Raw genomic sequence first — 127,146 nt, forward strand, 5'->3', positions numbered from 1 at the left:
TGGTTCCCTGAAAAGAGAATGACAACCATTACCCTTTGAGGTAGTGTTCCCAGTGGACCTCTGTTTTTGAAAGAAAATGAGGATGTGCTACTGTCAGGTCGTCCCTCTTCAACAGGAGGTGGGAGGGACTTCCCCCTCACAGCAGGTCTCTTCCCATTCAGTAATGGTTGTCATTCTCTTTTCTATGGTAACTCGCTTTGCGTGAAAGTCCACCATTGGGCCATGTTACACGAACTGCATTGGTAAAATCATAGTTTTCTTTGAGAAAAACATTGGATGAGGCTTGTCATCATAAAAACCAAAATGTGCATAGTTCACATTCTGTGCTTAGAAAAAATATTGCAAAACACGTTACTAAACAGGGGCTACATAGACAGTTTAAAATACAATACAAAAGCAATTTTATGTACAATGCAGAAATAAGCTAGTTTTTGCAACATTCTCTGTTCCCACAGGCTGGCGCATCAAACAAGGCGAGACAATCCACACACAGACAGAGGGTGGGAGCAAACCTGGGACCTTTTGCATTGACACATAGCGCTGATACCCCTGTACAAGAGAGCCAACTCCTTTGCAGGGAGCGTATATCAGGCATATGTCTCTTTATGTGATTACCTACCAGCCCTGCCGCTGCCTTCCCCCATGCACGCTACAATATTATACAAGTTTATCCTGCTGTAGGGAGAAGCACAGGGTATTTCCTAGCCGATGCTCTTAAGATTACACATTGGGTTACTGTGTTAAATGCTATAAAAATTGATAAATAAATAAACTGGTTAATATAAACTTAAGAATTACAAATCTGAATTGATTGCATGCCCTAGTACCTATTACTAAAATGCTGTTTAATGTTGTTTAAGAGGTGTTAATTTCCTAACCACATAAGATACAAATTGAATAAATCTCATTATAAGCTAGACTACATACAATGTATAAAAGTCGTAGTTGTATTACTTCATGACATGAATACGCATTTGTAAACTACTATAGGTAGTTTAAAGAAAACCATGTGTAACCAATAACATTTTCAACGATACACTAAAACATCGAGAAAAAACCGACATGAGGTTTTATTGGCATTTAATTATTTAAAACATGTTTTGACAAACATTCACAGAACACAAAGAAAGTTACAAATATAAACATTTATTTGATATATCCATGAAACATTTGGGTACAGTATATTATTTTACAATGTTATGTCATTGTGACTACAGGCTCGAACGCTTCTACCCACGAGTCTTTCTGCATGAGTGGCTTTTTCAAAGGTACAAGACTGTGACAAGCAGAAATTTCGTACTTCACTCAGGAGAAAGCTGCGGCAATATTCGCATCTTTACATGCTCTGTCTATATATTATATCATGCAAACAGAACCAACTTGTTCCAGTACACATTTATTTAAACATAGAGATGCCTGAATATTAACAAAGCCAATCCATCATTCTTAATATTTTACCATGGTATACTAAACTGTACCATCAATGCACCATTAATTATTATACCATCAATGTACTATTGTAATAATTATTGTACCATGGTACTAATTATTGGGAATCCCATGGTACTTTTTTTATAAGGGGTGCTTGGCTCCATTTTTGATGGCAAAATTAAATCTTAATTAGCACGGAACAACCACCTTGAAGCAGAAACACACAAGTGACACAAATGACACAGGAATGTCTTCACTCCAGAAGTGGTCGATATGACATAATCAGGCACGCACTACAGATCAGAAACTATGCGGTTACATCCTGGACTGGAGCCGGCTCAGATCTGTGGTGAAGTGTAAATGGGTGGCTCAAATAACAAGAATTTTTAATCTGGTCAACTGAGCCAGTTCAGGTCCGTTGTCAGTGTAAACACAATAAGAAAAACCCAATTGAGTTTCCAAATCATTAATCAGTATGGGAAAGAGAGGGGATAGTTAATCTCACCAGATCTGTGTCTAAATACATTCCACATGCTGTTTCCTCATCAGTCACTGCTAGTCTCTCTCCTGAACTCTGACCCTGCTTACGCAGTCACTCTGTAAACTAAGACCAGCTGCCAAAACCAAAGAGCATCACAGCATCAATCAGCCCTTGATGAGTTGACAGGATTTTTTTGGAACTGTTCATTTACTTTTTTTTTTATCATTTTTTACAACCATTCTGAGTGATTCTTATTGCAATTCCTCAGATATTTAATTTTTTGTTCACTCTGTGTCGCTTTGACTAAGATTCCAGGGTATTCATTTCTAGTGTATAACTGCAAATCTAATGTAGACTAAGCGTCTTTATATTAGTAAGTACTTGGACCTGAGACTAGTGCATAGAAGCATAGAAAAGGACACGTGATCTAAAGTTGTTCTGATATGATACTTTAATCTAGCCTATGTTGTTAATATTTTCGGCAGGCAACTGGAACTAGAGAAGCTCCTGCATTCAGGAACCCTGAAGACAGACTGAATATTACAGTATTTGATAATTATGAGCCCTACAGAATGATTGCACACCTCGTAAAAAGGTAAGGGGGCTGTACAAATAAAACAAAGACATTTCACATATGAAGCTACTTACCCTTTAAAGTAATTGAATCTTACAAGATAATTCCATTGATCTCATTTTGCACTTCCATTAGCTACGTAGGTCTTAAATGAGCAGTTTTATAAAAAAACATGGGTAACGCTTTATATTGTGTGGCATTAAATAGATATGCAATTGCATATTAAACTAATGTTAAATTGATATTAATAGATATGCAATTATTATTAAATTTACATTCAATTATTCCTTGTTACTTTCCATTAACATTTAAGTCAGATTAACTGTATTTTCAATTAAAAACATATAAACAATGAGAAATTAATACACATTTTCAAGGGTAACAAAATGTAATATAAATGCACGTGATATGCAATTACATTTTCAATCAACATTTGGTTAACATTTAGCAAGAAACCAGCTATTCCATATTTTTTTTGAAATATTAATTTAACATTAATTTAATATGCAATTGCAGATCTATTTAATATTAATTTATGCCACGCAATATAAAGCATGTTATAACAAATGTGTTTTCATTTTAAACAGACATCTGGTACTACACAAAGTTCTAAGTTTGCTTGCCTTGCCTTTCAGGAATTCTGCCACTGCAGTGTTGTCTTGGTCAAAACTGTCAGTCAATAGGTTAAGCAGCTGATTGGTTAATGACAATAGAAACAAACAGTGGAGAACAATTTCACCCTCCACAGGAAATGACATAGGATGTGCAAGACAGTCTGAAGACCAATACCAGATATAATGTTTTAAAATGAAAATACATTTTTTTTTTTTTTTTTTTTTTTTTAAACTTCACATCTGAGACCTTGTGGTGGAGTGTCCCACCTCTAGGTATATAAATATATATGTGCTCTGTTTATATAATTATTTGTATTATTATTGTTTGCAGACTATGGCCGCAGGATAATAAGATAATTAACAGCTAGTTAACCCCTCGGCCAGAATATAAAAGCCTGCAGCTTTCCTTTTTCGGAGAAGGGGGTTCAGAGTGGAGAATGAATGTGGAACAAGTGTGGAGAGGATGTAATAACGTCAACACAGAGAGATAACAATTGTAAATGTGCTGGTTAATAAACCAGCATGATACTTCTTGTTGTTTATTGTTTTGTTTAGCCAATGTGCCCTTTTGTTTTGTGCTTGTTTAAATCTTTGTTTTATTATTAAATAAAAGCCGAGCGCTGTAGCGTCTCAGTTTCACCCACCAGTACTGTCTGTGTGTGTTCCTTTCTGGTCTGACGTCACCACTGCTGGCATCCTGTTAACAGACCTATATAATGAATTGACGTGCATGGCAGAGAACATTTGTGGAACTATTTTGTTAACTACAATTACTTTAATATTAAGGATTGGAATTTTGTAAATACTTCATAATAAGCTACATTCCACACTCTGGTGTGCTAAGATATCCCAGCTCTCAAATAGTCCAACAATAATTCAGAGAACAGTATGGTACTGATTGCTTTCTTATGTGTCCTATTGTAGCTAACACAATCATTCCATAAATCTTACCTGTTTTGCATGTCGAGTTTTGAAAGAAACATGTTATAGGAAACATGCAGTGTGTGATATTACACTTGATTTATAAAATCTCTGTTTGCAATCCATGCTTTCCATTATTGATACACTTTCTTGGTCATGTCACCCCTTTCAATGGCTTGTTTCCTATCATTAACCAAGAGGACACTGTTGAGATGAAATGACCTTGGAAGTGCTAGTGTAACAGATATTCTGAGAGTAAGCACAGAAACTGAGAACTTTCATTAACTAAATTAGTACCTGAAATCATTTTAAAAATGAAAATACACACTTGCTATAACATGTTTTTTACCCACACCTATACTTTTTAAAAAAAATTTAAAAATCTGCACCGGTATCCAGTTTCTAACCTTAATAAAATGTAGGTTTACAAACCTAACCTTGGTTTAATATATTCATTACATTAGGGCCAAAGCTGGATCTAAAAGCAGGCAACCTACAAGAAACCGTTCCAGCACAAGACTTCCTGGTAAAGAAGAACTGTGGTGGTAAGACCCTGAGGAAGCGTGTGGTGAGGCACAGACCACTGCATGCCAGACATGACCCAGGAAGCATCTCTTGCTCACATGTGTTTCCTGATTTGCCAGGAGAGATTTACCAGCAAGGCTACAACATGTCAGCAGCATACTGTAATGCTGTACGTTCAGAATTAGACCTCTCACAGACAAAAATGCTGATGACCATAGCATATATCAACAGAGTACACAGAACAGTGTAATGAAAATTCGATGAAAGGTATTTAAGACCATTGTGTTATTAGTATTATGTTACAGTATGTTCAAATGACTGATTTACAGTATGTGGAATATAAGAACTGTGGAGGGATCAGATGAGAAGCAAGCCTAGCCTATTGCATTTGTAACAGGCATGATTGCCAGGAACGGTATAAAGTAATTGACTGAAATGCCTTGAGACTTAAATGCCTCAAAATTTTGTCTCACGTTTGGTAAATTGGGAACAGAGAAAACCTACACTGAGAAGTCAAAAGGAAGGGGAAGCAGTTTTACCACAATTCTTTCTTTGTGTATTTGCGTATCTGTCTACCTGTATGTATACATTAAAAGTAGTCTTTTTTATTGTGCTGAGACTATCCTGGTTCTTTACTTCCTATATATATATATATATATAGATATATTATATAGATAATATATATTATATATATATATATATTATAAATTTTTACCATATTTAAAACACACCTGTAAAGATAAATAGTTTTGGCGCCCTGGTGCCTTTGCCTTTTCACATTGAATTTGGATATATCTTTTTGTGGGTTGTTGTAGTATATAGAAGGAGTCTGAGAGATTAAATGACACCAACGTTTGGTTCTTCTGTCATTTGTTTGGAGTGCAAAGTAATCAAATGCAATTTTCAGGTGTGAAAAAGCTATTGACCCCTGTGGGAGGGTAGTGGGTGGAGCTTTTGGGAAGGACCAGAAATGACAGCACACAGGAGCCGGAAATGGAGATTAGTCCTTAGAGCCCTGTATCATCAATGGTATCAGGGCAGGGTTTTATTTTACAAAAACAATAAAAATAGAACAGTCCAGTATTGCAAAAAATAAACAAGAAAACCACCTGGAATACCAGCAATGGTAAACTCAGGTTTGAAATAAAAAGAGTAAACAAAAAAAATGTCACGGTTACAAAATAACAACAAAGGAAGCACTGGGTTTCGTTGTGGTACTGCGGTGGGTTTCCTCTCACCGCTTCTTAGCTCCCTTTCACAGATTAATGGCCAGTCCTCGGTTCCTCACTCCAGTAATCCAACAGTGTCCAAGATTTTCAAGCTTCTGTGAATAACAGCAGTGAATGAAAGCAACAAAGCAAGCACAGCATGTGTTTTCAGTTCAGCCCAGAGAGCGCGAATGGCAAAACCATACTGCTTAAATACTGCCAAGTCCCACCCCTGCAATCAGCACGCTGCCCCACGTCAGCCAATCAACGAGAACAGCACAGCTGATTGCAATGATGGGACCCGACGGCCGCATGGTTCTACCTTGGGCCAAGATGGCTGCCTGACCCGGAACTTCCTGCATGGTCAGAGTTCAGCCTCCTGATCCAATCACGGTCAACCCTACACAGCGCTGCCGGTGGTCGGGAGGGCAAATTACGACAGGGACTCCTTCCAGTCCTGTCACACATCCCCCCCCTCAGAGTGGAGCCATAGGCACACTCGGCCAACCCTAACTCCCCTAAATCACCACCCTCCCTTGAAAAAAAATCAGCATTTTGATGCTCCTTACCCGAACGATGTTTAACAGTGAAATTAAAGGGTTGCAGCGCCAGACTCCACCGAGTAATCCGGGCGTTCGTGTCCCTCATCGTGTTTAGCCACTTAAGAGGAGCGTGATCTGTGACAAGAGTGAAGGACCGCCCCAGGAGATAATATCGAAGAGAGTTCATGGCCCATTTAATGGCCAGGCACTCCTTCTCAATAACTGAGTAGTTGCGCTCCCTCTGAGCCATTTTCCTGCTAATGTATAGCACGGGGTGCTCTACCCCATCGATCTCCTGGGACAAGACTGCCCCCAGACCGACATCCGAGGCATCTGTCTGGAGGATGAATTCCCTGTCGAAATCTGGTGACACTAGTGCAGGGGCTTGGCAAAGTATCCGCTTTATCATGTCAAATGCTTCCTGACACTCATCTGACCATTTTACAGTGTTTGGGGCGCTCTTCTTAGTTAGGTCAATCAAGGGGCTAACAATGGTGGAAAACTCGGGGATAAAACGGCGATAATAGCCTGCCAGCCCCAAAAGTGACCTCATTTGAGCCTTGGTTCGTGGAACCGGAGTGTCCACCAAGGCCTGGACCTTGGAAGCCACTGGTTTTACCCGACCATTACCCATGCTAAATCCAAGATATTGGGTCTCTTGTTTGCCAAACGCGCATTTACCTAGGTTGACTGTTAGCCCCGCCTCCCTCAGAGACTGCAGGACAGCCGCCAATCTATCAAGGTGCTCCTTCCAGGTAGAGCTAAAAATAACCACGTCATCAATATACGCTGCAGCATACTGATGATGGGGACATAACACCTTGTCCATCAGTCTCTGGAAGGTAGCCAGGGCCCCATGCAACCCAAAGGGCATGGTCTTGAAATGAAACAAGCCATCCGGGGTAGCAAATGTGGTTTTCTCCTTGGAGCTGGGTGTTAATGGGATCTGCCAATATCCCTTCGTCAAGTCCAGAGTGGACAAGAACCTCGCCTTACCCAGTCTGTCAAGGAGCTCATCCACTCGGGGCATGGGGTACGCATCGAACTTGGAGATAGCGTTCACCTTTCTAAAGTCCACACAGAAACGAGTGGAGCCTTCCTTCTTAGGTACCATTACCACAGGACTACACCACTCGCTCTGGGAAGGTTGCACTACTCCCAGCTCGAGCATACTGGCCACTTCCCGGCGCATTACACCCTGCCGACTTTCCGGGATCCGGTAAGGCCTCTGACGCACTCGAACACCTGGCGGAGTAATAATGGCATGTTCAATAATGTCAGTTCTACCGGGCAACTCAGAAAAAACAACACTGAATTCCTCAATTAGTTGGCCCAGCTCCTGTTTCTGATAGGGAAGTAACTGTTTCCCCATTGAAATCTTAGTTGTTTGACCAAGTGGCCCCACCTCAGGACCAAAATCCTCCTCGGGGATATCATTAGCAATAAACAGGGCCTCTCTGTCTCTCCAAGGTTTTAACAAATTTACATGATAAATTTGAAGTGGTTTTCGATGGTCCGGCTGCCTGATTTCATAATTGACTCTCCCTATAGCTCGAACCACCTCATAAGGCCCTTGCCACTTGGCAAACAACTTAGACTCAGCTGTGGGAAGAAGCAGCAGTACCTTATCCCCAGTTCGAAAAGTCCGAATTCGTGCTTTTTGATTGTACTGCTGCTGCTGCTGATGCTGAGCATTGCGCAGGTTCTCTTGAGCCAAACGACCGACTAATTCCAAGCGATCTCGTAGCAGTAGTACATATTTGACTACATTTTTAGACGTAGAGGTTTGGTCCTCCCACCCTTCTCGCACGAGATCGAGAATGCCTCGGGGTTGTCTCCCATACAGCAGCTCAAACGGGGAGAACCCAGTTGAGCTCTGTGGCACCTCTCTCACTGCGAACATCAGGAAGGGAAGGAGTTTTGCCCAATGTTTTTGTTCCTGGTTCACAAATCGCCTCAGCATCTGCTTCAGGGTCTGATTAAACCTTTCCACCAGGCCATCTGTCTGCGGATGGTATACAGAAGTCCTGATGGGATGGATTTTCAAAATTTTGTAAACTTCTTTGAGGGTATTGGACATGAAGTTAGTTCCTTGATCTGTCAGAATCTCTTTGGGCACCCCTACTCTAGCAATAATCTTAACTAGTTCTTTAGCAATGGCGACAGCACTAGTGGAGCGCAGTGGCACCGCCTCTGGATATCGAGTAGCATAATCCACCATTACTAAAATGTGCGTATATCCAGAGTCGGCGGGCTGCACTGGGCCCACTATGTCCATTGCTATGCGATCGAAGGGAGTACAAACCAGGGGCAGTGGGACCAGCGGGGCCGGGCGAACCCGTCCCGGCGCTACTCTCTGACAATCGGGACACTCCGCTACATATTTCCTCACATCCATGTGGAGTCCCATCCAATAAAACCGGGCCAGTATTCGTTCCAAGGTCTTTTCCCGCCCCAGGTGGCCAGAAAAGGGAATATCATGTGCCAACCTCATGACCTCCCGGCGGAAAGACCCCGGAACCAATAACTGGGTTACAAGGCTGTCCTGTGCCTGGGGCTTGGGATACCCTATACAGCAAATGCCCCATCACAATGAAGTGAGGAAATGTGAGCGGCCCGCAGCCTTCAACTTCCTTCCCCTCGACAGACCGAACCTGCCCCCGGATGTGCACCAGAGTGGGGTCGTTACTTTGCTCCCACTCCAGGTCCACACCCCGGTCCCAGAATTGCGGTATGCCGAGCGGGGCCTCAGTAGCTTCTGCTCTAGGGATCTCAGTAACCCGCTCCCGCTGGTCACACTGGACACCCACACCCTTCTGTGTTCGTTTGACAGGCAAAGCAGATTCCCCCACCAATCCCCAGCCTTGTCTCATTAATGCCCCCTCAAGTTTCTCACCCCTCCGCTCTCTTTTAGTTTTACGGGGCCGGAACCTGGAAGTAAATATGTCGGCCTGCAAGGGAAAGATCCGGCCAATTGGATCCCCCGTTGCGACCACCCCTTCTACAATGGGTGGCCGAGCCGCATTGACCTTAACTTCTGAATAGTAAGGCCAATCTCGACCCAAAATCACTGGGTATGGCACCTTTTTAGCGACGGCCACGACTACATGGCACGTCCGACTTTCCACAGTCATTCTAACTTTAGTGGTAGGATATGCCTTGGTTTCTCCATGAATACACGAGATGGTCACAAACCCCTGTGGCCGCCAAGGCGTACCCTCCAAGAGAGCAGACCGAATTATAGTGTGACTACACCCTGAGTCCACTAATGCGTGGGTACTCATATTACCAACATCTACATTAATAATGCAAGGCCCCTCCCGACCCCTTCCCCTGTACTCACCACCCTCTGCAGCCGGACATCGCAAGGCCACGTCACACTCCATCGCGATGGGACAGAATCTCGCGATGTGCCCCACCTCGTGGCACCGGAAGCAGGTAGGGGAAGACGGCGCTGTGGGAGACGACTGTTTGTCCCTTGGTCCACTAGGGGAGGTCCAAGGATTCTCTCTAGCCCAGCTGGGAGCTAACCTCTGTCTCCACTTTGGAGGAGAGGCGCTCAAAGGGACGGGGAAAACTGAAGGCCTCGTTGCAGTCTTTGGGTGCACTGGCGAAGGCCGATGCCTCACTGGAGCTGGACTGGGGTCCACCCGAAGCAGTGCGTCCTCAAAGGCCTCCGCCAGCTCGACGGCCGTGTCCATCGTCTCGGGACTGTGGCGAGGGACCCAGGCTCGAGTCTCTGGTTCCAACACCTCCAGGAACTGGTCGACCGCCACAGACTCCATGATTTGTTGGGTGGTCCGTTCAGTAGGACGCAGCCAGCGGGTCAGATGGTCCCAGAGTTGCTGGGCCATGATGCGAGGCCGGGTTCCCTCCAGCCGCTTGTAACTCCGGAAACGCCGGCAATGCGTCTCCGGGGTGATATTAAGGCGCCGGAGGATAGCTGTCTTCACCTGGGAGTAATCTTCCGCCACAACGTTGCTCAGAGCCTGGTATGCTGCCTGCGCTTCATCAGTTAGACAGGGGGCTAGTTGGGCTGCCCAACATCCGGCTGGCCACCCTGACACTGTAGCCATCCGCTCAAATGTGGTCAGGAAGGCCTCCGGGTCATCTTCTGGGGTCATCTTTTGCAGACGGATTTTGGGCACTGGCAGCACTGGTCCAGCTGCTGCGACCGGGACCTGAGCTTGGGCTTGGGCCACTACCAGGTTCTGAATGGCCAGACACATGGCCGCCATCTTGTCAGCCATCGCAGTCATGTGGGCTGTACGCTCAGCATCCCTCTGAGCATCCCGTTCTTCCCGACGCCGCTCTATACCATCACGGTGTCTCTCCTGATCCTCCAGAACGGCTTGCAGGGTGTGCCGGTCCATGCTCATCCCACTTCTGACACCACCTGTGGGAGGGTAGTGGGTGGAGCTTTTGGGAAGGACCAGAAATGACAGCACACAGGAGCCGGAAATGGAGATTAGTCCTTAGAGCCCTGTATCATCAATGGTATCAGGGCAGGGTTTTATTTTACAAAAACAATAAAAATAGAACAGTCCAGTATTGCAAAAAATAAACAAGAAAACCACCTGGAATACCAGCAATGGTAAACTCAGGTTTGAAATAAAAAGAGTAAACAAAAACGTCACGGTTACAAAATAACAACAAAGGAAGCACTGGGTTTCGTTGTGGTACTGCGGTGGGTTTCCTCTCACCGCTTCTTAGCTCCCTTTCACAAATTAATGGCCAGTCCTCGGTTCCTCACTCCAGTAATCCAACAGTGTCCAAGATTTTCAAGCTTCTGTGAATAACAGCAGTGAATGAAAGCAACAAAGCAAGCACAGCATGTGTTTTCAGTTCAGCCCAGACAGCGCGAATGGCAAAACCATACTGCTTAAATACTGCCAAGTCCCACCCCTGCAATCAGCACGCTGCCCCACGTCAGCCAATCAACGAGAACAGCACAGCTGATTGCAATGATGGGACCCGACGGCCGCATGGTTCTACCTTGGGCCAAGATGGCTGCCTGACCCGGAACTTCCAGCATGGTCAGAGTTCAGCCTCCTGATCCAATCACGGTCAACCCTACACAGCGCTGCCGGTGGTCGGGAGGGCAAATTACGACAGGGACTCCTTCCAGTCCTGTCACAACCCCCAAGTTAACTCAACCCAAATAAAGGGATAATCAGGGTCAGCTGTTTGAATACTTTGGTTAACAGTCAGGCTTGATTTGGGCCAGCCCTGCCCAATATAAATCTGACTAACTTTGGCACTTACCATCAGAGTGAAGTTGTCAGCACACAGGTTTTAGAGGCACATAATGTCATGATCAAAAGAAATTCCTGAAGAAACCTCTGGAAAAAAGTTGTTGATGCCTATCAGTCTGGAAAGGGTTACATAGCCATTCCTAAGGCACTGGCGCTTCAACACACCACAGTCAAAGCCAAATTGTCTAAATGGAGAAAGTTTAGGATAGTAGTGAATCTTCCCAGGAGTGGCCATCCTGCCAAAATCTCTCCAAGAGCAAGGCATAAAATCGTCCAGGAAGTCACAAAGATCCCTAGAACAACATCCAGGGATCTGCAGGCCTCTCTTGCCTTGGCTAAGGTCAGTGTTCAGAAAGACACTGGGATTCATGGCAGAGTAGCAAGATGGAAACCACTGCTCACTAAGAAGAACATGAATGTTCGTCTCAAGTTTGCCAAAAAACACCTGGATGATCCTCAAGAGTTCTGGAACAATGTTCTATGGACAGATAAGTCAAAAGTGGAACTTTTTGGCCAACATGGGCCCCGTTATGTATGGTGTGTACAGTAAGAACCATACCAACGGTCAAGAATGGTGGTGATAGTGTCATGATTTGGAGATGCTTTGCAGAGAATTCAATAGGAGAATGTCAGGCCATCCATCCATGAGCTGAAGCTGAAGCGCAGCTGGGTCATGCAGCAAGACAATGATCTGAAACACACAAGCAAGTCTACATCAGAATGGTTGAACAACAAGAACGTTTTCGAATAGCCTATTCAAAGTTCAGACCTAAACCCCATTGAGATGCTGTGGCAGGACTTGAAACTAGCAGTTTATGCTCAAAAACCCACAAATGTGACTGTTGAAGTAGTTCTGCATGAAGGAGTGGGCCAAAATTCCTCCACGGCGCTGTCTGAGACTGATCAATAGCTAAAGGAAGCGTTTGGTTGCAGTTATTGCTACTAAAGGTGGCATAAACAGTTATTGAGTCTAAGGGGGTGATTACTTTTCACACGGGGGCATTGGGTGTTACATAACTTTCTTTAATAAACAAATAATAATCAAAAGTTTGTGTTATTTGTTCACTCAGGGTTCCTTTTATTTAATATTAGATTTTGGTTGAAGATCTGATAACATTCAATGTAAAAAATCTGCAAAAATGCAGAAAATCAGACAAGGGGCAAATACTTTTTCACGGCACCGTACTTACGACTGCCTCCACTATATTCCCTTCACAAGGGATTTCATCCTTAGTGGGGGATAGATTTTTAAAACATTGCTTACCACTTTACAACACATCAGATTATCTAACAACCCAGATGAAAAATGGTATACTGCAGTATTGGACACAGCAGTGTAGCTCAACTGAAAGAAATACATGACATGAACCACAAGTCACCACAGAAAAATTATTCTGTGGTGTGGGGATGTTTGAGGCCAGTATTTTGGACTCTCCACAAGACCTGACCTGATGTGAATTGGTAGTTATTTGTATTGAAGAATGCATATGTGTATTTGAAACAGTGAATTATTTTACCAATTCAGCACTTACGGTTGCTTAGCCTGTATTTACACACTTGGAACCTCTCTTTGGCTCTTCTTTAATACCTGGTCGTCACTGGTGTGTTTGTAAAAAATCTGGGGTTGGATCAGTTCAGGGATCGATTCCATGATTCAGACCCACGATTGTTTGCTTTTCACACTGCTGATCTAATTATGATCTAATTATGTGAGCCACAATCACTTATTAGCTTCTTTCCATTTTTTCCGATTGTTTTTCACATTACAATTTTTAAATGAACTCATCCTACATTAAACATATAAACAGACTAGCAATAAACCGAAGCATCCTAAGCCCTACGGCAGTTGTTTATTTTAGCATTAGTCATCCCCTCAGCATGGAAACCCAGGTTCATTTGCTTTCCCACTAAACCAATTAATAGTCTTTCCCACTATTCTTCAAACAATCAGATCCACTCCTGGGATATAATTGCTGAAAGTGCTCCAGTAGGAAAGGGGGGGTAAGACAGCACCTACAACGGGGCTCTGGTTGAAGAATGCTGTTTCTTGAGGTCTCCCATCCAAGTACTGACCAGGCTGGGCCTTGCTCAACTCCTTAGGTTCTATGAAGACCAGAACTAAAGACAGGAAAACTGAGGCCCGTCAACCTCTTTTTTCACAGGTGTGGCATGATGAGAAATAATACATTGTATCCTGAAATATCCCAAGTTGCAACCTAACAGTCAGAGAGCAAACACTTGCTCTGGAAAGGATATGTGTTGAACAAGCTGGGCGATTTCCTTACATGCGGATGTGAGTTCAGCTCACTGCAGACAGCCTGTCCGCCCAGCTTGATTCAAGCATCCTCCAGCCAGGACCTCTGCCCTCCCTCGGAACTGGGACTCATTCCTCCCACCCCCGGTCATAGCCACAATCTGGGCAGGAAAAGACAGAGAGTGAGAGCACAGGAAGTGGGCAAGACCAATTTGGCTTGAGGAGGGAGATCAGAGGCTTTGGCACAAACCCTGTTTATTTTTTTCAAACTTTATTATTTTATACTGCAGCTGATGATTCACAATCAAAGTGCCTAATAGCAATTTGACATGATCCTCTGCAAAGTTATGCATCTGGAAGAGGACTTTGTCAAAAGACAAAATTCTGCCAGGGGCAAATAATAATAATAATAATATTTTTGTTTTTACTATATTAGTTCATACATGCAACGTCAACTACGTTTAGCAGTATAAATAATGTGTTATATGCTGCATGTAATATGTGACCAGACAGTACAAAAATATTTTTATTATACCAGATGCAATATTATAGACTGCTGAGGATCGTTCAGCCAATCAGAGCGCTGGGATCACCTATTGTTTTCCACAACAACATATCCCAGAAAAAGCCAATTCATCATATCAGCCATACCATTGTGAGTTTTGATCATGCTTTATTCTCAATATCGGTACGGTTGGCTTCACCTGCTTTAATAAATCATACCTGAGTCACATCTCAGAATTCACTTCAACAGCAAGTCAATTCAAAACGGTGGCATCACTGTTATTCTCTTCATTAACCTTTTCCCTCTTTTAAAATGAAAATCAGAATGGACTAAATAAAGGTTGGTTATGAATATCCCGGTCACTGGCGATAACCAAATAATTATTTCCCCGCATGTGTCCTGTCCTGTTCTTTTTTATTTATTTATTTATTTATTTATAATATGTAGATTTACATTCAGTATACTGCAATTTGAATAACTTAATACACGAAAAGTTTTTGAAGTTAGCCGAGTAGATGCTGAGGGCTTCGACACTTGGCCACATTTCCTTTGGGCTCCAGTGCATGTGCATGCAATTATGCATAGGGAAGCATTAACTCTGCCAGGCTAGCTCTCTTACCACAGCTGCTGTGGGCCTAACAAAGTGCCACACAGAGGATCAGTTCTGAGACCCCTACTCATCCTCATTCATAAATCACAGAAGCCAGCTTTGATTTGAAAGGTGCAGCTGACGTGTACGCAGCAGCTCAGAAAATTCAAAAGGGATTTAAAACGTATACAGACTGGATAGGAATAACAGCAAATTAAATGTTATTAAATGTATTTAGCATGACGCAAATTCTGCTCATAAATAAAACGTTAAAAGACCTTAGTAAGTATATGTTACTAAACTACTGAAAATTGAAAAGAGGTGAGCCAATGTCTTATAGAAGATGATGCATCCGTTACTATAGCAATGGTGAACAAGTTCACAAACAACAGACCTATTCCTGTAGGAAGCAGGAAGTCCCAGCTTGGGAAACTGGAAGTGGGAAGATGTTCTAAGAGAAAAGTAATCATCAGCTGTGTTGGAATGATTATTTTTCTGGTAATGTAGACTGTAAGGAGGTTATGTCAGAAAGGAAATCATACAGGGATAATATTTAATTTTGGTGTAGTGGCTGAAGAAACCCCCACAGGAAATCCACTGAGAAATTGAAAGTCCTCAGTTGTGGTATCAGCTTTTGACATCGTTTCACATATCCCTGTTAAACATTGTGACATTGTGGTATTAGCGACATTGGGCTAACATGTTTTTTTTGGTATATATATATATATATATATATATATATATATATATATATATATATATATATATATATATATATACAGTGCCTATAGAAAGTCTACACCCCCTTTCAAAATTGTTCACCTTTTGTTGCCTTATAGCCTGGAATTAAAATGCATAAAATATATATATATATATTTTTTATTTATTTACATATCCTACCCCACGACTTCCAAGTAAAAAAAAAAAAATTCTAGAAATTTGTCGAAAATTAATTCAAAATAAAAACTGAATTAGCTTGGTTGGATAAGCGTCCACCCCCCTTGTAATAGCAACCCTACATTAGCTCAGGTGTAACCAATTGCCTTCAAAATAGCACACCAAGTTAAGTGGCCTCCACCTGTGTTAAATTGTAGTGATTCACATGATTTCAAGATAAATTCAGCAGTTCCTGTAGGTTCCCTCTGCTGGGTAGTGCATTTCAAAGCAAAGACTCAACCATGAGCACCAAAGCGCTTTCAAAAGAACTCTGGGACAAAGTTGTTGAAACGTACAGATCAGGGGTTGGTATAAAAAAATATCAAAGGCCTTGAATATCCCTTGGAGCACGGACAAGATGATTATTAAGAAGTGAAATGTGTATGGCACCAACAATACCCTGCCTAGATCAGGCCGTCCCTCCAAACTGGATGACCGAGCTAGAAGGAAACTGATCAGAGAAGCTGCCAAGAGGCCAGTGGCAACTTTGCAAGAGCTGCAGGCTTTTGTGACCAATACAAGTCAAAGTGTGCATGTGACAACAATATCGCAAGCATTCCACAAATCTGACCTGTATGGTAGGGTGGCAAGAAGGAAGCCATTACTCAAGAAAGCCCACCTTGAATCCCATTTGAAGTATGCAAAAAACACTCAGGAGATTATGTAGCCATGTGGCAAAAAGTCAGTCAGTTAGTCAGAGTCCTGACCTAAATCCAATCGGAAATTTGTGGCATGACTTGAAGATTGCTGTCCATCAACGCTCCCCAAGGAACTTGACAGAGCTTGAACAGTTTTGTAAAGAAGAATGATCAAATATTGTCAAATCTAGGTGTGCAAAGTTGGTAGAGACCTATCCCAACAGACTCACAGCTGTAATTGCTGCCAAAGGTGCTTCCCCCAAGTATTAACTCAGGGGGCTGGAGACTTATCCACTTATGATCTTTCAGTTTTGTATTTTTAATATATAACTTTTTTCCCCTTAACAGTGTGGAGTATGGTGTGTAGATAAGTGGAAAATGTGAAAAAAATGAAAGGGGGTGTAAACTTTCTATAGGCACTGTATATAGTGGTTTGCAGAAATATTCACCCCCTACCAAATGTCATATTTTGTTGAATTACAAATAATTTATGCAGTTTTTCAAACAAACTTTTTTTTATTCAAAGCTGTAGTGGTTAAACTGAACACTGTTATATGAGGAGGAGGTTAAATGTCAGCAAAACATGTAAAGAAAATGTACAAAATTGAATTTACTGGTTGCATAAGTATTCAGCCCCTTAAGTCATTACTTGGTAAAAGCAACTTTTGCATCAATTACTGCTATGAGTCTTTTTGGATAGGTCTCTACTAGCTTTGCACAGTAGGTTGGTGACATATTTGCCCATCTTGCCCATTCTTCATGCAAAAATTGCTCCAGTTTGTTGGGGATCGTCGATGGACTGCAATCTTCAAGTCCTGCTATACATTTTCAATTGGATTCAAGTCAGGACTTTGACCGGGCCACTCAAGAACATTAATTCTGTTCTTGTTCAATCACTCTAGTGTGACTTTGGATTTTGCTTTGGGTCATTGTGCTGCTGAAATGTGAATTTCCTCCCCAGTTTCAGTCTTGGCTGTTTTCCTCAAGGATTCATCTGTACTTTGCACCATCCATTCTCTCTTCTATCCTGACAAGCTCCCCAGTCCCCAGTTATCCCCATAACATGATTCTGCCACCACCATGCTTGACAGTTGGGATGGTGTTGACTGGGTGATGTGCAGTGTTGGGCTTGTGCCAGACGTAACGCTTGGAATTTAAACTGAAGTTAAATTTTTGTCTTATCTGATCACAAAACCTTTTTCCACATGTCTGCAGTATCATCTATATGCTTTTTCGCAAACTGCATAAGTGCTTTAAGATTAGACTTTTTGAGTAATGCCTTCTTTCTTGTCACCTGTCCATACAGGCCAGCTTTGTGTAGGGACCAGCTTATTGTTGATGTGTGAACACTGACTCCCATCTGAGACACAGACATTGTTGGCTTCAGAGTGACATCCCAAACCAGTTTCCTGCTTGCCTGGCTGCTGTTTGTGAGAGCGACCTGATCTGGTTAGTGTCTGGGTGGTATGCTGCATCTTCCACTTCTTAATGATGGTCTGCACTGAGCACATTCGAAATTTTCTTGTACCATTCTCCTGCTCTGTGCCTCTCTACCATTTTATCCCTGACATGTTACGAAAGCTCCTTGGTCTTCATGGTTGATTTGTTGGATCACTATGTGAGTTGCAGCTTTAAAGTCTTTATATACCTGAGGGAAATTATCTACAAGTTAAACAACTTTGAGTACATACAGGCTGAAACCGTTTCACTAATTTTGTGACCTTTCAATGAAATCATTTGCACCCAAGCTGATTTAGCGCTGCAGTAGCAAAGGGGTTGACTACTTATGCAACTGGGATTAATCAGTTTTTGTCTGTAAATCTTACTTATTTATATTCTATATGCATTTTTTAACTTCATCAATGTGGAGTAGTTTGTGTAGATTCTACATGTAAAGTGAAAGTGTCGCGGAGTACGCTCAGGTGCCAACAAAATGTGAAAACTTTGCAGGGGGGTGAATACTTCTACAAACCACTGTAAAACTACATAATAAAGAAATGTGTTATTCCATTTGTGTGCTAAGATCCATTGGTTTAATTGAGTACCAATATAATTCCAATGCAGTGACGTGTGTTAGGATATGTTTTTGTGTGTGTGTGTGTGTTTGTTCAGAAATTCTTTGTTTGTAAAATCATTCACTGCGCAATCTCATAAGATATATACACATAGGCTTGGGACTCCACCATCAGTAAGTAAAGTCAAACAAATGCATTCCACAATAACACAGCAAGAAGTGATGAAACACTCTTCATTAACACAGACCAAGGCAGAATTGTATTTAGACAGCTGGGGCTTTATGTGTTGCCAAAAAACTGGAAGCTCAATAGAAGAACAGAGGAATTGCATCTGGAAACATTCGATTTTTGCTTTGTGTGGAAAAACTTCTGGTTAAAAAAAAAAAAAAAAAAAGCTTAGTCTAAATCCATGGATACCCTTACTTTTCTAAGCAATAATACCTTGCTGAAAGATATGCTTTTCATGTAATGTAAACTTATAACTGCTTTGCAGTTTTTGCGACCTAAATGTCCACTTAGTGACTACAAAACAAAATAAGTGATCCAACAAACATACATGGCTGAGATAAGAACCAAGCAAAAAAGAAAGTACATTTATGAACACTTAAACGGCTTTAATAGGGTTACAAAAAAACCCCATCAGGTTATAAAAACAAACATATTTATTAATAACAGGCCCAGCAGACTTAAAGTTTTAGACTTCCATTGGATTTGTTCATGTTCCCTATATCTGTGTCTACAATCTATTTTAAACACTATGCACTAAAAGTCTGAGCAGTGTCCCATTTTACGATACCTTTCCATTTCAAATGGTGCATATCAACAGTCATAAGCAAGGATGGAGTAACATTGTCCCTGTAATATAAATAATAAGATGACCTGCTCTATTTGTTTTCAAGATAAATGATTCTGTTCCTTTTATTAGAACATTGTGTTTTGTTTTGTTTTTTAATAATAAGTGTATTACTTTATTGTGCTGGATAAACTTGGTCTACAGCAAACCCTTGGTGATGTCAGTACCTGTGGTGTTTTTTTTTACAAGACACCAATGTAAAACATATCAATCAAGAACGTCTTTAACTTAGAACGAAAGTACAACACGAACTGCACAACAACTTAAAATAATAATAATAAAATAAGCCAGTCGACTTGGTAAAGCTGACAGAATTACCAACATTGCAACAAAAAATAAGTATACATTTAAAAACTCTGAACAGCTACAGTATTTACACCAAATGTAGTACATTTGAAATAACAGGAGATAGTAAGTTGACTTTATAGTTGTATTTATTGATCCTAAGCAAGGGTTGGACAATCTCAGACAGGGTTTCCTGGATTATCCATGGAATGAAATGTATTTGTAAATAGAAGTGACCAAGGTAGTATTTGTATCAATGTTTTTAAAATTAGTACACCAAAAAGATATCATTCAAAACAAATGTATACTTTTATATGTAATGTAATAAACAAAAACACAAAAAGACATTTGTGTTTCACTTCTTTTTCTGTAAGGGAAACGCATGGTATACAAGGGTTTAACTTTAATTCTTAAATTAACTGATACGGCAGTATTAATAAGAAAGTTTATGTGAATATGAAAAATCCAAGTTTGTTTGGGTATAATTGTATTTATTTACCCCCTAATGCAAGGTTCCTTTTAATTATTTGTATTTATATATTAAAGTACCTTTATACAAGGTGACACTCAACTTAACAATAGCAATAACTGATACTTTACAGCGAGGTCCTGTCAAAATTGGGCGCTAAAAGTTATTCCGATTCTGTTATGGGAGCTTGAGGTTGGTAATACCCCTGAACAACCATTTCTGAAATGTTTAAGACTATCAAGCAGGAGGCAGGACAATGTACATAAAATAAGTATAAAATAATAAACACAACTAAAAAAATCAGAGTTATATAGAATAAAATAGTTTACATTTTTTTTTTTTTTAAAACCACCGGGTTATTTGTCCTCTGCAAAGCCAATGCTCACAAGAGCAACTTCAACATAAAGCATATTAAACAGTTTAAATTAAAACAGACTTGGAGCTGATGCTTCAAACACATGTGCGGTGAAACTGAAATCCGGAAGGGAGCACCCCATCACACTCAAGTGCGAGTTTGAAGATTTGAGAGCTCGTTTTTTAGTCTGTTATTTCTGGCACTTTTCTGCCCGTTATGCAGTAACCTGAAGAAGCTTTGACAACGACAATTCATCTTCACCTGGAATAAAAAACAAACAAAGAAATGGATGAAAATCTAAAGCTGAAGTAACCTGATAATGTGTCTTAGGGTGTAATAAGAGTATCACTGTCCCTTTACATTAAGAACATAAGATCATTTATGAATGACAGGAAGCCATTCAGCCCATCTATCCTTGTCCGGTTCCTCGTAGCTGATTTGTCAAGGTGGTCTTAAAAGGATCCAAGTGATTCTACCTCAACAAGTTGACCAGGCAGCCTATTCCATACCCTCACCACTCTCTGTGTGAAGAAGTATCTCCTTCAGCAGTATGTCCAGGCAGCCTATTCCATACCCTCACCACTCTCTGTGTCCCCTTCTCCCTGTCCTAAGTCTTTCTCTACTTCATTTTCAAACATTTCTTCTGGTCCTGGTTTCTGTACTGTGCTTAAAAGTATTGGTTTGGTTTAACTATATCATCTCCTTTTAACACTTTGCAGACTGTGAAGAGAATACCTATTTCAGGTCTGCCATAACTTGACTGCAGAGCTTCTATCAGGGCAAATATCCACTGAAAGTATACAGTATTATATCTTTGTAAACAGATGAGGGTCTGAAGATTATTAAGAAAATAACGTTTTCACTGAGATCTGTCAACATATCAATATTTTTTCTTTCTGGTTGGTAAGCATTCTTGGTTATGGAAAGCAATTTATTATGCTCTCCGGTAATGCCTGCACTTTGAAGTCCTAGTATATGGTAATCAGAACCATAGACACTGAAATGATGTATCGCTTTATATATATATATATATATATATATATATATATATATATATATATATATATATATATATATATATATATATATATATATATATATATATTGTGATGATGTGTATGTACCAAACGTCAATTTAGAGGCTTTAGGACCCTGGGGATAGCCACACACATTGTATGATAACAAATGTAACAATTGCTTAATTGTATAGTTAATGGGCAAATGCTGATAAGATATGAGTGATCAAGTTGGGGTTAAAAAGGTTTCAGTTGGTGTGTTCAGGGGAGAGGGTTGAAGTGGAGAGAGAGGAAAGAAACTGAACAGTGGAAAAGTGTGTCAGACAAAGAAAGAGTTTTCTGATAATGAAACAAAGGTACGGGTTCTAACAAAGAAGTGCTTGAATGTGATTTGGATTAGGTAATTTATGGAATTAATTTAAACAGGGGAACAGGCTTACCCTGCCCTGCATTAGATAGCACTACTGTTAACCAGTTTAGTTAGCGCCTAAAGAAGGGCTAGGTTTTGTTTTGTGTTTTTGTTTGTTGGAAATATCAGTTTGCTAATAAATGTACGCCACAGCGTTTAAAGAGCACTTCCATTGTATCGTGTGTAATTAAAGAGACACCTGTTTGAAAGAACAACACAGACTCTGGCTGAAAAGGTCAGACTACATATATATATATATATATATATATATATATATATATATATATATATATATATATATATTATAGGCTTGGGGTTTTAATGAAATGTGTTTCGGATTGGTGTGTCACTCCTGAAGTTTCTCGATGTATATTTCACAACAGTTAATTTCTTTTTGGGTTTATGAATGATTTCTCAAAACTGTGCAGACTACTTTAGTTCTGACCCCCTAGTAATCAGCCTATTTGTTACACTCAAATAAATTCTGGCTTTTTAGTTTTGAAAACTCTTGTGCACCCACCTTTCGAGGCGGCTGATGACGTCCCGCACAGTGTTGATGAGGTTCTCGTGTTCCTGTGGGTTAGCTAGGATGATGTTGTGCAGCTTATTCATGTATGAGTCAATGGTGGCCAGGGTGGGAGTCTCCCCACTGCCTGCAGTACAGAACACAGATTGAGCACACAGCCCAGCGACTGATGCACAATTTCATTTTAGCCACAATTCATTTTAAACCTGTACTTTTAAAAAGTACATACAACCCTTCAGACCGATACCGACATGCACATAGTTAAAGTTCTGAATAAAAATGAGAACAGAGTTACATTTATAATTGGCAGGGCAACTCCAGTAACGGAGTAGTTAACAGCTTTATAACCTAGATGGAGGTTTAATTGGTTCAAATAAACCATTAAGAACATGGTTTGTACAAAGACCTTGACTGGAAGGACCAGAGTTGCCCACCCCTGTTATAAGGCAAGGAAACAGTTAAAGCAAAGGACTGAGTACATGGGATCTACTACAAGAGGTCAGAGGCTGGACGTTAACCAGCGACCATGCATACTGCATGTGACCATCTCAACCACAATGCAAATGAGGCTCATCCACATTCCTGGCTATAGAGCTTTTAACCTCATCTCATCTCATCTCACCAGGCAGCGGCAGGCTGGAGAAGCTTGCTGTGAGTGCTTGACGCAGGGTTTCCAGGTGTTGCTGCAGCAAGGTATTGCGACTACGCTCCTGCATCACATCCCCCTCCAGTCGCTCCACAGCACCACGCATGCTCTCCACATGTTTCTGCAGAGCTGCATTGCGTTCCTCAAACTCCATGTTAGTCTTCCGCAGCTGCCGCAGCTCCCCCTCCCGTGCTGGGGAACCAAAAAAATGACAGGCTGTTAAAAATGTTAGAGGTAGACATTACTCCCAAGAAGCATAACACATGTCCACTCATTACAGTGGGTTTGTGAATAGGTATATCAGCAATAAATCTATAAGGAACCTTTATCTGTAAAGCAAAAAGTGCAAAATGTTTTTTTCAGTTTCATCTCACTTGTAAGTAAGTCTCTCTCTTTCTCTCTCTCATGTGGTTTTAATTGTAAAAAAGCTAGTTGGTAGAAATAGAACAAATAAAAGATTCTAACACAAAGGAGCTTTACAAGAAAAGGTCCTTCCTTCTGTATTCTTTTTATTTACCCTAGAAACAGCCAGCAGCCTTGCATCATGTTAGGAGTATACAGGGGCAATAATTCCTGTAAGTAACTGGGTTAATCCATTCAGGGTTAGTTAAAAGCAAAATCTTAAAATTAATTCTAAACTGCAGAGGCAGCCAGTGCAAAGAGGCCAAAACAGGAGTAATATGTTCACTTTTTTTCTGGTTCTAGTCAGAATTCTAGCAGCAGTGTTCTGAATGAGCTGTAAGTGAGACACCACGCAATTTGGAATACCAGAGAAAGTGAATTACAAGTCAATTCTAGATGATACATGTCTAATAATACTAGGTCTAAGTATGGCTATGTTTTTCAAATGATAAAAGGATACTTTAGTAACTTTCCTAATATGAGTCTCAAATGATAGATCAAGATGACCCACAAATTTCTAGTTTCAGTTCTGATGAGGATCTGCTAATGTCTAACTCAAGTAAACCAACATTTTTTGTTGGTTCTGAGAGCCCAATAGCATAACATCTGTTTTATCAGAATTCAACATTAAAAAGTTCAGAGTCATCCAACACTATATCAGTAAGGCAAGGAGCACTTCTGCAGGGGTGTTATTTCCTGGCTTTAAAAGACAAATATAGCAGAGTATCATCAGCGCAACAATGGAAGTGCACTCCATGTCTGCGCATAATGTCACCTAAGTTAACATATATAACGAAAATAACAAATTACCTAAAATAGAGCCCTGTGGAATACCGCAGTCAACTTCAGACAATGCTGATTTCATCTTTTATTTCACGGAAACTCCAAACTTAAAAAAATCAGTTATCATACCTTTGCTGTGGTTCAGAAACTCCTCAGTGAAGATTGGGATATCAAATACTGATCTCTCCTTGCCCTCTGTATCCTTCTGGGGGGAAACAAAAAGACAAATTTCAGAGTGCTGTGCAAAAAAATATTAAAGGCATCACTTACAAAAATAGGATGATTTCTAGGTGGTTTTCGCAAGCAAAAAATGCTGTTTAGTCCATAAATCTTTAAATCAAATGCAAACTGTTTAAAGTAGCATTTAAAGCACAAGTGTGGAACTGATTTGTTTTTCTTTTTTTTACAGTTTCTAAATTCTTTTAATCAGAGTTAAAAACATTTGACCATTATAATAATATTCTTATATTTATTTAGCATTAATCAAACAAGGTGTGGCAACATCAGTATTGTATTATTTTTTAATGACACCCTCTTTTTAGAGAATGCAGAATGGATAAACTATGCTGAACTATTGTTAATCAAGTCTCATTGCTTACTTAAACTAGGGTGTTCTTGTAGGAGGTTAAGATCCCATTGTCACTGCCTGGGTCAGTGACTCAGAGACATATGCTGGTGTGGCTGGTGAAGGAAATACCAATATTACAATGGATCCATTGGCGGAAAGGAACCCATGAGCCAGCAACAAGCAGAGGCGGTAAATGAGCACCTTGGGATTTTACATTAAACTGGACAGTGGAGATTACCTCATGGAGAGACTCGCTGGCAGCCTGCCGGACATCTGCTGGAGAAAAAAATGGTATGAAATGTTCAATCTCCACATTTCTTCTTGCAGTATTTTAGTTCTTGCTTGGTGGGACTCTTAAAAGGAATTAAAATTTACACCCTGTGTAAACATGTTGATTGAAATTTCAGAGAATCCGTAAGCATAAGAAAACTGCATTTAGGAATTATTTTAGTAAAAACGTTACCATGGTGAATCACCTCCTAGAATGCTATAGGGTGTCGTCAAAAGAAAGGGGTATTGAAGAAAGTAATTTTCATCTTAAACATTATACAGTTATGCTGCATTATGTTTTGGTTGCATGTTGGTTAATAATCCTCTTTCATAGATTTCTTAAAATATTCATCCAGGACCCACGATTAGTCTACAGTGTGGTCCTTTTTTCATTGTACACACTTGTTGTGAGCGAGTCCTTATAGCTTTTATAAATATAAACAAGTACTTGTTGAATGAAGCAGAGCTTGAATCCCCATTGATCAGTGTTGTACAGTCACTGTATAAATGTACTGGTTGAAATGTACTGGCTGTAATACTGCAGCAGAGTTAGAAAAGTTAGAAAAGTATATCATCATTAGTGGTGATATGTCCCGAGGATCACAAAGGAAACCCACTCGATACCTGGTCTGTGCTGCTTGCCCTTCTGTTTCTCTTGCACTTTCCTGTTGAAATGCTTGTAGGCCTCAGTTTTCTGGTACTGCTGCAGCTCCCTCATGTACCTCTCTTTGTCTCGCTCAGCCTCCTCGAGATAGTGCTGCCGACAGATAAGCAAAAAGACTTGTGTGTGACAGGGTATACCAACCTTCAACTATCAACACAGCCCTAAGCGGAAGAGATACGTATACGTATACTAATATCTCTCTAAGGAGAGGAAATTTAGGTGTAGGAAAGTTATTGTGGTTGCTAAATGCTTCATTTCTTATTGGATAATAACCATTATGAAACTTGATCAAGAGAACTGTATAATACAGCTCTTATTTGTTTTTTCTTGGAGGACAAAAGAGGAAAAAAAGAATACACCCTTGGTTCATTCTGAAGTACATATCGCAGTATGCCCCAGAGAGTCTGCTCACCTGCTTCTCCTCTGGGGGCAGCTTGGTCCACTCATTGCCCAGCATCCTGGTGATCTCTGGAAAGGGTGCGTCTGGCCACTCGGCCCGCAGCTGTTCGCGCCTCTCGTTCATGAATCGCACATACCCAGTTAGGGGTGCTTTGGGGGCGTTGCTGTCCTTGATAGGCTTCTTCCGCTTCCGCCCTTTAGGCCAGCTTGGGCGCCGAGGTTTCTGCTGCAAGAACATGACAACACTGCTGTTAGGAGGTCACCAGAAATAAAATATAAAATACAGGCAATGGCACCAAATGTGAAGATCTCAAAGTTCAGGGTGTGTATCAAATATAAGGTCAGGGGCTAATAAAAGTGCCAGTATAATGGTAATTTTTAATGATCAATATATCAAGAAAGATCAGCGATGCCCACCTCAATAATTTGTCAGCCAACTTTATAAAGTGGATGCAACAGAACAATAACAGTACAGCAACTATATTGCTGTCCTCACCTCCTCTCCATTCCTCTGCACCCTGCTCTCTTTGTTGCCACTGGGAGACTCTGTCGGCTGCGGAGGGGCTTGTGAATTCTCCTCCATGGGCTCAGGATGGCCAGCGGCCTGTGAGTTGCTCTCACTGCCAGTGGACCTGTAAGACAGGGTGGATAGTCAGGATGTCAGGGGAACACAGCATGACCAGAAAATATAAGCACCTCAATAAACAAGAAAACACATCCCCTGATGCACAGCATGGTTGATTAACTGGCTACATCTTGTAGTGAGATAATACTGTATATGCTCGAAACAGCGTCCAATCTCCACTGTCTGCCCTTATTTATATTAGTGCCCAGTTTTACTGGCAAAAGATTAATAAACGCTCTCCCCCCCATTCATTTTTCAATATCTTAAATGATGTTACTTACAAGTAATTTTATTTTCTTATACAAAATGAAACTAATTAAGTATTATTGACGTACATTTTGTTTAGTGTTTGTAATAAAACAACATTTTATTATTTCTCCCACAAAAGGGCACGTTTATGTTATACAGTGTACTACATGAATGCACGGCATACAGCGCTTTTAATAACAAAAGAGTGAGTAAATGACACTGCTCTGTTGTGTTGTACAAGTGAATGAGATGGCATGTGTTGTATGCATTACTTATTTAAGTGTAATCCTGTATTTCTACTCAACCTATGCAGGAGTGTATATGACAAAAATATTAATAACAATTTGGTAATACAATGACACTAAGAAATTAATTCTCTTTTAATGCTGTGGTAGGTTTTAAGCACTTTAACTCCAATGCATTTTTTACACCGCAGTGGTCTTCACTTCAATATAAACTACTGTCAGCAACAAACACATGCCAATAAACTTGGAATGATGAAGAGGTAATGAATGTGTACAACAGAGCAGTTTTCTAATTAAAACAAAGAAACATGTCAATTGCGAAACGTGCTTAAGTGCTTTCGCTAGATAAAATGATGATTCAATTTAATTATTTCCATCTTTAGAAAAGTATCTGCTGGTTTACATTCACCTCCACTAAAAGCAACACTACCAGAGGGCTTCAAGTACCCAGTAACCGTGTCCCTCTCACAGCAGGACTGGTAAAATCACTACATTAAACACAACAGCATTCATGTACAGTACAGGAGGTTTTGAGACAGGTGCATGGCAAACATTATATAGATTTTAGAACCATTTAGCTTCACTGTCCAACCCATCATGTTTTTATAAAGAAAAATTTTGTCATTCACACAGAGAATACCTGTGTAAAACTGGTCTATGATTAATGATTGTGATTTGTCTGCTAAATGCTAAGCTATCAGCATTCTACAAGAAAGGAAAGGACAAACACAGTTTGGGATATAATACATGGCTTGTTGCCTGGGGCTGTAAATGAAACAAATCAACAACTGGCATTTGTTTAGCAGGCGAGTTATACTTTTAGATTTTGGTATTTTTTTTAACACATACTGTGATTGAATTTGGATGGTCGTTCATTCAACTGCACAACAATTAACATACCCATTCAATTAGGTCAAGCAAGTGGTTGGTGTGAGTAATAAACACCAATGTACACCGCACACGAAATGAGCAAAAACAAATAACGTAAGCCTACATTCAGAATTAAGATTTGCAGCATTCACTTTGCTTGTGGTGTGCAATAATTCATTTAAATCAATACGTTTATATTCACATGTTTTTGGCTCCAGTCTCCATGGGACCTAAAGTTTTTAAATTTTTTTATTTCACTGAAATGTACTGACAAACAGAGAGGTGACTCCATAAGGTCACTCTGTCAGTATAGCCCTGCTCTGGCAAGTCAGTTACATTATTTTAAATATACATGATATACCTCGATTTTTTGATTGTTTAAAATTAAAACATTCACAGCATTTGATGGTACTGATATCTATCTATCTATCTATCTATCTATCTATCTATCTATCTATCTATCTATCTATCTATCTATCTATATATATAATATATATATATATATATATATATATATATATATATATTTTTTTTTTTTTTTTTTTTTTTTCTAAATCATACCACTACTTTTTGGACCACTATGCAAATAATGCAGTTGACCGATTATACATTGAAATGACCTGACAGCAGGTTTTCTTGTTTTTCTTCGGCCCCCTTGCTTCCCCTTGTTTGCAATCTTTCTGAGTGAATCTTACTGCAATTACTAATATATTGTATGTTTTTTTTTCTTTGTAACGTGCTTTGACCAGGAGCTTAAGAGCTCTGTTCTGTTGAAATTTAGAAGCAATCTAAAAAACTAGAATTGTGAGTTTTTGTGAATGAAAAAAACAAGCATAAATTAAAAGGGCAATGTCATATTGAATCTAATGGCTTGTAAAACCTGAAGTAAAATGGATATGTGAATAAGAGCAGTACTGAAATGGTTAACTGGGATGGTCTATGAAACACATGCAGGGTTTGAAAAATCATACAAAACTCACGCCACACGGACGCTTAATAAAAAACAGCATTAGGAATATCGCACTTTTGAACATTTTATTCACTTTTTTTTTTGCACATGTGAGTGTGAATAACATTAAATATATTTCTGTTTTGAACTTTGTTTGATCTTCGTGTCATTTTGTGATACACAGTGTGCAAGCATTAAACTTTAAAAAGGGCAAAGGTTTTTAAACTATGGGGAGAGCAATGTGATTATTAGGGGGGGTGCCAATACCTGGCTGGAAAATGCTTTTTTCTGACTTTCTAGCGATTGTAAAAGTCTCAGTGAGAGCAAGAGGTAGACTGGAATTTAGCACAGAGAGAGAGGTTTTTATTATTTTGTTTTGGTTTGGCGTGGTCCTTAATTGTTTATTTGTCATGTGCTAATTAATAAACTGCTGAATTTGAGCAGGAAGCAACTGCCTATGTGAGCCTGCTTTCATTTTACAGGCTTAGTGTTCACTGTCCCAAGAATGATTTTAGCAAAGCCAGCTACAATGACACAGTAGAGGCCTGTTCTCTGCACAGCGCTCGCTTCTTAGTTAAAATGTAGTTGTTTGGAATTTTAATTTGTGAAATGGAATTTTTAATATAAATATACCATTCTCAAAGTGATCGTGGGAGTTGTACCATTGGGAGCACTGGCATAGCACTGTACGCCTGTATGGGAAAAACTCTAAAAGTCAGTTTGGTATATACCCTGATCCAGCATTGTTGCTCTGCTTCAAAACCTCTTCCTCTGCAAAGATGGGGGGCAGGCTTGAGTTCAGCATCAAATTCTCCATCCTTCTGTAAAAAAAAAAATAAATAAGTTATAAACCATTTTCCAACCCATAAAAGGCCCACAAGTATACAAAACACCTCATGCTCTACTTGCATTAAGCTGAAACTGAAAGCAACAATGATGGATTGCAAAGTTAAAAGTCCTAAGAGGTTTCATATAAATAAAAAAATTAAAAAAATTAAAAAAAAAATAAAAATCGGAGTTGCCAATTGTTTTTTTTACCACATTTTCTCCCCAATGTGAAATGCCCAATTCTTTAAGCCTGGCTCACCGCTGCAACCCTCGCTCTGACTCAAGAGCCGTCCACTTCTTTTCACTCTGCAGGCCCGCCTTGCAGCTACCTCTGAGCTACAGCGTCAGAGGACCGCTTGCAGGCTCTGCCAATTGTGCTCTGAACCCTGGGAACTTCGGTCCACAGCCGGCAGTGTAATAGCCTGGACCAAACCAGCGACCTCCAGGCTATAGGACACATCCTGAACTCCACACAGAGTGCCTTTACCGGATGCGCCACTTGGGAGCTCCCTATAAGATTTTTAATAAACGTGCGCATTTCTTTCTCATAAAGCCTGCTTTATTTTTACATAACAAATATGTTTTTTACATTGCAATGTGATCTGCTTACTGCGACACAAGGCCAAATAAACCACAGTGGGATCTAATTATCATAACACTACTTTTAAGGAAGTATGTTTGTAGCTCTGATAGAGAGGCCCTGACAGGAAACAAGATCTCCGTAGGAACTAGGCTTTATTTTACAATGTTAAGAATGTGAGGAAAATTGCAGGACAACTTGGGTCCCCAGCTGCATAGTGAAATATTGCTGCTGTTGGAATAATGGAATTGGCTTGCACAGTCTTCCTAATAGTATTGATATCTAAACTGCAAATATTAAGATATGAAGTAATTGAAGATTCACAGAAAATACTTTTCATATATTTGAATGACCTAGTAGAGAAATCAAAAGGCAATTTTAAATGAGGACAAAGACAACACAGTTAAATCCCTCTACCTTCAACTGGTCTATCCTACTGTATATTACTTTTTGCCTCTATATGTATTATGGGTCCCTCTGCCCCATCACTACATCCAACCTTAATTCCATAACAGCTGAAAACATTATTCAGTATTAAAGAGCTAGTCTCACTTAGACAGCATGCATCGATTTCCCATCTCTGATCTAGGACATCTAAGGACTGTAAACTAAAAGAACTAATTGCAAAACTTAACACACACCTCTTTATCAAACGATCTTCCCTGTCATATCTAATTTCCCTGTCTCTCTTTTTCCATGTGTTTCTTTAATATTTACTTCCTAAAAAGTTACATTAGCAAACATTTCTGGAACAAAGAAGTGCAGCTCAATCAAAGCTTGTCAAAAATAATTCCCTCAACACTTTCAAGGGGGAGTTAACTGTGGCTCCATGTGTGCAGACAGTATGGTATTTCATTTTCTGTTTTGATAAGAATTAAATATATGTATATATATATATATATATATATATATATATATATATATATATATATATATATATATATATATATATATATATATATACATACATACACACACACACACACACAGTGGCTTGCAAAAGTATTCAGACCACTGACCAATTCTCTCATATTACCGAATTACAAATGGTACATTGAAATTTCGTTCTGTTTGATATTTTATTTTTAAACACTGAAACTCAGAATCAATTATTGTAAGGTGACATTGGTTTTATGTTGGGAAATATTTTTAAGAAAAATAAAAAACTGAAATATCTTGCTTGCATAAGTATTCAACCCCTGTGCTGTGGAAGCTCCCAGTTTGCACCGATGAAAGAAATTGCCCTAACGAGGACACAATTACCTTACCATTGGCTTCCACCTGTGAACCATTAAAGTTGCTGTCACATTTTCTGGATAAAAACCCCACTGTTGAAGGATCATTGGTAAGGCTGTGAATCTGAAGGAAAATGAAGACCAAAGAGCATTCTACAGAAGTTAGAGATAAAGTAATACAAATGCATAGATTAGGGAAAGGGTACAAAATAATATATATATATATATATATATATATATATATATATATATATATATATATATATATATATATATATATAAGTGTTTGGATATCCCAGTGAGCACAGTTGGATCAATAATCAGGAAGTGGAAGCTGCATCACACCACCCAGGCACTGCCAAGAAAAGGCCATCCCTCAAAACTCAGTGCTCAAACAAGAAGGAGACTTGTGAGAGAAGCCACAGAGAGGCCAACAATCACTTTGAAGGAGCTACAGAGTTCAGTGGCTGGGAGTGGAGTAATGGTGCACCAGTCAACCATATCAAGAGCTCTGCATAACACTGGCCTGTATGGGAGGGTGGCAAGAAAGAAGCCGTTACTCAAAAAGTACCATCTGAAAGCACATCTGGAGTTTGCCAGAAAGCATGAGAGTGACCCAGCTGTGATGTGGGAAAAGGTTTTGTGGTCAGATGAGACCAAGATAGAGCTTTTTGGCCAAAACTCAAGTGCTATGTGTGGCGCAAACCTAACACTGCCCATGCCTCAAGACACACCATCCCTACAGTGACGTATGGTGGTGGCAGCATCATGCTGTCGGGATGCTTCTCATTAGCAGGGACTGGGCATCTTGTTACAATTGAAGGAAGAATGGATGGAGCAAAATACAGGAAAATACTGCAAGAGAATCTGCTTCAATCCACTAAAAAACTGAAGCTTGGGAGGAAATTTACCTTTCAGCAGGACAATGATCCCAAGCACCAGGCCAAAGCAACATTGGAGTGGCTCAAGAACAAAAAGGTGAATGTCCCAGTCAAAGTCCTGCTCTCAATCCCATTGAGAATCTGTGGCACTATTTGAAAATTGCGGTCCACAAGCGTCGTCCAACCAACCTGAACAACCTGGAGCAAATCTGCCAAGAAGAATGGGCCAAAATCACTCCTACACTGTGTGCAAAGCTGGTACATACTTACCCCAAAATACTTAAAGTTGTTATTGCAGCGAAAGGTGGCTCTACCAAATATTAATGTGTGGGGGTTGAATACTTATGCAAGCAAGATATTTCAGTTTTTTATTTTTCTTAAACATATTTCCCAACATAAAACCAATGTCACCTTACAATAATTGATTTTGAGTTTAAGAGTTTTAAAATAAAATATCAAACAGAACGAAATTTCAATGTACCATTTGTAATTCAGTAATATGAGAGAATTGGTCAGGGGTCTGAATACTTTTGCAAGGCACTGTATATATATATATATATATATATATATATATATATATATATATATATATATATATATACACATATAAAATAGCTTATGCAGTTTCAATAAAATTTAGGTGAATTGTTTGCCAGATTTACAGTCATTTAGATTTGCACAACCCACCAGATGTCTGTGTTTAATTTCTTTGACCATGCTGATTCACTTCCCAGTCTCCTAGCCTCAGGGACATATTAGATACATTGCTCACAAACAAACAGGTCAACTGACAAACAGATGTAGAAACAGAAAGCATTAAAACAATGTAACAGAGAAAACACAACAGTGTATCGTCTGTAGAAGACAGACAATAGCAATCTAATGTTTTGTACAAAAATTCTAGAAAATTGAAGATGTATTCTTTCAGTAGGAAAATGTCTGATAAAACTAAAAAGAAACATTGACCTTTTTGTTGGAGAAAGACTATTAAATAAAGGAGTAAAATAACCCAGCTTAGATCCAGCCATATTGTAAGATACTGTACTTTAAAAAAGTGTGAAAATTTTACTGAAAATGTTCTTATTTAACAAGCAATTTGGTGTGACATCGATGATACAATTTCTTTTCTTTTCTTTTTTTTTTTTTTTTTTTTTTGTCTGGCTTTTTATAACTCAGAAGTTAAAGCAACCCTTGTCGTAGAGGCTACAAACTTCCTACACTTTTCTGAAGTTACAGTAGAACCCCAGAGTTATCAACACCAAACTTACGAACTGACCGGTCTACTGAGCCCCCACTTTCAACCAGAAGTATGCAATCACTCCTCCAGATAGGCGCTCCTACATAAGTGCTGTGCTGGTCATGAGAAGGCAAAATTACTGTACCAACAAATGTATTCAGAAAGGTGAGGCAGATTTCAAAGCAAGTATGGGCAATTTTACTGGGACATTTTAGTTTTATACAAAGCAGTTTTTTTTTCAAGCCAAAGGAAGCTGAATGACTGAGAAAGCTGCACAAATGCATTTTGTTTAAAAACAAGCACAGTGTTAACCCAGGCTTTCTTGGACATTTGAATCTGTGTTTTTGCAACAGTTACGATTTCAACAGTAACTTCAATTTAACCTTTTTCCACTTATAGTACTGTTTTAAAGACTTTAGAACCATAACAATATAAGTATTGCATTACTGTGCTGTATCCTTTTATTATTCTTCAGATTGGGGGTGTAGATAGCAGGTGTACACATTTATTAAAACCATAGAAAACTAATTTTCAGAGTTAAAGGCATTTCAGACTCATTCCCAAGGGGTTCGTAACTCTGAGGTTGTACTGTACTGCAATGGTGGATACAAAAAGAGCTCATGACAATACACCTGGGCTTATTGTTTCTTATCTACAGATATGACCAAGGGATAATTAGCAAGCTTTTCAAATTTGCAAATGACACAAAGTTGGGTGCTGGAAGAATTTGCAGAATATTAACGTACAGTAAAAAGGTACAGTCATTACCAGATCCCTCTCAAATCTAATCTGCACTATACAGCGATTCAAAGATAATCCATTCATTTGTTTTGGAGATAGTGACTGTTATCACAAGCAAATACATTTATAGAAGGACACCAAACCAATTCCTAAAGCGTGCATTTAGTTTAAGGTCAGTGAAACGAATAGTTTGAATGCATTTTGTAGTGGCAGGCACATAAACGGGTTATCAGTCCCTCACAGAGGGTGGCTAATTAAATAGACGTAAACACTTATTTAAGACAAACCAACTACTGAATAAAGTACTGAAAACCTAATACTCTATAATATTCAGATTAAAAAAAGATGCATTGAATGCCCCAAAAGGCATTCAATACAGGTAGCAACTACTAGGAGTTTCTGCTTTGTTGGAATACGAAGTAAAGCCTGTGTCTGATAGAGTACCCTTAGTTGTTATGTACAATCCAGCACTACGACCTCTCTGCAAAATCACCCAAGAATTACACCCAATTTTAGCTGAAGATTTCACCCTCTCCAATATTTTCTTAGAAACACCTCTCCTATCCTACAGACAACCACCTAACCTGTCCCAGGTTATCATCGACAGCAAACTACCAACTGACCTAAACAATGCACACAATGGAACTAAACCCTGCAATACCAACAGATGTAAAACCTGTCCCCATATCTCTATGCAGAATATCCTCCTCACAGCACAAGAGAAACTGGAGATAAAAGGATCATAAACCTGCAGATCCAAACATGTAATCTTCATGATTAAATGTTGCACATGCTCAGATGGGACATACATAGGAGAAAAAAAAACATCTGCAGAAGAGGTTGAATCTACAGACACACCATCAGCAACAGAATTACCAGCTCTCTTAGTGGCAGCCATTTCAACATGCCTTACCATTCTGTGCATGATCTGATGTACCCAATGGAATTTGCTGGACTGCTTAGGAATTTATCAATCAATAAACAGAGAACTCCCACACCTTTCAGTATTAAATGAATCACAAAAAAGCAGGAGTCTAAAATGGCAATTCTACAAAATAACATGAATTGTCATTTTATTTAAAGGGGGCAGAGGGTTCTCTTTTTGAGGCTGTAACCAAAGTGTCTTGACAGTTTAACCAGAATAGCGGGTAAAGAGGAACTGTATTGAACATTAAGGGAAGAGGGGAGGTTGGTAGCAATAAAAGCTTGAAGTTCAAGCTGAAACCAGCGCTGCTTTCTCATGCAAATGGTATGCGGCTAGGTCTATTTAAGGCTTCCAAATATTTACAAAGCCACTCAGACTGGTCCATTGAAGCAGGTGCTGGGAGAGGGGGTGCACTTTGGACAGACATTTAAGTTTGACTTTGCTGGGATGACACCCAGAGTGATTGCTCAATGTTTGTGTGTCTGCTTCTCAAGGACCATGTTGAACTCACAAGTAACATGAAACATATCTTAGTTTACTGGTTCGATACGTTGGATGACGATATAAGCGGACGTGTATCATCAAAATATAACATTGATTTTGAAGTGCAAGTGGAGAATCGCTACTCTGCATGTCTCCATCACAGTGTGTTGTCATAATATTCTCTCTATATCTTGACAGTACTACAGGTAGTCCGGATAGATCATAGATGGCTTTGGGTATTAGATATTGGTTTAATTTCTAACTCTTGATAATGATAATTTAAACTACTATAAATTCACTTATTCGAAGAGACTAAACCACAAGAATTCAGTACAATACCTTGTTTGTCTCCTGGCGACTGCTGCTATTGCAGTTTTAGCTCAGCAACACATTAGATCAAAAACGAGGCTAGGTGTGTTTTGTTGATTTGTCAGCACACCATACCTTTTTTTCTGTGGCTCAGATTTTGTTTTTGGCTTATTTTTTATGCTGTCCAAAAAGTGAACTGACCAGTTATTTCTGGTATTGCCCAAAAGCACTCTTCAGAATTACTGATGATAGGTTGAGGCATCCGGATTGCTGAAAACAAACAAACACACAAACGGGAATCATAGTGGAGAGTGTACCTCAATTGCAACAAAACAGAGTCAACTGCACTATGAACAGGTTATTGTATGCAAACACAAAATAAGTAATAGTATCTGGTGTACATTCAGTGTTTACAGGATTTGCGCTTTAATAGTCAGTGTTTATTGGTTAAAACCTACAACCAGAAATCTGATAAAATGAAGGAAAAAAAAGTCACCAATAGTTTACAGTACTTTACATTTTGCACAATAAAACTAAAGTATAAATTACATGACAAGTTCCAAGTCAGACAAGTAAACTGCAAAACCAGCATTATTGTTTTCTAGTTCAGATACATTAACAGTGTTGTTGTCATTTCCTATTTAAAATGGTAAAAATGCTGCATAGGCTCAGAAGAGTAAATCTGTGTGTTTCAAGCTTGCTACATTGTCCTTGATGGTAGACAAAAACAATCTAAATGTGGCTTTTAGAATTTTGTACTGGCAAATCTCTACAAAAAAGCACTACAAAAAAAAGAGAAATAATTGGCAAGCTTAAGGATTGCATTACAGATGACAGTAATAGCTGAGGGAAAAAAAAAAACAAAAAAAAACAATGGTTGCTAGAAAAGACACCGGTCATGTTACTGTGTGAGAGAGAAAGCTACAACAATAACTTCAAAATTTTCACACCTAACAAACCCTTTTCAGATTTTACCACATTTGGAAGCAGATTTCTAGATTATCTTGTAAATATGTAATCTCTATATCTAATATATATATATATATATATACACTGTAAGTGAATTGTTCACAGAATGACAGCTAGACAGACTCCACATACAGTGCAGAGAAAAAGTTTGTGAACCCCAATGATATGGAAATTTCACAGTTTTACCATGATAGCCTTCTTGAATCAAAACAAGTCTTTTCTTAAAAATTAACTAATTCCATGTCTTCTGAAACAAAATGATGTATGAATTGGACAAACAATTAGGAATTAAGATTCAGGGTATGTGAAAAAGTAAGTGAACCCCTGGTTTTATTGGCTCAATTAAGGGGATAATTAGAATCAGGTGTTTAAATAATTAGGTAGATCTTCAGGGGTGAGTTTGGAAGGACCCACCTTATACAAAGATCAGAAACTTTGTGAGTTTATTCTTCACCATACAGGTGTGTGGAAACATGTTATGCCACGATCAAAAGAAATCTCTGAGGGCCTCAGAAAAACAGTTATTGATGCTCATCAGTCTAAAAAGGGTTACAAAACCATTTCTAAGGATCTGGGGCTCCACCAATCTAATATCAGACAAATGGAGAACGTTCAAGACCACAGTCACTCTAACCAGGAGTGGTTGTCCTACCAAAATCTCTCCAAGAACAAAACAGAAAATCATCAAGTAAGTCGCAAAGAAACCCAGAGTAACATCCAAGGATCTGCAGGCCACTCTCACCTTGGCTAATGTGAGTGTTCTTGACTCAACTATCAGAAAAAAGACTGAACAAGAATGGTGTTCATGGAAGGATAGCCAGGAGGAAACCACTGCTCTCTAAAAAGAACATTGCTGCCCATCTGAAGTTCGCCAAAGAGCACATAGATGATCCACAAGACTTCTGGAACAATGTTATCTGGACAGGTGAGTCAAAGGGAGAACTTTTTGGCCTCAATGAGAAATTACATGTTTGGTGAAAACCCAACACTGCGTTCGAACAGAAGAACCTCATCCCAATCGTCAAGCATGGTGGTGGGTGTGCGATGGTTTGGGGTTGCTTTGCTGCCTCAGGACCTGGACAGCTTGCCATCATTGACACAACCATGAATTCTGCATTGTATCAGAAGATCCTAGAGAAGAATGTCAGGCCATCCATATGTGACCTGAATCTGAACTGAAAGTGGGTCATGGAGCAAGATAATGATCCTAAACATACAAGCTGATCTACAAAAGAATGGCTGCAGAAGAAGGAATTCCGCATTTTAGAATAGCCTAGTCAAAGTCAAGGACCTAAAACCCATTGAAATGTTGTGGCAGGTCCTGCAGCACGATGTCCATGCAAGGAAGCCCTCAAATGTCACCGAGTTCAAGCAGTTCTGTAAGGAGGAATGGGCCAAAATTCCTCAAACAGTTACTGAAAACGCTTAGTTGAAGTCATTGCTACTCAAGGGGGTGCCACCAGTTACTGAAGCTAAAGGTTCACATACTTGTTCACACATGGATATTGAATGTTGAATCATTTGTGGATAAATAAATGTTGAAAAAGTATAATTTTTGTCATTTGTTTAATCGGGCTATCTTTATTATTAATTTAGGTTTGAAATATGTGTAATATGTGAAAACCCTAAGGGTTTTACAAACTTTTTCTCAGCACCGTAGCCCAAGAGTATTAGGCTTACTTAAAAAATTCAACTATACAATGGCATTGGAAAGTTTGTCTGAAGTGGAGAAGCAGTGCTATAGATACTGTGGGCCATATTACTACTGTAAATCTACCATTTTCTTTTCTTAAAAAACCAAAAACAAAGTGTTGATGTAACAAAGCTTCAAAAAAAAAAAAAAAAAAAAACTTGCTGTTTTCCTTTTAGCACAAAACAGTACAAACTATGTTAGATGCTTTGTGAAAATGACCCTGTCTTTATAACAATGTAACTGTGATGCAGTTGTATGGAGCAGACAGACATCTGCCATACTGTATATTCCCAGATTAAGACACAGTCAATAAGTGCTGCTATAGGAGGTCCTTTGCAAGTTTCATCCCAAATGACTGGCTACAGAAAAATTCTAAAATGACACAAAGACAGTTGGAGAGACAAACAGCCTACACAGAACCTGAGATTATGACAAAATACAACTTGCTGAAGGTCTTAAGTATGTTTCTGGACAATTCGACAAGCGGTTCTCTAGATGCAGTATATGCAAAACTGTACAGTTGCATAAACCCACCTCCTATATCTCCCTGCATATTCTTGAAACTTGAACCTCCAGTGTTAACGGTAACCTGTCCAGATAAAATCCATTGGGGCCTGGGGGTGTTGGGGGGGGTTCACTCTACCACACACAAAAATGTACCGACCAACTCAAGGTCAACAGACTCTATACAGCACACATGTAAAAAGTCACAAGACCTCAATATAGCAGATGATGTCATACACAGTATAACACTGCCAATAGGACTACTACTTCATAGTGTCTGAGATATGATGCAACAGGCTTTGACAGTGTAAAATTAATGATGCAAAAGAGTTTATTTTTCTTGCACCTATCATTGAAGATGACAAAGTAATTCTGAGAGAACCATTATATATATATATATATATATATATATATATATATATATATATATATATATATATATATATACACACACACACACACACACACACGGTACCTGTCAGATCAAGACAGGATGACTAAACAAATTCAGTGCTAAAACTAAAGTAAAAATACAAAATAATAGCAATAAACAGATATAACTTATAAAATGTACCACAGCATAGTCTATAGGAAATCTACCTGACAGAGTTGCCATAGTAATGTATATAGGTATCTCCTCGTTTATGTTCAGGCTGGTACACCACCGTTGCTTTTCATTCGAGGACAACAGAACTTTTTTTTGAAAAACCACAGAACAAACTACATGCATACGGTCACGAAAACAAATTCGGTTCGAGTACAGATTCAATTAATACATGGTTTTCCGGTGGACACAGAACAGCTGTGTAGTTCCTCTGTATAGAAGATGTTTTGACTGTATCTTCCTGTGACACATCCACACCCCTCTAATACAACCACACTAACCTGCAGTTTCTGGAGTCGCTTTTTGTAGGGGGTTCCACAGATTGAAACAATGGGGTGTACCCGGAGCAATGCGGTCACGACAACTCGCATGAACACTACGTAAACTTGATATATCAATCTGCAGTTCATTCAACACTATTACTATTTTACAATAAATAACTTTATAAAATAAATAAGTCAAAATTGAAAGTAAAAGGCAGTACTTACATTGCATCCTAGTAAAGAATAATGAATATTGTAAACCTTTTTGGAGACCTACATTCACCTGCGGATGGACATCCCTTGACGCACAACTGTGCCTGGCGTTAAAACGAACGACTAGTCGCTAGTGGCGAGTCATAAGCACGCATGGCATGCTGGGAGATGTAGTATTTAAAAATAAACAAATAATCATGGTAGGCGACTAATCATTGTTTTAAAAAAACGTTTTTTACAGTAAAGTGCAAAGTATAAGTGGCGCATCATACTATTTGTACAAGGCTATTGCTGTTATTAGATTTTCTATTAATACTAGCGGACTAACCGTTTAGCGGCTGTATTGTAGGGGTTTATATTTCCAGCTGGGTTTAGACCTTACTGCATGTAGGCAGATAACCAAGTTTCATTCCGTAAACACCCAGGAATGCTGCGTCTCAACAACCAGAATGGAATTTTCTGAAATGTAATCCCGAAAGCAAAACTCATGTAAACACTGTTCTTGCAGCAATCTGACCATGTGACTTACTGAGCTGGATGAAAACATTTTTAACTTTGTAGTTTAGCGCAAATAGCTGTTACATGTAATGCGCTTTCACTGTGCTATGCTATTGTCATGTAATGCCACACTACACTTTTTTAATATATCTGCAACGTTTTTCACAGAACATAACATCACATACAAACCAATATGTCAATATCTGTAAATAGATTTGGGTTGACAAAGAGAGTTGCTATATGTTGCTACTAGTTCCTGTATTAAAAACGAAGAGCCGTTTGTCCCAGTCAGTGGAATCTTATAAAACGTACACATTTTATCATTCCATCTTTACAGCGCATAGCCTGGGGTCTTTTGTAGGTATTACGTATGGCTGCCCCTTTATTCTGTCTTCTGACAATAACAATTAGGTGAATCTTTGCTTCCTTATCAAAAATGATTTCCTTTGTCTTTCTGTAGGATGTGTAGACAGTTCCTGACAGGACCCCTGCCAGCTGTATAGTTTAAAATGAGTGTACAGCTGTAGAGGTTTAATCACTTGCTCAGTCTGGGACAGCCTCTGCTTTGTATATGCAGGTAACTATATTAACAACATTGACTCCTGCTAGCTTAGAATAAAGGGTGGGGAAAAACTAATGCCACTCAGTATTCAGGGCTTAACATTTAGGCAAATCTTGGTATTGCCACTGCACTTTCAAATGTTGGAATACCATTATTTGCATGTTTATAAACATATCTAGAAACTTACATCACATAAAACAATAGGATTTTAACATGATACAATAAGGAAAAATCATGTGTTCCTGCAACATGTATTTAATACTGATGGACAGTCTATCGATGATGTCACTGTCTGTGGAATTTAAAAATGCTATGGAACACACACATCCAGAAAACAGACAGAACACAAGCTGATTTTCAAACTTGCACTTTGGAACCTTTTGGGATGAACATTCTACCATGAAGCCCCACTTGGCTTTATTTGAAATGAATTCATAAAAGCAAACAACTCACTGGACACTAGCATTTTAGCTGATGAAGGACTTTTATGTCCGAAATGCCCTAAATACTTTTGTATTTATGTTGTTATGTTGTTTTTTGTGCAGTTTTACTATTACATACAGGTTTTTTTTTTTTTTTTTTTGTAATGTGTAGCACTGTAGGATTTTCATTTTGAATTGTTTCATTCACAGTGATTTAATACAAGGATGGCCTAGTGGTATGAGTACAGAGTTTAGGACACAGCTGTAAATATCGGTTTTAAACCCTTTTCAGATGATTTTTTATTACCTAAAACACTATTAACATTTAAAAACATGCAACTTTTTTTGTGCATGTAAATTGTTTTGGACATACTGTAAATCAAGTTAAATAATTTAAAGAAATGGTTCCAATTATATTAAGTACCTATTGAGATCTGGAGGTATTATGACCCCCCTAATCTAAGCAAAGGTACAATATTTAGATACATTATATAGCTATCAAGTAATTTGGATAAAAGCCAAGTTTGATATGGTTTTATAACCAGATGAATTCAAAAGAACCCCCCCCTGCAACGAGTAGTCTAAGCATGTAATCTTATTATCCACAGCTGTATAGATGATAAGATAAGCTTGCTGGAACTGGTATAGCAATCAGTGATAACACTGTAACAGCTGCATAGTATAACCTTTAACCTAACACTAAACCCAAAATTATATTTCAGAGGTTTGTGTTGCACTGTGCCCTAAAAGTAAACTATAAGGGCAATATTTAAATCCTAATAGAGAATGTCGAGATACACCTTTATTAGGTTCATTCAAAACCACTGCCCTCATTGTATGGTTTTGCGCTGCATCTATAGCTATTAATATGTTCAATACAAAGTAAGTTATCAGCACTAAATACAAGTACAGCAACGCAATATGTTACAGTACAAAATTTTTAGCAGTTTTTGTCTGACAGGAACATTTAGCATGCTTTCTATGAAAATATAAAAAATATGTACTTTGACACAGTAATTCAATTAAGGCTTGTTTATGTTTTAATGTCACCAACAGTTACTGCGCACGTAATTTATCATCAAGCGCGCACCCTTCGTGGAAAGCGCGTCACCGCCCTTGTCCGGTGAGAGCGAGCACTGCTGAGCTGCGGCGGCTTGTGTTTTGTAGGCAGTAAAAGTGTGACTGTTGTGGGTGGAAGGCATCGTTTTGGGGGGGGTGGTTATTCAAACGTTTGCTTAAGTCATTAATATTGTACAATATTCACTGAACCACGGGATTGCATGCGTCGGAGATACAGATAATCTAGGAAGGTAAGAAAATAAGACTTTCAAATGGGAAAGTTTTTTTTTTCCATTGCACACTGGGAACCGAGTTTACGCTGTCTGGCTGTCGGAGCACTCAGTTTCTGTATTGTATTTAAAATCCAGTTACTCTCTGTGGATAGCCATATATATTGTAAATTGCACGTCGGAGTTAGTAAAATGTTTGGGATCAAATGTGAACTGCCGCTGTCTGAGTGTAGTCAGTCTACTTAGTGACTATATTACACTCGCCTATCAGTTTACAGATTTTTAAAGATAGTTACATGTTTGAAAATAGTGTATTGTGGAATGTTAAGTCTTGCATAATCTGTGTTCGAGTGACACGAGTTGCACATTAAAATAGTATGGTTTGTTATAACATCAGTGGTGTTTCGTTTATATTTAGAAAACGTATGTATGTATGTGTATTGTACGTATTTATTTCGGAATGCTTGTTTTGGAAACGGAAGCTATATAATTAAGATTTGAAGTCAAACATTATCCAGGAATTACTTTTCAGTTTAATTCACAGATCTGCGAATGTATAAAATGACACCGGTACTGCATTTCTTTGGGTCTGGACACGTTACCCGGACTGTCGGTTAAGCCTTTAGTGAAGTAGGGGTGGTTCCCCCTGATTACGCCAAGCTTTTTTTGGACTACCTGATCTAAGTAACATTTTAGTGTTAATCGGGGGTCTGGAAATGTTAACTATGTGTTGTATAGTTGATTAGTTGTATAGTCTCGGTATGTGAAGCCACCTGCTGAAGAACAAATGGGACAGTGAAATAGTTGATTCTTGAAGGCACCAACTACGGTTACCTGTATATTATTTTTTATTTTTTTAAATGCTACAGTACCGGCATTTGTTTTTATGTATTTACTATAACTATAGTTCTAATACAATATAGCCAGGTGACCAGAGCTACCCTTCAACCTGAAGAAAGAGGAATGATCTGGCTGTGCTCCTGTCCTCGGTCTATAACGTACCATGTATGTTCGATATTTGATGCGATCCTGGGTTTATGCGGGTTAGTTCCCAGACAGAATTCAACCCATGTGTGATACATGACTATGAAACAATAATTATCTTCCTCTTGGGATGCATAACCCTGCCAGTGGATATAGAAGTTCCCGAGTTTTAAGTTTATCATTTACTGTTTTGCAAACCCAAAAACCTGGATTTCTGTGGAGGTATCAGATTATAAGGGAACTGAAGTATGTTCTTTAGCCTAAGTCATTGAGAGTATTGTGATTTTGGGTATCTATACCATTTCCTATCCATTCATCTCTACATATGTATGTCAAATATTTTTTACTGCAGAAGAGCTAATCCAATAAATTATGAAACGCAAAGACATTCTTAAGCACAAGGAAAACTGGAGCAGTGCATGTGTTCATCTCTGTGTCTTATGGAGAAGTGTTCATCTGTTGTTGCTGTGTGCATTTACAGGCATACATTTAGGATCAGAATGATCTGGATAATTAAAGCTATGGAGTGACAGTACTGTTTATAACATACCTTGGTGGACTTTGTAAACAAGATGTTTACATCTTGCATCTTTACTGGCCTTCCTTGTTATTAAATGGAATAGTAGTCAGACTGATTTTCAACTAGATGGATTGAGCATGACCATGAAAGCATTACAGGCTGGTAGCTTTTTCACAACACAAGTGCTGATCTTGGCTGGAATTCATACAGACCAGTCCTAGTTTTCTGTCAGCACCTCTCTGTACAGCAAGGTAAATACAGCCTCTGATAATCAGCCCTAGTTCACACTTTTTTCTAATACCAGCGTCACTGAGGAACAATATCGCAACATCTTCACACTGCAGTGGTACCGTATGGTGTTATTTTGTGATACATGTTAAAAAGTGGTACACTGTGTACTGAGCTTGCCCGGGCATGTGTAAATGATTTTAGCACAGAAAACAAAGAAATACCCATCTGAAAGGGGTACGATATGCTGAGTTTGGCCTTAAAGTTCTTTTGTAACTTTTTTTTTTCACAATTCAACTAATTTGTGACTTTAACTGATGAGGACAAATTGGGTTATCTAAAATTGTAATTTTCTGGGTAAACAACAGTTGTCTTGTTTGTAGTGATTTGTGCAGTAGTCAATCACAGGATTGGCAGCGTACCATTTTCTGATGTCAGATGGGTCAAATCTTGGTACACATACCACATTCTGATGAGGTACCACTTTCTGGCCCGACACAGGTATAACTCTATCGAAACAAAATCCAGGCAAGACTAAGTTTCATACTGGTACAACTAAGCTTTGACTCAAAACAGTTTAAGTGTGGACAGGTGGATCGGTGTGACAATGGCATGGGTAAGTTTGAGGCACGTGCATGCTTACAGTACACCAAAGATATTCTATACCAAGATTCTCATCTCTGCCTTTACTTATGTCATGCTTGTTTTATTAATGTATTTTTAATTTTTATTTACAGTAGTTACAGTAGTAAATGATCAAAGTGAAATTTGAATAAATGGTTAGAAATATAAAAAACTGACAACTAATGCCAAGAAATCCAAGTTTTATAATTGCACCCGTCTACTCTGCACTGTGTGAAACACACATCTCTGTTTTCTGCGCACACGCCATCTATGGTACTGCGTTCAGAAAAGTCGATTTTTCATATATATTGTGGTATGACATCATTACCACAGGTTATGTTTTTCGTCAAGACACCCTGGGTAATAGTAAAATAGACTTCACGTGTTTTTTTATATTTTGAAACATTGTTAAAATAAGCTCTAAGCAGTTTCTTCCTACACCGCTTCTTTGACTCTCAATAGAAGATCTTCTCCTAGCGTGATGGAGGTCCCCCATAGAGAATCAGTGGAGTTGAGTGTTGTAGAATAGCTTTCATATCTGTACCAGTGCATATATTATAAACCAGTTTAAACGTGGACAGGTATATCGCAACAGTATTGGTCTTGTACTGGTGTGGAACACTGAGTTAGGACAGAAAGGGGTATTGTATCGGTCGTTTCAGTTTTAGAATATAATTTGACCAGAATCGTACTGATTCAAGTGTTAACAGGACAATGCTAGTGTCATGTGCAAAGCGTCAAAGATTGGGTTGTTGCCTACATTTGTATCTTTTAATCCAGTTTCAGAAATTGAATTTGTCAAGTAAAATGTAGCTGATTGTTTATGGCAGAGGTGGATAATAGAAATGAATCGTAACACACTATGCCAAAGAATCGCAACAGAGAACACAACAAACACAATTGTTTTCAGGACTTCAGATTTTAAACATGTAGTATTTCCTTAGCTACGGATTTGACGCATCTCATTATGGGACAGCAAGGGAGCCTGTACAGTAATTATATACATAGTAATTGTTGCCAACTCATCGACTAGCAAAATCCAGTTGTTGTTATTAGACATTTTACTAGAGAGCTTTTCTTGTGTTTGCGTCCCCTTCTTTGTTTTGTCTTACATTTAATGTGTGAATAATAACACAAGTCGGTACAATTTGAGAGTTTCAGCAATTTTGAAAATCGCCTGTGCATGCACATTTAAAAAAAAAAAAAAAAAAAAAAATGCCGTAAAAGGCTCTCCTAAAAAGCTGATTTTAATTTCTATAATCTGTTCTGATGCTAGGTAGACTGACCTTCTAATGTTCAATTAATTAGCCCATTAATTCTAGCGTCACAGTCGACAGTCTCGTCAATACAATCCAAACAAATGAGTTTCCCTATTGGGTGAACTCGGCACAGCCTCACCAGTGTTTCTCCAAACTAGGTCATTGTGACTTATATTTACATCAGCACTGGCAGATTTGTGACTGGCATGTGGCTCTCCCCACTGATTAGTATTGTGTAGTGGTCTGTATCTCTCGTCTCTTGTGACAGAATCTTAATAACGGCTCCCTGTCTATTTTGTGGGTCAGAGATTGGCAAATGCACTCTACTGTTATTCAACCGTGAAAACAGTCATTACACCAGACTCCCGGAGGGTAAATTTAAACTGCTTTTTGAGTGCAAAGAAAAAAAAAGCTTGGAAAGTTTTACTTTACAGTCATGCTTGTTTATAGATACAGTATGCTGCATTTAAAACAAGTTTACTTGCAGTACAGACACATATTCTATGCCACCGTGACAACAGACCCCCTAAACTGGTGAAAAGAAAGCCTGATATTTACGTTCATACGTCAGAACGTGACTAATATTCTTTTCATATTAGACTCCTTAATACGTTATCTCCTTCTCCAGTGTGCAGTGATGCTTAATGTCAACAGCCGCTGTATTTATCACTAATTACAAGCAGCACTGTAAAGCAGACAGTAGGCTAGTACATTGTGGACAATTTAAAATAAAAAAAAACAAACAAAAAAAACAACAAAACAAAACACTAAGAATTTAAACAAACATTTTTAAAAGAGCGAGAATGAAAATTGAAGAAGAACACTTATAAAAACATACTTTCAGATTAGTGATTTAATTCTGATTGTTATCTTTGACGTACCCACATATTATAGAATGATGGTGTTGAAGCTTGGTTTCCAGCCTGTATTTTATAGTGATACCATGGTCTGCAGTATAGGTCAGTTCATACATGTACTATCAGGGTTTGTCTACAGTAGTTTTATTTTTTAGTTCTACAATATTTTAGTGTATTTAGATACATGATTCCATAAAGCACAGCTTTAAAACTACAGTGGTGTATCCCCCCCTGAATTTGACAGATTTACAGTAAGCTGTAGATAATTCAAACAGTTACTCTAAGGGATTTTTTACAACTGACCATAATTCAGAAAACTGTCATTGATTAGTTGGTCAATTCCTACTGCTGGCTGAATGTACATGTTTCACGATTTAATTTTGGAAATGGTTGTGGATCTGGCTTGACTCTGTTTTTGTGCTATCTTCCTGGACCGTTTTGTACATTAAATGTATTCTTTGTCTGGATCGGTTATTTATTGATAAAATAAATCCAACCCCGTGCAGCTCAGGGCACTGTCTGACCTTGCCAGAATTTCAGAATGTAATCTCCACCGTGGTGGAGCCAGTGCTCCCTTTGAAATCCCCATTGAAGACCAGCAATTTCACACAGCTAGAACACAAACCTGCACTCCCTTGACTGTGTGACACGCCCTGCATACCATGCGGCTGTACTTTTACCAGATGAGCCATTCAGGGACCTAGATGCTGTATCGTGATGAGTTGATGATCACCATTACAATCAGGAGGATCTTTGAAATGATATAGAGACCAGGAACATTTTTACTTGTGGATTTTCCAATGAAATGCAGATGTTGGGGTTGCAGCTTGAGTTTGAATACAAAAATATTTTCTGTAATTGACAAAATATGATTCATAATATTGAAAAAGATAAGTAATAATTGGGAATATGCTTTTTTGGCATTGAGTTATGTCCTCACAAGAAGGGTTCCAAGTCTCAATCTACTGTTCAAGCATTGCATATTTATCATTAGCAGTTTATCTTTCTTTGCTAGGCTGCAGGCTAGGTAGTTGATTTTAACATGCTTAGAATTCCTGGCAGTCCGCTTGTCAATAGAGAAAGACATGACTTGAATGCAAAATAAACAGCTTATCAGATTCAAAATACTGTACATTGGCAGCATTCTAATTTAGTTGTTTTTATAATTTATTTATTTTTTTTTTCAATTTGAAATCACTAATTTGTTTTTTTTACCCCATTGTCTCCGCAATTTGAAATGCCCAGTATTAAGCCAGGCTCATAGCTGCAACGCCCATGCTGACTGGAGAGACGAACACACGCGTCCTCTGAAAACGTGATCAGCCGTCCACTTCTTTTCACTCTGCAGGCCCGCCATTCAGATACCTGAGAGCTACAGCGTCGGAGGACCACGCAGCTTTGGGTTGCTTGCAGGCAGGCTCGCAGGCACCCGGCCAGTCTATAGGAGGCGCTCGTGCGTGGTGAGCAGAGGATACCCTGGCTGACCTAAGCCCTCCCCACCCCGGGCGGCACTCAGGCAATTGTGCGGCACCCCCTGGGAACTCCCGTCCACGACCGGCAGTGGAATAGCCTGGACCTGAACTGGTGACCTCCAGGCTATAGGGCGCATCCTGCACTCCACACAGTGTCTTTACTGGATGCACCACTCGGAAGCCCCCTTATTTTGATAATTTGCAGAAACATTTTTTTTAATGACAGTCGAATGCGATGTGTTTTTAAGTACATATGCATTGTTAACTTGGGGGTGACCTGTGGTTGTGCTGAATGGAAACCCAATTGAAAAGAGCTGACAATGTTGTAAAAAAAACAAAACAACAAAACAAACAAAAAAAAAAAAAACACACACTAACACTGCCTGGCTGCTGGCACACAAATAGTTTACACTCATGGAAACACTTTTAATCTAAACTAGTTAATAGCGTGGTACCTGGAATGAAATACTGTAGCAGCAGTGCCTGCAAGTCTGGATTACTGGATTTTATACAATTACATGGTAGATAGTTGTACAATACTGAGTGTTCTCAAAAGCTGATATACTATTTATATTGTCAAAAGGTCCTTTTTTAGACAATGTTTGGGATGGGAAATAAGATTTAACTATACTGCAGACCTTTCATTCAAAACCAAATGGCCAGTCCTGAGGATAAAATAGGTGTATGTCCTTGATTTTAGTTTTGTTTGTTTCAAAAGAACAAACACATAATATATGATTATCATCTGATTGAATAGATGGGGAGTTTGAAATATTAAGTATATATGTTTTTGGCATTGAACACATTGACTATTCAGTCTATTACACAGAGCATACCACTGTTATTTAAAGATTTACAGCATAACGTTATATTGTAGACATTCAGATCTGTTCCCTTTTTAAACTCCTTCATGGCCAATAGAGCCATGCCCTAATTAAAAATATGTTGCTCAGGGCTTGCAAAATCGCTAGCCCGACGTTCCGGTACAACCAAAAAAATCGAATACGATAGTTATTATCACTGACTCAGATTTAGCATGTAGCATGTTAACATTGCTTTTTTCATTTCTTTAATGTAATTAATAAAATGTACCGGTAATTTTATTTTTAATGTATGGTGCTTGCTTGTAACTTATTGTACCGAATGCAGCAACAGTTTCAGGTCCAGACTGTCAGCCGAGTGTAGATATACTATTTACATCATCGCTATATGGCCTTAATTATATGACTAAATACTGATTTAAAAAAAAAAAAAAAAAAAATACAGCTGCTGATGTTGGCTCGTACCACTCTATGCAACCGGCAGGGCAGAGCATCAAGTTTTATTTTTTTTTTAAATAAGGAACCAAGACTTCAATTAACATTTGCAATCAAAACAAAACTTTGAAACTTCGCGTTTTTTTTTTTTTTGGGGGGGGGGGGGGGGGGGGGGGGGGGGGGGGGGGGGGGGGGGGGGGGGGGGGGGGGTGGGGTGTACTGTGTTCTTCAATGGATAGGATATAGCCAGCATGCTACAAATAAGTACTGTACTTGTAATTCTAAATCTTCTAAAAATTCACAATCTCATTGCTTTTACTATTAGTGCTAGTAGTGACAAATACTGTAATAATAAAGAAAATCAACAAATAAAACAGTACTAATATTATTAATAATTTAGCTAATGCTTTTATCCATGGTGACTATTATAGTGTTCATTTTGGATTGTCCTTTTACTATAGCGAACAAAATGCTTTGGACCCAAACAGGGTTGTTATAGCGAGGGTGTTCTGTATTAAGTATTTGACTTATATGCTTAATAGATGACACTTGCACATTTTAATATATAATGTGTACACATTTGTTATTTCATTTTTGTTATTTTTCACCACCCATAGTGTTCAACATTTAACAGAGCTTATAAAGAAGTGGATCAGAATCCAGTATCATCCCTTACAAAAAAGTAACATACTGCAAGTATACTTGGGCCAAAATTGTCTGGTTTTAGTATACTATTGGTACCATTATTCTGTCCTGTTTTGGCACAAGTATACTTGCAGTATACAACTTTATATATTCTTTTTGTAAACGTAGTTCTCAAATATTGGACATTTCTTAGATTATATCTTACTTCTCTTTTGCATAACTGCATTGTCTCTTGCTAGATATGCACCTCCAGATTCTGACAAATACTTCTAGAAAACCAGGAGCAAAAAGCTGTAATGCTCTGCGGCTGCCCGCCTATGTGAATAACTATCAGAAAACTAGTAGAAACTAACTAAAACACAAGTCTAGGAAAAACAAATGGAAATCTGTAAAACTGTCTGGAATTTTGATGTTGAAAAAGTGTATGAACACTGAGATACTGTACCTATATTGAGCACAGTCCATAGGTCAATTATGGGCAACTTGACTTATTTATTTATTTTTTTTGGACAACCAAATGTTGACAATGGACTGCCTGAAGGGCAAGTACCATTACCAAAATTTTGCGAGCCCTGGTGCTGATCTTCTCAATTTACTGACTCGCAAGAGCCAAGAGTAATTCGCAGAGAATTTATCTAAATTCATAGGACTGAATTTTTCTGCAATTCAGAACTGTGAATATATTTTTTCACAGGGAAGGAAAGTGCCAGTACATTTGAGCCAGTAGCCCCTTAACACGTTCTATGAATCAGTCATGTCATAGTTGTTTGCTACTAATCTATAGTAAGTGTTTTAATTATTGCCAATTACATTGTTTCAGTTCAGTCACTGTAATTACAGATGTAGAGCCAAGGTTTTTTGGATTCACAAAACAGTAATTACCTGGGCCAGTACATTTTATGTTGTTTGTTTATTTTAATAAAGCAACAGTTCACCGAAGTGAAAGATACTAAATACATATGAGTGGAAAAAAAAATGCATACTGAACATCGGCGAATTACGATACTGAACAGCATCTTAAATGCTTGATACTGAAGTTCAACTTCACCTAATAGTTCAAAATTTCTGTGGCTTTGCATTTTCTGTAGACTCTCATGTCTTTTTTCTTTTGGAAGTAAGAAACGTATCAATTTCAAAATGATACACATGATGATAGGAGTGTACCAAACACAGAGAACAAGTTGAACCAGCCTCTTTTGCTGTTACTTAAATGCAGCCACGTGTAATAGATAAAACAGAAACCGTCAAAGTATGAGTATTGTGATTTATCATTTCTTTAATGGGAAAATTTATACTTAACACAGAAAGATTGTGTTTCACTGATTAGTATTAAATTATACGATGACTTGAAAACTGCAAAGTTCATGAGCAGCTCTCCATAGGCAGAATCGCCAGACGCCTGCTTCACCCACTCAAATATGAGAGTGGAAATCCACTCAATCAAAATCACACATTTGTACAGGTGGGTGATAATTCTGAAACTATAGTCAGACTGTAACCTTCGAGCTGCTTAAATAATAATTATTTATTTTTTATTTTTTTATTTAGTGCCTATAGAAAGGCTACATCCCCTTTTGAAGTTTTCACATTTTGTTGTCTTAAAGCCTCATATATCTACACATCCTTGAACAGTTTTGTAATTTTTTTTTTTCTCAATAAAAACTTTTTTCCCCTTAACAGTGTGGAGTATGGTGTTTAGATAAGTGAAAAAAATCCTAATTTAAATTCATGAAGCTCTGAGGCACTGACACAACAAAATGTGAAAAAAAGTTCAAGGAGGTGTAGATTTTCTATAGGCACTGTATAATGCACAGTAGTTTAGCAAAGATATAGAATGCAGTTTTAAAAATAAATAATTCAAAACCGTTATTTTCTTTCAATTTTTATTTTTGCATTTTCTGAGTCTGCCTGCATTCCCCCCGTGAGCCTTAGAAGTACCCCCAGAGGTACGTGCAGCCCAGGTTGAAAATCCCTGATGTAGGTCATGGTGATGTAATTTTTCACGTAACAGATAGCTCTTATTTTGAATTCACAACTGTGGCAAGGAGCTTTATTTATTTGGCAGTGAATTCAAATGTACCATCCTGTTCACAAATACTTCCAGTAGGCAGCAGTTTTGATGTAATATGCAATGTAAAATAAAGGATATGCTATAAAACGGCTAAATGGCTTACACAAAGTAAACTTGCCATGTTGAGTCCAGTGAAATATTCTGACAATGCAATGTGAGAGCTGTGCTAAAGCACATTGGGAAGGCAGTTGACTGACCGGGTAATTGGATCTTTTGTTAGGCTGCTTATTGCTTAGTTGGCAGGTCTGCTGGTTTGCACATTAAAGGGAAAGTGAACTCTTGCCCTTTTGCTTGTGAAAATTCTGATAAGCAGATGTAATCTGCTAATAAAGTACAGTTGAGGCTTTGCCTGTGCCTTGGGGCTTTTGTGTGCTTGACAGTTTTCCTGTAGTTTTTATTATGTTCTCTAACCTGAACGTCTTACTTTTAAAGTTAAGTGTAGTATCGGACCTAAGGCTATCAATTGCAATTTGTGTGCTTTAGCTCAGTTGTTCCAAAGTGCAGTCTCTGAGTAAGTTCCAGGTGGTTCCTGAAAAATTATCAAAATTTGGCTATTATGTCAAACATCAAGGAAAAAAGCTGCAGAAAAATTCAAAATGTCCTAAATAATGAAGTTCCTAAGAAGCCTGTAAACAACACCTCTGTAGGTCAGTTAGGAGAGCCTGTGAAATGTGTGTCAGCCCCCAGCGTGTAGCCTAGTTACTGGAACACAGAGATTTTCAACAAAGTACTGATGTATGTTTGAAACCTTTTGACATGCAGTTCTGAACATACACTATTTCTAAATCTAGCCATCGATTGGACGCTTCATGCAGGCAAGTAGCGATTTCAGGAGTGCCAAGATAAGTTAGGGAAGTAGAGTGGTATTATATGGGCAACAAATGCCCAAGCCCCACAAGCAATTTTGGTGGGCCAGATTAATGTTAAAGTATAATTGAAGCAACTGTAACTAAGCTGTAGGCTATTCTGGAAAGGAAGTACCAACAAAAGATCCCCCTCAGACCTTCCAGTCTGAATACAAGATGTTTATTTTTTCTTTTGATTGTCAATTGCAGTGAGAAATCCTGTTTCCTCTGCTGCCTAAATTGGTATAGTAGATCTGGAAACCTCTGTGTGTTTCCTGCTATGCTGCCTAGAAGGGAAACAAGGGTGACTCATTCGTCCCTGGAGCACCTGGTGTGCTCAGGAACACCGGGTAGGGGTTATCCTTTCCGCTCAGCCACGACCTACTGACGGGGAAGAGAATAATGCATGCTCACTCAGCACAAATATAACCACTTCCTGTAGTAGCATTACCTGTACTGTAGTGTCCTGTGGGTAAACAATTTCCTCCAGCCTGATGTGTTGATAGTATAATTGCAGCCTACTCTGCCTTACTCTATGCTGCTGTATTGTACAGCAGGAAGTTAACCTCACAGTTACGAACCCCTTGGGAATGGAGGTTGTTCCTAAGTCTAAAGTGTCCATAACTGAAAATTAGTTTTCAATGGTTAATAAATGTGTAAACCTGCTGTCTACACCCTCAGTCTGGCAGTAATACAAGCATGCAGCACAGTAATGCTGTACTCATATTATTATGGTCTTTTAAACAGTACTGTAAATGGCGGGGGGGTACATTTAAGTTACCATTGAAATCATAAAAATATAGCAAAAACACAGATTTAAACATCCAAGAAAACCTGGGCTAACATTGTGCTTGGTTTTTAAACAAAGTGGAAAATGGGGGGGGGGGGTGCGTATGTATGACCAGCACACCGCTTATAGGAGCGTCCATCTGGTTGTATTGCACGCATGTTTGAGTGATTGCATACTTCCAGTTGAAAGTGGGGTGGTTAGTTGACAGGTCAGTTTGTAGGTTGGGTGTTGGTAACTCTGGGGTTCTACTATATAGAGCTTTGTTTGTAAGAATGTGCCTTTATAGGGTTATGTTGTCATTCTAATGAGCTCAAGTATTAAAATATTTTTTTGTGAATGTCAAAAATACCCCACAATTATAATTTCAATCTACATTTTAAAGGTGGTTGATAAACTGCTGTATTCAGTGGCACTGACAAAGGTAGCTGTAAGTATAGATTATTGTACTTTTTGTTCTGTTACAGTATGTTCTCTGATTCCCTGCCCTGCAGGTAGTGTTTGCCAAGGGATTTTCTTTCTTGTTGGAAGGACCTGATCACTAATTTTGTCTTAATAAAATCCGAAGCATGTAATGTCCTGCTGGTGGCGCAATGCATGAAGTTAGCAGCCTAACATGTCTGCAGGCCACACAAGTTATTTATGTATTTATTTAACATGTTTGAGCAGGAAAAACTTTAGAGGTTTGCATCACCCTCTTCAAAGGACAACTTTCCTCAAACCAAGTTAAACATTATTCTGGCTCTGGTACCTGAGTTTTAATAAACAGACTTTTAAGAATCACTGGAGGCTTTCCTGCAGTTTCTTCTCCAGGCAAACTTCAAAGTAAGTTTCTCGTACTCTGCCTTGGTGCTCGGTTTATGGTTTACTCAAATCCTTATCACAAATGGGGGGCACCAGGATTTTGATCTGTATGTAGATTTTCTTCAGGACCTAAAGACATTAATGAATAAATGCTCTGAAATATGTATTTGGCTTCATTCCTGCAACATATTGGCAGTGTTTCAAACCTGAAAGTGGTTAACCATGGATGTGTAATAAATCGGCCTTGCCCAATGCCCCCAAAATGATAAATTATTCCAGTAGACGCTCCTGTTTCCAGAGGGATATTTACTCGTGTCTAGCATTAGTAATCACAAGTCAAAAGCCTTTTCCAAGTGTAGTCATTCCTGAGGTTATTTAACACGACTGCTGCACTTGATGGTTGTCGTTGCTGGCGATGACGTCCCCTCTCACTGAAATGGAGACGTATTGTATGTGCGTGTATGTAAGTAGAAATTTAGAGTTTTACATAGGCCTATCTAGGGTACAGTTTATCAGGAACGAACATGGGCTTTTGAATTTTCCTTCACAATGTAAACAAATATTCAAATGTCATTTAATTTAATTAGCTGAAAAACAAAAGTATAATTCATGTCATGATACGCTAAATAAATCTGATTTGACTATTAAAGAAAGGAGAGAAGAATTATTCTGCAGTATAATCTGTGTGCTTTATTTCAGATGCCATGTATATATTGGTTTCCTTTCATAAAATCTACATGAATAAAGTTCATGAGTAAGGCTAAAAAATCGTGATTTATTTTTTCATAAAGAGTTTGCACTTATATGTACTTGCTTTCAGGATGGATTTTTGTTCATTTATTCAAAAACAACAATAAGAAAAAACACAAATAGATAACCAGAATATAAGTTCTTTAGACTCCCTCTTTATCACCGTTTGAAAGAAAACATTTTATGTTTGTTTCATTACAGGTGAAGAGTTGCAGCTAACAATAATGATGCATAACATACAGTACTTGCATAACAGTAAACGTTCACTCACAAAATTGAACAGCCACTATAGTATTTGCAAAACGGCAATAAACCTTCAGTGACAAAATTTAACAGCAAGTACAGTACAGTACTTGCATCATGGCCCAGTCTATGGTTAGCTACGGTGAAAGAAGATCACTGATTGGCTAGAGAGGATGATAAGGCATACCAATCCCTTACTAGCAAAAGACAATTTATGAGTGTTGTTTCCTTTTCTGTTTGTTTATTTTTCAGCATTATTTTGCAACAAAATTACATATAAATAATAGAAACATTGTAGTCCTATTAAAAGTTGCGGAAACTATAAAAAGTTGTGGCCTGTGTTAAAAGTTGCAGTTTCCGTGATCAGTCTTATGAGTGCATTGGGTTCTTTTTAGGTGGGTGGGTAAAGTGCACAGGCTGCACTGACATTTGGGATGTCAGTGCACCTGGGATGTCAGGCACCTTTCCTGTAATTTTTAGGTTTGTGTTTGTATGTTGTTTGAAATAATGAATCGGCCTACACATTTTGTTATGGAACTACAGTAAAGAGGTTTCTTGTATTCAAGGCAGACCTGACTGTGGCTGATGTTCTGCATGTCCTTAAATGAACTTCAACTGTAGCCTTCCCCAGAAACCCTTACAGTGTGATGACAAACACAGCTTTAGTGTGAAGCACAGTCCTATACATTTGCTAAATGAAGTGAATCTAATAGCACATACTGTAGCAAGGGATTGGGAGCAATGTGACCTTGCACTTACAGCTGACAGCTGAGAGACTTTGTAGCTTAGTGGTTAGAGCTGATGACTGGGAGGCATTGTGGCCTAGGGGGTTAGAGCTGTGGACTGGAAGGCTGTCTGGCCTAGTACTAAAAAGGAATGGAATCTTAATTCAGTCATAGCAATCAACTTGCTGTGTGGTCTTGGCTGAGAAATTAGGGTGACATTAGCATTCTGAGACTGCTGGGAACAATTTCGCTGACAAGCAAACAAAGCCTTATAAACCTGGCCTTCTCCAAGTGTCTGCTGTTTTACAGTCTCTACATCGCTTTGTGTGAAAAACCTTAGTTGCTGCCTTATCTCTGTGTGGGCAACATTTTAACCAGGCCACTCATTGTGTACTTGCACCAGGTCAGGTGTGGTCAGTTATGTTCAATTTATAGCCCCTTCTAGTGTGATCTGTTTCATGCTCTTAAAGAGCAACCATATTAAAAGTTTAACATGCAGTTTTACCGTGCCTTTTTCATTGGTTATACTATACACTTACCATAGTTTACCATGGCTTTTAATATGCTTTACCACCTCTCTGGGCTTTACAATGCTTACCTATGCTTTCCATGATTTCACTATACTTTTATTATACTTTGCTATGGTTTTACTATGGGAAATGTCATCTGAATTTTTTTAGTTTTTTACTTACTATCCCCTTTAATGAGGTTTGCAGTCATTCATGGTTCATGTATAGTAATTACTCAAATACTGTGTTAACCCCTTTACTTTTTTTCCATGTAAAACTTAATTGATTTAATCAACACCGACCTCTTATTTAATAGCACAGAAAGTCACTCAGATTGTGAAATGATTCACCAACGTACTCTGGTATTAATCTCGAACATTCAGTTTAACAAATGCCAATAATGAGCCATCTCAGAGATGTCTCAAAAATCCCCATTGACAAAGCACACAACTGCACCGTCTATGCTTTTATAACGCCATTATAACCCTTTCACATAGCCAAAGGGATCATGGGAGACCAACTTTCAAAGCTGTCGGTCAACAGGTTCTCATGACAACGAAAACCTCAGCAACAAAAATAAATGAAAAATGACACCAGCCGAAGAAGTGGATTTGGCTGTGTTTTGTTTCCCTTTAATTTTCAGTTGTATTATACATTATAACAGCCTGTTAAATGCCAAACTGCAGGGGCTTCAGGCACATGTAGTTTCTGAATTTTAATGTGAAGACGCCGATACAGTGTATTGTTAAAAGAAAGAGATTGCAGCTGTTAGGCAACAGCAGAGAGCGAGAATATGATGCATTTTTGCTTTATATAAAGGATGCTTGTGTGAACGCTCGACTTTGGTAAGGGAATGTCAACAGGGGGATGTATAGGTACGTCAGGTATGCAGTCACATTAGATGGTGCCTTTTAGTCCACGCCCACTATAGCACTTCCGTGCCGGCGGCGCTCTTCACATAGGCCATTAACACCTGTCTATGCTCTCTCTAAACTACCTCGCAAGGTGCTTCAGAGCAGTCATAAAATATGCAGGCTTTGTGCCGCTATAGACAACTTGCATAGCCCAACATGCCGGATTTGAGCTGAACTGGTCTGTGTGAAAGGGGCTCAAGTGAACTGTAAGATATCGTGATGTATATGTTTGCTAAAACACGTGTTTCTTTCAAAACTGCACATTTGAGACCTAGATATAATGAAGGGAGGTGGATGGAGTTTGTGGAACTTTTTTTTTTTTAGTTACAAGTCAATTAAATACATGTGTAATTGTAACCTTATAGTTTGATCTATTTACCAAAATAAAATCATTTTCCTGTTAATCTATATAAATTCAGTAACAAACATTTCAACTAGTCTGTCCTTATTGGTTGTATATAAGGCCGCAGTTCAAGTTGGAGAGTTTGGATGATGTGAAAAGTGTTACAGTACGGACGTTCAAGCTGGTGTTGGTTCGTTTTTATTATATCCCATTCTGTTCAGCATGCCTGTGTAGTGCTCTTGATTTGATGTTTTTGTAGGTTCTGTTTTTGGTTCAGTGTTTAGTCCTGATTGTCAGTTTTGTTTTTCACTCAACTATATCATTTGGCAATAGCTGTGTTAGCCATGTTGTTATTCTCTGTGAAGTTAGGCAGAGGAGTGCATTATTTTTTATGCCTCTCTCTTTTAATTCAGCAACACATGGAAACTTTTTTTTTTTTTTTTTTAAAGAGAATGTATTGGTGGTACTGTACGCAGAACATATAACATGGATAATCTAAACTAAGAGTCATTAACACAAGCAAGGTACTACAGTGTAGGAATTGCACTAAATGCATATTGTTTTGAAAGTTATTTCAGGTATTTAGTGAATTTCTGCTGACTGCAGCAGTCCCCATAAATTACAACATGATCCAAGAAAATGTTAGTTAGTAAAATTATCTGTCTACAATGGCACACTATTTTATTTCTGAAAGGTTTAGTTCCATTTATACAAATCCTAACTGTGTTTAACCTTTACAACACTAAAATGACTTTCAGTGTTAAAATCTGAGATGGATACACATCTGAAAAGTACCATTTATCTAAGTATTTCTTCTAAGGCTCATTCTTAAATCATAAAGTGCCCAACTGTTTTGCAATATTGGCCTTTTGGAGTAAATCTCTTTTACAATCTTAATAAACTCTTGAATTATATGAAGGCAATCACACACTCACATTTTAAGAACATTTTTTACTGTATTTAGGTTTGGTCAGTGTCACAAGCAAAGCTTTGATGTGCCAATAGAGATGGCAATAGCTTGTCAGTTTGTTGAATTTTTCACTTTCTGCATGACTGATAGGCAAGCCCCTAGGGGGTAAACAACAGGCAGCTCCAGGATCAAAAGAACCATCAGGGATAAGAGAGTAGCTTAAAAGCCCTTCTGCAGAAGGAAGCTACACTGTATATCAGTATAGCATTTCACTACAGTAGGTCAAGGAGGCAAACAGGGGCCAGTCATTCCCCACACATGGTAATGAAATGTGACTCTCTCTCTCTCTCATTGTATTTAATATGCCAATAGAGAGACTTTGATGGTAGGGAAACCTAAGCAGAGGGCATTTTGATTCCTTCAGTTGCCTCTATAGGCACCCTCCATCAGTAAAGTAGTTTTATTAAAATCCAGATGCATGATTTCAAAACAAACTGCCTAAGTGCCTGGTATGGCCATGATGGCAGATGTAGTACAAGAAGGGGTATTGGGGCCATCGTTTTAAACTGAATATAGACACCAGGACAAACGACACATTTGGAAATGGGGGTAACAGGTTTAAGACCAGTGTGTGGTAGGTATAGCCAAGCCATTTTGTGATTTGCTGATTGCTGATGCTTGGATTGAAATGAGTGGTGTATTGTGGGAACAGAAAACCAGCCTTGTCACAAGAAGCAGTGTGATCTCGATACACTGCAGTCCTTGACATTTTCTTTTTCTCCTAGCGAATGGCCACTGAGTAAATGTTGACAAATGTGTTGCCCAGTTTATTTATGATCATTAATGCGTGATTACAAATTTTAAAAGTCTGCAATATGTTTACAAATAAAACGCTGTGATACGGAGAACATGGGACACAAAGTTACCGCTATTCTATGGCTACCTGTTACTTGTGACAATATTTTTAACGGCATGACGTGTATGCAAAACAAAAGCATCAGAATAATAGCACATTGATTTTCATGTCCTGTGAAACAGAAAGGGACTTGAATTATCATAACGTACAGTGTTATGGGACTAGAATGCATTAATAGGATGTAGAGTACTTCAAAGCAAACTGTTTTGCTTTTATCCCTGCCACGTTGGCATTGTCTGTTTTGCACAGTAAAACCTATTTTTATGTAACAAAGAGAGGCCAGGAGCAATCAGTTTCTTCTACATTAATGAGTTATTACTTGTTGAGTTGTTTCAGCACCCCTTGCTGTATGAATAGTAAGACAGCAGACCTTTTATGCTGTAGATAAGAATCCGTTTGCCAATGCAAAAGGTCTGGGCTGCCTCGCAGCTGGCAGACAAATTTTGTTTCACAGTTTGACACATCACTGCTTTGGAGTCTGAATTCCATTTTTCTGAAGACTACGGGTTATCTGTGGCAATCATGGATGTTTGCTTGCAAGCAAAATATGTGAAACAATGGAAAATGAAGTGGTGCACAGACATGAGTCATAGACATGGGACTGTGCTTCTGCAGGCATTTTCCAGGACCTTTTTTGTGCCTTCCATTATTCATCAAAATCCTCTGGATTAATTTTGCAGTCAGATTCCTCATTTGTGGCCAGCCAGGCCAAGGGTCATCGGATAGTCTGGCTGAGACAATGCAATACAATTGCTTCTGTCTCTCCCACCGAGAGTTGATATTGATTTGAATTGAAGCCCTGCTCTAAAGTTAAATGTCTTTTAGAGGGATCACATTATCAGAATTGAGTGGTCTAAGCATTTGCTTAGATACTAGACAACGAAGAACTCTGGGATACAAGTGATCCTTCAGTTATCTTGTCAAAAAAAAGCTTGGTTTTGGTATCCCGGTAGTGGGAGGGATTCCTTGTGGAAACAAGTGAGTGTGGAGGGTCCGCAGTTAATGTGCTTCACTCCCAAGATACTCTGCACTCGAATGATTAGGAGCGACTGCAATCCAGCATCTCAAAATGCATTTTAACACACCCTGCACTGCAAGGGTGGGTAAAACAGCCTGTGACGCAATACAGGCTATGTTCAGTAAAATGCTAGAAGAAGCAAAGCCGTTTCTCATGGGCTTGCTTGCCTGTGATAGCAGGTCCTGAGTTGCAAAGGAGCACGTCGTTTGCTCAGCAGTGCCCTGATACATATATTTAAAATCATTTCAGCATTATAGTGACAGTTATATGGCAAATGTCAGGCTTTTTTATATTATATCAAAATTTTATAAAAATATTTATAAAACCACAGCGGCACTCATTTTTTGTACACTGAACAAAAATATAAACACAGCATGTAAAGTGTTGGTCCCATGTTTCATGAGCTGAAATAAAAGATCTCAGAAATTTTCCATATGCACAAAAAGCTTATTTCACATTTTGTGCACAAATTTGTTTACATCCCTGTTAGTGTGCATTTCTCCTTTGCCAAGGTAATCCATCCACCTGACAGGTGTGGCATATCAAGAAGCTGATTAAACAGCATGATTTTATTACACAGGTGCACCTTGTGCTGGGGACAATAAAAGACCACTCTAAAATGTGCAGTTTTGTCACACAACACAATGCCACAAATGTCTCAAGTTTTGAGGGAGCGTGCAATTGGCATGCTGACTGCAGGAATGTCCACCAGAGCTGTTGCATGAGAATTGAACTGTCAGAAACCGTCCCAGGGAAGCTCATTTGCGTGCTCGTCGTCCTCACCAGGGTCTTGACCTGACTGCAGTTCGGCATGGTAACCGACTTCAGTGGGCAAATGCTCACCTTCGATGACTACTGGCACGCTGGAGAAGTGTGCTCTTCACAGATGAATCCCGGTTTCAGCTGTACCGGGCAGATGGCAGACGGCGTGTATGGTGTCGTGTGGACGAGCGGTTTGCTGATATCAACGTTGTGAACAGAGTACCCCATGGTGGCGGTGGGGTTATGGTATGGGCAGTCATAAGCTACAGACAACAAACACAATTGCATTGTATCGATGGCAATTTGAATGCACAGAGATACCGTGACGAGATCCTGAGGCCCATTGTCATGCCATTCATCCGCCGCCATCACCTCATGTTTCAGCATGATAATGCACGGCCCCATGTCACAAGGATCTGTACACAATTCCTGGAAGCTGAAAATGTCCCAGTTCTTCCATGGCCTGCATACTCACCAGACATGTCACCCATTGAGCATGTTTGGGATGCTCTGGATCGACGCGTATGACAGCGTGTTCCAGTTCCCTCCAATATCCAGCAACTTCGCACAGCCATTGAAGAGGAGTGAGACAACATTCCACAGGCCACAATCAACAGCCTTTTTTTTTTTTTTTTTTTTTTTTTTTTTTTTTTTTTTTTTTTAAAGGTATCCGTTACCAACAAATGCATATCTATCCCAGTCATGTGAAATCCGTAGATTAGGGCCTAATGAATTTATTTCAATTGACTGATTTCCTTATATGAACTGTAACTCTGTAAAATCTTTTAAATTGTTGCATGTTGTGTTTATATTTTTGTTAATTGTAGTATTGCAACACAATATTAATTTAAACACATTTTGAAAGACCGTTTTAAAATGTGTATTGTTGAAAAAATGTTCAAACTATCCTTGTATTCATGTAAGCAGTTAATAGTGTTTTCATGAATACTTATACTTTACAAATGGATTGAAAGTAGAATAATTTAATTGGTAGTCTACAGTGAATCATTTTACCATAGTATGGTTGGTATAGTACAATAAATGAGTAGCAAACCAAAAAAAAACCCTCTTTTTGTATGAAAGTGGTCTTCCAACTAATATGATAACAGCATCTGATCAAACAAAGGATTTTAGACCAGCAGCCAGAAGCTATCAAAAAAAGAAGATCAGCTACAAAGCATTTTGATCAGAGTAATTGCTCTGCACTTTTCTTATCCAACCAAGATGTAAACAAGCAGCACACTAGTCATAGTGGTTTGTGTGAGCTGTGTTTCTGTGCTGGTGCTGTACTTTGTATTCAGCATTCTGGATGATCCTTGCAGTGGATTGCTTTGTGTGTGATTGGAGTTCAGTTGATGCCTGGAAAGGGACTGTACTGGACCTCAAAGGTCAGTCTGAAGCTATTGTAGCAAGTACACTGAAGGGTAAAATGCATTTCTATATTTTGAGTACTTTGGATTTTAAAACAGTAATTAACAATGATTTTAACAGGCACGTCCAATGTCTTATCGCTAACTAACGTTTAGGTTGACTTTTTTTCATCAAGTATAGAGTTAGTGGTTACTACAGTAGGATTGTATTGGTGTAGTACTGTTGAATGTATTGCAAAATTACTGTTAATGTTTGGTTGTGTTTAATTCAAATGATAAATTACACTGAAAACTATTTTGTCAAAGTAGATACAGCTATTGACAAAGGTTTCGCATCAGCTAGGATTTTAGGATTGAGATTAATTTAATTTAAGAAAAAAAAAAAAAAAACTAAACCTAATTTTAGATATTTTAATTATCTTGTAACCAAAGAAATTAAAATTATATCGCAAAAGTCTACCAAAAGCCATACAGTGATAGTAGTACAGTATTTCACGTTGGATTTTGAAATGTCACGTTTGAAATGTCAGTTTTTCGTTAAGTATGTGGAAAGCTACAAAGTGGTATGTTAACTTAGCAGGTTACATTCGACTTTATGAAGCAAAATGAGTTCAGTCTATAGGGGGATGCGACACTTTTTGCCATAGCTCTAAATCATATGTGGCAGCCAAGGAAATCCAATGGCATTTAAACCAGATACAGAACAGGGAGGAAATCTTATAAAAATATTTAGAAAGTGTTGTATGGGGTTAATATGAAAAAAAGTGGTATAGAATAGGGCTGCTACGATTTAAATCAAAATAGATTTTTCGATTGATTCCATTCCTCATTATATACATCAATATAAATACTGGATAATCAATTCAATAATAAAATTTATGTAAGGCGCATAGTTAACAACTTTAAGTTTATCAACAAAACTGCACTGAACCCTTGCTATTTACAGTATTTCTGTCAGACAAGCAGTGGGCATGTTCTTCTTCTCCTGCCAGTGTTAAGTAGCCTCTGATTTGCTGGTCCCATCCTACCAGCGAATCAGTTTTGAAAATGCTTTGTAAGTACGCCCCTCTGTGTATTGACTGTAAAAAATAAAAAAATAAAAAAACACCACCTTGTGTCCAGAGCAGGACGACAGGCTTGTATTCTTTTGAAACAGTCTGTAAATAATTTGTGCACATTGAAGGAAACTGACTGTATGTATGTTTGCGCTTCTTTAGAGTTTGAAAATGAGCTGTTTATATAATGAATATTTAACAATAACGTTAAAAATAAAAAATAAATAAACAAACGATAGTGATGTAAACGCAATTTTGGAGTAAGGATCAACTAGCAGGTATGCATGTTGTGGTAAGTAAATATATTATTATTAGTATGATGTTTTATGCAGGGATTTCCACATTGTGTGTTTCACAGGAAGGTTAGATGGTACAGTATTAACAAGATGCAATGTGTGATGCTGCAGCTGTTGCTGAATAAAACAGTTTTTATAAACTTGTGTGTAGTTTATATAGATTACATTCCAAAGTACTGTAATCTGTTTGGAATAAATATTTATTTTAGTAAAACCCTGTGGTATGTTAAACTTGTTTTAGGCTTGTTACGAATGTTTGTGGTGTGTTTTGTTTTTTTGTTTTTTTTCTCCTGACCAGGCGTAATTACCCTTCGCATTCAATTGTTGTTTACAAGTTTTTACTTAACTGCAATGATATTAAAATAATAACGTTGCAGGAAGAGGAATGCAGCAAAAATGTGTGGTGCAATCATTGATGTTTACTCGGATTATACTTTGTGTGCCCAATTAATTGAGTGCTATTTTGAGGCTTAACTGACAGCCCTAGTATAGTAACTGGAACAGGCCAGTCCCAAGAAAGGTGTAGTAATAGAGACTGTGTGTAAGAAAACTAACAAGCTAATCAAATATTTGGCTGTAAAGTCAAAACATATACAGTGTAGAGTTCAAATCAAGGGAGGTTATCATGAAGCTGTGTGTTCTAAAATCCATAAACCTGTATGATCGTTCTATTCAGATAAATATGGGTGTTCACGCTTTAATTCATGTTTTGTTTTTTCTCAGATATCCTTGAAAAATCTGTGGTCTCCTTTCTGAAAAGATTTTTTTCTGTAAGTACAGTGTTTTATATTTATGCAATTGTGTTTCTTCACTGGAATTCTTAGAACTGCATACTGAATGTTGGGAAGTTGCTGTCATGGTATTGATATAAATGTGAAAACCCTCGCAGGGATGTATGTTACTGACACTTCAGTAGCACAATTGTTACTTTTTTTTTTTCTATTCGAGTTGTATTATAAGCTTAGGCATTGGACATAACAAATGCATGTTTAACTGAAGTAGTTATATATTTGTCATTGTTCTAAGCTTTTTGTTATATTTTTATAACAAGAAATGTTGACCTGTTTTAGATCGCTTTGATAAATGTGTGATTTGTTTATCCTTAATTATACTGTACAACATTTAGAAAATGAAACCGCTACGGTACTTTCAGAATTGTGGTGCGTTGGGCCTGCACCTGCTCTGCTGCTTAGACACTGGCTGCAGAGGTAGAACAGCAAATCTGTGGCGCCGAGGAGGGCCAGTCAAAATGGATGCGCACCATTCATTCCCACCCGTATGGTGGTTATGGCTTCGAAATAGAGCCTCAAATTACTATAATACATTTTTATTTATGCATGTTCCGATTGGCAGATTTGCTCTCGATCAGGTCTGTTGAAAGCTTTGAATTTTATTATTTTAGTCACCAAATTATCATGCAAATTAAAAAAAAAAAAAAAAAAAAAAAAAAAAAAAAAAAGTGTGTGTATAGATGGATGGATCAATGATTCTTGGTTGTAAATCTCCCTCCTGTGAGGAAGCTAAGCTGCGAGAACAAAGTTCTTTGGACAGGCTAGTCTGACAGTTTTCCCAGGGTTCAAGCGAAGTCGGCCAGCCTGTAAGGAGGCGAGACTCTGTTGCTAGAACACATTGATCCGGAAGGGAAACTACGTGGCAGCCGCAGATTGGAGAGGCGGTTGCACTCGTTTACCATGGGGTCATGTGTTACAGCATAAAAGGGGATGGAGAATCGTAATCTGTTCCTTCGCTTGGTTTAAAACTATTGAACCGTAAAGACGAGAGACCCTGTTAGAAATAGAAAGAGATGTTCGTAAGTGTTTTGTTGTGTTTGTCTGTCACCAAGGGCCAGAACAACACTGCACGATTGTCACAAAATAAACTATATCACCCACAGTGAGCACCACTGCACATGCCCAGGACTGCTGACCTTGTTAGTATTATTGTGGGGCGGATATTTGTGTTTATTATTTGGGATTGTAACCCGTTGTTATTTATGCTGTGCAATACACGTTGTATATTGCCGGGGTCCTTATTATTTGGTCGCCAGACTTGGATATAAATAAATACATTTCCAACTGGATTTTACAGCTCTCCTTGTTTGTTTCATAAACGTACTGCATCACTCCTGCACCTGTAACCATTTTGCCACAATATTGTTTTTGGTGCACTCCTGCACTATGGGTGTTAGCATAGTTGTCCCACCATGTTCCTCCCCTATCGTCAGTACTGGTTGTGATATGGACAGCACAGGAACACAGTGGGAATGTAATGTGTTTCTTCTAAACTTTGCAGGGTGTTTGTAGAATTGATCCATTGATAGAGGAGATCCACGTACAGTTTCTGCTTTGTCTGTCAGGGTACGGTCAGCTTTGATTCTGAAAAGAAGTATCTTCTCTAAGCCCTGCTCTTTGTGGGGTAACTATTGTAATACTGACGTCTAAGGAAAGTTTGTGTCTGTAGAATAATTGGTTGTAAGCATACACTTTCAGCAGTCTCTGCTGGCCAGACTTCTTTTAATTATCATTGATTGAAGCAGAAGCCAGTGTACGTGCTCATGTGGATGGTTTGTTTTGTTCTACAAGTAGCAAATAAATTGTCTATTAAATTATGTTGGCAGCGAGTTTGATGGCTCTTGCAGAGCTTCAGATCCATGTGTTTATTTAAGCCTGTACACCAAAATGGCCAGCTATAAGACTGAGAGCAGAGCTGTGTAGAACAGTTTGTTTTGAGTGCATACCGTTTTGCAGGTGCTATATTGCCAGAATGCACACATTGTAACAAAATAATTCTAATTGTGCATTTCCGTTCATTCTATAGGTCTCAAAGGTCCGGTTTTGAAAGAAACGCATGTTTTAGTAAACATGTACTGAATGTTTTTTTGTACTACACTTGATTAAAGAAATCTGTTTGCAAGCCAAGCTTTCAGTGAGTGTTGCACTTGCTTGGTGATTTCACCAGGATGGTGAAATTGTACCCACCCTCAGTGGCATCTTTCTTGTTATTAGCCAAACAGCTGCTTCCCCTATTGACTGACATGCTTTCAGCCAGTAACATGCACTGACCCAGCAGAAGGCACTTCTGAGGTAAAATGACCCAGGAAGTGCAACAGCTTTTCTGTGAATATGGCAGTGTGTGAAAACTTTCTTTACCATGTTGTTTTTTAAATGAACATGTTTGCTATGTGTTTCTTACAAAACTGCACATTTGAGACCTACAGTATGTAATGCTAATACAAGTGCAAAACAGGGAAAATTCCTGGAGTTATTTTGTTAGCTACAATTATTATAAGGTACAATAAAATCTAATACATCATATAGCACATTGCATTACAAGAAACTTGAATTGCTTAACCAGCAGAAATTAAGTCATTCATTATAATAATTACAAGAAGGATCATATGTGAATATATAAAGTTTTATAGATCCAGACTTTCACTTTTCTGTAGCTTGGATGTGATTTACTAATGTAGTTAAACTTAAAGTTACTATTTTCCACTCCTTTTTTTAAGTGCTGTGAAAGGGTACAGTATGCTCTAGGTCCCACTCTGAAAAATTGGCATTGGACCAGACTAGTGCTAAAGGATTATGGGCCATATTTACAAAGTGTTTACTCCAGTCTTTAACTCCTATTTTCTTGAAAGAGGTAAAACACCTGTTTAATTTTACAAAACTTGAACCAAACAACAAAGTAATATAATCAAAGATATCTTAAGCATTCATAAGGCGATTTGTTTCTTTTTTAGAATTTTTTTTCTTCCTTTCCTTATCAAATAGGAGTTACAGTAAAGATTGGAAGAAAAGCTTTGAAAATGTGGCCTATAACCTATTGTATACACCAAACAACATTTTTTTTTAAAGTGATGTAAGACAATGATTGTACATTATCCAGTTTGTTTTAAATAAACATTTACTGTCCTTGTGCTTTTTAAATTTATTATAAGGTTTGTGTTGTTTTTATACAGGAAAGGGTACAAGCTATTTTGGTATTCGTTATTTGGCTTGTGGTCTGGTCATTTATAACTTACTCTTCATACTCTTTTTCCTTTGCTCATTCTGTCCACACCTGCATTTCTCATTAAGTTTCTTAATATTTTCCAAGTTGAAAGAATGCACAATTGGCCCGGATTACCTCGGCTCTCCTGATCACAACCCTCTTGGGTCTAGGGCTAGTGAATAGAAGAGCAGCCTGCAGCGTTGCATTGTGCCAGCCTACAATGAAAGACTAATGTTGAGACTTCTCAATCGCATACCATCGATCTCCCATAAGCACCACAGTAAATGAGAAGGTGGTCATTTTCAAGACTACTTTGGCAAACTTTGTTAAACATGCTTCATAGTATGGTGTGACCCTTGTAAAAGTTATATCTTAGTAAGAGCATAGTAAAGTCATAGCATAGTGAAAGCATGGTATGGTACAGCATTGGTAAGCATTGTAAAGCATATTAAACATGGCAAACTATAAAAAATACGGTATCCTGTCAATTTGTCACACACTTTTCATCACCAACAGTTAATCACCAGCGACAATTCATCACGGGTAATAACTTGCAGATTTAAGGTCACAATATATCATAAAAACTGTGCTAAAAACAAATAGAGCTACAATAAATCATAAATAAGAGATACAGTACGTATTCATTTACAAATTACATAAATAAAACCCATAATGTTTTAACTTTTACTAGTTTGTGACCACCCAACTAACAAACAAACAAGCAAAAAACTAAACAAAAATAAGTTTGTTTTAAACAGCTGTGATATGATAATGTTTTAAACAGCTGTGATATGGTAATGTTTTAAACAGCTGTGATATGGTAATGTACACTCCGGTGATGAATTGTACCTGGTGATGAATTGTTGGTGATAAATTGTCATAGATCCATAAAATACATAGTATAACCATGAGAAAACATGCACATTTACCATGGTAAACTTTTATAAGGGGTTTTATGTGAGAAATATTATTGACTGTGATAAGTTTGAGATTGAAAAAGATCTTTACAATGATTTAGCTGTGAAGTGTTTTGCTTTAGATCGCCAAGGTATACAGTGCCTTAGAAAGTCTACACCCCTTTGAACTGTTCACATTTTGTTGTGTCAGTGCCTCAATTTCATGCATTGAAATGAGGATTTCTTTTTTCCCCACTTATATCTACACACCATACTTCACACTGTTAAGGGGAAAAAAGTTATATACTAAAAATACAAAATTGGATAAGTCTCCACCCCCCTGAGTTAATACTTGGTGGAAGCAGCAATTGCAAAGTCTGTTCGGATAGGTCTCTACCAACTTTGCACAACTAGATTTGGCAATATTTGACCATTATTCTTTACAAAACTGTTCAAGCTCTGTCAAGTTCCTTGGGGAGCATTGATGGGCAGCAATCTTCAAGTCATATTCACAAATTTCAGTTGGATTTAGGTCGAGGCTCTGACTGGGCCTCTTAAGGACATTTACCTTTTTGTTCCTTAGCCACTCCAGAGTCGCTTTGCCTGTGTTCTTTGGGTCGTTGTCATGCTGAAAGGTGAGCTTCTGTCCCAGTTTCAGCTTTCTTGTAGAGGGCAGCAGTTTTTCCTTAAGGATTTCGCTTTACTTTGCTGCATTCATTTTCCCTTCTATCCTGATAAGTGCCCCAGTCCCTGCATATGAGAAAGATCCCAATAACATGATGCTGCCACCAATATGCTTCACAGTAGGGATGGTGTTCTTTGGGTGATGCACTGTGTTGGGTTTGCACCAAACATAATGGTTTGTATTTAGGCCAAAAAGTTCAGTTTTAGTTTTGTCAGACCACAAAACTTTTTGCCACATGGCTACAGAATCTCCTGAGTGTTTTTTTGCATACTTCAAACAGAATTTAAGGTGGGCTTTCTTGAGTAATGGCTTCCTTCTTGCCACACTACCATGCATGCCAGATTTGAGGAGTGCTTGGGATATTGTTGTCACATGCACACTTTGACCACTCTTGGCCATAAAAGCCTGTAGCTCTTGCAAAGTTGCCATTGGCTTCTTGGTAGCTTGTCTGATCAGTCTCCTCCTTGCTCGGTCATCCAGTTTGGAGGGACGTCCTGATCTTGGTGGTGCCATACACTTTCCACTTCTTAATAATCGTCTTGACCGTACTTCAAGGGATATTCGAGGCCTTTGTTATTTGCTATAAGGCAACAAAAGGTGACATTTTTGAAAGGGGTTGTAACTTTCTATAGGCATTATATGTATTCCAGTAAATTGCATGCACTGTAGAGCAGCGGTTCACGCTCTTTGGTCTGCGCCCCCCTTCCTCTGGTCTGTGGTACTTGACATATATATATAATATGAAATTTTGAAATTCACAGCACGTTAACAAAGTCAGTTTTGCATTTATACTTTTAATTTCAAAAACATTTAAATAAATGTTTACTTAAATATGTCGATCGCAGTACTACCATGTAGTAATTGTAGGGCAGTATTGCCACGTGTGAAATCTTCAACAATAAAGCCCAAATGAAAATGCTTTCATTTGCTTCAAAATCATTTCCAACTGGTTAATAGACTAGTAAACACAGTCAAAGTCAGCTCAGTTTTATACAGTGCAAAACGTTTTCATGTTTTGTTTTGTTTCTGGACTTTGCGATGCCTGCACTAATAGTCGTATCTACAAAGTATCAACAATAACAATCAACCATTTTGTTACAGACATTGAACAAGTCTGACACAAACAATTTTGGCTGTTCCTTAACCCTTCTTAAAAAAAATAAATAAATAAATCAGTCAATAAAAAAAAATAAACACAAAAATGCTTAACATGAAAAAAGAACAGTCCTACTACAAAAGACCATATTCACTCAAGACTGAAAACGAGGCTTGGAGTGCAGCTGCTAGCTTCCGGCAGCCGATGTCTCCAACTGCAGTGGAGAGAAGTTACGGCATTGCACTATTGCGTTCCGTTTTGTGGTCTGATTTTAAGAAATAATCCGTCTCAAAATATATAATTTCATATTAATTAGAGAGCTGACTATACCGAGGGCGTGGGTGGGGGCAGACTCGTGAATCATTATGTTAACCCTTACAGGTTCACACTGCCATTTTGACTAAGGAAAATGATTCTAATGGTATGTATTGTAAATATAAATCGCAAATATATTTCACTTTTTTAATATATATTCATTTTTAGAAAGTTATTAATTGTCACCCAGTGCATATTGCCCTTTTTAAAATTCTGTACTTGTATTCATTGTTTTATTTTTGCTTCTATAACTATTTAGCCTATTTAGCTTTAAAAAGTTTTCTGAAGAGAAATCTCAACTTTCATTTCTGTGTGACTGAACATTTAGTAACGTGAGTTAACAAATATGCTTGAGTTACACAATACTTGGTCAGAAAGGAGATCCATAATGTTACATTAACTCCAAATAAACTACAGGAATAACAGAGGGGGTCATTTGATTCTTAAGTAAGGTTGCGCTTTCTTTTTCATTGACCAGAACGCCTTAGCCCTAACGCTACATCCATTCTCCTGCCTCTTAACTGTATTTAGAAAACAATTAACACATGCTTATACCAAACCAATAAATGTGAAACAATGCAGAGGTACTTAATATCAACACTGTAAATATTAATTAAAGTAAACGTTTTCTAACTCAAACTGCGAGAGCTAAACATATTTTACGAATCTACCATAGGCAAGTAGTAGCTTATTCACTTTCTGATCACAAATACACTTTCTAATTTACCTTCTACTTCATGAATATAACCCCCGATCCAATTGCTGTACCCTTTCTGCTGTATGTTTTTTGGAATCCTCGCATTATCTGCCCAATCATCAATTTCTTCAACTTTTATTTGAGGAACACATATTAAAGATTTAGTCTGCATAGTGATACTATCAGTAGCTGTGGCGGCTGACAGTTGCTTGCATATCAAGCATCGTTTTTTAACCAAACAATTCCGCTTTATGAATAAGTCCAATCAAAATAGCCTAAAAGCCCAAATAAAGTATCTGCCCGTTATACGGTATAGGTTAGATTAAGATATGCGCTGTAATAAATTAAAAAAAAAAAAACACCCTGAACCTTCTCGCGCCCCCCTCAGGACCCAGTCTGCACCCCCCAGTTTGAGAACTGCTGTTGTAGAGTAATTTTATCCTGTATGAATTTAATCTCTTCACCATCTGAATCTACCATATAGCGCTTGGAGAGTCTTTTTGCTATTACACCTTTTGATTTATTACACCTATTTCCCCACCACATACGTTTAATGAATGTTGAAGAAACAAATTGAAGAAAAAAATTGGCAGTTGAGCAAATGGAAGTGTCTGCAAATAGCAGTAGGATTTGTGATTTTAGGGCGACGGGCCATGAGATTTGAACTGGCCCTTTGCTGTGTCCTCGGGTGACCTCGCCAGACAGCGAGACCTCCATCTGCCTTTTAGGTAACCAGTGGTCCATCTATTTCTACTACTCATACATGTGATTACACTCACTAAACTCTCCTGTTGTGTGGTGTTGGCAGCCAGTAGCTGCTGTCTGGTACTACACAGGCCATGTGGCTTGAATGGTTGTTGGCACAATTCTGTGGAACCCCACCTGTTTGCAAAATAATATCCTGGATAAAAACTGCAGAACAGCCGAACCACAGAGAAAGGCTTATCTCCCTGTCAACTGTTCTCACTTTACAAACGTTTATCTACTGACTGTGTAATTGTTAGCTCTCCAGATTTGTCAGTAGTGGAGTAGGTTGAGTGTGAATCTCATTCACTCAATTGCTTGTGCCACTCTGTAGTGGCTGGGTGAGAGACTGACCGTGGAGACCAGAGATTTCTGTAAATGCATATCCAAGTCGCTCTTAACCTGTGTCTTTTGTAAGGAACTGTGGCAAAGTGCCCCACCCCTGTATGTATTTTGTGTTGTGTGTTAATGTTGGTGTATAGTCATTGGTACATGGGATATAAACGAGTCTGTGTAACACGAGTGTTTAAAATGTATATTTGTACTTAGGCACTCACCGTGTTTGTCTGTGTAGTCCATTTTGTTTGTCTCTTTATTTTGGCTAAAGTGCCGTGTCCTATGTTTTTGTTTGTTACAACCTCTTTATTTACTGTTCTGTTCTTTCATTAAATGCTGAGCAAAACCAATCACTCAGCTACACCCAACTCCACCTCTTGATTATTTCCTGGTTCCTGTTTCTGGTCTGACGTCACCCACTACAGCTGTCGTTGTGACACGTGGTGTCATTGTGGGATTACCAGCGCCTCCTAGACACAGACCAAAGCAGGAACCACAGTTTCTTGGTTAAAAAAATAAACAAAAAAAAAAAGTCAGAAGACTCCGTCAGGCTGAGGGACTGGAACCAGGACAGTGCTGGGCTGGAGGCCCAGTCCATGCCCGTAGCCATCCGGGTCCTGTGGCTGATGGACAAGGAGCGATGGGAGGCGTATGAGAGGGAACACACCTTCCTGGAGTTGGTCCTCTGCTACCTGGAGGCAGATGTAAACAGAACAGCAGCCCAGGTAGCAGGGTCTCCACTGTCCAGACGAGGGACCGCGAGAGTCCAACGCCCAGACGGGGGGACCGCCCCACCAGCAGAGGGTGAATGCCTGCTGGGTCCCCGTCCACCGGCAGAGGGTGAATGCCTGCTGGGTCCCCGTCCACCGGCAGAGGGTGAATGCCTGCTGGTATCACTTTCCCCACCAGCAGAGGGTGAATGCCTGCTGGTATCACTTCCCCTACCAGCAGAGGGTGAATGCCTGCTGGTATCACATCCCCCCACCATCACGAGGAGAGGAGCTGGAGCTGCCTCTGCCTCCATCACCATCAGGGGGAGAGGAGCAGGCACTGCCCCTCCCTTCACCAGAAGGACCAGGGCTAGATGCTGGCCATCCTCAGCAGCCCGTGCATACGCTGCTGATGGAAGCACTGGGAAGCACCCCCCCCGGCCGCACTGGCCGACAAGTGCCAGCTGCTCTGCATCGCCTGGGGTCGCTGGAACTGCTTCGCCAGGGGTCGCCGTCAGCTCTGCTTGGCTGCAGGGGTCAGCGTGGCTGGAACCCCACCAGATGGAGTTGCCGGCTATGAAAAAGAGGGGAGAGGTCAGGAGACCACCTTTCCCCGCAGCAGTTTCGCTGCCGAAGATCTTGGGGGAGGACTGGAGACCACCAACCCCAGCAGCTTTTCTGCTGCTGGACTTGCCCCGGCTGAAGGAGTCAGTCTGGGAGCTGTCAGCATGTCTGCTGATAGCCGCACCATTGGCAGCATTTCTGCTGCCAGTGGTACAGCGGGAGGAGATATTCTCCCCACTGTCAGCACGTCTGCTGACAGCATGGCCAGTAGCAGCCTGGTTACTGGCAACATTGCCACCCAACAACCCCTTAAAGTCCCTGTTCTTGGCCCAGGACTTTGAGCGAGACTTTTGGGATTTTAAGGGGGGAGGTGGCCATTGAGGCCATGTGTGCTTTGCACAAGGGGGGCTATATGTGGCAAAGTGCCCCACCCCTGCGTGTATTTTGTGTAGTATGTTGTGTGTTAATGTTGGTGTTTAGTCATTGGTACACGAGATATAAACAGGTCTGTGTAACACAAGTGTTTAAAATGTATATTTGTATTTAGGCACAAGGATTGCACAGTACTTCACATGCAAGTAAAATGTAATCGTATGTGAGCACGGGGAATTGCACTTTATTAATTCATGTGCAGTTGTACCGCAACTCCAATTGAATGATTGATTAGCAATCGAGTCTCAATACAGCTGCATAAAAGCAGCATGTTTTCACTCACTCGAGGCTGTGTGTTCGGTGAGTGGAAAGCGGGATTGGAGACTGAGGTTGTAATAATAATGATAATAGTTAATAGTTAAAATATCAGCTCTTGACTGTAGTCCGTTTTGTTTGTCTCTTTAATTTGGCTAAAGTGCCGTGTCCTGTGTATTTGTTTGTTACAACCTTTTTATTTACTGTTCTGTTAATTTATTAAATGCTGAGTGAAACCAATCACTCAGTTCCACCCAACTCCACCTCTCTGTTGTTTATTTCCTGGTTTCTGTTTCTGGTCTGACTTCACCCACTACAGCCGTCTTTGTGACAGGAACATCTAAAAAGAAAACTGTAACCTGTTGCTCATTTCTGTATACCACTACGACGTCAAAAGCATAAGGAAATTCTAGATAACGAATTTCTAGATAACGTTGTTCAAAGTATTTGATTGTATTACCTGTCGCATTCCACCGACACCTTCCCTATAAATACAAGAAGTGGATCAGTCATTTCGCATTGAAGTTCGAGAAACATGGCTGCTCTAATTCATGTTGTGTTTATTACAGTGACAGAGGACATCAGCTCATAACAATTTTAATAGAAGATGTGTGCGCAGCATGTTTAACATGGTTTCTGATTAAGAAATTATAGTACCAGTGACATGGCTGAGAGTACGTACTGTACCGGGGGGCTCCCTCCTTCTGTTTTTGTCACACATAGGGTTACTGATTTTCCATTCTGGGGAAATCTAACAGTGTAGTTCAGTCTTCTCTCATTTTTAGCACTACAATAGCAGTAAAAAATATTAAACGCTTAGTACAGTCCAGCATTGTCATGTGACAGTAATCCTATTTACAGTACTACACAAATTAAGTTTATCATTTTTAATGGCATTCAAATAACCAGGTTAAAATATGGAACACTGATAAAGGTGTGTAGACTGATTCATTGCTCTACATAGGTTAAGTGCTGTATCACCCGATTTTGTAATTTAATTAAAGCCCCTTTTAATGTAAACACAGAATTAATCCTCCCAATTTGTTTCTTGACTCATTCTGCCTTCTTATTATCTGCTAAGTTTAACAAGAGGCATGTCTCCAGACAGAATGTCTTTATGAAACAAACGGTGCATAGTGTAGTGACTACATCCTTTACACAGTAAAGCGAGCAATTTCCTTTAAGGAACGAGTAACTAGAAAAATAGCTTTGCGCTCGTTTCTTCATCATCAGATAACATCTGATGTTTATGACTAATTTGATCTTTAATGGTATTGACTCGTACATGATCAATCGAATGACAGCAGAACTTGCATAATAGTATCCCACCATCCTCCCTGGAGTTGCGAGGAGAACCATGTAAAATTCCATTCCCAATGCAGGATTCCACAGAAAATCTGTAGTTTTTTTACTTGCTTGCTTCCTTCATTTTATGGCCCTCTCTTTGCTAGCAGCACTCTATTTTATTTGCAATTTCAATCCATATTGTCCTCTTTGACAAACGTTACACAGTTGTTAATTTTACAATTACGTTTTCTTAATAATTTCAACCTTCTCCTAGAAGTATCTATGAGCTACAATGATTTATTTTTGTCGCTTTTTGGGCAGACACCATTATTGATTTTACTATTTGCTTTGTCTCTTAACACTATTTCCCTGAAGTTCATTAGATTTTGTTTTTTAAATGTGTTCAAACTGATTTTAATGTTTATCAAGTTAACCTTATTAAATCATTCTTTTTTTGGTCCATGTAACACAATACTGTGTTTATGGTGCAGTTCCAAACATACAAGTTACATGGGAATATGTACAATTATACACGGTAGGGTAGATATAAAAATGGGGTTTTAAGTTATTAAACCTATGGTTTCTGTCTCTTATATGAATAATGGTTGTACAAATGTGACTTCCAAGACCACTCACAGATGCAAGGGATGTTTACACGGAATGGAATTGGATAAAAATGTAACCAGACAAACCCCAACTCCCCCCCCACCCCCACCCTCCCACTGCAAAACAAACATTCCACAGCATCAGCAGTCTGTATACTGACAGACCAGGCTGAAAGAATAGATGGCAAGCCTTGACCAGGGCTTTGTCTTTTGACATACCTGCGTACTTCTTGGAGCTGAAGTGGTTGTTTGTTCTTCTTTTAAATATTTAAACTGTGGCAATATTTAGATCCCCCACTTTTTAGACCTAGTGAATAAACCCCAGTGTCTTTGGAGCTGGTACACAGCTGTACTCTGTGATTCTCTCTCTTTCTCTGTTCTCTTACAGATACTGTCTGTTATAGGGCATCGGGAATGAACACTAGCTGTTCTGGGGGTGTAGTAACAGGTGGCAAAGGGGGTGTTTTGTTTATTTTGTTGTTTTGTTTCAATTCTCATTCATGCAATAACATCATTACAAGTGTTCTCTGCGTGTCATAGCACATCGCTGGGCTGTTGTTTTCACCTATGTCCATCACACCCCTGTTTCTGCTGCCTCCGATTTAAGGATTGCTATGGATTCATCTTCATAATAATAATAATATTATTATTATTATTATTATTAATAATTAATAATAATATAATAATAATAATAATAATAATAATAATAATAATACTTTTTCATGCATATCTTCCCCCACTAAACTGTTGGTTACACTAAAGCCCTACTTTACGGAGGCTGAGCCATTCATGTAGGCTGGTGGTTTGGCCCATTAAAATGATCTATGACCTTATGACTTGAAAAACAATGTACGGTATATACTATGAATAGAGATTTAATATAAATAAAAATAGCTACTTGGTAAGTGGCTCAACTTATTTATTACATATTTGTTACTCAAAAAGTTTTGCTTTTTACAGTGTTCTCTATACATAAAAAAACTGTAGTGCTCAAAGTCATTTCTTCAATTAAAATGGATTATAGGATTAATCCCACACTTGCAGTAACATCTGGTATGCTGCTGCTATTTCTCTCCAAGTAACCTTCTTGCCCTTCAGAAACAGGAATGTAAATAGGACTCCAATTGCAGAACAGCTTGAGCCTTTCCATGTTGAGCTTTAAGTTTAGAGTCTGAGCTTGTTATACTGTGGTTAATGCACAGAACACATTGAACTGATTATCAGTCCTTTTAAAACACAAACTGCTAAGTACAGAACACCTGCTTTAGTGAGCCATGTCTAGACTTCTTGTTTGCTGTGAATCGTTTACCCTGTAGTCATAGCAATCGTGCACATGTGAATGTGTGAGTGCGGGTTTACATACTGCAGTTTGATGGGTGTCTGGAGCACCAAACCCTTTGCTCTCTCCATTTGTCCAATTGTAATGAACCTTACTAAGGACATTCGATAGCAGAAGCTACTGATGATGATGAGGATGATAATCTGTAGCTTTTGTATTTGTATATCTGCAATTGCCATACTTTAGTGTTCAATTGGTTCAAATGTTTTGACTTGCCGTACCAATGAATAGTGCATCGTAAAGAATCAAAAAAAGAACCAAGAACGCTCTTTGGTTTAAACTGTTAATAATACAACAAATCTTCATATTATGAAAAAGGTTCTCTTTGGAGTCAAGGGTTTCTTCAAAAGTTTAGTAACAAATATAGGTGTTAAAAATACCTGTATCCATTGTTTTCATGCAGATTTAAATTAATCCAGCAGGCAAATCACCAAAAACCAAGGGACTCTTACAAACTTATAGGTAAAAAAAACATTTATTAATGGGGCTAATCCAAAAACGGAATGTTAAAAATAGAACACAAAGCCAGCATGTTTTTAAAAAAAAAAAAAAAAAACACTGCTGACGCGTAGCGGCAAAACTAGCCTTCGTCAGGGTATAGTCTCAATTGGCAACACAGCAATACATAAGCAATCACATTCAATCAATTAACACTCAGTTATTGACATGAAATGCATTAATTACACAAGTTAATTAAACACAGCTTAATCAAAGAATTAGTGGAACAGCAATCAAAAGAATAAAGATCGATATAGTATACCAAAAATTAAATAAAAAGCCTATAAGAAAATATCAGTTCATAGGTAGGGTCTATAATCTAACTCTTCATTCAGTCCTGGAAATTCAGTAGCTTTTAATTGAAATATCCGAAAATGTTTCCCATTGTAAAAGAGATTTGAGTCTATCATCTCCACTTATTGATTTATTAACCATTTCAATCCCTAACATTCTAAGGTTAATAGAGTTCCTTCCATGAGTAGGTTTATAGTGTTTAGCCATCTAATCAAGTATTTATGTTCAGCTACCCTTTTAGTTTTCTTTTAGTTCTCCTTTCGTAAAAACAACCACATGGGTATTCCAAACGATAAACAACATAAGCGGTGTTGCAATTAATGAAGTTATTGATATCATATAATCTGTTTGTCTTAACATCACTTAATTCTTTATCTTGCACAATATATTTATAGTGATTGCAAACCAACATCTGAATGTCCCTTTTAATTGTCTAGGAAGCCAGGAACTCTGTTTCTTATCCCCTGAAAGGTTACTATGAACTGTAACTGTATGAAGTTTATCACAGATGGTTGGAGCATGTCTAAAAATGTCTAAGAGGGATCTCTCTTTATTAATTCATAGTTTGGTTGTATAATTATCATGGGCGGGCGGGGTCAGTGAATACCTCTCAAAGAGGGATCACACTTTATTAATTCAGTTTGTGTATTTATCATAGGGGGTCAGTGAATACCTCTCTTAAAGAGGGATCACTCTTTAATAATTCAGTTTGTTTGTATTATTATCATGGAGGGGTCCGTGAATACCTCTCAAAGCAGTATCACACTTTATTAATTCACAGTTTATTTGTATAATTCTCTGTAGTTTTGGTGCTTCTGTACCAACTCGAGTGACAAAATACGTTCTTTGTTTAGTCCTTGTCGTTGTTTTTTATGCAGCAAAACTGTTCTGCTCAATTATTTTGCTTTATTACATGCCTTATCAATTATTCCATGTCTCTATCACCTCTGAAGTCTTTTTTGCATAACTTCATTGTATATCAAATTCAGATTCTTGATAGCAAATGCATCTTAATTGTTGAAATTGACCAAAAGGAATATTATTCTTTAACAAATTAGGATGAAAACTCTCGGCTCTTAATAGACTGTTTGTTTCTATCAGTATTTTTTCTATACACAGAAGTGTGCAAGAATCCTTCATCCTATCATTTGAAATTGCTAGATACAAAAAAATGACATGGTCTTTACTATATGCATCCTACCTGTGTCTGTAAAAAACAATAGAAAGTAATCTAAAAACATAGTAATATCATCAACTCCTTGGTTGCAGTTGCTGTACCCTAATTTGGTTAAAAGCCAGGTTGCACAAAACAGAAGTTGTGTTCATTCAAGCAGGTTGGTAACTTCGAACATTAGTGAAGCTGTGAGTGAATGCTATAACTTTTTAAACTGCATGCTCCTAATCCAACACCTGCTGGACTCTTTCATTAGTTTCATACTGTATGTCCTTTTCACCATTTTCTCAGGAAAACTACATGACCAGTGTAATTGGGAAATTGATTACAGTTTGTCAAATCCACTTACTATACCAGTTTATTTCTCAATTCTAAATGCACGTTTGTACAGTGTTCTGTGTGGTTGCCATTAAAACCATGCTCTTGAGTTAGGGAGTTGGTATTTGAGTGAAGCTCCCACAAACGGAACAGTAACACAGCTCTGCACGATGTTGTTGTGGTTGTGCGTTTTTTTTTTTTTTTTTTTTGTGTCCGCCCAAAATAAACTTTTAAATAAAAGCTATCCATGGGGCAGGCATCACAAAAGAAGAAGTAAACATTGTGGATTGTACAAAACAAATGTATTTGTCAAAATAACATTAAAATACAATCTTTGAAAACTACAGATTAATTAATGCATAAAAATCCATTATGCTTGGCATCAGTCCAATAGAGAAATGTTTGTTTAATGCAAACACATTTAAAAATGAATTGTAATCTAATTAGTAACTCATCAGTCATTGATTTCACAGTATTCATGCAGTCCAACAGCAGTCTTTGTGCCGCACTCGGTGTCCCTCATGCATAAGGAAGTTGGATATGAAACCCGATACTAAGGAAGGGGTGGGTGGTGGTTGATGACTGTTCCCTAACACTTCTGGTACAGATAACTCTTGGCCAAGTGACTAATTCAATGGAAATTAAAGTTTTAAAAATACTTTTGCAGGAAACAAACAGGAATGCTTTGGATTTCTTTATTACCATACTAGGAATACATGCTTTGTTTAAACCCAACTGTAAAATCATGTTCCCACAGCCAAAAACTGATAGCCATGATTAAAATGTCAGGTAAGGATACAGTAAATTTAATCATTTACACTGTACATGCACGTGTCAATCTCCCGCTGTCGGATATTTCAACAGCTAAAATCCCAAATCACGTGAAATACCAGCTTACATATTCTGTATGGAAACTCACTTTGACCTATGGCCTTAGATGACATAATGTGGCCATGTGACTTTTTGGTTTTTGGAGGAGGAAGACTTTACACTTTGAGGTCCTGTCTTCATACTTGGCATACTATATTTTATGATTCAGTGAGTGACTGCACTACTTTGACACATGCATTTTACAATATTTAAAATTCTATTTTACAATAACAGATTTTACTGTTTAACATTGTTTTACAGTAATTTGTCAGCAAATGACATTATAAAGTATTGCACAAGTTATTGTACAAGTCTTTCTGCATCGGGTCCTTTCAAAATAATGTGTTTCTGTACCTTTATCATTGTGCAGTGTCTGTTTAATTGGGTTGGCTTTCTTTCTGCAACACCCTTTTAATTATACAATTATGGGTATTCATACATTAATATGGATCATTTAAAAAGTAAGACAGCTTTTAGAGAGAGCTCCGCTCCCTCTTGTGATCACAGGTAATAAAGCATTTTGTGTATTTTATAGAACTGGGGCCCTAAGGATAAAGACATTGGTGGGACAGGTGTAACTCTTTGTGTATTGCAGACTTTTTCATGAGTAAGTTCTGTCAGTGGACTCTGCAGTGTTTGAATTTTCGTTGGCGTAAGCTAAGCTAATTTGCATTATCATTGACCTTACTGCAGGTACTTAGAATTTATTTTAACAGTTTATATCAAATAAGCACAAATCAATGTAGTGTTGTTATTTTAACCCCATAACAAGTTTTCCTTATCTATATCAAGCACAGAAAATGACTTGCTGCAAAATTAAACCTGTTTCAATCAATTAATGTACTTGCTGTACAAAATTGTCAACTGTATGTATTCCATAGTAGTTATTAGAAATGATTGACACTATAGTTATACACCACTGTGAAAACGCCCAGGATTGGATCATCCACTTATTCCTCGGAGTAATCCACAGGATAATACTGTACACACTCACTAACATGTATCTGTTTATTAGGACAAACATGGGTGCTTCATGTTCAAATAGTCATTCAAAATGTAATCAAATATTTGAATGTTCTTTAATTGTGAATTCACTGGAAAAAAAGTAGTAAAACTCAGGAGTAAGACTGACCCTGTACTGTTATACACAGTAAATACTTTAATGTACAGTAGAATTGAGGTTTATTTAAGACATCATTTATATATTTGTTTCCTTTGCTTGATTTCTTTGAGACAGGCATATACAGGATTACCAGATTTCCAGAGTAATAAAAAACAGAACATTTTCTTCCTTCAGTTCATTGATACGTGGGGACTCTGAAGTGTTACAATAACTCTAGCCTATATAAGAACACAATCTTAATTTTAAAAGAAAAAAAATTGATGTATTTATTGCAGATCATAAAATCTCATTGTTTTCTTTCTATTCTTATTGAAGGTACAAAAAGCCAGGTTAGAAAGATAAGAGCAACTATTTCCAATTATATATTAGGGATGGGACAAATACAGCGGTCTCAGATAATTTTCCTTTAAGATTTCACTGAACCGACACGTTTCAACTGAAAGCTGGTTAAACTTTTAAATCACACATTTAAGTTGTGCTGTGTGTATAATCTCCAAAGTGCTTTCAATTAAAACCTAATTGTCACCTTTTAATTTGTAGACAGGTGAGTTTCGCGCGGCAGATCCACATTATAAATACATAAGCATAACAATAGTTAGTGTGTGTCTTCAGGTAGGGTTTATAAAAATCCCTAGTTACAATTCTTCAATCTATTGATGTACAATAGCAAAACCGGTACAATTTTACTTTCTGACCAGGCCAAAGAACAAAGTCTGATAACTGGGACAATCCCAGCTTTCCTGGGTTGTCTGGTAACCCTAGTCATGTACAAATCATTTTTGAATCAGTACGAATAAGGGCATTTTTTCCACTGAATACATTTCAAGCAGTGTTTGTCCCATTCAAATATTTGTGCCCACAGTAATATATATTGCTTAATGTTACATTAAATAGAAATTGCTCAATAAATTAGCTTGATTTTGCTTTCTAGTAGAGTGGAGTCCACAGAAAGCTATACTGTAGAACAGAGTTTTTTGTAAATGGTTTAAGAACGCTGCAGCTTTAATTGGCATAGTGCAAGAGGAGGGGGGCGGTTCACTGATTTGCTTGTAGTGCTACAGTACATCTCACTCCTGTAATGCAGCAGCATGGCATCTGCAGAGCTGCTTGCTTCAGATGTATAGCACATTACTGTACGTGCAATAGAACCTTGAGCAGAGCTGCAGCTACTTGAGGACACCAGCAGCAGAATGCAGCACACAGAGGTGGAAAAAACAACACAGAAGCATTAACTTGGGGGGTCTGCCTTAAGATGCTGGAAAGAAGCTCTGTTCCTCCACGCTGAGCTTTGCGTCAGACTCTGCTCAAGAAAGGGTGAGTTTTAAATCTTTCTGTGCACTTGTATGGCAGCATTATGTTTATAAACACAAGTCTGAGGTGAATGAGGTTCAAGAAATGCATTATGGCTAATGACCACCTCTTTAATTCATTGACATCTATTGTACGCTCTTCATTTCTGCTAGATGGTACGTCCTGTGTTGCAAGCCTCTTTGGTATTATATTAGTAAAGCTTCATAGGGAAAGCATTGGTTCAACTGGTAGTTTGTTTCAACAAAATGTCGACTGGCATGATGTGGACTATGTTGTACAGTGACTCGAAGTATTCAACCACTCCTGCAGGTGCTTGTGGTGTGACATTAGTTTCCTTTTTTACCCCACTCTGAATAGATCATTGTCACGGTCTCTCAAGTGCATCGGTCCCTCCAAAATGTTATCCATAAATGGATTTCTGCTATGGTGACTGCCATGTCTGTATAACATTCAAGTCGACTTGAATTGGATAATCAGAGTGTGATGGTACTATCTGTAGTACGTCCGTGGAGGCACCTGTAGTATCTTGGCTCAACAGTTTGAGGTACTTGCCCAAATTTAGCATTGGTAGTTTGCAATTGGGGGATAAACTTTGTCGTATGTTATGTGTTTTTACAGAAGATATATTTGACTTCTAATTGCTGGCATGCAAAATTTGGTGAGGGGTTTAAGAATTCTCCATTTGGTACAGTAGCCAGATATTGAGAAATTAAAGGTATTTTGTTTGGAAGAACCATAGCAAATGCTTTTTTAAGCGTCAAGTGTCACGGCAACTCATGCAAACAAATGATACCATAAAGGCCAACAATTCTTCAATTTAAATATTAAATGTGCTGTTTCTCGACTGATTTAACAGGTATAAAAAAAAAAAATTATCAAGAAATTCCTCCATTTAAAAAACATAGTTAATCTCATAAATAACAGATTTTAGAGTAGATCTAGAAGATAGATAGAAACCAAACAAGTCCCCCAGCACTCTGTTTACTTGGAAAGAAATCTGATTGTCTCTCTTGTTCGTGAATACCTGCTGTTAATAAATGTACGATATCTGGAAAGAAAATATCTTTTTTTTTTAAACTGAGCATGCCTATCCAATGTACCGTAGCTGATATTTACTTGTGAATCCCTTGGAGAGAGAGAATGTAGGTCCACATAACATGCAGTGTGTTCTTTAAGAACCAAGAGATTTGCTACTGTCATAACATCTGTTCTAACACACACACACACACCAACATGCTGGCATCCCTTTGTAGTGAGAGACTAAGATCTAAACTGCTTTCCAAATCTAATGGAAATGGCTTACCAACTTGCAGAATTCCAAAATAGAGGATGTTTTGTGTGCTCTTATGTACAGCTATTACCAAAAACTAATTTTGCTTCATGAAGTCGAATGAAACCTGCTGTGTAATGTTACCATACCATGTTGCATTACATACCACTTTGTAGTTTTCCATATATACTTCATGAAATAGTGTACTACTATTATGTCTTCCGGTTGATACTTGATTCTTTTTGTAGTTTCTTTGATTTACATGATGTTAAATAAAAGATCAAAATGATGTCTCACTCCTAAAATTAAGTGATGCAAAACTTTTGGCCAGAGCTCTATGTGAAAGAATCCTCCAGATGGTTCCAGTAAAACAAGCAGAACAGATTTTAAAATTCAAGGCACTGCTGAGCTCAGTCTCACAGCAGATAGAGAAGAGGGAAAAAAAACAAACAAAAAAAAACCTATTCAAACGCAGCCCCTTTTAGAATGCTTTGGACTTAATAGGGCATGGAAACTAGGACCTGCACAGGTCACAGCAAGAATCTGGCTGTGCTAACACCTTGGACTAAATTTAGTTCAGTATAGTCTGCACAACAGGAGTTGTTTTACTTGTTTATTCTTTTTCTGTTTACAGACACAATAACCAATTCAATTTTAAAGCCATCCTTTTGAAAATATATACATTGGTACATTGACCTCATGAACTCTGTTACTGGAAACCATACATTGTTCCTCCCTCCTTGAAGCATTCTTGGTTGTAATTGCCTAACTCAGATATTTGTCGGAAAACACCTACTGTACTGTATTTTCAACCTGTAATAAGGGTCAATCTTGTAGACATTTTTACACAGAAGATAATGTAAAGGATTAGCATGCTTTGCTGTATATTTAACAGATCATTTGCTGTGAACAGAGCGGACATTCATTACAAGAGTTACTGTAGGTGTTAATGGTTTAAGTCCCATTTATTTGTGCTTTTAGTTTAGAAACCCCAAGTCCTGAGAGTGAGCTAATCTATGGGCATAGCTATCAAATGTGTATATAACTGTATAGTGTCTCGTATTCTTGAACATAATACAGTACTGTCCTGCCAGCTTGTATAGTTCCCAGGTATTAAATAGCCTTGGAATGAATGATTGGGTTTGTCCACAAGAGCAGCTGTGGAACAGGCTGCAGGCAAGCACTTCAGAGAGGCGCTTGGGAACACAGCCATTTACTCAAGGCCGTTCAATAAAACCTGATTTCAAAACACATTAGGCATTGTTTGTGATATGCAAGTGCATTACATTGTATAGAATATCAGTGTCTTGCCTGAGCCCCAACTGTGACAGCAGCACTATTCTGTTAAAATGCAACAGTATAAGATGATAAAAAATATAAATATAAACACTGAGATGTGTTGGTAACTCAGCTCTTCCTGTTGCTTTCATTGTAGAGTTTACCACATTAAAGTGTATATGTTGTTGAAATGAGAAGTAAGATAAAGAATAAAAATAGAGGCCACTTTGGCAATACTGCAATACAGGAAGAGAAAAAAATAAACAGATAACTGAAGTCCAATTATGGGGGACTTAAATTGAATACATTGTGAATGTAATAAACTAATTTTACTTTATTGAATTGCTTTCTTTCCGTGATATAGGCTTTGACGTGGTGTTGTTATAGTTGGTACACTGCTGTATTCTACTGTTCTCCCAGTAAAGTTGTACAGTATGTGACATCCAGCACTTTCTACTGTGGACATACAGTACATATCTTTTTCACATACCCATTATTCTAATTTTAAGTTTAAAAACCAGGTCCATCGAATACAACATTCCTCTTTAGACTATGCCCCTGGGAATACTATGTTTTTGTTTGCATTCACTCCCAGTTCTAGTTGTTAAAGTGGTCATACAATAGCTACAGTAACACAATAAAAACACTTGTAGGAAACCTGCATTTTCACTTTGAATCATGGTGTCTGATACTACACTGGGTTAAAGAAGTCTTCGTTTCCATGCCTCTCTCAGAAAGTATGTTGCTGGTTACTTCCCACGTCATTTTACTGTTTAGAGTCATTTCAGTCAATAAAGGAAGCAGCTAGTTAGTTTATTACACGAACAAAAGCTTTGAAGGGTGGGGATAATTTCACTCTCCAAATGAACTGACCAAACAGATTTTATTCCGCCTATATAGTACCACATACAGGTTTTAAAATGAAAAATCAAAACTGCACATTTCAGACCATAGAAAATGGATGTACACATTATGTTGTTAGCTAGAACCACTTTAGAGCACTGAGATACTAATGTATTTGTTACACAGTAGAAATGTACTTTGCTCCCTGGTACCCAAAAGTGGTGTAGCAGGTTTCAAGTAAACATTTTTCAAGTTGTATGGTTCCAGGTGCAGTAGGTGGAACATTTTGCCAAGCCAGCTTTAATGCTTATAGGCATCTGACCAACATCAACATGGGAAATGCGTAGGGATTCTACTAGAAGTGATCCGCAGGACAGAATGAGGACCAGAATTTAAAAAGAAGTAAGTCAATGAAAACATTTGAAAAGTAGTTGGAGGTTAAGCACTCTCTAAATGATAAATATCTATATATCCGGGCTAATGTGTACAGTACTGTACATGCTGCTCTTTGGGTTTGGACCAGAGTCCCCACTAAATCTATGATGAGGAAAGAGAGAAAGTAAAGATACAGTGCCAACTAAGGAGCGAAGAATGAATTCTAGTCCTTGCAGTCATGATTCATTGTAGCTGTGAGTTATGAAACACAGGCAGTTTTATCTGCAACCAGAATAGAGAGAGAGAACAGATTCATACCGAGACACTCACATGATCTCATCTCCAGTTATTCTTACTGATGATCATAGACCATTGAAGAATAAAAAACTAAAAAAATAACCTATAAAAAAATCTACCAGGTACAAAGATCTTTCTGCGGTAAGCAGGTTTCATGAATGCCCTGGCTCTTCACTGTTGGTATTTGGCAGCAGATATTGTGCGTGCAGGCTTTATCTTTTCTTCTATTGACCACACAGCAAAGGTATTAGACCAGCAGAAACTGCCTTTTAAATGAGCTGGACATTGCAGACAGCCGGGTGAGTCCTGTGCTTTTTAAAGTGCTTCATTAAGAACATTAGAAAGCTGATGTGTTTTTCTGGGATTCCACTGCAACAACAAGAGTTCTTCCTCTCTACCCCCTGTTTCTAATCTGCTCTTCATGTTAGTGGGTGACTCTGTAATGGGGCTTTTAGTAGCCACTGAATTATTGATGCATTGGGAAAGAGACCGGTTGGCTGAAGGCTGCTAGGGTAGAGTCTTGGATGTGTAATATTGGGAGGGGAAGGCTAAGAAAAACTATATAAGTCCTCCAAACTGTTTCTATTCTGCATTCTGCCGTATGCATGGCGTATGGACGTACCTGCAATTCTGAAGTTTGTGTGTTATTTTTTTTGCCTAAAATCCTGTTGGTGGAAGGTGATTTGTTAAACAACTTAATTAGAAAACAAACACAATTTCTATAAGTTTTTTTTTTTTTTTTTTTTTTTTTTTAAACAGGATTTTCCCTCAAGCCCTATAATTAGGCAGGTAGTAACGCTTTAATGAGCAGAGATGGAAAGCAGCTATAATGTTAACAGTGTATATGCGCTTACAGGTATACTACAAAATGTCTCTTTGTTCTGATAAAGATGTATTAAACAGGTCGTCTCAGCTGCCTCTCGTTTAATTCTGATAGCCGCTTAAGGATATTTTTCCTTCTCCTGAGGCGCCCCAATAAAGCGATATTTGCAAGCATGCAGTTTCCACAGCTGTTAATAACTCACAAATACAGTTCTTGGTTTTCATTTTTTACCAATTATCACAGATAAATTCCTGTTTTGTTTTTATTTGTTTTTTTAAGTGATCCTTACTGTTTTTTTTACAGATTTTATTTCTTTCCTCTCCCAAATTTCACCTCCTGCCTCAGTACCACTTGAAACCTCTAACAGTGCAGATCATTTTTGATGCATGTATTGTAGTGAAGCGGGAGCTTATCTTGTATGCAATGTGGTCCGAGTCTTGTCAGGTTTGCTCAGGCACTGCAGGTTTGTTATACCATTTGAATTACCAGCTTCCACCAATTACTGTACAGCCAAAGGGCCATTTCTATATGAAAACAAAGCTTTATTTATTGAAGAATGATTTGCAGGCGCTTTTATTTTTGTAAGACCTGGTGATCCAGCATGCCCAATAGCATCACAAGAAAAATGTACAAGTATAAAGCCATCCAACACATCTTCTTCTTTCTGTCCAAGTTCAGCCAATTAGAGTCCCACCACAGCAGTCACCACTTCCCTTCCATTGGGATAAAGTAGACATCTACATTAGGTACCAGAGCTCCTGTGGATGAACATTAGATTCACTACCATGCAACTACTCTGAAACGCAGGTGAAATAATGTTCAGCTGCTCATAAAAATTAAACTGTCAACAACTCTGGACTGATTTTTTTTTTTGTGAATGGATACATGTAAGTGTACATGATGCAGAAGTTCTCCTCTCTAATGCGATCAACTACTCATTACAATTAAATCTCTTCATATATAAATTATAAACAAAAAAACAATTTGTCGATTTCTAAAAGCATTAATATCCTCTGCAGCAGTTATCATCTGCGAGATAATTGACCTTTTGTTACGTGCTCTCGCCTTCAACTCTTGACCCCTAAGTTTCCACAGCAGTTATCTGTCCAGTAAGAACTTGCATGGACAAATAGCCATAAGGACTATTGGTCAGATACAGTAGTGTCTCTTAAACTCGGCCTGCATTGTGACAACCCAGGAATGGTGTAGATAAAGTTAACCCAAGACACTACTTCAAGTTTAGCACCGAGACAAGAGGGCATACATGGAAGCTGAGTAAAAGTAAGTTTTTAGAACAAAAGGTAGGAAGCACTTTTTTAAACAGTCAAAAATGCATGGACTAGCCTACAAGGTGAAGTAGTAGGATCTAAAACACTGGGAACAATAAAAAAAGATTAGATTCAGTGCTTTTAAATTAATACCCCCCCCCCCATAGGGGAGAATGGTGTGCTAATTAGGGATGAGCCTTGAAGGGCAGAATGGCCTTTTCTTATGTTCTTATTATTTTCCTGCTATTCGATTTAAGAAATTGGTTGCTGATCCCATCACTAGAGTTAAAGGCTGCTACCTACCAGACATGATATGGCAACTGGAACTGTGCAGCAATGTGTCAAAATGAGTAGAAACTATACTTTTGATAAGTATCTTTCACCCCACAGGCGACGCAGAAGCGGCACTGGAGTGACGCAAAATAAATACAATTGAATCCTTTTTTTTTTTGCAGGTTGATGCGCATCAACTAGGGCATTGACCAATCTGAGAACAGCTTCAATGCATGTGGTCCAGTGGGGTGAAGCAGTATCCAAAATGACAGAGGAAACAATAATACTTGCCATGGAAAGATAGCCAGAGCTTTATGACAAAGGGCATCGCAATTATAAAGATAGGGATTTAAAAGAGAATATATTCGAGTATTTCAAAGGAACTGGATAAGCCCGGTGTGTATGATTTATTGCCATATATGTTGAAATACTGTCAGAGAAGACACTCATAATTTCCACATCATTTTGGTGAATATGTACCAGTCTTGATCATAGTTTTTTCAATAGCAATTTTGAACAGTTGTATAGATCCTGGCAGTTTTCAAACCTTTCGCATCACCTCTGTGTGTGGTCATGTCACTGCGAAAATATCTCTTCGCCAATTTAAAAATCGCATTGCATCTGGTGTGTGGTGACCATTAGGGTAAGAGTATTGTGAATAAGCCTTCCGAAAAACAGTTAATACATTCGCAGCACCAGACAGACCAGGCTCTGATCAGCATGAGAGGAATGTACACCCTTGAGAACTCCTGTCTCCCTCACACATAGCCCCCCAATTAGACTGAGCACCTTGTCTTTGAAGTAGAAGCTTGCCTGACTTTACCATGGGGAGGCTGGGGAGATCTATGCATGGGATTATTATAATAAACATCTTTCAGATTTAAACTGCACTGTCTCGCTGGCAAACACGCTGTGAATAACATAAAAGAATGTTGAATGCTGTGTTGGCTGCTATGGTTACTGCATACCATCTACAACTGTGTCCAGGGATTGTTCAAATGCCATTATATAAGCTACTAGTATTGCCCTAAATATGGGTATGCTGACTGGATCTGGAGCAACCATAAGAAAAAAACCACAACAAAAAAAGGTTCTTCAAAGAGGAAAGCCCAGTGACATTCATTTCATTTTTTAGGAATTTTGTGTTGGTGTTGAATAGGACGGGTTGCAGCATCTTATTTGCTGCATTGACGTACTGGTGGCTTCACAACAACGTTTCTCTGACGTCTCTTACTACATTCTTAACTCTTCTGCTATTTCTCAGATAAATACTGTAAAATAGCAAATATAATCACTGTTGTTTTTATCAGTATTGTGAGTTGGAATTTGATAACAAATAAAATACGGACTACAAATCAAATCAAGAATATACAGCATCTGCTGCTAGATCATGATCATTCTATTTTTTTTCTCATCTACAGTAATGTACTGTAATATATATCCCCCCAAAAATTAATCTGGATACCCTCTGGTCTCAATGCAGCCACTTTGTCGAGGGCTAAGCCGGGGACACCATCATATCATATACTCCTTTTGAAGTCTGGGAAATCTGTAGTCTTTCCAATAATTGTTTTGGCTAGACAGAGACATGTGGAGGATGTATAGGTAACCTATCTTCTGGCAGCTGACTTATCTAGAATATTATCAAAAATAATCATTTGGTATCTGCACTGTACTGTAATTTACTGCTGAGCTATGGAGTTATTTAGTTCAATTCCTCATTAAGCAACCATTGCTAAAAAAAAAAAAAAAAGTGATTTCTTTCAAAGTAACCGAAACCTGTAGTACACAGTCAACACCAAATGAGCTGTAATGCTTGTAAGATGGCTATAAGGCCTGGTTCTCTTGGCACTTTTTTGGTTTTATTGGAGTCCACTGTGCCTTTTGTTTTTGTATCATCTTCTGAAAGCCCCTGCTTCCACTTGCCGTTCTGTTTCATTGCTGTCTGGTGCTTTGGCCAGCCAGCTTCCATATAAAACACAACACCTAGAGTTCAGGACTTTGAAGTATCCTCTTCCTGGTAGAGTTTGTGGGACACGTAGTAAAGCACCAATCTTCTCATGTAATCCTGTCTAAAGACTGAAGAATAGTACTTGTCCTTTTGCAGTAACAGATTTATCTTGTAAGTTTATTAATTGAAGTTTTCCGGTTCTGCCCTGTTACACAACCATTTTGGAGAAATCCTGGTTTTGAAATATTTTCTCGACAGAATTACTGTATAAGAGTTCAGTATCAAGGTTGCCATGGTGATTGTTATACCTTCCTTGTTTCTAATCAGCAAGTGGTCAGTGATGGAGAACTACCCAATAACCCAAGCATCATGCTCTTTGGATTGCTCTCTAAACCTTTTTTTATACTGGTTGTTGCCATGCTATTTCTGCCTGTTACTTTTTTTCTTTTTTTTTTTTTTTTTTTTTTTAGAAACCTGCAACTTTTTCAACTGCTGTAGGTTGTTCATAATTGTGTCCCCTACTGTGAAATAAGTGAATCACCCAGCACTGACCTCAATTGGCCATCCCTCTCTTCCGTCCTTGGTTCAGAATAAAGCAGCATCAGTGTAATCTGTATGGTGCATATGAATATATTCATGAATATATGCGACACTAGAAATGCTGTGAACTTCTCCCTTCCTCATGATCAGTGGCAGAGAATAAATCTAAATCTATGCAGTGATCATTTCTGTGCCTGACAGCCTGCCCTCCTAATAGTTCTGTACTGTAACCCTTTGCTCTTGCAGGTTCGTAGGGAAGAAGAGCCCCCAAAGAAAGCCTCCTGCCTGGACTGAAAGACGAAAGTTCATTGGAGCTTAGCCATAAACAGAAGTCCATGCAGCATGACGGACTGGCTGACAGACCACAGCTGTAAGTCTGCCATTTTTTATTTGAATAGCTGAAATAGGCATGTGTGTCTCTGTTGCTGTCCTGTTCAAATCAGATCACCAGGGCACAAAATGCAGCTTTCCATTTTAATATGGTCAGTAGATTTGTTTTTCTTTTATAATTTGAAGCCAGTTAGAGTTTTTAAGATATTAATGTTTTTCTGTCTGTATTTCCTGGTGGCCATGTTGAAAGGCACAAGAAATTTTCACTGGGCTCTATGTATCATTGATTTTTCCTTGGTATCTTGACTTTTCGTAGTTTTTTTTTTTTTTTTTTCACTTCATAGACTTGCCCGCAATTATCTGCCAATTTAACTGGACAAAGCTCATAAATAATTAGTATTTTCTCAAACTGCCTACAGTCAGTGCACAGTGCTCCGACTGTACGCGGGGGGCAGGTGTTGGCTGAACAATAATGCTGTCCAGTACTTGATAGAAATTAAAGTTACTGATGTAGTGCATAGACAAATGAAACACAGCAAAAAGTATTTTCCTCCGTAGCCTGCTGTATATAGGCTACTACTTGTTTCCTTTATACAACTAAAATATACATAGACTGAAACAAAAGTTTTCTGCGATATTCTTAAATTAAATTAAAGCACTGAAAAGCATGTAGGGAAGCATGGCCTGGGTGCAGAATTGCCGTGCATATGTACAGTACCATGTTAAACTTCTATATATAGGAACAAGCTTAGTTTTATTCATGCATTCTGTTTTTGGGGACCTTTTCTTTTAGATTACGTTTTGGTTTGTTTTCGATGTGCCTGGGGTCTGTTTGCGTTACACTGTTACAGTGTAATGTTTACTTTACTTCTGGAAGTTCAAAATTGTGACTTTCGGCATTGCAAATCTCTTTATGATGAGATGCAGACTCTGATCTCTCATGTATAACGATCAGTAATTTATGCTGTTCGTAAACTTGCGGTGAAATTACGTTAGTTGTTCACGAGAAAGAGCTGCTTAGTAAATTGCACACAGAAATTCTACGAAGGATGGAGGCTACGAATTTGTAGTATTTACGAACACCTAAGTAATATTAGTAAAGAGAGCCCACAGTCTCCAAGCAACCAGAGAACTATTTTACATAATGTTTTGATGGATTTAAAGGTAATTATGAATGCTTTTCGTAAATTAACCGATTCATGTTCAGAATCTTAGTTAGTACATCTGTCTAATTAGTACATTTATAAGTAATATTGTGATCTACAAAGATGGGTTATCTGAAATTGTGGAAACTGAACATGTCATAGGCTTTAGATTAGTCCTATGGTATTATACACACTTAAAACAAAAACGCCTAGAAGTCTGTATTTTCCATACCTTCTGGTGACTTTTTTCCTTACTTTATCATAAAAAGAAAATATTGGCAATATTTTACTTTTCTGCAATTTTATGTTTTTTTTCAAGGTGGGCTTAAAAGGTACATGACCACTTCAGATCACATAGCTACTGTACATTTCAATGTGCTCTGTCCACAAATGTAGTAATTTAGCCCTCAGTGACATTGAATACATAATTCTGTTGAGTAAAATGTCTTGTATTTTTATTAGAAGAGAAAGTTAATTATATAATTATACCTTTTAGTTAAGAAATGGTGTTGGACCCATAAAACCCATTTAGGTGATAATCAAAACCTAAGTCAATTTTAAAACAAATATTAAAAGGCAAGTACTTTTATAAGGTAGTAAAACCAACCAAAATCATCTGCAACATTTATTATATTTTAATGACTAATTTACACAAGACGAGTAAAAAATGTCAGAACTACAGTTCGTGCCCTCGCATGTTGGAGGTGTGTTGTTTCCATCAAGAAGACACTATCATTAACCTATCACTGCTAGCCAAGAAAGGATTTAGGATTCTCTTAGACAGCGAGTCATAGAAAAGGTCAAGCTTGAGGGACATCAGGGACCTGAGGTTCATCTAACTGCAGTAGTAGAGGTGTGAAATTTCAAGCTGTCTCCAGGTAGTATAACTTGTAGACCTCAACAGTAATTCATAGGCTGAGCTCATCTTTGATATTACAGCAGGCTAGACCCTGTAGGTCAAAATTAGCCATAAGCAGTGTTTTTTAGTCCAAATAAAAGTGTAGATTAAGTGCTTGATTTGAAATATCTAGCTTGTTTGCTAATTCATATTTCTAGAAATGTTTGTTTATATCATGCAGGTCCTACAGTAGCTCAGTGGGGTTGAGAGGCTACCAAAGATGGTCTTGTAGAAGAATATATTAAGTCCAATAACAATTTTTTACAGTGAAGAATATACAGCCCTAATTGTCTCTGATCCGTGGCAACTCGCTCTGGGCAACAGTAGGATTGATCAGCTTAGGCGCCACAAGAAATTAGACTTGTTTTGCTCTTGCAGTTGGAGATAGTAGCTAAGTTTTGGGGGTACTGCTTAGAGGCAATTTAAAAATAATAATATAATTTAAATTTCAAGCAAAGTGAGATTAATTAATTTTCTTGTTTGTAAAAAATATGAATGCTGTACAATTTTAAATTAGTTTAACTGAGACACTGCTGTCGTTGCCACTGCTTTGGTGCAGTTTGATTCCAAATGAAAAGTTTGTTCGGAAAACACGTGATCCGAGTTGCGATTCTGTTTCAGGTTTGATGTGTCAGTAAACCTCCAAGTGAACTGAACTGTACTTTTAAACTTGCTATATGAACAAAGTGTAAACGAGCCCTTACATTTCAGGTGTACTAAATTCTCATAAAATCACAGCACAAAACAGTGCAATACAGGGATGGAGAAAACTGCCCCTTTACTTTTCACAGGGGTCAGCAATGCCTGCCAACTTCTGCACAGCAAAGCTATTTTGGATGACATCCCGTGATTGCAACGCTGAAGTCTCTGTCTGGCTTGCGTGGTCACATGACAAGCCTCAACCTAGCCAACAGTTTATCCAATGAAGCCTAAATAAGCATTCAACACAGAATGGTCTTTACAATGTAGAGTTACTTTCCCATTGTAAAAACACAAGAGTAATGCCATGAATACATTTTAAGGTCCCATTTAGTGTGCTTACCATTAACATGTCTCTTTTGTTAGAGAAACCTACTTAGTAAAAGTGCCTTTTCAAATCTGTGTATTTATTGAGATACAATATTTGAAATAAGCTGGGGTTTAGGTCATTTCTCCCATGTGATGGAGAAAAGATTTAAATGTTAAATGGTCGGTGTGGTGCACATGCAAAGGGGGACCTGTGTACCATATACACCCCCCCCCCCCCCCCCCCCATTGTGAGAATGGGTTTGATGGTTTAAAAAACATCCTAATAACATTAGTTTCAGTTCATTAGTTGCTTTTTCAAGAGGTTACAATGAAATAATGCCTTATTTAGCGTTATCTATGTCAAGATCTTAAATGAAACTGCTCAGTTATGTGCACAATGCACAGGGTACATGTTGCATTTGGAAAATTAGAGTGAATCGATTGGAGGGATTGTTCATTAGATGGCATATTTGAGGACTGCACTAGGCATGCAGTATTAACAGGATGCTCATTCAGGCAGGCTGGAGGAACAGTTTGTTCCAACACTGATGTAATTAGAAAGCTTATCTGTGTTTGTGATACCTTGGACACCCTATCACAAGACATTGCTGGGCTAATTGTATTCTGTGAGTTGGCTGAGAAAAGGGTAGACTGTAAAATCAAGTAAGTTCCCTCCTTGACTGGTGGAAAGAGCAGGAAACAAATAAAGCTTACACACAATCCATAAGGCTGAATTTAATCAGGCCTAGAAATGTTGGCAAATATCACGATCAATGCATATGAAATTGATACAACATCCAAATAATATGGCTTATTATTAACAGCAATGCCAATAAGCATTAGTGTAGCTATAAAAATAAAACTATACTGCCTCACTTGTTGTGAAATGTTGCCCTGGCAACAGTTTCAGATCATTTGAACTTCCTACTTTCAGAACCATATCACTTCTTGTGGTTCATTCATAAAGAAGCCAGACACTCTGCAGAGAGTTGCATGCCAGCTGTGTGTTTTGACAGTGAATGGCAGCCAGTGATTGGATGGCTGCGGATCCCTGGCCTGCCAATGGGTGGGTCTCAGCAGAGCATCTTGCAGTAAAAGACACACCTACAGGCTGATGATGAGCCAGGTCTGAGTGACTGTATGCAACCACCATGTGCAAAGCCATTTTGTTTGAACCTTTTATGTTGGCATGAGGGCCAAAATAAAATGTTCAATAAAAACACAAGAATCTCCATTGTTCACAGTTAAATGCTTTGTATTTTCCAGGAAGCGGCAGAGCCTTCACTAGTCTTACAAAACGCAAACAACCCACCGTTCAAACGCACACTAGCCTCCATCCCAACACCCCCACCAGACAAAGGATTTCTCCCATTTTATACAGTGGCCATTCCCCAGTGAGCACTTGGTTACCTAATTGGGGAATGGCCACACCTGAGATTGTTTGCAGCGACGGATTTAACACATCTCTGTCAATCTTACTTCCCACACACACACTATTTACATAAATCTTGCTCTGTCACAAGTGAGAATTGATTTTATCCAAATTATAGTAAATATCTATACACTATTTAACATAATTTTGAAGCTGACACGATCGAGAGGAAACGTCTATGTCAGACAGTCCCTTGCTTTTGCTGTGACCAGCATGTCTGTGTTCAGACACAAACATCATGGAAAGCCTGCTTCCCATTCCCCAGCCTGGATTAAATTAGCCCTGGCTTGACTGATATCTGAGAAACACTCACGTTCTCATCTCTTGTGAATGTAAACCATTTCCATGTGATTGGCTGTGTGCCCAAGACAGCTGAAAAACGTGGGTGGCATGCAGCTTCAGTTACGTGGGTTTCTTACAGATTGTCTTAAACTCACAACACTGTTTTTTTTTATGAATCAAAGTCGTTGTTGTATCGGTGTGTGATAATGGCTGTGAATCAAAGTTGTTGTATTGATGTATGAGAATGGCTTGCAGTAATAATGCATTGAAGGGTTTCAGATTGAAACTCTGGATTCAGGCCTGCCATTACAATGTCAAAGCCTCATATCTCGGGCAATATTTATGATAGTGACTATATTACAGGGTAATTGATGATCTTTACGTTGAGTTCTGATATAATATGGGTGCAATATTGGGGTCAAATGACTAAGTTTCTTGGGTTAAGAACCTTTAAGTTGAAGTATATTATGATTCTTTTAGTTCTTCGAATTTCATTATTTACTATCAATGATACAGACCTCACACTTTGAGAGCAAGTCTTTCAATCAAGTTCTGGTAAATGGTGTTGGGTAAAAATAAATGTCACATTGTTTTAACCACTGACCATACAAAAGATATCGATCATTTTTACTTCATGCTGACACACTATTCCATCAGAGATGACCTCTATTATTTCCTCTTGAAATAAAATAAAACAAATTGTAATTTTGAATTTCACATTACAAATATTTATTTAAATTAATCCTGTTTTTCTCTTCTATTTCAAGAACCACATAATAAAAAGCACTTAAGACCAGCAACAACAAGAAGAACGCCAAGGCTGAAGAAAAGTATTTCAAAAAAGGCATTTTGAAGCAGGGGTGTCCATGGAGGGGATCCCTGTACACTGATCTGCTGGGACACAGTCACCACCAGGAGTAATAATGTCCGCCTGCAACACATTCACAGAACACGTGTGGAAACCAGGCGAGTGTAAGAATTGCTTCAAACCCAAGAGCTTGCACTGCCTGACTAGAGAGAACTTAGAGAAGGGTCTCCAGCAGCAGCAGCAACATCTCCCCACTTCAGGTAGAGGAGGTGTAGGCCACTTGAAACCTAACACCAACCACCGGGGTGGTGGGCCAGTGCGCTCCAGCACAACTGCTCACTTCCGCCCCCCAGTGGCCAAGAAGCCCACCATTGCTGTGAAGCCTACCATGATGTTATCCTCCGCTCCCCTAGATTCCGAGGGGAACCCTGGTCCTCTGCAGACAGATGGAAAAACTTCATCTTACATGGTCTGGAACCACAACGGGATGAATCATAAAAGGCCTGGGGGCATCAACAACAACGAGGGGGAAGGAGAAGAGGAGATTTTGCCAAGTAGCAGCAACAGTAATGGGTTAACAGAGGTGTTGAAGGAGATTGCTGGTCTCTGCTCTGGCTCCAGCTCAGGCTCAAGCTCTCGGAATCTCTTTCTGGGGCGCATCAGCAGCTGCTACAAGCGCTCATTGGAGCGGGGTTTGCCAGCATCCAGCTGCCTGGCAGTGGGAAGCAGTGGAACAACACGGGAAGGGAACCAGAAGAAGGTATCACTTAGCGGGAGTGCAGAAGTAATTAGTACAGAAGGTGGCCTCTTCTGCTACCCAGATTTCTCCAGTGAAGGAGAGGAGGATGAGGATGAGAGTGAGACAGAAGGCGGCGGTGAGCATGAGAGCTGGGATGAGAGTGATGAGGAGCTACTGTCCATGGAAATACGCATGCGGGGCCAACCACGTTTCGCCAACTTTCGGGCTGCTACCCTCTCACCTGTGCGCTTTTGTGGAAGCAAGAAGTGGAATACTGTGCCACTACGAAACTGCTCCTTGCAGCGCATCTGTGCTGTAGATTATGATGACAGCTACGACGAGATACTGAATGGCTACCCATCTGAGGAAGCAAACAGGGGTGCCATCCTAATTCCCTACAGCCAGGACAGCATGCAGAGCTCCTGCTTCTTTTCCAACTCAGAGTCCACCACATCTCCCGACTCCTCTTCTTCCCTTCCTGAAGACTCCCATACCACATCCAGTAGTGGGAGCAGTGCCTCATGCCTCATGCCCAACATTATAACCTCTCCAAAAGACACCAAACCAGATTATGATAGCATCAATGACAACAGAAATGCCACCCGGTCAGTCACCAAGTCGCCAGCTTTAGAAACACACAAAGCAGTACTGGCTATAAGGCTGGATGATCACGATAAGGACCAGAAGGGCAATGTTGGAGCTTTAAATGGCTCTCCTCTTCCCAGGGCCCTACCAGGGCAACCGGTGACCATCAGTTTCAGTCCAGGGGAAGAACAAGCTAAGCCCTACCGTGTGGTCAACTTGGAGAAGCCAGCTATATGTAAGCCTTACACTGTGGTGGATGTCTCTGCTTCTATGGTCAGCAACAAGGGTCAAAATCAAAATGGGGTGTCCAAAACCAAAGCCTCCCCTACACCCACCTCCACCCCTACTTCTCCTTTAGGCCATCCCCTGACCCCAACCACTGCAGCAGCTGTGAAATCTGTAGTGCTCAACACTTCTCAAAAGAAATCAAGCAACATCCGCTACCAGGAGGTTTGGACCTCCAATACAAGCCCCCGGCAGAAGATCCCTAGAGTAGAGCTAATTGGAGACAGCATCAACAGTGAGAAAGGGGGGCCCACTATGCCCCCCAGACACTGTAGCCATAAGTCAGCACCCACCTCCCCAACAGCAGGCCTCTCTTCATCTAGAACCGTGCCAGTAAAATCATCGAACCTGTCGGAGATCAAGTTTAACAGCTACAACAATGCCGGAATGCCCCCCTTCCCCATCATTATCCGTGATGAGCCTACCTATGCCCGCTCAGCCAAGAATGCTGTGAAGGTACCCATCGTCATCAACCCCAGTGCTTACGACAACCTTGCTGTCTACAAAAGCTTCCTGGGACTCGGCGGGGAGCTGCCACAGTCCAAAGCAGGAGGGGGGAGAGTCTCCAGCCACACCTATGAGGAAATTGGATCTTCAGAGAGCAACCCTTCATCGCCTACACCAGACACAAGTAGGAAAGCTGTTTTGGAGAAAGTTGGGGGTGATGACCAGAAGGCAGGTAGAATTGTACAGAATATCCAGGAACTCAACACAGGAAACAACACTATTGCTACTACTACTGCCTCCATCCAGGGAAATTCTCTGTGCTCTCCAAGCAAAAACCTGGTCACCATCACTCCTGTGAGATCCCAGAAACCAAACGATGATTCCTATCTCCTGAAGGAAGGTAATACAGAGCAATTGCCGCTAGTGGGAACCGGAACTACTCACCGGGAGAAAGCCAGCACAGTTCTCTCCCAGATCGTGGCATCAATCCAACCACCGCAGTCACCACCAGAATCACCAACAGAGCAGAACAAAGCCTTTAGTGCTGAGGACCTCTACTCCCTTCCACCTGATGCCACCAAAGAAGCCCCTGTCCGACCCAAATCACTCTTTTCTCTGGCTGATGGCAGCCTCTCCAAAACCAAGAATGAGACTACTGCCAAGCAAATTCCCGTCACCCCTACAATCCCCAAATCTGAACCTGCCGCACCCTTTCCCCCACCAAGATCCACATCATCCCCATACCATGCCAGTAATCTGCTTCAGAGGCACTTTGGCAACTGGGCAAAGCCAGCAACCTGTGCCGGTGGTGCATCCCGACCAAGTGAAGCAGAGTTGACACCAGGAGGCGGGGAAGGGAGAAGGACAGTGGCAGAAAGTGCCAAGCCCAAGCGCTGGATCTCCTTCAAGAGCTTCTTCCGCAGACGGAAGGATGAGGAAGAACAACAGAAGGAGAAGGCAGATCGAGAGAAGGGAAAGCTTGTGGGGCTTGACGGCACAGTCATCCATATGCTGCCACCACCCCCTGTTCAGCGTCAGCACTGGTTCAGTGAGGCCAAGACCGATGACCCCAAACAGAAACCCACCATCATCTTCACTTACAAGCCAGAGCCCAGCGGTGGTGTAGATTTGTCCAAGGAGCCAGAGGAAGAGGCAGCACTTCAAGGAAGCAGGGAGAGCGAACATAAATCCCTGGAGCAGCCTGAGTCCAAGAGAGACGAGTCCCCATCAACTCTTCTACCAAAGAAGATGGTGAGGTGAGTCATCTTGTAAATAGACTTCGACAGAGGCTTTGTGATCTAGAGGTTTGATACCATTAGGTCACAAGGCCTCCAATGTTCATACATCTGAGGACAAGAGATGCAACAATTTTGAAAGTAGACTCTTTTATTTTCAACGTGCTTATAAATAAGCAATGAATGTAGTCACTGAGCAATCTATCCCACAAGTCCAGTGGTTTACTAAATCTAAGCATTTACTACCCATGCAAAAAGAAATCTCTTGGACACCCTAGTAAATGAGAGTTTTCATCTCAACTCGTCTTCTCCAGGTTAAAAGACAATAACCAACCAAATTGCCCAAAGAAACATGCAGGGTTCTTTTTTGTTTTAAAAGGAGCAGTACAGTGCAAGTAAGTTTTATTATATGTTAATTTAATTGTGTAGATTGTGTTCTTAAGGACCAAGACAGCATTTAAGTCATGTAACCTTTAGGTTTGTGTTGATGCATCGCCCTCCTTTTTATCCCATGGGGATGCATATTCCTGGCATCTGGGTTCCAGTAGAAGTGATCTTTTTGCACGTCACACTTTGAACATATATTTACAGAACCACTTATCGAATTGGGGTGAAACTTGGTAGAGACATTCTTTAGCACAAATCGAGAGTATCATAGACTGTTGCATTTTGAATTGCATCTGTATGACTGACTGTATTAAACTTACGTTTTAGGGAGCTTTGCAAATAAAATTGCATTACAAATCTTATTGGACAGTCGCGTGATCTTGTTCAGCCAATCACACCATTTAATTTATCCAAGCCATTTTTTATAATAAAAAAATAAATATTATTAAAGTCCATTAATTACTGTTTTTTAAGAGATATATCAATACATAAAATGATATCACTGGTTGCAAGTAACGTCATGGTTACCCATGGTATTAATGTTATGAAAATGATACCATACAGTCCAGTATTGATAATTATTAAACCAGAACTGTTGCTTTTCCACTTTTGAAAAGGTCTTGTGTTGTTTCAAACTTAGGATCTGTAAACAAGCTGTGAAAATGTGAATTAGTAAAGAGTACCACTATGAAATGTACCTTTTTACGACTTCTGTCCTGACACCTGACTTCTTTTCTTTAACAATGCTTCTAATTCTGCAACTTTACCACGTAATACCCGTCGATGCAGTGTAAGAAAATTGGTATTTCTGCATTCTTTCTTTAATTATTTCCAGCACTCTGCTACCCAGTCCACTTTATTGTCCAATCATGTGCTAATTGATAGGCTATTTTACTATCTCTTTTAGCTGTGATTGGCTTAATGGGAATGTCACTTGTACAATGCAGACTGCACATATGGAATACCTGTGTTATATTAGAGGTGGGTTGTTTTAAAGAATAATTTCAAAACGATACAGTACATAAATGCAATTTTAGAAACTAACGGGTGGGCCGCCAAAAATCTCCCCGCAGGCCATATGTTTGACACCCCTGCTTTAGAGTATTAAACTATTTATTTTAAACTATGTCATTCAGCTTCAACTATTTATTGTACTGACATAGCACTGCCACCTTGATCCATGGAGGCTGCTATGCAGGGTGGCAGTGCAGACAAGGAAAAAAATTGAGGCTACGTCTCATCAATCAATATTTGTCAAGTAAGCAGAACAAAAAGAAAAATATGCCATTGCACAACAAGACACTTATTATATATGCATTTTTTTTTTTTTTACATCAGACAAGGAGTACATGTCAAAATTAAAAGGTAAGCAGTGCAGTTTCACTTTATGTTGCCTCTGCCTGTCCCCTGCTGAGTGCTGTGTCTGTTGATCCAAGTCCTTATCGGGAACAAATGAGAGTCCTCAGCACCATAGCTTCCAGATGAAGGATGATAGAAAAGGCTGAAGGTGGCAAAAGGTGCAGCTCACCAGAACCAGAGACCAGAACTTTCTTGTACTTTCTAGTATTTTTCACTAAACCTTCATTACATCAATACCCCTGCTCACCAGAAATCACTTACCGGTCTTACCGCATCACATGTCCCATACATTGTTATTTTCACAGAAGAGTTGCTATTCTGTACCATGCTATCCTTTCTACTGAGAACCCTTGTAACTTCAAGGTCATACATCCTTCGGATACTTAACTCCCTAACAGTTCTCAAATTCCAGAATCCGACACACAGCATGTGGTATTGTTGGTCAGCTTGTCTTACTCGTACAGCAATGTAAATGTGTCTCAATGGCAGGTTATTTAGGGCCTATGTTACTACAATTTCCACAACTATTGCTTATTGCCGTTTAGCACAAAAACGAAGGGATGTTTATTTAATTGAGCTGTGCTTGCTCAGATGCCATTACAATGATCCTACACAATGACGAGTTTAGCCCTTTTTCAGTTTTAGAGATCTGGGTTAGTCTGGTTCACTCCATGTATGCCATGTTCCACACTCCTTTCTGCTTTTTAAAGTTATTCCATGTTCATAGTGGAAGCTTTATTTTACTGTGCGGCGCAGTGAATAATGCACTTTGAGGCACTTTGTATTCACAGACCAACCTTTCTTATAAATGTTTTGATAGTAATTGCTTCAGATTGAAATGTTAAGTAATGCACTAGGTTGTGGTGTTTGTATGTTTCAGGTCTAGACCTGACCTTGAGCAACAGGAGTAGTTATTTTCTTGTGAATCCAGAGCAGGTCCAGGCAAAAACAAGAGCCCTGTGGGGAAAGTGCCTAATCACAAAGATCAAGGTGCAGCTTTGTTTTAAAAGATTCACATATTAAAGGTGTAGTGCCCCAGTTCACAGAAGGATAAACTATTTTAACGATGTAGTAAAACAGGCACCGAGAATTTTTGTAGTAAAATTCAACATGATTTTGGGATATTGCAGCGTTAAGAAAATACACAGACTGCGGAGGGAGGTTTCCTGTGCTTTTGAGATTATAAATACATTTTAAAAAAAATATATAAAACTCAAACATCTCTCACCTGATTTGTGAAAGAGAGTTAGGACTTTTCCTGATTTTTTTTTTGCAAAATGTAAGGTTATTTACTTTTCTTTTATATTAGATGTTTTATACTGTAATTTTGATTTGTATTTCAGTGGCTTCTATTTCTTACTTTACAAGATATGCCAGGCACGCCTTTCAAAATGTAAAACCAATATGTCTTGTCAAACAGTATTTAAAAGCATGTAATCTTATTATACAGTGCAATTGCTAAATGAATGTCATTTGTATTTCAACAGCTTTACATAGCAGCCTGGGAACAATATTGTGTGTTCTTTTTTTCTAAAATGCAATATGTCCAAACAGCATTGTTTCCAGTCCCCTTGCTGATCTTGTCATAATGTGTAATAGCAGATTTCAATCTTTCTGAAAATGTATGACACTCCACTGTATCCCATTGTAAACATGCAATCTAATCATAATGAAGTAAAAGAAAAAGCCTTTTGAAGTGAACAAAAATATTTTATGTATAAAAAATGTACAGAATGGCCATATTCTAGAGAAGCTCTTGTCTATTTATGATTAGCATGTACAGTACAACCCATCTAGCCTCTGCATGCCACCAGTCTCTAATTCAGCATGTTTTTTTTGGATCCAGACCAAACTCTATTTAAATGAACGGTGTGATACTCTCTACAATCTAGGACTTGTCTATTCTGGAATCCAGCTCATTTTAAAGTCTCTTCTGCATAAAATCAATGGAAATCTGTCACCAGGTCATGTGATTTTTCTTTTCTAGGTTTAAAACTTAAACAAAAGCTGCATATTTACTCCCATATCCTGCCAGTATTGCGCAGCTTTTGAACAGCAAATACATGTTTGAGCATCCACACAACGAGCTACTGTATAGTATCTCTGGAAAGAAAATGTACGCTTATCAAAAAAGCTCAATGTTAACGTTAACCAAAACCAACACACAGAGACCAGTGAAGAATTCCATCTCACAAGGCGAACCGTTTCAGACATTGTGAAACGTAAAAGCAACAGGGAGAAAACCCGAACGCCAGTAGAGATTACCCGAATCCCGAATGCAGGGCCAGTGTGAACGTGCGATTGTCTTTCTGTGGGAATGGTTTAAACTGGCTTGTGCTAATCACAGCTAAAGATTAATTGTCTATTGGTAGGAAGTGTAACTACTGAAATACTTTTAGAAAGTGAATAATTATTTCAGATATTTTATTTCCCCACTGAACGACACCCATCTTCCTGTATCTCCTCACTGCAGTATGGTCCACTCAGTCAGATTCTTATTTTGAATGTTTGCTTTTACTACTTATAAAACAGTAATGATAACCCACTTATTGTCATCCAAAGTGCTTACTTCCTCTTTTTATCTCATCTCTAACAGTGATTGCAGAGGTATAGAAAACCAGTCAAAACAAGGATTGAGTCAAAAGTGAAAAAACTCAGCCCCACCCTAACTTTCAAACTGTTTACAAACTCCAATGAGCTTTATTTGACTGCTTGGTGACTCACTTGTGACGTGTTCTTTAATCTTTTTTGGTTGGTCAGAGAAGGAAGGGGTAATTTAGAGCTAGTCATGCTTTGTTAGTTATCGGTGGTGTATGTGCACTGCTGGATCCCAGTGTCAATCCCCTCTGTGACTCCCTAATCCACAAATAGTCCAGAGACTGCCCATTGTTTGAATATTCTCCACAGAGTAAGTAACTTTTGATAACACTTAGCTTTATTGTAAGGCACATTTAAAGGATTACAATGTTGGTAATGAAAAAGAACATGAATAATATCACCACATTACCTAAGCATTACAGTGTACCATGTTGTAAGATTCAGTTAAAGATCTTATAAAGTTGAATCATTCTTTGATTACTAGGCCAATAACCAGCCCTTACCACTTTATCATGCTGCTTTTTTGTCCTTATTTCTATCTACTGCACCGCACAGCTCCCATTCATGCTGGGAATGCATAGGATGTATCTTGCGAAGGACGTTCTTAATCAGACTTTATTGAGAGGATGGGAATCTGGATATATATATAGAGAGAGAGAGGCACTGATGATCGGAATGCCCCCCCTTTGTAAATTTTCGTATTTATGCATTTATTAATTGTTCTTTTCTGTCTATATGTAACAATGAGTAGATGCAGATGGCTTTTGTTCATGATACTGATAGCTCTAATTTTGTATATATTCTAGTGGTAGGGTAATTATGTTTTTGACTGACATACTTGTTCCTTTACATTACATTCACATTTTGCAGAAATCTCAAACTGCACTTTGATCCAGCAGTGGAATTGTTAACTGATTTTCTTACAGCTCTTGTTGGCTGATTCCCAGCCCAGGTAAATCAAACAGGAGAATGATCTCAGTGTGTAGAGTGCAGCTCTCTGCTTCTACTAACACTACGAGCCTGTCAGGAGTTCTTACCTTCAAAACATGTACAGTTGATTAAAAACAGTATTCAGGAAGACAGCTTTTATGGGGAACTGTGTGAGCCAGTACAGCGGGTAAGCCAGCGTTGTACAATGCATATTTTTCTAACTCCCTTTCTTGTTCCTTGTGTTGGACTTGCTTTGTTGATTTAGTGGGGTGTGTTTATAGATCAGGCTTGCTGTTAGGGCATTCATTTTTTGCGTGGCTGGGAAATTTCAAACTTGAATCTTTTAACATTTTTGTGCTGAGTTGAGTCCTGAAACTAAAGTGAATAGTGTTCTTGAGCTAAAAAATGTCTCTGTGTGTGAATAGTAAAGCTTAAACATATCCCTAATAATAGCAATGTTGATATTTATCTGTGATTAAATTCCGTAGTTAAAGGCTTTCCACTGAAGAGATGAGGTTAGAATAGGTGCATATTTTAATAGGGAGTAAAAACACATGATGTGAATTGTTCAGCAACTTAATTCCTTGTCATGGAAAATAATTTCTTGTCATTTTATGAAATACCTTTGGGTATGTCCCTGCCAGGGAAAGTCACACTTCAGAGTCTTATAGTACAGCTTGTCCTGTTGTGTTGAAACTTACTGTAATTGGAACATAAAACATAAAAGTGGCCCATCAGTGATTTTGTATGCTGGCTTTAAGGGCACTGGAATGGTTCAATATACTATATACTGCATTTAAAGTACATTACTGTATTGACACTGCCCTAATTAGACTGTGCCGTCAGGTCTACCATGTTTCGTGGTGCAGTAAACCAGTCAAAAGTGTCTATTTTCACTTTAGTTTTGGATGACCCCTAACTGATCCGCATGCCTGTCATGTGCATGGTACACAGCACACACATTGATTCTGTCAATAAAGCTCTACCATCTGGCCTTCTCACCGATGTTAACGTTGTGCTTCATGTCAACACTTTATTCACGATTTGAGACACTTAATACTAGGGCTAATTAGGGGGTTTTAGAATCCCGCCACAGTATAAACGGGTGTGTAGCGTGGGTAGGCCGGCTTTTGTTTTGATTAACTGTGTTTTGTGTTTTATTATTTCTTTGTGTACACTGCTGTTTGTGTGTATATGTGCCTGTGTCTATACCATTGTTGGTACAGTCATGTGGTTTCCTACTTGCCTCTCTCCACCCTAGGTGCTGCCATTGTTGGTACCCTAGTGGTGGCACCTTTGTAATTACATAAAGAACTGCAACAAATAAATCTGTGCGCCTGAGTGGCAGCAGAAAGCCCACACCCCTTATTAGAGTTTATGAAATTATTCTTTAGATCACTTAAATTTGAAGTTCCTAACAAAAGGTGCTAACAAAATCATTTTTGAATGCTAATTTATATCTATTTAAATCAATGTTAAACTTGTTTACGTGGAAAAGCTCCACTGCACCGTCAAGGTACGCTTTTATGTACAATCTTTTCCTGCCAATGGTGTTGGTGAAAGGAACAATGGAGGGTTTGTTTAAAAATAAGTTTATTTTGTTTTAATGCTTGTTTAAAAGCAAAGAAAATAGTCTAACCTTTCTTATAAGCTCTTGTGTAATTTAACCTGTTCTATTTTAAGGCTTTGTTGTTTGTTTATACCATGTGTGTTTTAGTATAAATTCTAATAAAATATTACAGAAAGGCAGCAGCAATAACTTTCCACTACAATGACCACGTATGCTTGTTGTTTCAGTCGGTTGCCTGGAGAGCAAAAAGAAGATGACATGCCGGCCGTCCCGCAGCCCTGCATGGCACAACGAGAGGTGCCAGCGAGAGAGGACCCAGGTAGTGCTGCTGTCACTTCAGCATTAGCCAACGAAGACAGTGGAAGTGTGGAGGAGTGTGACGAGGAGGGGAGTGAATCGCCGGCCTCCAGCATCTGCAGCGCCACCTACAGCAACCTGGGTAAGTACAGTGCTAACAACACTTCATATACACAATCATGTCCTGTGCTAACAAATGTGTGTTGGAATGACAACACATGAAGCAGAACCAGCAGAAATGATCATCTCTAGTCCTGTATTTAAAATATCTGCTTATTGCCTGCTGCAATCCTAAACCAACCCACGTACGCTCCACTTGTGGGTAACACCCAAACAAACCCAGTTTAAAAAAAAAAAATGAAAGTAAATCCCAGGGATTGACTGAAAATAAGGCTTATTATTCCATTATGATCTATCCAATTTACATCCACAGTATCCACATTACATTGCTATTTCCACTATTTTATGTTAATAAAAAGGTTTATCAAAGCTACCAATGAACATATACTTAATTTTAGACATACAAATAGTATTGGTAAGAAGGTTTGTTCTGTATCTAATCCCCCACTGGAGATTAAATCCCCAGAGACTGTTATAGTGAAGATTTAAAGTTTGTATGGTTCCATAACTACAATGCTCCTGACCTCCCTGCACATGGACTGGCCAATTACTAAACAGACCTAGAAGTACAGTAGCTTGCTCTTCATATGTGACCAGATGTACAGTTTCTTATAAGATTATTTTGAGCAGGCTAAACTGGTTTTGGGAGTTGCTCTCTCCCATAAAATAATCTGATGCTAAAATAATGGGTTTATATATATATATATATATATATATATATATATATATATATATATATATATATATATATATTTTTTTTTTTTTTTTTTTTTTCCCATTGTTTCCCTTCTTTAGGCCAATCCAGGGCCAACATAATACCACTGAAGCATCCCAGGAATCCAAAAGGCTCAGATGACACCACTATATTCAGAGACCTGGAAGGATCAGACTCCGGTTCAAAAGTAACACCCCCTCCACTTCCCAAAAAGAAGATACTGCGGGCCAACACAGAGCCCTCAAGTGGGGGCAAAGACCCCCCCTCCCTACGGCATATGGGAGAAGTAATTCCAGGAGGCAACAACCTTAGTGTGGCAAACCCCCTGTATGACCTTGACTCGACCTGGGAGACAGCCAGTCAGGGCTCCTCACTCAGCTCAGAGGCGCGATTGCTGGATCACGAGTCCGGGGACTCGTTGGAGCGGCCGCTGGGCACCTTCAGCAAAGGACGAGAAAAAAAGGGCTGCCGCAGCACAGAGTCCCTAGCAGTCCAAGACAGGCCAGGGCGAGGTGGATTGCCCAAGCCCCAGAGACAGGCATTGTACAAAGGCATTGATAACTTGGACGAGGTAGTGGGCCGGATACGGGGGCTTCATACTGACACGCTGCGAAAGCTGTCCAACAAGTGTGAGGACAGATTCATGGCTGGACAGAAGGCCCATCTCCGATTTGGCACAGACTGTTGGTCTGACTTCCGACTCACCACTGGCAAACCCTGCTGTGTGGCTGGAGATGCCATCTATTACACAGCATCATATGCCAAAGACCCCCTCATCAACTACGCCATTAAGGTAAGGGCAGCAGTGCTTGCTTCTAACATTAGTAGTTATTTGTTTTCTGGCCCTCCTTGTTCTAACTGATGAGCCTTTATATGTCAAAGTCTTGTTAAATATAAGTGTCCAATTGAATAACAAATCCTCTATTGTCCACGCTTAATTTTGGTATTTCTTTATAGTGCTGGGACAAATATCTGAATATTAGAACAAGCATTTTTTTAAATGTATTCAAAGTCTCCGCCGTGTCCTCCAGAAATTACATAATTGTTTGAAATTTTAAACACATATCACATGTTTTGCTGTGCACCAGTTTACCACCTCAGTAATCATTGCTTTAAGAAAATGTGGCTGTCACTGTTCATTCGGCAATGGCAGGGATAAAAAAAAAAAAAAACTTCTGAGAGATAGATATATATTTTTTTACTTTAAAACAACGGTACATATAATGGCTTTGATTTAAGTAGTTTTGCAAATTTATATATTTACATATATACATATACATACACACACACACACACACACACACAGTACTGTGCAAAAGTTTTAGGCAGGTGTGAGAAAATGCTGCAAATTAAGAATGCTTTAAAAAATAGACATGTTAATAGATTATATTTATCAATTAACTAAATGCAAAGTGAGTGAACAGAAGAAAAATCTACATCAAATCAATATTTGGTGTGACCACCCTTTGCCTTCAAAACAGCATAAATTTTTCTAGGTACACTTGCACAAAGTCAGGGATTTTGTAGGCACCGAGTCAGGTGTATGATTAAACAATTATACCAAACGGGTGCTAATGATCATCAATTCAATATGTAGGTTGAAACACAGTCATTAACTTAAACAGAAACAGCTGTGTAGGAGGAATAAAACTGGGTGAGGAACAGCCAAACTCAGCTAACAAGGTGAGGTTGCTGAAGACAGTTTACTGTCAAAAGTCATACATTATGGCAAGACTGAGCACAGCAACAAGACACAAGGTAGAAATTTCAAGGCAGACGGGAGTTTCCAGATGTGCTGTCCAAGCTCTTTTGAAGAAGCACAAAGAAACGGGCAATTTAGTTAATTGATAAATATAATCTATAAACATGTCTATTTTTGAAAGCATTCTTACTTTACACCATTTTTTCACGCCTACCTAAAACTTGTGCACAGTACTCTGTGTGTGTGTTATATATATATATATATATATATATATATATATATATATATATATATATATATATATATATATCACACACACACACACACACACACACACACACAGTGGCTTGCAAAAGTATTCAGACCCCTGACCAATTCTCTCATATTACTGAATTACAAATGGTACATTGAAATTTCGTTCTGTTTGATATTTTATTTTTAAACACTGAAACTCAGAATCAGTTATTGTAAGGTGACATTGGTTTTATGTTGGGAAATATTTTTAAGAAAAATAAAAAACTGAAATATCTTGCTTGCATAAGTATTCAACCCCTGTGCTGTGGAAGCTCCCAGTTTGCACCGATGAAAGAAATTGCCCTAACGAGGACACAATTACCTTACCATTGGCATCCACCTGTGAACCATTAAAGTTGCTGTCACATTTTCTGGATAAAAACCCCACTGTTGAAGGATCATTGGTAAGGCTGTGAATCTGGAGGAAAATGAAGACCAAAGAGCATTCTACAGAAGTTAGAGATAAATTAATACAAATGCATAGATTAGGGAAAGGGTACAAAATAATATCCAATTGTTTGGATATCCCAGTGAGCACAGCTGGATCAATAATCAGGAAGTGGAAGCTGCATCACACCACCCAGGCACTGCCAAGAAAAGGCCGTCCCTCAAAACTCAGCGTTCAGACAAGAAGGAGACTTGTGAGAGAAGCCACAGAGAGGCCAACAATCACTTTGAAGGAGCTACAGAGTTCAGTGGCTGGGAGTGGAGTAATGGTGCACCTGTCAACCATATCAAGAGCTCTGCATAACACTGGCCTGTATGGGAGGGTGGCAAGAAAGAAGCTGTTACTCAAAAAGATCCCAAGCACAAGGCCAAAGCAACATTGGAGTGGCTCAAGAACAAAAAGATGAATGTCCTACAGTGGCCCAGTCAAAGTCCTGATCTCAATCCAACTGAGAATCTGTGGCACTATTTGAAAATTGCGGTCCACAAGCGTCGTCCAACCAACTTGAACAACCTGGAGCAAATCTGCCAAGAAGAATGGGCCAAAATCCCTCCGACACTGTGTGCAAAGCTGGTACATACTTACCCCACAAGACTTAAAGCTGTTATTGCAGTGAAAGGTGGCTCTGCCAAATATTAATGTGTGGGGGTTGAATACTTATGCAAGCAAGATATTTCAGTTTTTTATTTTTCTTAAAAATATTTCCCAACATAAAACCAATGTCACCTTACAATAATTGATTTTGAGTTTAAGTGTTTTAAAATAAAATATCGAACAGAACGAAATTTCAGTGTACCATTTGTAATTCAGTAATATGAGAGAATTGGTCAGGGGTCTGAATACTTTTGCCACTGTGTGTGTGTGTGTGTGTGTGTGTGTGTGTGTCATATATATATATATATATATATATATATATATATACATATATATATATATATATATATATATATATATCTATATATATACACACACACACACACACACACACAGAGTACCAGTCAAAAGTTTGAGTACACCTGCTTGAAACCAGGTTTTTCATGATTATCTATGCTTTTAACTGTATAAACTTGTCTATAAACACTTAATATTTCATTATAAGACGTGTATATAAGCTGATAATCATAAGTGAATTGCATTCAAAAATGTAATTTTTAAATGAAAATGTAAATCTTATCAATTTCAATGAAATGGTCACCCAAAGCAAGGGGATTTCAGTCTGAAGCCCAAGTCATTTAAAAGTCTGAAATGTATATAACACGGTGTTAGAACACTGGCCTAAGTATAAAAGTGTCTTTGTTAGATGTTCTCTGAGTTAACTAACATGTTACCTAATTAACCTTTTGTCACCAATTATTGTTAACAGGTGAGGGTCCATGATTACTATAAATATAGGTAGCATAGGCACAAGTTTGTCATTCCTGAATGTAAGGGAGCAGAAAATGGCAAAATACGATCAGTTAAGCAAAGAAAAAAAGGCAGTCTGTAATTACTTTAAGAAATGAAGGTCAATCTTTAAGACAAATCGCAAGAACTTTGCAAGTGTCTGTAACTGCTGTGGCCAAGACCATCAAACGATTTGAAGAAATTGGCACTCATGAGGACCGAACAAGGTCAGGCAGGCCAAGGGTGACCTAAGAATCGGAGAACAAGTTAATTCGAGTCACAAGTCTGCGAAACCGGTGATTAACTGCCCCTGAAATACAAGCTCAGCTAGATGCTACTAGAAGTACAGGTGTTTCAACATCAACTGTTTAGAGGAGATTGCGTGAAGTTGGCCTAACTGGAAGAATTGCTGCAAAGAAACCATTGTTAAGAGTGCAGAATAAGAGGAAGAGACTTACCTGGGCCAAAAAACACAGACACTGGACGTTTGAGGAGTGGAAGTCGGTCTTATGGACCGATGAGTCAAAATTTGAAATATTTGGGTCCAACCGCGGAGTATTTGTAAGACGCAGAGAGGGTGAGCGCATGAGTTCTGCATGTGTGGTTCCCACTGTCAAGCATGGAGGAGGCTTTGTCATGGTCTGGGGTTGCCAGAATTGGTGATCTTTACCAAGTCCATGGCAAGCTCAACCAGCATGGCTATCATAGCGTACTTCAGAGGCATGCCATTCCATCAGGATTACGGCTAGTTGGGCAGTCCTTCATTCTTCAGCAAGATAATGACCCAAAACACACCTGAAAGTTGTGCAAGAACTATCTGGCGAAGAAGGAAAGTGAAGGACAACTCAATCTTATGACCTGGCCTGCCCAGTCTCCAGACCTTAATCCAATAGAACCTGTATGGGACGAACTGGACAGAAGAGTCAAAGCAAAGCTACCCACAAGTGCCCAACATCTCTGGGAATTGCTAGAGAAGATCTGGGAAGACATGTCGGGTGATTTCCTGCTGAAACTTGTTAAACGAATGCCTTGTGTTTGTGAGGCTGTTATTAAGGCAAAGGGTGGCTATTTTGAGGAATCCAAGATTTAGAGACAATTTTAAATTTTCTTGAACATTGCTTTGATACTCCTTATGTTTTGTTTTGTATATTGTAACATGTGTTTTCATTTTCAAGTATTTACAAAAATGTTTACGACGTAAAACATTGTCAGTTATGAAACAAAACTAGTTACCAAAAAAACTAGTTACCAGCAAGTGTACTCAAACTTTTGACTGTGTGTGTGTGTGTATTGTTTTTTTTTCTGTTTATTGGAATTAGCTTAGTATTACACATATATATCTCAGCAGGTACTGTATAGGTCAGTATGTATGCTAAAATAATTCAATTATATATGAAAAATTAATCGCAGGCTTTAGAAAAAAAACATTAGCTCAACAAATGAAACCTAAAAAATACTTGCCTTTTGAAAGTACTTAATAAAATGAATAATTTGGTAGTTTGGACAGACCAAGCCATGCAAATGGGTAACTCCCACCTCAGGGTCACTGGAATCAGATATGATAAGTATTTAAATGAAACCTTGCAGGTTCCCCAAAGGCTTATAGAAATGAAGTATCTGACCTCACTCAGTCTTTCAATGCTAGTGCATGAAACTCAGAGAAAATGGGAAGAACCCCAGGGAATCGCTTGTTATTGCAAAACTGCTTAAATCAAAGCCATTATTTGAACGCGTGTTTTAATCTAGGGAAGTTAATGTAACTGGAACCCACACTGGCCATGTGGTAGTGCAGAAATTAATGTACTTTCCTGGTGGTTTTAGCATTGCCTATCTATATTCAGAGATATGTATGCATTCTGGGTGTGGTGGAGTAGACAGTGAAGTTATTAGAATAAATTCTTGCAATTTAGGAAAAACAGTGTGCTGTGCATCTCTACAAATAATTCTGAATATGTCAGCACATGTTAATACTTTCATCACGTTACACAATCTTAAAGTTACTTGTTTGTCATAGCAACAACTATTTTAACCTTGTCTTCATTTTCTGTCATCAGATCTGTAAGAGCAAGGTGAAGGAGACCCAGCAGCAGTTCTTCCACAGCCTGGCAGTGCGTCAGAGTCTGGCTGTGCATTTCAATATCCAGCAGGACTGTGGGCACTTCTTGGCAGATGTGCCTGTCCGTCTATTACCTTGGGAGGAAGCTAGGTCACCAGAGGAAGATGATGAGGGTAGAGAAGAGAAAAAGAAAACCACAGAGACTACCACAACAAACCACCAGCCCCAAGTGCTGAAACCGCTGCAGACAGGCCACTCCCAGACCATAGGCAACTCTGGCAAACTGTGCAGCCGAGTGGTGGTCATCACCCGGGAGGTGCCCTACCAGACTGTGGCAGATTTTGTGCGGGAGGGGGTAACCCGCCATGAGAGGAATCCAGATCTTTATGAGCGTCAAGTGTGTCTGCTGCTGCTGCAGCTCTGCTCGGGGCTGGAACACATGAAGCCCCATCACGTCACGCACTGTGACCTGCGGCTGGAGAACCTTCTCCTCGCGCACTGCCAGCCGGGTAACCCCTGGAACTTCGAAGTCCTGGAGCCTAACAACAACAGCAGCATTGGCACCAGCACCTCTGCCATCAACTCAGCCTGTCCAGCACGGCTTATCATTAGCAACTTCTCGCAGGCTAAGCAGAAGCGACAGATGGTGGACCCAGACATTTTGTGCGACCAGTCACGTCTCGCTCCCGAGATAATCACGGCAACCCAATACAAGAAATGTGACGAGTTCCAGACAGGTATCCTGATCTATGAAATGCTGCACCAGCCCAACCCCTTCGAGGAGTGTCCTGAGCTGAAGGAGAGAGAGTACACGCAGGCAGACCTGCCTCCTGTCCCCCGACGCTCACTCTACTCCCAGGGCCTGCAGCAACTGGCGAGGCTGCTCCTGACTGCCAACCCCACAGAGCGCATCCTTATCTCAGAGGCACGGGCGTGTCTGCAGTGTTTGCTGTGGGGCCCACGTGAGGACCTCTTCCAGTCACTGAACACCAAGCCTGGCCCCAGCCACAGGGAGGCCACACTGCAGAACTGGTTGGACCTCAAGCGGACGCTGCTGATGATCAAGTTTGCAGAGCGCTCATTGGACACTGACTGTGGGGTCAGCTTAGAGGATTGGCTGTGTTGTCAGTACCTGGCCTTTGCTACCACAGACTTACTGGGACGCATTGTCAAGATCATGCAGCTTCATTAACTCAGTGGCTTACCTCCACCCTTCACAAAGTATTGTCCTCTCTTGCTTATATTCATACCGTTTTCACTTTTTGTTTTATTGCTGCCACATTAAAAAAGATGTGCATGTGGAATAGTGTTCTGCTTATCTCAGAAAATACACACCTATAGCCAAATATGCTATAAATATTTTTTTTGCAAAGTATCGATATTTGAAAATGCAAATGAACTATGCGCTTTACTCCTTCTCTTTGTCAATCGCAGATTTGGAATGAGCAGAGCTCATATAGCCACACCGGGGGGTTGTTTTTAAAAGCTGGCACTGCAACTGGTTTTGTAGCAGGTTTGACAAAACTCGGGTACAGACAGACACTTTTTCCTTTTTTATTAGTTTTTTTTTTTTTTTTTTTTTTTTTTTTTTTTAAGTAATGAATTTTCTTTTTATGAGCTTATCATTTAGACATCTTACCACAGGCTGCTCTGCATGTGTTCTTTTTTAATTATAATTTTAGTAGCAAAGTGTTGCTACATAGTGAATCCACAGTAATAATAAATCACTCTGCTTGTACTGATAACCACAGTGGTGCTATTGTGCTGTTAAAAAATATGTATTGTACAACAATGGCTATAGTGGCACTGTAATCTTGATTTACTATAAGCAGCTGTGTTGGTTAGAGTATCTCTTTGGTGGTGGGGGGGGGCTTCTCTTCTGGATATATGTGCAATTCTTGTAAAATGTTCAACTTTGTAAATGGCAGTATTTAAACGTGTATGAACTTTACTATATCCAACTCTGTACTGTTTGTTAATGTCATTTTAATTTTGGCACATACTGAAGTGGAAGCAGAATGGCTGTTCGAATGGGAATGATTATCAACACTGGGAAGCTGCCTGTTTCTTTCATTTATTTGTCTTGACAAACACACCCTGTTTATTGCCACTCTGGATGTATGCATCAGGGACTGTGCACTATTATTATTCGTTTGTTTGATGGCTTGGACTGATGGAGGCAAAGATGTGTCCTGGGACAGTGCCTGTGTATGTGATATTCCGAATATGTTGCTCCTTCAATCTCTTTACTGCTAAACAGTATTTACTTTCTAAAAGTGAATTGAAGTTTGTTTTTGCTGATTTTACATTTTGAATTCCCATGTTAAGACTGTTTGCTAGCGACATGTGTCCATCGTCGTCTAAAGTTAGCACTCTGTCCCCTAGCAAGAGCAGTGATTTGCAAAGTCACCACTACAAGTATGATCCGCAAAAAGAGCCTGAAGGGAACAACTTGGATTAAAACCATATTGAAATGTCTTTAATCACCTATCCTATTAAATACAATCATTGACACTTTTGTGTAGTTATTTACTTTGGAAGATAATACATTTGTTATTCTTTTGGGTACCTAGAATGTAACATTCTTTTTGTAGAATTGTGGTGTCATCATACCGGAATGTCTTAATTTTGGAAAAGCGTGTTTAAATATAGAATGCCTGCAAGGGGTAAGCCAGTACCATTTTGCTCTCAGACAGCATTTAAAAAAAGACAGTTTCTGATCTCATATAATCTCATTAGAAATCTTATATCGCTTATCACACAGCATCAAAACAAATCACACAAGGGCTAATGAAACTCAAAAAAAGTATTCCAACCAAAGAAAACAGACCATCAAAAGAAACTTGTCACTATTATAACACATTTATTTTTAGCGGTTGGACCCAAATATTTCAAAATGTTTTTGGTTTCTTTTTAATCACTCGATCATTCATCCTTGACCATGACACGCTTGAGTGACTATGACTGAAGAATATGCACCTTATCACCTTATTAGTGAGACAGTTGATTGGGCACTAGATATGGAGTGATTTCAGCTGTTGAATTGCAAGCTTGAATAAAAGCAATAAAGAAAACCACAGAAAACAAACAATATGCCACGTCTGTCAAGAGAGCAGCTCCTTCCTGCAGTCGGCATGTTGGAGGCTGGACTAGGACAGCGTACTGTGGCTCGCCGTCTTGGGGGCTCGCAGCCAGCAATTTCAAACCTGGTGAGACGGTATAACCAGACACAGTCTGTCAATGACAGGCCACGAACTGGGAGACCAAGACTCACCTGCCCAAGATCAACAGATCATTTTGCAGCACTTTGTGATGTCAATTGTTAATCGGCACAATAAAAAGTCACTGCACCTGCTCTAAAACAGAGTTTGTCATTTTTCTTTCACATCTAGTGAATTGTATTCAGCTATAAGTGATAAGTTTCTTTTGATGTTCAAATACAAGTGATATGTTTCTTTTGATGCTCAGTATATTTAGAAGGTAGTTTAAAATGAAACGTAAACAAACTGGCAAAATGTTGGCAAAGCACAATAATAAAAATGTGTGCAATGAGGAAATCTTACAGGGAATATGTAACAAATAATGACGTTTAAAAAACAGAAACATTAGCATAGCCCCTCCTTAATTACTAGAAAGCACTTGAATGTTGTTAACCCATGCCATGGTAACCTAGCTATTTTTCATTTGAATTGTCTGTCAGTCATATTGGAGACAACATAAATGTAATAGCTATCATTTCAAGGCAGTAATGCTTCTATTAACCCACAGCACATGACTACACCCTTATAACCATAGATACATACATAAATAAAACAAGTGTTCATATAGAATGGTGTTATATGTATGATTTTATATGTTATTATTCCATCAGAAATGCTTCTACATACAGTAACTCAAAGCAATTCATCAAAATCCCCACCCCACTAAGCAGGAAGACCAATCCATTCACTCATTAAGCAGAAAAGATGAATTCCTTGCACAATTAAGAATCACTTTACAGATTCATTTACAATCTCTAAGGGGACGTTTGGCTTATGCATTCTTCAGTGCACTCTGGGGAGGCATTATTTGTTTCTTATAGTTTAACTTAGATTTCAGATTGGGTGTTTTGAAGTTATGGAGGAGGTGGTTTAGTGAACGCCACCATATGAAGGATAATGACTGCTAGGGTTAACCCTACAATGTTCCAGTGTCCAGCTGTAATGGCTGAGCCAAACTGGCTCCCATCTTTACCTCTCAACACTACACAACACATTTCACTATTCTAGCTCTGTATACATGTGGCCACATAGCCTAACCTTCCTATCCCAGACCACTGTTCCATGCTGTGCCTCCAAGGCTCTCTGTATTCGACACTATTAGTGCAATTCCTCAATAATCACTATAAGGCCACACCATCATCCAGTTTGAATTTATAAAGGAAGCCACTAAAAACGCTCAAGGGTGTTTAGGGCTATAAACTGGCATGCCAACAGGTGACACAGTTGTAGCCTTGTGATCCTTGTCAGTTACTGTTAGTTTTCCTGTGTGTATTCTCAGCACAAGATATTAGTGGTGACATACGTTTCTGGAAGGTTAGAAGGCAGTGTCGCTCAATTTGTATTTCTCAAAAGCATTTGCCGTTGCTTTTCATAATTCACTATCATGTTGACAAGTATAAATATTTCTTATCAAGGACTTTTTAGGCTAAGTACTGCATACGTGTGCATTCCAGCTCTATTCAGCACACTTGTACAAGTATATAAATAGAGTGGTAAAGGAATATGTATGCAGTGAGGGTAGAGTTCACATTACGACACATTTAACTGGTTACAAGGGGTTAAGGGAAGGTAGTTTATTTTTGTGGTATTTGAGATCTACTGCTCTGAGCCAGACCGACTCTTTGGTGTCCATCTATTGTTGGGGGAAAAAAACGGACACAATTTATTTTATTTTTAATTGCATTTTGTGTGATTTCTTTGTATATCAGGGTTCTATGTTTTAGGGACAGTATCTTGGCACATAGTCTGCGTTGTCCCTTCCTTTTCCAGATTGTGGGCAATTGTAACCATGGGTTTGTACACTAGACATCTTGGATAGGTCATTGGAGGTCAAGAACACCACACAATCCCAATAATAATAACCGTAATATCACTTCACTGAATATCCTTATTTAGCCACCTGGTGGCATCATTTGTGAAGTAAATATCCCATTGGAGTCAAAGATAGACAGTTTGTATTTAGAACAAACTCTTTACTGCCACAGTGTGGTAACTATCCCAGCTACATCTTCTTTGTTTTATGTTATTCACATGAAAACGTAAGTAAGATTACAGGTGAGACAGATGAATACTTCTTGTAGGGTCCAGTATTCATATTGTCTACGACCATACATCATAAATTCATTACTTGAACAAGCAGTGCAGAGTTCGTGATGAAGTGTTAGTGATAAAATGACTACAATTGAACTGTATAACACCCAGGTGAATGAATCTCTTGAACCAGACTCTTTTACAAGGTAAACACAATCAAGGTTAATTGAAGAGAAATAATTACATTTTAAAGGACAGTACAGAAACCTGTGTTTACTCATGGAGGACATGCACCTGGTACATAAAAAATAAACAAGACTTAGTGTTGGCTTCTCTGGTTGATCTCATCATACTTTACCATGTACTGCACACAAGTGCCACTCCCATCACAATAATCACCAAATATATATTGAAATAATAATGCAATTTACAATATGGTGAAAGTGATCTCCACTTTAACTGTGCACATTAATGTGATTGTGGTTGGAGGAAACACAGCACATGTTTTACAAGCAAGGCTTCTTTACTGTATAGCTACTGTATATACAGGCATCAAAATCAATTTTTAAACAGATCTTTCTAGATCAAATTTGCAGCGGCAATTTTCTTTCATATGTTCACCACAACATTCCAAACTGGCCAAACATGGGTCGTCTTCCAGGTCCCAATCTGGCTGGAAGGAGGTTGAAAGCTGTTGAACACACGTTATTCAGTGGAATGGCAATAACCACTTTCAGTGACTTCACAGCCTATTTTAGCCCATCCAGTGTGTTCTATCAGATGTATTTCAGTCTGTGTCTCCCCCTGCTGGTTCTGTGGAGATGCACATTTACATTCTGAAGTGGAATTTCCACAGACATATGATTTAATAGTACATTTTGATTTTGCTGTATATAAGCCAATTTGGAATATAAAGGATCACATGATTGTTTTATCCCCAACCACAGCCAGCAATGTGAAAAAATGTGCTTAATGCCAAGACATCGATACAATTTTAAAAAGCAATCTAACAACCATTTACAAATGTAGAGAACATGAATTAGTGGCTGATTTCTAAATCCCACTTTAAAAGAACAGCTAGCAGGACCTCCTGTGTAGCAGGAGCAGCGCACTGCCGTGCTCACAGCAACTTCAGATTTTTCAGAGTATCCTATTGTTTACTTCGTGCTAATGTTGGACTTGACTGCGGCCTCTCCGGCACATGGCAACTGTCTTAGGTGTTTCGTCGACTAGTCCCACAACACCTCATGAAGGCAGTCTCCAAATATCCCAGGACGATCTTGCTTCTAATAACCTTTTTTGAACAGAGGGATGTTGCTGATAGTGGCAGTAGGCTGTTGATCTTATTATCAGACATGTAAAGTCTCACGCATTCAGCATGAGACTAACACATTAGCATGTTATCTCACTCTGACACATTCGTAATATAAGCATTTATCAATCATGCAATATATATATATATATATATATATATATATATATATATATAGATATATATAGATATATATATATATATATATATAATTATTCATTTAAAACATTTTTATTCAGGCGCTGTAAAAGACAACAGAACATCCGGGGCCTCATTGGAAAGATCAGGCATAAGATAATTTTACAAAATTAATTTTGTCTCAATAATATTCAAGAGACAATCCAGAACGAGGCTAGTAGGGTTAAAATCAAAACAATCATGGCAGCTAACCTTGGTTACAACGATAGCAATCTGTTTTTTGTGCCAGAATTTAACATTTTCAACAGAATTGTGGACAAAAGCACGTTCAGGTCGGGTTGGGTGTAGTTTGTATGTTATAGTTCGGGCTTAGGTTGGGCCAGGTCAGTGTGTTATCAGTAAGTGGATTATAGCTTTTTTAATTTTAAGTATTTTTTTTTCTCTGTGTGCAAGTTGCTAGACTATTTAGACATTCTAAAGTCGCCAGAAATGTCGCTAGACAATTTACCACTCCACTTGGAATCGCTTAACCAGAGTAAACACCAGTATAAACAATATTAAATGTATTAATGATGGTTGATCATTTTTAAATGTCCTATTTATATTTATCTGGATTATCTACCTATACAGATTTAGTCTGATGTAATTGATTTTATTGTAACATTATACATCACTTATCACTGATTTAGTACATTATGTTTGCTTAAATAATTGATGTGATACAAGGGGGCAGCAGTTGTAGTAGTTATTTGGATTATAATTAGCAGGTCACTCATGATCTCTTTGGTTCACAGCTGCAACCAGCTCCACAGCAACTTTTCAAAGCTGCACTGACGTCACGCAGGAGCCCTTGAAGAGTGCGCATCTCTGTCATTCTGTCCAGAACTGTGCAGATCTGTGCAGAACTGCGAAAATCTGCACTACGTGAAGAACACCACCACTGCACTACTTCAGGATGAGAAAAGAGTGATGTATTCAGCTGCGTGTGACTTATATTGTGATGATACAATTTTGTGACTTCTTTCTCTGAAAATTCCTGTTGTCGGCAGTGAAAGTTGCTAGATTTGTCGCTAGTCACTTTGACAATGTTTTTGGCTAGGGAAACCCAAAAGTCACTAGTCCAGCGACAAAATCACTAAGTTGGCAACACTGCGTACATGCCCTATTTTGTTCAAAATATGTATGTGCATTTGCAAGAGCATCTTAATGTGTGGCTATTTATGGTAACAAGGTTTTGAAAAAGCCTGTTGCCTCAGAATACACCTCCCCTGGACAGCGCTTGTTCGAGAATTTTTCAAAACAATGTACCAATCAAGACTGTAAAGTCATTCTGTGGGAAAGTAAAATGAAATGTGTGTTCTTTTTTCCTGTAGTTCTCCCTCTAACCATATTAGCTGTACTATTACATCCACATTAGTATTGTGCGATGCTATACAATTATTGAAAACAGTGTGATAATCTTGTGATAACAGTCAACTTTCGAATTGCTTTTGTTGTTTTTTGAGGAAACAGCATTTTCATATTTGGACAGACATGCGTTCGAGAACAATTACATGTACACAGTGATCAAATGCAGGGCAAATCCTTCTGGGGTTTACAAGTTAAGATGCTGATTTGAAGGCAGTCAGCTTCTGAATTGCTTGTGTTGTTTTGAAGGAAATCTCATTGTCATGTATTTGAACAGACCCACGTTACATAAAACAATATCAGGTACACAGCGGTACATCTTCCAAAGCAATCACCGCAGAGCAAATGCTTCTGGATTTTAAAAGTGACGCTATCACTATTGATTTCAAGGCAGTCAGATGTTGAATTGCTTTTTTTTCGAGGAAACAGCATTGTTGTGTGTTTGAACAGACACACGTTACAGAAAATACTTGATGAAGACCAGACAGATACATGAAGACCAGACACTCCCAATGTCTTGAACCACAGATCAGACTTTTGGGGGATTGTTTTAGATTTCCTTTGGGAGATTAATAATTATGCTTACTTGCACTGGTTTCTGAGCTGTCTATATTCTTATGCTGACCACTAATTTGTGCTTCTTCCAGGCTCAATTCTATTCCAACTCAGCTTATTTAAATCTTGTAGGAAAACCTGCTCATTTGACATGTTTAAGTTGTCTCCTCTCCATCATCCTGGGCTTCAAGTTAGGCATCAGACAATACAGCAAGAACTCTAACATGAAATCTCTGCTTGCAATATACATGGCAACTCCTACACCTTTTAAATATATATCCTTTCTTAGTACTTGTGACAGAAATACATTGAGTTCTGGTTGTAAATCTCCCTCTCGACCTGTGAGGGTGCTAAATAACGAAAGGAAAAGTATCTGGACGGGCTGGCCTGACAGTTCGTTTCCGAGGTCAGAAAGTCAGTCAGCCTGGATGGAAGCGAGACTCTGTTGCAGGAACGTATTGACCCGGAAGGTAAATGAGGTAGTAGCTGCAAGATATAGACGCAGCTGGAATTGAAAAAAAGGTACTGCAGGATACTGAAATGTAAGCTCACTGCATTTCTACAAGACATACATAATGGGGTAATAAATAAAGCAATGATGTAATGAGATCATAAAAACCCTACATTTGCTTGTAAAACGGTTTGACAAAGGGAAACCTACCTGTATCCTAGGACACATTGCAGATGTGTTTTCACAAGATAAAAAAGAGCATGATAATAGGTAATGCCCAGTACAAGAGTAGAGAGTTGAAAACTTAATTCAGCTACACGCTATGTGCTAACCAAGTTGCTGTAAGGCAGCTGTGCAGTGGAAGTGCACTTTGAAAAACATGTTAAAGTTTTGAGTGTCGTAATTAGGTTTAAAATTGTATACTGTAGCTCAACAGCCATGATAATTAACAGAGGGAAGCTGAACACAGACCCCCCCACCCCACCACCTCCACCTGCTCTCGGGAACAAGGACAAAGTACAATGGAAAAAAGCTTTGTGACTGGTCTGCCTTCCGTTCCGTACTTCAACATCTAAAGCCAGTGTCAACTAACACCTGATAATTACATAAAATAAATAAAAAGGCTGCTGGTGGTCCACAGCTGTGGAAACCTATATTTGCTTCTCTCTCGCTAACATTTCACTCGCTCAACAAAGCATAGCTAGTATGCCCAGAGTGGGGGCTGGCTTGCTTCCTTGACTACCAGAGGGGCTTCTGAGTAGCACAATAATTTGTAATTTGTATTGGCTGTACATTTTGTACAAGCCAGCCTGACACAGATGCTAATTCCTGGACATGGCAACCCTAATGTATTAAGTTATGATGAAACTGCACTTTAGAGCACAAGCTATTTTTATGTTACTGTTGGGATTTGCAGTCCTGGCATGTGATGAATGTCACGGACATGCTTGTTTGAATCATGATTTTGTTCTTTTTGGAAGGTGTTATAAAGAAAGTAGAACCATAATTG

At 38.8% G+C, this 127,146-nt stretch overlaps 2 protein-coding genes across 9 annotated transcripts; one reads left to right on the forward strand and one right to left on the reverse strand.

The window, feature by feature from the left end:
• Nucleotides 1-19,087: 19,087 nt before the first annotated feature.
• hmg20a (high mobility group 20A) lies at nt 19,088-40,654 on the reverse strand. 7 transcript variants are annotated; one of them, XR_005946835.1, is made up of 10 exons: nt 40,342-40,430; nt 29,803-29,892; nt 26,630-26,765; nt 26,147-26,359; nt 25,695-25,827; nt 25,039-25,076; nt 24,362-24,437; nt 23,024-23,239; nt 22,396-22,478; nt 19,088-20,711 (listed from the first exon to the last, which is right to left on the reverse strand). XR_005946835.1 is itself a non-coding variant. In XM_041219035.1 (10 exons), the coding sequence occupies exons 2-10, from the start codon at nt 29,886-29,888 to the stop codon at nt 20,708-20,710; spliced, it is 1,035 nt and encodes a 344-aa protein (XP_041074969.1). In that variant the 5' UTR covers nt 29,889-29,892; nt 40,549-40,654; the 3' UTR covers nt 19,088-20,707. The 7 variants fall into 7 exon arrangements, 6 of the variants coding, with proteins under 6 accessions (XP_041074969.1, XP_041074973.1, XP_041074971.1 ...); XM_041219035.1 differs by lacking the exon at nt 40,342-40,430 and adding an exon at nt 40,549-40,654 and having other exon boundaries at nt 22,396-22,528; XM_041219039.1 differs by having other exon boundaries at nt 22,396-22,528; nt 24,362-24,434; nt 25,039-25,073.
• Nucleotides 40,655-43,153: 2,499 nt separating this feature from the next.
• On the forward strand, nt 43,154-119,497 carry LOC121294420 (inactive tyrosine-protein kinase PEAK1-like). Of its 2 annotated transcripts, XM_041218092.1 has the most exons (7): nt 43,154-43,328; nt 66,194-66,240; nt 94,177-94,300; nt 99,793-103,145; nt 110,196-110,407; nt 111,181-111,893; nt 116,982-119,497. In XM_041218092.1, the coding sequence occupies exons 4-7, from the start codon at nt 99,949-99,951 to the stop codon at nt 118,173-118,175; spliced, it is 5,316 nt and encodes a 1,771-aa protein (XP_041074026.1). In that variant the 5' UTR covers nt 43,154-43,328; nt 66,194-66,240; nt 94,177-94,300; nt 99,793-99,948; the 3' UTR covers nt 118,176-119,497. The 2 variants fall into 2 exon arrangements, with proteins under 2 accessions (XP_041074026.1, XP_041074027.1); XM_041218093.1 differs by lacking the exons at nt 43,154-43,328; nt 66,194-66,240 and adding an exon at nt 84,794-85,015.
• The last annotated feature ends 7,649 nt before the right edge of the window (nt 119,498-127,146 follow it).

The sequence above is a fragment of the Polyodon spathula genome, chromosome 19 (genome assembly GCF_017654505.1).
Source record: "Polyodon spathula isolate WHYD16114869_AA chromosome 19, ASM1765450v1, whole genome shotgun sequence".
Classification (NCBI taxonomy): domain Eukaryota; kingdom Metazoa; phylum Chordata; class Actinopteri; order Acipenseriformes; family Polyodontidae; genus Polyodon; species Polyodon spathula.

Bases quoted from the DNA above. Each gene is read 5' to 3' on its own strand.
- hmg20a (XM_041219035.1), bottom strand. From the start codon at position 29,888: ATGGAGAATTTGATGCTGAACTCAAGCCTGCCCCCCATCTTTGCAGAG. The intron at 26,360-26,629 runs GTGAGGACAGCA...ATGTTCTTGCAG, and splicing joins TGCAGAGGAATGGAGAGGAG to CAGAAACCTCGGCGCCCAAG. The intron at 24,438-25,038 runs GTAATCTCCACT...GTTTCCCCCCAG, and splicing joins CCAGCGAGTCTCTCCATGAG to AAGGATACAGAGGGCAAGGA.
- LOC121294420 (XM_041218092.1), top strand. From the start codon at position 99,949: ATGTCCGCCTGCAACACATTCACAGAACACGTGTGGAAACCAGGCGAG. The intron at 110,408-111,180 runs GTAAGTACAGTG...TCCCTTCTTTAG, and splicing joins CGCCACCTACAGCAACCTGG to GCCAATCCAGGGCCAACATA. The intron at 111,894-116,981 runs GTAAGGGCAGCA...TTCTGTCATCAG, and splicing joins TCATCAACTACGCCATTAAG to ATCTGTAAGAGCAAGGTGAA.